Genomic DNA, 112,901 nt, shown 5'->3' on the forward strand with positions numbered 1-112,901 from the left:
GTCCATGTATAAAGCCGTCTCTTAGGTTGTTGGAAGAGAGTGTTTGTTATGCAGAGTGAATTGTCTTGGCAAAATTCTATCAGCCTATGTCCTGCTTCGTTTTGTTCTCCCAGGCCATGCTTACCTGTAATTCCAGGTGTCATTTGACTGCCCACCTTACCATTCCAGTCTCCCGTGATGAAAATAACATCTCTTTTAGGCGTGTTGTCCAGTAGGTGCTGCAGATCCTCATAGAACTGCTCTACTTCAGCTTCTTCAGCATCTGTGGTTGGGGCGTATATTTGGATCACTGTGATGTTAGATGGCTTGCCCTGAATTCGAATTGAGATCATTCTATCGTTTTTTGGATTGTATCCAAGCACTGTTTTAGCCACTTGACTATTAATTATGAAGGCTACTCCATTTCTTCTGTGGTCCTCTTATCCACAGTAGTAGATCTGGCGGTCATTTGATGTGAAGTGGACCATTCCACTCCATTTCAGTTCACTGACGCCCAAAATGTCTATCTTTAATCTTGACATCTCACCAATAACCACATCCAAGTTGCCCTGGCTCATAGATCTTACATTCCAGGTTCCAATGGTGTGTTGATCCTTAGAACATCGGATTCGCCGTTCACCACCAGCACCGTCGGCCGCTAGCCGTCCTTTCGGCTTTGAGCTAGCTGCGTCATCACGTCTGGGGCTAGTTGAACTCATCCTCTGTTCCTCCCCAGTAGCATTTTGACCATCTTCTGACCTGGGGGTCTCATCTTCCGATGGTATATCGACATATCTCTGGTTGTACTGATCCATTTAGTTTTCACGGCAAGAATACTGGGGTGGGTTGCCATTACCTTCCCCAGGGATCGCATTTAGTCTGACCTCTCTGTCATTACCTTCCTGTCTTGGGTGGCCCTTCACGGTTTAGTTCATGGCATCACTGAGGTGCTCAAGCTCCAGCACCACGACAAGGTAACGATCCTTTGCTGAAGTTTTAAACTGTATGATTATCTTAATGATGAATATAAAATAGAAACATACAAAACTTCTTAAAAACCAACAAAGCAGATTCATACAATAACTACTGAAACATATCTATCTATTTATCAATCAATCAAATTTTTATCACTGCCCATCTCCCCCAGACGGGAAACCCTGGGCGGTTCACAATAAAAACAATTAAAAATTCCATAAAATCATAAAAACAGCCATTAATCCATCAGAATAAAATGCAGTAAAATCCAAGCCATGGTGGATCTAATTCAAACCATAAGGGCATGAAACTGGTCCCTGCGGCACTAGGGAATCAGCCAGCCCCAAGAATGGCTCTTCCCCTTCTTATTCCAGGCAAGGCAGCAAAACCAGGTCTTCAGCTCTTTTCTGAAGTCCAGGAGGAAGGAGGCTAACCTCACTTCTGGGGGAAGGGTGTTCCAAAGGGCGGGAGCTGTTGCAGAGAAGGCCTGCCTCCTGGACCCCGCCAGATGAAGTTGTCTTGCAGACGGGGTCCGCAACATGCCCTCTCTGCACGATCTGATGGGACGGGGTGATGTAATGGGGATAAGACGGTCCCTTAGGTAACCTGGACCCATGCCATATAGGGCTTTAAAGGTGGTAACCAACATCTTCAATTGGACCCGGAAGCATACTGGCAACCAATGCAGGTCGCACAATAGGGGTGTTACATGTGCTGATCTCGGAGCACTCATCACTATTCACGCGGCCACATTTTGAACCAACTGCAGCTTCCAGATAGTCTTCAACAGTAGCCCCATGTAGACCGCATTGCAGTAGTCTATCTGGGAGACAATCAGGGCATGAGTGACCATTCAAAGGGCCTCTCACTCCAGGAAGGGGCGTAACTGGCACACAACACAAAGTTGTGCAAAGGCCCTTCTGGCCACGACTGCCACCTGCTCTTTGAGCAGGAGTCATGAGTCCAGGAGGACCCCCAAGTTACACACCGGGTCTGAATGGGGCAGTGCAACCCCATCCAGAACGAAAGATGGCAATTTCCTAGGAACCAAGGGGTCGTTAACCCACAGCCACTCTGTCTTACCAGGGTTCAGCTGAAGCCTGTTGTTCCCCATCCAGACCGCAACAGCCCCCAGGCACCTGGAAAGGGCAGCCACAGCATCACTTACTTCCCCCAGGATGGAAATGTATAGCTGAGTATCATCAGGATACTGATGATACCTCACCCCATGGGGACGGATAATTTCACCCAGCGGTTTCATGTAGATGTTAAATAGGAGGGGAGAGAGTACTGAACCCTGTGGCACTCCACAGAGGAGGGGCCGTGGGCCCAATCTCTCCTCCCCTACTAACACCGACTGGGACTGGCCATGGAGGAAGGGGGTGAACCAGTGCAAGACTACGCCACCCACCCCCAACTCTGAGCCGCCCAAAAAGGATACCATGGTCGATGGTATTGAAAGCCGCTGAGAGATCAAGGAGAGCTAGGATGGATGCACTGCCTCCATCCCGCTCCCGCCAGAGGTCATCCATAAGTGCGACCAATGCCGTTTCCGTTCCATAGCCGGGCCTGAATCCTGACTGAAAGGGGTCCAGATAATCCATTTCCTCCAAGATCCTCTGGAGCTGCAATGCTACCACCTTCTCAACCACCTTCCCCATAAAGGGGAGGTGGGAGAGTGGACTAAAATTATCCAGTATAGTAGGGTCCAGTGATGGTTTCTTGAGGGGGCGCACCAGCGCCTCCTTAAAGGCCGCCAGGAACACCCCTTCCTGCAAGGATGTATTTACCATCAACTGGACCCAACCACATGTCCCCTCCCGAGCTGCCTTCACCAGCCAGGAGGGGCATGGATCTAATTGGCAGGTGGTGGCATTTACAGTCGGGAGGATCCTGTCCACTTCCTCGTGTTCAACAGGATCAAACTGTTCCCAGATAACTGGGTAAGAATGTTCCCCAGGCATCTCCACAGACCCTGTCTCACGCTTGGAGTCCAACTTAGAGAGAATCCGAGCCATTTTATCCTGCAGATGCTCCGAGAATTCCTCCGCACGGCCCTGTAGGTGATTTTACAGACCCCCTTTCCCCAACAAGGATCGGGTGATCCTAAACAGGGCCGCTGGGCAGCATTCTGCGGATGCAATAAGAGCAGAGAAATATTGACATTTCGCCGCTCTTACCACCCCAAGGTAGGCCTTAATAGCGGCTCTAGCTTGTGTCCAGCCAGGTTCGGTCTTCGTCTTCTTCCAGCGGCGCTCCAGATGTCTCATAATCCTCTTCAGAACCTTCAGCTCCTCCGTGAACCACAGGGAGTGTCAGGCTCGGTGGGATAAGAGAGGCTGCACAGGCACGATCCTGTCCAAGGCCCCAGCTGCCTTCCTATTCCAGGTGGTGGCCAGGGTCTCCGCTGGACCATGCAGCAAGTCCTCGGGTATAACCCCCAGCTCCCTCTGAAACTGCACTGGGTTCATTAGTTGCAGGAGATGGCCGATCAAATAGGCCCTGCCTCCCTGCGGAGGGGGGTGGCATAAGAGAATCTCAGGGCCACCAGAGCATGGTCTGACCATGACAAAGGGGAAAGATGTAAGTCTCCCCTCAGATCACATTGCCACTGCTCCGACAAGAAAACTCAGTCTGGTGTGAGGCCACTGCTTCGAGTTGGGTCCTGAATAATCTGAGTCAGGCCCATGGCCACCATGGTGGCCATGAACTCCCAGGCTGCCTCCAAGACCCGCCCCAGGGATAGCAGATTTAAGTCCCCCAGAACCATAAGTCTGGGGAACTCCACTGCCAACCCTGAGACAGTCTCCAGCAGCTCAGGCAGGGAGGCTGCCATGCAGCAGGGAGGCTGGTACAGCAGCAACACTCCCAACTGCTCTCGGGCACCCAACTTGAAGAACAGGGTCTCACAACCAGTTACTCACAACCCTCTGATGACAAATGCCACCCCTCCTCCCCTGCCCTGGCATCTCGGCTGGTGCCACACCTGAAACCCGACCAGGCACATCTCTGACAAAGCCACTCCTCCTTCAGGGCCCAGCCAGGATTCGGTAAAATTTAAACAAATTCACATCAAGTAGGATGGTTGCTAAGCCTTAAAACTGCACACAATGCATCCAGCCCTTTAGTTCTTTTTGTTTGTTTGTTTTCTTTCCTTTTTTAAAAAAATGTTTTATTATATTGTTATAGGACATACATAAAACATTATATTATTTTGATACACTAGTATTTATGGTGTTGACTAGAGATGATTAACATTCTAATGTTTAGATAACTTAAACCCTTAAAGATAAAAAAAGAAAACAGATCAGTATTAACTGTGATTTGAAATGCTGATGTTAATAAACATAAACTTATTTATATTTTACAACCAAAGCTAAATATAACACTAATAAACAGGACCTTTAATTCTGAAGATAGTGACAAAATGCAAATTTGGTTCACAGGCATACTAAAGCACCTATTTTTCTGAGGAATCTTTAGAGGGAAAAATTACTATAAAAACAGAATCTTGAAAACAGAGTGTTTTAGAGTAAGAAATGGAGTGAGATAAGGATGCATACTGTCTCCAAATTTGCTTAAAGCGTATACTGAGAATATAATAAGAACATCGTAATTCAAAAAGAGATGACAGCTACAATCAAGATAAAAAGCTAATGCACTGTTTGAGATCTGTAAATAAAAAGTTTGTTAGTTTGTTCTCTAAGATGTCTTAGAGAATTGTTATCACCTCAAACTCCCCAATAGCACTAACATTTGAGATACAGAGGTAACAATACTTAAAGAAGTAAAAGGGGAAAGCAGGCAACGACACAGATCTCTTACAGAAATATCTGTCTCTTTTAGATGAGATCATGAAGGATGAGGAAATTGCTATGCTACTCAAGATGAGAGAATCATTAAAGTGGTACTGGACATCTGTGAAAGCTGGACACTCAAACATGGATTTGAAGATACTAATAAAAGAAGTAGTGTCGATCAGTCATAACCATATTAAGGCTGACTACTCCCTTAAGGAAATGATCGGCCAGCACAAACTCATATATTTTTGGCATGTCATGTAAGATGATGATGGACCAAGAAAATCATTATGCTTGGCAAGCTTGAGAGAAATAGAATGGAAAGCCAAAAGAAAAACTGGATGAATGGGATTAAAGAGATTTATAGTGCTATGTTTGAAAGAACTACAATATAAGGATATTCCAGGAGACAAGTTGAGATAGCAAGCATTTCTTCATGGGGTCACCAGAAGATGGCCCATACTTTATCAACATAACTAAGGAAACTAAATGTAAACTATCTTGGAATCTAGCAAACTAACATTTAAAATCCAGATTTACTGACAATAAACATTGACACAAAGCTGACCCAGATAGAAACCTGAAAATCTGTCCTTATCCAGAATATAAGTTAACCAAATGAAGATTATACATAATTACTTATGTAGTGTTTCATCACAGCTGAAGGGCTACTACAGCGACCCTCCCTCCAATAAAAAATCTGCAGCAAGGTACATCAGAAAGTGACTATGACCAAATAAATGTTCTGTCAAATGAAAGGTTTCATTATCATAAAACCTGAAGAGTACAGGTAGTCCTCACTTAACAATGGTAATTGGGACTGGCAACTCGTTGCTAAGTGACATGGTCATAAAACGTGACATCACGTGATCACATCGACTTACAACAGCAGTTGCGGCAGTTCCAGTTGCCATCATTAAGTGAATCCCACGCAGTTGCAGCATCCCACAGTCACATGATCACCTTTTGTGATCTCCTGTCAGCTTCCTCGTTGACTCTGCTTGTTGGAAGCCAGCAGTGAAGGTTGCAAATGGCAATCACATAACCACAGGACACTGTGACCGTTGCAATTGCAAGCCGGTTGCCAAGCGCCCAAATAACGATCACACTGACCATGGGGACACTATGATGGCCACAACTATGAGGAACGGTCATAAGTTCTCTTCATTCACTGCCATTGTAACTTTGAATGGTTGCTGAACAAGTGGCCATTCAACGAGGACTACCTGTACAGTCTTCAGTTCTGAACAGACTGATACAAGGTCTGATTAAGTACCAAAAATCTAAATGCCATGAAAATGAATAAACATTAATGCAGATACACAGATATAGTTCTCAAATTAATCTGAATCCAGGCAGGAGAGAAAGGACTCCAATTGTGCTTCTCTCTCTGATAGCCTCATTAATTACACTGATTGCTAGCTCTACAGTACCAAAACAACATGTACGATCAATGCCACCTTTTCTAAAATCTTTAGTTTATTTGTACTTACCAGAAGGTGGTATAAATGTAGTTCTTTCTGAAGCCCAACGACATACATTTTGCATATCATCTATAGTGGCCTCCAGATCTGTGGCCAAACGCCTTCTTTGCTCAGTTAACTCCTGCAGCTTATGCTCTACATAACATAAAAATAGTTAAGTTCATTAAGGTCATTTTTAATATTAACTAGATTTTAACATTCTAATGTATCTTACTAAAACTTCCATCCATTCACAAGAGATTAAATTGCAGAGCATTTCATACACTGCAGAATGGATGTTAAAACTGTTAAATTATTCTGGCAGGGAAGGATTTCTGCCTGTACTGTATTCTCAAGAATGTAACCCAGCTTGAGTATGGATTGCAACACTACTGTTCTGCAAATGCCAGGAGAACTGAGAATAAATTTCTATACTTCTCTCTGCGACAGCATTACCTTTAACCTACAGTATTTGTATCTGAGCTTAAGTGAAAATTTCCTGATTCAGGCTCTCTTCAGTCTGTTTTCTACAAGGCAAAGCTAATTGTTCTTTTTTTGCAAAATGAACAGGTTTCCTGATAAGGCATAAAATCAGAAGGATTCTGGTAGAACCTTTTCTGACTAACACATATGATTAAAATTCATAAGCCTTCATGTGGTACAACTCACCTCATCCAATTCATCCAATGAAGTGTGTTTGTAGCAGCGCAAATTTGGACTTTCAAAGGCTAAAATATGTATTTATAACCACAAATAAGCATACAGGCAGCACATTTGTTAAAGAGGACAGACTTTCCTAACCTGATGACTTCCAGATTAGTCTGTGAGCATTGTTCAGGCCTCCCTGAAACAGTTTTAACATACTGTAGTATAAAATGAAAGAATAACAATAGCAAAGGTTACTGGCAATCAAGTATATTCATTCCATGTACCTGTGTTTAACTGCCTGATTCCAAATATGTCTGTTTATATAAACACACACACACACAAATATAAATAAATAAAAGAAATACTATCACACATACCATTAACACTGTCTGGTTGGGTAGCTGCAAGTTCTTGAATTTCTTGTAGCTCTTTCCAGTTAGATTCCAGTGTTTCCAATAACTGCTGTTTCTTCTTGGACAGTTCTTGAAATGCATGTAATTCTTTTTCTGCAAGCAAATACTTTTAAAATTATCTTCAGAAATATTTTCAAGCGCCTTACTGTTGCATTATTTTTATTACAAACAAATAATAATAATAATAATAATAATAATAATAATAATAATATAACCTAATCTATGTTTCTAAAGTCCACCTAAGGTGCAGACTTGGCTTGAGTATCTTCTACTTTCTTAAAACTCCTCCACTTACTACATTTACCACCTTATCTCATTAAGAAGTTCTGAACTCAAAAGCTTATTCACTGTGTTGTGAGTTTGAGTTTTCCAAAAGCCAAGGCTAATGGGTGTGCCTATTTTTCTGTGAAATCTTTAGAGAAGAAGCGGCTATTATAAAAATGAAATCTAGGGAAAGAATGTTGCAGAATAAGAGAGGGAGGGAGATAAGGATGCATGTTGTCCCCAGATTTGTTTTAACATATTACTGTGTATATAATAAGAATGTCAAGACTTGAAAATGTGACCACTTGAATCAAAATAGAAAGACGACACACTAACAATTTGAGACAGAGAATAATTTATTAGGTGAAAGAAAATACAAAATTTCATTTTACCAAATTAAAAGGAATGTGAAAAATGCAGATTTATCTGAACTATTAAGAAGATGAAGATAAGGGCAAAACTGTATGGTAGCAGTTTTGTTTTTTGAATAGTGTGCTGGAAAAGTAAAGAAGGAAGAATGCAACCACACACTTTGGCAAGATCATGAAAAATTATGCTGTGGGACTTTGCTTCCTCACATTCACATAGAACTGTAAATATGGGGGAATGATTTCCACAGTAACAGACAATGGGAAGTATGACAGGTCTGTTTGTGATTGGGCGTGAGTTCTTGTATATTCTAGAGCTGAGGGACAAGCTCCAGCTCCACCTTATAATCTGTCCACCAAGCAGTTTCCAGCCCAAACTCCTGGACCTTAAATCTGGATTGATGTTGAAATTTTTGAGGCTTTTATTGTTGAGTGACTTTAATCTCCATGTGGGTTCAAGTTACGCCAGGAATTTCATCACCCCCACAGCAACCTATGGGCTTGTTTCAGATAATCTGCAGCTCAACATATATAAATGGTTACTTAACTGGCATTTACTCAGGACCAATGGTGATGTGATCTTAAAATGCGGGACAACATCTTAAGTCCCTTGTAATGGGTGAATCACTTATTGGTGCGCATGTATATTGGCAACTCACTCAAACTCTGCCAGAGAGGAGGACCAGTTGGATTCAGAAGGTTTTCTGAGGGTACTCCATGATGTTCCCAATTATCAGGCAGACAGTCCTGTTGCATTCCAAATTCAAATTCTGGAATTTGGATTTGACTGAGGCAATGGACAAGATTGCCTGTGAGTCAACTGTCCTTGGTCACATATCCTGGAGGGTTCTTCTGTTTTCTAAGGAGCTCTAGGAAATGAAGTGGCTGAAGAGTGATGCTCACAGAAAACAACCAACTGAGCATGGTTGGGTAACCATAGGCAGGTGTACAATGTGGTGACATGAATGACATTATTGCATAAATATTCCTGGTTGTGCTGACAGTGATGGATTTCATTATCTCTTGGCTGCTACTTGTATTTAATTTTTTTAATTGTTTAATTGTTTTTATGATGGTTAGCTGCCCAGAGTCACTGGTTTAAGATGGGCAGCTATATACATTGGATGGATGGATGGATGGATGGATGGATAAAAAATCTACAGGCACATATCCAGTGGCTTTGTTCAGAATTATCCATGCCATTTTAGAAAAGATGAGGATAACTCTTTCCACGGCCACTACTACATGATTGTGAGATTCTTCAAAACACAGGAATCCTAGGTAGGTGCCAGTTTTGCACAGGTTTTTTGAGATGGGTCTTACAAGAATACCTGGGAATTTTTAAGCTTATAGATATAAAAGAATGTGGACTGGGTTTTCTGTATCTTGAGCACTACCACCTGTATTCAGAATCCATGTCCGGCCTGGCTCCTTCAGACCACAAGCCTCATACCATTTAATATATTTATAAAACCACCAGGGAAATCATAATGTATGTTGATTTGGAGTGAGATATTATTAAGATGTTGATGATACTCAGTTACACACCCACACTTCAGGCTGGGCTGCAGATGGTGTGAAAATAGCGTGGAGATCTGGAGATTGTGCTTGGGTAGATCAGAACAATCTGAAATTAAATTAACAGTAACAAGGGAGTTACTGTTGTAGGTGATTGAGCTGGTTCAATCCTGACTGGACAGGCTCTGATCTGGCTCTGGACAGAGTCGCACTGCCTCTGAAGAGGCAGGACCACCACCTGGTGGTCCTCTCAATCTGCAGCTCCTACTGTTGGCAGAGTGCTAGAAAGCATTTGGCCCAGGATAGATCAAAAAAGTCTCACACCAGGCATTTCTATAAAAATACATTTATTTACAGAAAGCACAAAAACATATTTACAGGCTTTGCATTTTCACAAGCTCTCAGAGAGCTGCTTACTCTCTGCAAGTCTAAAGAGAAGGAACTGAAATAAGCAAACTGCCCTCCCTTCAGGCAATTCAACTATTATCACCTAAAAAGAGGACAATTAAATTCAACCTCTTCACTGGGCCAAAATGATTAGTTACCATAGTAACCTTAATCTGTAGCAGAAAACAATATACCAAACACCTACTTGGTCAACAAGTGGAGTCCATGGCCAGAGACACCTTTGCCTAGCTTGTGGAAGTGACAATTTGCAAGCTTCAGACAAATAGAAAGGGAAACCAACAGATAAGGATTCTAATAGACTCCATTATTTCAGTGATTGCTAGGTTCAAAAACAATATGCATAATCAATGCCAACTTTTCTAAACTTCTTAGTAATTTTTTTCCTACTTACCAGATTGTATAAATGTTCTTTCTGAAGCACGATGACATATATTTTGCATTTGATGTACAGCTGCTTCCAGATCTGTGGTCAAACGTCTTCTTTTCTCAGTTAACTCCTGCAACTTATGCTCTATAAAAAAATCCATAATAAACTATTACTATAAAATATGTTATATAACTTCTAAAACTCTAATGATTAACTAGTATTTAGTATTTCTTATGTCACTTCCAGAGCAGAACGAACTCCTGTCTCACCAAAAACTCCATCTATTTGCAAGTGATTAAATGTGTAGCATTTTATATACTGCAGAATGGATGTTAAAATTATTAAATGGTTTGGAAAGATAGGGTCTCTGCTGTATTCTTAGGAATGTAACCCAGCTTGATTAAGTGACTGTAATGCTGTTATGCTGTGAATGCCAGGAGAACTGAGGAAAAGTTTCTATCTCAGCGTTACCTTTGAAGAAGTATATATGCTTGAAATTAACCTGCAGTGTTCAAATTTCATCTTAAGTGAATATGCTCTGGTCCAGGCCTCTACAAGGCAAAGCTAAATGCTCTTTTTGTAGCTGAACTGTTTTTCTGACACATCAACATATATAATTCTGAACTGCATTAGGCAAATGCTATCTCTGCTCATAGCACTATAAATCTGGGCTGTCAAAGAATACCTATCTTTACATCTAAGAATGAACATACCAGCAGCACATTCATTGAAGAAGACAGTCTTTCCCCACCTGATGGCTTCGACATTAAGGCAGGCTTCCATGAAACAGTTTTTCACTTGGCATAAAATGAGTAACAGTAACAAGCCCTATTACCAATCATGGACAAGTACCACAAGTACCTGTGTTTATCTAATTCAAAATGTGTGTATTTAAGTATAAAAAACAACATCCCACATACCACTGATGCTGCCTGGTTGGGTAGCTGCAAGTTCATGAATTTCTTGTAGCTCTTTCTGATTAGATTCCAGTGATTCCAGTAACTGCTGCTTCTTTTCAGATAATTTATGTAACTTATGTAATTCTCCTTCTGCAAGCAGAAACTTTATAAATGATCTTTTCAGAAATATTTTCAACCTCCTCATTTTAGCACTGCTTGCAAAACAAACAACCACTGATAGTGCCAAATTTGAATATAAAAGGACACTTAAGGTGTAGACATGGTTTCAGTATCATCTACTTCTCTTTTGTTTAGGTTTTTTTTTTTAATCATCTTGTCTGATTACAACATTTTGAATTTGAAAGCTTGGTCACTATGGGGCTCCTGCCCCATAGGCTCCCACCCTTCTAGCTTTCTGGAAGATATTAAAAAGCTGTTTTTTCCCCCAAGTGTTGGGATAAGGTGAGGCTGGAGCCCAATGGTTATGGTTTCTTATGCATTTCAAAGTGTTTGTTAAGAGTACCAGGAGGTATGGGTACTCTTTTTATTTTATTTTATTTTATTTTATTACTGTTGCTGTGAGCCACCCAGGGTTATGGCTCTTAAGATGGATGGCCATACACATCTCATAAATACATACACACAGATACTATGTTGAGACTATGAGTTTCCCCAAAGTCAAATAGAATGGGTATGCCAGAACACCTGACTATTCTTGTGAGAAATCTCTACAGATAGATGAAAAACAGTCTAATTGTCTTCACTTTCTGATTGTTAGGTTTACAGAACCAAAACTATATGTATAATCAACACTGCCTTTTCTAAAACTCTTGTTCTTTCCTTACCAGAAGGTTGTATAAATGTAACTCTTTCTGAAGCACGAAGACATACATTTTGCACACCATCTAGAGTTGCCTCCAGATCTATAGTCAAACGTCTTCTTTGCTCAGTTAATTCCTGCAACTTATGCTCTATAAAAATATATATATATATATTACTATGCATAAAAATAGTTAAATTCATTAAGTTCATTTTTATTATTATCTATATTTCAATTTTAATGATTAGCACGTATCTAGATGATAGAATGAATTCTGGCCTCTCCAAAACCTCCACTCGCTCGTAAGTGATTAAATGTAGACCATTTGATACACTGGATGTTAAAATTATTAAATGGTTTTGTCTGGATAGGTTCTCTGCCAATGTTCTCAGGAATGTTATGCTGTTGTGCTGAGAATGCCAGCAGAACCGAAGAAAACTTCCTATACCTCTCCCATAGCATTACCATTAAACAAGTGCATACCTTGAAATCAACCTACAGCGTTCAAATCTGAGCTTAAGTGAAAATTTCCTGACCCCACCTCCCACTCCTCTGATTTCTATAGGTCCAAATTAATTGTCCTTTTTGCAGTTGAACAGTTTTTCTGACACATTAATACATATTATTCTTAATTGCAATAGGCAAATGCTACCTCTGTTCACAGTACTGTAAATTTGGGTTGTCAAACCCTATTTTTACAACTAAAAACGAGTACACCAGCAACATGTTCATTGAAGATGACAGTCTTTCCCAACCTGGTAACTTCCAGATGAATCTATGAGTACTTAGTAGGCTTTCCTGAAACAATTTTTCATTTGGAAGACAGTGAATGAGTTACAGTACCGAAGGCAACTAGTAATCAGGTACCTCCATCCCAAGTACCCAAGTTTAACTGATTCCAAATATATAAGTATAAACAACATCCCACATACCACTAACACTCCCTGGTTGGGTAGATGCACATTTCTGAATTTCTTGTAGCTCTTTCCGATTAGATTCCAGTGTTTCCAGTAACTGATGCTTTTTCTCAGCCAATTCATGCAACTCATGTAATTCCTTTTCTGTAAGCAAACAGAATCAAGTCAGGGTTATTCTGAGTCTCCTTTTCACCCTTCCCACTTTCCCAGGACTGAGTTGTCATTTACTGTAGAGATAAGGAAGATGATGACAGAAATATGTAAGAACTGTTACCTAGGCAAAAGGGGCTGAAACTTTTTTTTCATTATGAGGGTGTGTGTGTGTATTAACATTTGTGATTATAATAATAAAATCTAATACAAACTTAAAGAAAGAAGAGAGGAAGAGTAAAAAGTCAAGGAAAAAGAAAAAAAGGAAAAGAGAAGTAAGAATAAAGAAAGAGAAAAGAAATTATACAGTGATGTCCAAACTTCATCACAAGTATATACAAATTTAGTAACTCTCCACCACCTCTAAGGTTAGAAACTTTTATTCTTCATCCCATATCCCATCTCTTATCTATAAACAAATCCATAAAGCATCATCTTTTCAGTCCTGGTGTCAGCAGAAAGTCCAAAAAAGGTAGCCAGAAGTAACAACATATCTTATTTTAACCTTGATCAAATAAACCAACTTTATATTCCCTCCTTTTACTTCTAACAGTCTTAATCTTTAGTTCGTTTAAATATTGTAGGATGTGATTTCTCTTCACTTCTTCTTTATCCCATCGTATAGAGTTCTTCAAGGCTTTAACAAGCCTCTTTTCTAAATCCAGTAGGAAAAAATTATCCAGGTCACTCTCTTGGTTTGTCATTTGTACTTCCTTTTAAAATTTTAAAACCACCCAATTTCTTTTGTAAATCCAGTGAAACATCCTCTAGAAAGACTGGGAGCAAGGAGGCAGGCTGTTGATCTCTTAAAATGGATTAAAATTCAGCAGCAGCATGATGCTTAGGCCAGGGCTGAGATAGATGACCTCCAGGGAGACCCACATGACAATTCTTCACCTTCCATAGTTCAGGAGGGGCAGCTGTTGCACAATGTGTTTTTATATGATCCCCTTCCTTTAAGGGAAGAGGTATTATAGGTAGTCCTCCCTTAACAACGGTAACTGGGATCGGAATTTCCATTGCTAAGCAATGTGGTTGTAAAGCACAATGTCATGTGACCACACTGCTTAGCAAAAGCAGTTATAGCAGTCCCCAGTTACCATTATTAAGTGAGGACCACATGGGTTGTTAAGTGAGGAACTCACATGATCGCAACTTCTGACTTCCTGCCAGCTTCCCAATGACTTTGCTTGTAGGAAGCTGGCAGGTAAGGTTGCAAATCGCAATCACATGACCATGGGACACTGCAATATTTGGAAATCTGGGCTGGTTGCCAAGCACCCAGATGTGGGGGCACTGTGATGGCTGGAACTTCGAGGACCAATCGTACCACTCGTTCAGTGCTGTTGCAAGTTTGAATGGTCACTGAACGAGTGGTTGTTAACCAAGGACCACCTGTACAACTCTGCTATGGCAATAGGATGGCTGGACATGGGGGAGTGTTTAATATTCAGCATTAGAGACTTCTGGTAACTAAGAATGAGGGTAGACATCAGGGATTATGTTTCAACTTGTCATGAAAGGCACCAGGCAAAATCTGTTCCTGGAAAGCCAGCTGGCTTGCTGCAACCTCTAAGCTTATCTTTGTGATCCTGGGACACAGTAATGACTGAATTTGATTACTGATCTCTCCCTGGTACAGGGTTATATGAGCATTCTGATAGTGGTGGCTTTGTTTAAAAGCTTGGGCCATTTCATTCCTTGCAAGGGCCTCCCTACAGCTCAGGAAACAACACAGCTTTTTAAAGATCAGAGCCCTGTTCAACCATGTGATCTCAGATCACTAATTGCGATTTACCTCCATGTTTTGGAAGGCCCTCTTTCCATTACTGAACATTAAAATTAATCTTTCTTCTCATCATCCAGCATCAAATGGAGAATCTGAGAGGTTGAACCAAATATTTCAGCAATATTTAAGGTACTATGACTGTTACCAACAAAAAAAATTGGACTGAGCGGTTGTCACTTGCAGAATTTGCCTACAACTCAGTACATTCCTCCATCAGCATGTCCCTATTTCAGGCAGCTTACAGGCTCTCCTCCCTACCCCCATGTTGCCCACCAGAACTCTTGCATTTGCATCTCCTCACACCTCAGATTTTCTGCAGGAGAGGCAAGCAGCTCAGTGCCTCTTAAAAACAAGGCTAGATTTAGCAAAAACAGCATACAAGCAAGCAACAGAAACAAACAGAAAAGATAGTGCAAAATTACTGAAAGGGATCAGATGCGGCTTCTACGAAGTATGTGCCTCCTGCCCAACCTTCCAAGAAGGTGGACTCAAAGTTTGTTGGCCCCTTCCCAGTGGTTCAGCAAATAAATCTAGTGGCCTTTCATTTGCAATTACTGGCATCAATAAAGATTCACCCTGTTTTTCCATCAATCATTGCTTGTGTGGGAGGCACCCCCTCCCCCTGCAATTTCGACTAGAACAGCTCCACCTCTTCCAATTCTGGTGGGTAGGGAGGAAGAGTATGAAGTAGAGCCTATTCTGGACTTTAGATGCAAGGGGAAACATTTGGAATACCTGATTCAGTGGAAGGGCTATCCAGAGTCAGAGAGATCATGGGAGAATGCAACAGATGTGCAAGCCCCATAACTTGCACATCTCCAATTGCTCTCTTGAGGGGATGACCAGTTAGCACAGTCTCACATATTTCAGGCATCTCATGCAAGATGATGATGGACTAGTAAAATCATTATGCTAGGCAAGTTTGAAAGAAACAGAAGGGAAAGCCAAGAGATGAGGTAGATGAATGGGATTAAAGTGATTTATAGTGCTAGCTTTGAAAGAACTACAATAGAAGAACTACAGTATAAGGATATTCCAGGAGACAAGTTGAGATAGCAAACATTGCTCCATGCAGACCTATACTTCATCCACCAAACTAAAGAAACTGAATTTAATCAATCTGTAAATTTAGAAAATTAACTTAAAAAAACAAATTCAGTGATATACGCAAAGTTGACCAAAATAGAAACCTGGAAATCTCAGCCTGTTCACGAAGCACAGTATAGTCAGGTATTTTGAGATAGGTTCTGAATCCAGAATATAATGAAACCAAATGAAGATTATTCATAATAACTCATGTAGTGTTTCATCAGAGCTGAAGGGTTATTACAGTAACCCTAATTCCTGTAATAAATCTGCATCAAGGAGCACCAGAAAGAGTGACCAGTACCAGGGAAATGCTGGGTCAGATGAAGGGCTTCATTATTGTAAAAACTGGATAGTTTGGTCCCCTGTGTCCAGTACTGATTGATATAAGGCGTGCTTAACATTTAAATATAAACGATAATGAATAAAAATTAATGCAAATACACTGGGGTTCTCAAATGGATTTAAATCTAGACAGGATGGAAAGGAGTCCAATTGTCTGCCTCTTTCTGATAGCCTGACTGATTACACTGATTGCTAAGTTTACAGTACTAAAACTATATGCATAATCAATGCCACCTTTTCTAAAATTCTTAGTAATTTTTTTCTTACTTACCAGAAGGTTGTATAAACGTAATTCTTTCTGAAGCACGACGACATGCATTCTGTATACCCTCTAGGGTTGCCTCCAGATCCACGGTCAAATGTCTTTTTTGCTCAATGAACTCCTGGAGCTTATGCTCTACAAAAATCCATAATAAAATATTACTGTACATAAAAATAATTAAGTTCATTAAGTTGATCCTTAGTATTATCTAGATTTCAAATTTTAATGATTAGCTTCTATTTAGTATTTCTGGTGTAACTTCCAAAGTGGAATGAAATCCTGCATTCCAAAAACTTTCATCCTTTTACAATTGGTTAAATTCCTTTGCACTTCATACACTGCATAATAGATGTTAAAATTATTAAATGATTTTGGCAGGATAGAGACACTGTCTATATTCTTAGAAATGTAACCTAGCTTGATTATGGGATTATAATGCTGCTGTGCTGAGAATGTCGACAGAACTATGAATTCCTATGCCTCTTTCTCCCACAGCATTATCTTTGAACAAGTGCATAGGTTGAAATTAAGTTGCAGTGTTTAAATCTGAGCTTAAGTACAAAACTCCCTGATCCTAGTTCTCTATCCTCTGCTTTCTATATGGCCAAGTTAACTTAACTTTTTTGCAGTTGAACAGTTTTTCTGACACAACTGTAATACATATGATTCTTTCCTGCAATAAGCAAATGTTTTCTGTGCTTGTAGCACTGTACATTTGGGTGGTCAAAGGCTAATACCTCTCTTTACAACTAAAAATGAGTTCACCAGCAACACATTCATTGAAGTGGAAAGTCCTTCCCAACCTGATAACTTCCAGATTAATCTGTAAGCACTTTGCAGGCCTTCCTAAAATTGTTTTTCACTTGGTATAAAATGAATGTGTAACAGTAGAAAGGCTAATGGCAATCAAGTATTTTCATCCCAAGCACCTGTTTAACTATCTGATTCCAAATATGCAAGGGTTGAATGAAAAGTAATGCCTCCACTTCCATTATTTTATTTTAAATAGGAATATTTTAATAAATGAAACAGGAAACTTATGCTTGATACAAACTCTTTTGTTACCTGTGTTCTCCAAATAATCACCACCATTCACTATACACTTCTGACAATGATGGAAAAGCTTCTTGAAGTTGCCATGAACAAACTTTACACTTTCTTTCTTCAACCGTGTCCTTTCTACCTCTTGAGTTAAATGGATGCCCCCAAAAATAATCCTTCAGTTTTGGGAAAAGGTAGAAATCTCATGGTACAGTCTCAACAGTATGGCAAATGGAATAAGAATGTGAGACTGATCTTCACAGTTGTCTCTTGGGTGGCTCTTGAGGGTATGAGGCCTAGTGTTGTCATGTTGCAATGCCATTTCTTTCTTATGCTTCCAAACGCTGCTTATTCATTGTTTCAAATGTGTGAGTGTTGCAATATAGCACTCTGAGTTGATAGCGGGGTCAAGTTCAAAGAAATCCATGTTACCACCATCTGCATCCCCAAAAATGGTAACTATGAGTTTTCTTCGTGAAGCCTGGGTTTTGCATTTTTTTTATAGGTGAAGCTTTGCGGCAGTATTCCATGAACTGATACATTGTTTCTGGGTCATAATGATGAATCCTTCAGCAGTCAAAAATTCAAGCACAGCATATTGCTTACTCACTGCAGACTTCTGTTTCACAAATAGCAACGCAACCCTTTCTCACAGCCATTCTCAACAACAGAAAGAGCAGACACTAAGAAATACATCAAAACTTCTAGCATGTTAGTACTGCCATCTATTGGTGACTTCTAACATTGGAAGCATTATTTTTCATTCAACCTTCATACGTATTGAAGAAACATCCCACATACCACTGATGCTGCCTGGATGGGTAGCTGCAAGTTCCTGAATTCCTTGTAGCTCTTTCTGATTAGATTCCAGTGCTTCCAGTAACTGCTGCTTCTTCTCAGACAGTTCATGCAACTCATGTACTTCCTTTTCTGCAATTAGAAACTTTATAAAAGATCCCTTCAGAAATATTTTCAAGCTCCTCACTTCTGCATTGCTTACAAAGAAAAAAGCAACCTTTTATAGTGCCAGATTTGAACATCTAAAGGACCCTAAATGTCAGGATGGAGACAATCCAGGAGCAATAGGTAATGGCATCTGGATGCCTCACCTGAACATGGGTTAAGTAGTAAAAGAGAAGCAGAGCACACATATGGGTGGAGATTAGAAGCTTGCAGTTTAGGGAAAGAACAAAGGAGGGGGGCCAAGCATTTCAGTGCAGCAGTTGGAGAGATGTTTAGACAAGCGTGCAGCTCAAGGTCAGTGACTGGCACTTTCTGGAACAAGGTGTAAAACCAAAGGGAATTTTGCCAGACAGTAAATCACAGCAAAGAGGAGGGGGGAAGGAGGAGAGTAACTGAACTGTTTTAAGGGAAAGATTTGGGCACAAAAATCATTTGTGGCTTTGCTTGAGTTTGGAATCATCTATCTCAATAAAGAACGGCATATATCCTTCATGGCTTGTATTGGGAGTTACTGCTTTTGAGATTGCCAGGACCAAGACCCTCACAGTAAGTTTTGAATCCAAAATATGAATAAAACCATTTGAAAATTATTCATAATTACTTGCATAGCATTTCATCAGAGCTGAAAGGCTACTATAAATGTGTAGTACGGGGTATCAGAAAGAGTGACCATTATTAACTAAATGCTCTCTCAGATTAAATGGTTTATTATCATAAAACCAAAGAGGGGGTCCAGAGGTCCAGTACTGATTTACACAAGTTCTGCTTAAAATACTCATAAATATAAATGCCAATGAAAATTACAATTAATTTTTTTTTTAAATGCAGGTACCCTGGAATTGTCAAATGTATTTGAATGGAAGGATGGAATGGAAAAAACTCCAATTGTCCTTCTCTCTCTTATAGCCTCACTGATTACACTGATTGCTAGACTTACAATACGAAAACAGTTTGCATAATCATTGCCACCTTTTCTAAAATTCTTAGTAATATATTTCTTATTTACCAGAAGGTGGTACAAATGTAGTTCTTTCTGAAGCACAACGACATGCATTTTGTATACCATCTAGAGTTGCCTCCAGATCTACAGTCAAACGTCTTCTTTGCTCAGTTAACTCCTGCAGTTTATGCTCTATAAAAAATCCATAATAAAATATTATTATGCATAAAAATAGTTAAGTTCATTAAGATCATTCTTACTATTATCTAGATTTCAAAAGTTGAATTGTTACCTTGTATCTAATATTTCTGGTATCATTTCTAAAGTGAAATGAATTCCTGTCTCCCCACCCACTCACAAGTGATTAAATAGTGCAACACTTCATGCATCATAGAATGGATATTAAAATTATTAAATGGTTTTGGAAGGATAGTGCTTCTGCCTATAATCTCAGGAATATAAGCCATCTTGATTATAGGATGGCAAAGCTGCCATGCTGAGAATGCCAGCAGAACTGAAGATATGTTCCCATGCCTCTCTCTCCACAGCTTTACCTTAAAATAATACAAAGGCCAAAAATTAAACTGCAAAGTTCAAATCTGAGTTGAAGTAAAAACTCCCTGATCTCTCACACCTCTGATTTCTATAATGCCAAGACAATCACTCTTTCGCAATGTTGAACAAGTTTCCTGATACAGCATTAAGCACATGTATGATTAAGTATCATGATTCCATGGATAAATATCTAGGTGTAAGAAGTAGCAGGTCAAATACCAGTGGCATCGCTTGGCTGGGTACATGGAAGTTCCCGAACTTCTTGTAGCTCTCTCCAGTTAGACTCCAATGTTTCAAGCAACTGTTGCTTCTTCTCAGATAGTTTACATAAATCATACAATTCCTTTTCTGCAAACAGAAATTTTCTGAATAAACTCTTGAGTATTATTTTCTAGTTCCTCACTTTTTAATTGCTTGCAAAAAAAACAAAGAAAACTCCTTGATAATGCTTACACTGAATATGAAAAGTCCACTTAGGACGCACATGCCTAATTTGAGTATCTAAGGCCACTTAGGGAGCAGACATGGCTTGAATTATTTCGTACCCTTTTATTTCCCTACTTACCAGAAGGTTGCATAGATGTAGTTCTTTCTGAAGTCAGATGACATATATTGCGTATACCATCTAGAGTTGCCTCCAGATCTATAGTCAAACGTCTTCTTTGCTGACTTAATTCCTGCAGCTTACGCTCTATAAAAAATCCGTAATAAAATAGTACTAGACATAAAAATAATTAAGTTCCATAGGTTCTTTAGTATTATCTAAACTTTGAAATCTTAATGATTAACATGTATCTAGTATTTCTGGTGTCACTTCCAAAGTGGAATAAATTCCCACCTCCCTCAAACCTCCACCCATTCACACAATTAAATTGCAGGTCATTTCCTATACTGCAGAATGGATATTAAAATTATTAAATGGTTTTGGGAGGATAGGGTTTATGCCTATAGTCTCAGGAATGTAACCCAGCTTAATTACAGGATTTTAATACTGGTGTGCTGAGAATGCCAGCAGAATTTATTCCAAATATAGTGTATATTTATATTTCAGTATTAGAAGAAAGCTAGTTTGGTGTAGTGATTAAGGTATCAGGCAAGAGACCAGGAGACCATGAGTTCTAGTTCCAGTTCCGCCTTAAACACAAAGCCATCTGGGTGACCTTGAGCTAATCCCTCTCTCTCAACCCTAGGAAGGAGGCAATGGCAAACCACTTCTGAAAAACCTTGCAAAGAAAACTGCAGGGACGTGTCCAAGCAGTCTCCAAGAATCGAACATGATTGAACAGAATATATATATGAATGTGAATATGACTGACTGACTGAAAGCACAGAACACATACCACTGACACTGCCAGGATGGGTAGCTGCAAGTTCTTGAATTTCTTGTAGTTCTTTCTGATTAGATTCCAGTGTTTCCAGTAACTGTTGCTTCATCTTGGATAGTTCATGGAACTCATGTAGTTCCTCTTCTGCAAGTAGCAGAGCTAGCTTTAATAAGAAGTACTAGGAAAAAACTTTTAAGATTCTGACCTGGCTGGAATGATCTTCAGCCTTACTGTAATTGTTCCCTCCTCTCCCGCTTCACCCTCCAAAGAAGTAGGGGAGAACATGCCATTTTGCTTTCTTCTCAGATTTGTATTGTGTAAAACTGCTCACACTATTTCTCCAAAATTTCTCCTTCAGCATCCACCAGCCTGAGTAAGATGAAGCTAAGAGAGATGTACATTAGACTGCTCACTGAGCACTAGGCAAGACTGAAATGAGGATTCAAAAGAGAAATAATGTAGGATAAAGGACAAAGAACCAAATATACAGTAAAATAAATAAATAAATAAATAAGTGAACTGTGGTTTTAGAGGAAGACCAGCTTAAACCCTGATCTATTGGCTGAGTAAGCAGAGACTGCTTAGGATGACAGAATGGCCTTTCCGCTACCAAAGTAAACATGGCCCTGCCCACATTTTCCAGTGAAGGCAGTATCCCAAGGTCAAAAAATGTTCTCTGTGAGGCACTGATGTATTATGAAAAAATTACCAAGGTCCAGTCTCATCTTTCTCAGTGAACACTGCTTAAAGCAGCCAAAAATGTATCAAATATCGTGTGTCTTGTCAACTTAGCCTATCCATAAAGGTTGAAACCATTCTTTGTGAGGTGAAGTTGACTGTATGTCCTCCCCACATGAAAAAATCTGAAATGTAACCTTTCTGGACATTCGCTATTTTGAACTTCTAAGGGTGCCAAACTGAGCTGTTCAGCTCATCGTTAGTCAGCACCTGCCACATGAATTACAAGGGTGCATAAGCAGTAAAAAATACATCAATTCCAAAGGCTGAGTTTGTTGGGGGGAAAGTGAGATATCTAATATCTTGTTTGTTTATGGAAAAATAGGGTATTTTCTTTATAATGAACCCTTTTTTAATCTGTAAGTCTTATTTGTTGTTTGATTATTGATATTTAAAGTTGTTTAGAAATTTAAAAATGGCTCACTTTATTTTCCTTGTTAGTTATAGTTGTTGCTTTCAAAGATGGCAGCTAAATATTAAGATCAGAAAATTAAATAAATGTCACTATAGCAAAAATTACTTCCAATTAGGAAAATGAATTCTCAATATAACTTTATTCTTTAAAGATAAAGAGGGTTTTTTTTAACAAAAAATAATTGAATCCATGAAAAGATTCAAGATAACAAAATGCAATTCCAAGAAACAGAACTGAGCATTTACAGAGCAACTCAAAGCTTACAGGGTCTTAAAGCCTAGCTGATTTGACATTAGCTTTTGAAGATTAGTATTCCCTTAATACTAATTCCGTTACATGAAGTGTTAATTTCAGTTTAACAACAGAAATAGCAAGAAAGGTGGGGTGGCAACGAAATACATTAAGAGTAGTCGGTGACAACTGAACTAAAGTTTCAGTAGATGCAAAATAAGAGCAGTAACTGATTACAGTAATCTTAGCATCTGTCCCATTTAGCACTTGCAAGATGTAAAAAGTTTCTTCTCAAGAGAAGAAAGGAATTGCTCTGGTTAAATGTACAAATGTTGCTGTTTCCAGGGCATCCTACATGGGCATGAATCTATGTTGTATAGATAAGTAGTATGACAATTTTAACTTCCAAGCTCCAAAGAATTGGCCTTAATAGGAAACCAGTAATTAGTTGTATACAGTTATTTGCCTGAATAGATGAATTTGTTGATTATACAATTTTAAAGTTATATTTGTGGCAGGTTTTCACTGTTCTCAGCAAGAGTTCTGATGACAGTAGCGCATTACACCCATCCAATGTACTCACCTTGAAGTCTGCTTTCAACTGAAAGCCCTGGAGCGTGACTCCATGCCCTTTGTATATTCCATAGATTTGTCTCTAAATGCCTAGCCAATTCCTTTCTTAATGCTGTTAATTCTTTTATTTTTTCATCTGTGAAAACAAATACTTTCTCCTTCATTGTGTTGGAAAATACTTATTTTAAACTAAATAGCATTTTTATGTAAGTAGTAATTTATTTGAAACATATACTACTTGAACAACTATGCAATACAGGGACAGGTAGTCCTCACTTAACAACCCTAATTGGGATCAACTCCACCGCTAAGCAAAGCAGTCATATGACCACAACTGTGCTTTCCAGCTGGAAAGAGACAAGGCTACTCAGTTTCACACCTTTGGCTTTCGTTTGCCTACTACTACTACTCCGCCCTTTGGAATGCTCGAATCCCTGCTTACTGTCTTGTACGCATCAAAAGCAATATGATTGCGCTGCAGCCCGGGGCTGGGAGCCACAGGCACACTACACAAACAGCTTACAGTAATTTCTTGAAATCTCTTTCTCTCCAATCTCTCTGCTCTGTGAGGAGGGTGGAAAGAGAATACTGTAAGCTGTTTACGTAGCATGCTCGCAGCTTCCAGCCCTGGGCTGCCGGCACAATCACATTGCTTTCCATGTGTAGAAGAACAGCTTACTTTCTTGCAATTGTCATGTTCACCGTTTCAATGTGCATTGTACATCGTAACGTTTCACATGCCAAGGCGCTGATGCGCATTTCTGGTTGGGAGGGAGCTGCTGTGGGACCTTGTACCAAGCTCTCTGTGTTCATTTAGATGGAATGTATTTGGGTTATCTTCTCTGTTCAAGGTCTTTTCCCGCTGATCAGCAGAATTCATTAGGAGCACCTGGGATTGTGAATTTGAGACGATTGTACGGGGGGTGGGACTTCACTTGTATTGGGGTTTTTTAGTTCGATTTTGGCGCGCTTTTATCATTCTCAGTTTTCTTTGTACTTGCATACTATTCTTAAATAAACCAGATATTATTAAGCTCCTGCTTGTGAGTCTTGAGAGTGTTTTTAGAATAGGCAACCATCACAGCAATCCTTTTCTCTCCAAACTTTTTTGCTTTGCAAGGGGGGAAAAAAGGAAAAAACACAGGTCAGGCACAGGATAACGCGTACTGACTGTAACGGTGGTCACATGACTGAAGGATGCTGCAAAGGTCGTAAATGGTCATAAATGGGCTGTAAAGTTATTTTTTCAGCACCATTGTAACTTCAAACAGTTGCTGAACAAATGATCAGTAAGTGAGGAATTACTGTCGTCCTCGTTAAGTAACCACAATTGGGACCAGCAACTCAGTTGTTAAGTGAACTGGTCACCAAGTGAAACTGCAACTGTGCTTATGATCTTACTTCAGCTTTCCTTTGCTTTACAGACCTGCAAAAGTCACAAGTGTGAGGACTGGTCACAAAGTTCCTTTTTCATCACCATTATAACTGTGAATGGTCACTATATGAGGCAGTTACTAAGCTAGGACTATCTGTAATATTCATTGATACATATCTTGACAACGTAGAGACTGAAACGGTAGAATACACCCTGTTTTGCTGGTGGGAAAAAATATTGTTCAGTCCAATTTTCAGGGGAGTAATCTAAATCAGGAAACAATGAGTTCCAACAATCATTTCTCATATTAGCCCAGAAATCAAATTGACCACATTATTGCTAAAAGGAAGTAGAGGAACTCAATTATAGCATCATAGACATGGCCAGGTGCTAACTGTGGAACAGATCACGAATTGCTCATGTACAAGTTCCAAGTTAAGCTACAGAAAAAGAGAAGTCAGTTTTCACGATATGATCTTGAACATATACCAGAACAAAACGTGGAAATTGCCAAGAAGAAAAGAGAAGCTAAAGCCAAGACAGACAAACATCTCAGAAAGGAACTTAACAAAGAGTTTCAGAGAGCTGTTAGAAGACAAAAGCAGTATTACAACAATTGCAAAGATATTGACATGGAAACAGACATGGAAAAACAAAGAAAGTGTTTCCAACCTCCAGTTGGTATGCTAAAAGATGCCAAAGGACAGATAGTAACCGATTCAAAGGAGATCAAAGGAAGATGCAAGGAGTATCCTGAAACGCTGTACAGTAGAGATGTCAACATCCAAGATGTCGCAACATGTTTTAATTCTAGATTTTACTGTACGCCACCCAGAGTCACTTCAGGTGAGATGGTTGGCCATATAAATGTGACAAATAAATTAAATCCAAGGTACTTTAGAAGATATGCTCTACTTACAAGAGCCTCTAGCCCTAGAAGATTAAATCAGCAACCTCTAGCCCTAGAAGTTAAATCAGCACTCCGTTCATAACCAAGTCAGAAGTCTTACAGGAACTGATGCAATATCCACTGCAATATGGAAAGCAACCAAAGAAGAATCAGTAAAGCTCCTAACCAAGCTATGCCAGCAGTTCTGGGGAACAACACAGTAGCCAGCAGATTGGAAGAGATCAATCTACATTACAGTACCGAAAAAGGAGACTTAACAAAACATGCAAACTATCATATAATACCTTTAATTTCACATGCTAACAAAATAATGCTTAGGATCATCCAATGCAGATTAGAGCCCTACATGGAAAAAGAGATGCCAGATGTTCAAACTGGCTTTAGAAAAGGCCGAGGAACATGAAACATTATTGCTGATGCACACTGGATCATTGAGAAAGCCAGAGAATATCATCATCATCATCATCATCATCATCATCATCATCATCATCAAAAAGAAGTCACTATGTGCTTCATTGATTATAGAAAGGCCTTTGTACTCAGCACATCAAGCTGTGGAATGTGCTTAGAAAAATGGGAATCCTAGAACATCTCATTGTCCTCATGAGAAACTTACATACAAGTCAGAAAGCCACAGCATGGACAGAACATGGCTCCAGGTTAGCAAAGGAGTTTGACAAGGCTGTATACTCTCCCCTTATTTATTCAACCTATATCCTGACTATTTATTGAGGGAAGCTAGATTGGAAGAAGATGAGCATGGTTTAAAATTGGAAGAAGAAACGTCAATAACTGCACTATGCTGATGAACTACCCTGATAGACAAAAAGGCAAAGGATCTTCAAGGTCTAGTAAAAGAAAAAGTTAAGCAGCAAAGTGAAAAAATGGGACTAAAATTAAATAGAAGGAAGACCAAACTAATGGCAACAGGTGGAACTACCAGCCTTAGAACTGGCAATGAAGATATTGAAATGGTGGATAGGTTCAGCATTTTAGGATCAACCATCAACAGTAAAGGAACAAGCAATCAAGAAATATACCACAGACTAGGACTTGGTAGAGCAGCCATGAAGGCATTGGAAAAGATATTCAAATGCTGTGGTGTGTCTACATCTACAAAGATCAGAATTGTGCAAGCCAATGGTATTCCCTGTGACATTCTATGGAAGTGGAAGTGGAAGTTGGACTTTGAATGAGCAGGATAGAAAGAGTATTGATGCTTTTGAGCTCTGGTGTTGGAGAAGACTCCTGAGAATACCATGGACAGCCAAAAAAACAAACCAATGGATCGTTGAACAGATCAACCCAGAGTTCTCATCTGAGGCCAAATGACCAGGTTCCAACTGTCCTACTTCAGACACATTATGCAAAGACCTAGCTCTCTGGAAAAGGCTCTAATGCTGGGAAAGGTGGAAGGAAAGAGAAGAGGATGACCAGCAGCAAGGTGGATGGACTCAGTTATAGTGGTGATGAGCACACCATTGGAAGACCTGAAAGAGCAGGTTAGGGACAGACCATCATGGAGAAAGCCTATCTATACAGTTGCTAAGAGTCAAAAACTACTTGATGGCACATAATCAATCAATCAATCAAGGACATAACAAAGTAATTTTTAAAAAGCTGGATTATTTCAACAAACATAAAAATACAGTAAGTCACAGCAACACCAGTAAGACTAAACAGGTTTGGTCTTTCTCATCATCTTGGCATCACAAATTTAGGAATCAGCTCTAAATAATAAAATTTAACTAAAAATAGTAGATTTCTGCATTAGCCAGAGGTTGGACTAGGTTATTTCCAAGATCCATTCCAATCCATTACCACTTTTATATTCTATAACTTATGATTCTATAATATCTTTGAGAAATGCAGTGGTTTTAGAATAAAAGACTGACAGAAAAAAATCTCCAAGAGGAAAATTTTCCTTTAAGGTAGATGACATTTCTTGGTTAGAAAAGGTTAGAAGATTGTAGCTTGGATGCTTAACTCAGAGAACTGAAGACATAAATATTTCTAGTTACCCCTTGAGTGTGGACAGTGAAAATATGAGTGAAATGTTTTTCCTTAACTGCTCCTTTTTTATATTGTTGATAATAGCCCACAGATAATTAAAATAATTTTAAAGGGTTTACTAGTTAGAAGGCACCAGTTGCAATCTTAAATTCACTGCTACACTAGAACTGGATGGATGAAATAAAATTTTGAGCCCAAACTTGAAGAAAAATGTTCATCTGTAAACCACAATTACGCTAATCTAATCTTACGAAAAAGAACCAGTAGATATTAAATTCTTCATTAGGTGCTTAAGTCTCAGTATTTTCAATAGAATTAGCTCTAAAACGAAAATACAATTTTTTCTGCACTCTGCCTGGACCAGTTGTCTGTTCAAAAAGCAGGATACAAAGCCCAATCCCTGTCAGATGTGCTCTGGATTTTCTTCCCAACTCTGCCTTGGCAAACACGAAAAATGTGAGATATTGGCTCAACTGTAATACATGCAATTATTTAATAACCAGATTTTTCAAACAAGCCTGAGCCAGCTTGATAATACTCCTGAGAATAGTCTTTCTGTCAGGCTGGATCATCAACATTCTATCCTTTAGCAGAACAATTAGTAAAGAAACCAATATTAAAGCCAATAGTTGTGGACAACTTTCATCTAGTCTCCAACCTCTTCTTTCTGGGAAAGGGTGTTGAGAAAGAGGTCAGGCTACATCTCCAGAGGGCTCTGGAGGTAACAGATTATCTGGACTTTTTCAGTTGAGTTCAGGCCAGGACATAACACTGAAATAGTATTGATAGTATTTATCAGTGGCATCTGACATAGTGGGGACAGGGTGATGCAACCTTCCTGGCTCTGTTGGAGCTTTCAACAGCTTTCAATACCATTAATAATAGTATTTTTCTGGACCAAATATGGGGATTATGAGAGGCAGTACTGCTACAATGGTTCCCTTCCCTTTTCCATGGCCACTTCCAGTCAGTGCTGATTAGAAGGAAGAAACTGAGTCCAAAGCCCTTGACCTGGGGAGTGCCACAGAGCTCAATGCTCTCACTCACCCTATTTAATATATATGTGAAGCTGCTGGGTGAGGTCATCCATCAGCATGGGCTCAGGTATCATCAGTATGCTGAAGATATTCTTGCCCAGATAGAACTAGAGGGTCCTTCATCTAGACTCTCAACTCCTGTCACCTGAGATTTGAGAAGCCTCTGCCTTTTTAGTCTCCCAGAAGGCAACGAAGACTTGGCTCTCCCCACAAGCATTGAGATTAAGTTAGAGGTTAATAGTTTGGTTGGTCTGACCCCTGGTGGGAAGGGTTGTTCTGTTTTTATTCTATTGTTATTGGTTGTTGTGAGCCGCCTAGGATCACTATGTGAGATAGGTGACCATATAAGTCTTTTAAATAAATACAACAAACAAATAGCCAGGAAAGCCTTCATAGAAATTCATCTCATGCACCTATTACATGCATTCTTAGGCCAGAAGGCCCTTTACATGGTCATTCATGCATTGGTTACCTCACTACTGCAATGGGCTGTATTTGGAGAGAAGACCACTAGGAAGTTTCAGCTGATTCACAATACAGTAGTGCGAACAGTTACATGCCACATTATTCCAAGCAATACCTCTGCTTTGTGAATTGCACTGGTTATCAGTATGTTTCTGAGTGCAATTTAAGGGCTGGTTATCATACACAAAGCCTAGTTATCTGAGGAACCGTATCTCTCCCATTCTTTTTGTCTGTCCTATAGGATCAGAGAGCCAGTTTGGTGTAGTGGTTTAAGGCATCAGATTAGAAACCAGGAGCCATGAGTTCTAATCTCATCTTGGGTTCAAAGACAGCTGGATGACCTGCGCCAGTCGCTCTCTCCCAGCCCTAGGAAGAAGGTAATGGCAAACCACTTCTGTAATCTTGCCAAGAAAACTGAAGGTACTAGTCCAGGCAGTTGCCGAGAATTGGACACGATTAAGCGGCAGAAGAAAAAAACAGTATCAGATAGGGTTGGCATGTTCCACATAGCATCCATTAAACAATATCATTTGATGGGGGAAAGGAAGTATGGCTTCTCTGTTGGGAAAAACACTCCCCCCAAGATTTAAATGATCCCAACCCTACTCTCCTTTAATTGAGCCTTGAAGACCTGGTTCTTTCCTCAGACTTTAGGGTAGGATGGTTTGTGGGCTCCCTTTGTGAGGGTTTCCTGTGTCTGTTCCGCTGTAATGATCATCTTTTTCTGTTGTTCTGTTTACTTGATTTTCAATTTGTATGCCACTCAGAATCGTTGAGAAGTTGAGTAGTTTAGAAATGCGAAAAATAATTCGACCTTTCTAATGCAATTAAATTTGACATAGTTTCCATGCCAATACATATTTCCCTGATTAAATTCCTCAATCACCACTTTTCCTATGAGTCCAAAGCACAAGGAATAGCCATGTGCAATATACCCTGGACAAACCAACCCCCCCCCCCAAATGCATCATCTCACTGACTAAAGAGTGATTGGCTTGAGCACCGCTTCTGGATACCAACAAAACACTGCAAATTCTGTGACTGGTAAATCTTTTTACCAGATCCAAAAAAAATGGATCACTCCAGTCATCCAGACTGACTATTAGATCCTTCTGCCAGAAAAGAATTTTCAGATGAGCTTTGTGCAAACAATATGATCTTCCAGAGCTGTGCTATTTTTGTATCTTCTCAACTATTTAGCAATCTCATCTTATGGCTTATTCCTACCTCCAAGAGTGCTTTTTAGTCCTGATTGGTTGTCTCAATTACTGATTTATCTCAGAAGTTTTGTTTCAGCCTAAAACTAAGTCAATTCTCAATCCTAAAAAGAAACCAGAACTTCAAAAAGAAATGCCAATTGTGTCAGTTGAAATTACTAGTATATTCTGATACCCAAAAAGATTTACCAGTCACTGGCAAATCACATAAAGCCATCTTTCTCAGCTGGGGTTCCATGGAACCATAGGGTTCCGTGAGAGGTCACTAGTTCTGTGAGAGATCATGAGAAAACAACTACAATACATAGTATTTGTATTTCGCATGCTGTGCAATCCTAGCACTCTCAGTATTGGAATTTTTACACACACGACTCAGCTGCTGGCCTTCCATTTCACTAGGAATTCCTCAAGAGATTGTTAAAAAAAAAATTTTTTTTTAACTTTGCACACCACACAATGCTAGCTGAAGATATAACAACTTTTATGCAGAAATTCCCTGGGACCTGAAAAGTATCTCAGAGGTTCTTCTAAGGTGTAAAGGTTGAGAAAGGGTGATCTAAAGTATAAGGGGTTGTTGTGTTTGTGCCTTCAAGTCAGTGTTGACTGCCTGGTCCAGCTGTTGTAGTTTTATTAGCAAGATTTTTGGATGTGGTTTGCTGTTGCCTTCTTCCTAAGGTTGAAAGAGAGGGACTGGTCCAAAGCCCCCCAGCTGGCTTTGTGCCTAAGATAGGGCTAGAACTCACAGTCTCTCAGTTTCTAGCCTGGTGTTCTAACCACTGCACCTAACTGGCTCTCGTAAGTGAGTAATGCATCCCATTTATCACTTGTAACCATTGGCTGGTTGTATATTATGTATTATGTATATAATCTTCATAGTGTCTGAGGATTCACCCACTTTTCTCTGCAGTCCAGCTGATCATACTTTTACTGCTTGTATCTTTGATGGCAAAACAAACTTCCACTGGTCTCCTCCAAGCCTGCCAAATAATTGTTTGACATGTTGGAAAGAACACAATCTGTCATGCTCCCCAATCAGATGTTCCTAGAACATCTGATTGGGCTCACATGCATGAATGAAGTCAACATGTGTCGAGACTTGCAAGTTGGTAAGAGTGGGAGGGGAACATTCAGGAGTGAGAATACATCATGCTTGGACTATCTCTCATACCCAAGGTCAACTGGCTGAGCCACTGAAGACACCTGCAGGGACTCAAGAGACTGGCACGAACTGACAAAAGGGGGGTTGCATACAAGAGCGAGGGAGGGGGAATCATGCACTCATTGGACTGTTTAAGTTAGGGAAAATGTGGGAACTTTCATTCGCAACCTTTTTGCCATTCTGTACACTTCTTCCATTAAAAGATTCCTACTGCATTTACGTATGAATTGGATTTAATGGTGATAGAGTGTTGTAGTCATTATATGACGTGTCCCTGCAAAGGTGAAAAGCATCAGCCTTGGCATACTTGAGCATACATAAGCGCTTACTAAGGAATTAATGGAAAATACTGAGAACAAAGACAGCCATGCCCACATCACTTCATCTTTCATTTGCACCTCACATCCTGGTTTTCATTTCTGCTGGTGTTACATTTATTGTTCTTATATAAAGACTGTACTTACCAGTGATATTGCATGGTTGGGTAGCTGTAAGAGCCTCAGCTTCTTCTAATTGCTTTGCATTTGATTTCAAACTTGTAAGCAAAAATTGGTTTTGTTGTGTGAGTTTATCAATCATGTTCTCTACAAAATGAGAAATATTTTAAAAGACTTAGTTGGAAAACGTACACATATTACTGTTTAATTTTATGGCACTAATCTTCTGTTTTAAAAATAATATTACTACTAAGGAAAGACAAAGAGACTCTGTAAAGGGTCTATGTTTTTCCCAAGCCAGGCAAATAGTAGGTTGGAAAAAATAATACAAGGAAGATACTTTAAATCCCCCTCCTACCCCATCATAGTTGTCACAAACCAATCTGGGAATTTCTAAAGTAAATTTATAGGTCTGGATGGGGAGGATGTTTGTACAAGTCTGGATGGGGAGGAACCAGCTTTAGTTCAATCCTGAAAGGACTGAGTGGCTGTGGGTTTCACAAACACACACACACACACTGTCCAGCCCCCATATCTAGTGATTTGCCATCTTTAATTCTGGCTGGAGTTACACTCCGCTAGTCAGAGTTGGTGTGCAATTTGATGATCATCCTGGATTCACAGCTCCTACTCAAAGAGCAGATGGCAGTTGTGGCCAAAAATGCCATTGTACAAATAGATCTTGTGTGCCAGTTGTACCCTTTTCTAGATGAGGAGGAACACTCACGGTCACCCATGCCTTAGTCATCTCCTGATTGGACTATTGCAACATGCTGTACATGGGGCTCCCCTGAATCTTCAACTGGTCCAGAGTGAGACAGCACAGGCAGTAGTGAGCACACCACAGTACACCATGTAACACTGCTGCTGCTTCCAGTAAGCTTCCAGGTGCAATTCAAGGTGCTGGTTGTCACCTTTAAAGCTGTACATGGCATGGGGCCAGGTAACTTGTGGGGTCACTTATCCCCAGTGGTTTCTTCCTGTCCCACTAGATCTGGCAGGATGGGCATGCTCTGGATCCCCTTGATGAAGCAATGTGATCTGGTGCGGCCTCAGAAGTGTGACTTCTCTATCAATGGCACCTGAATTATGGAACAATTCCCCCCAGGGATATGGATGGCCCTGACCCTATTGGCCTTCAGGAGAGCAGTGAAGACCTGATTTTTCACCCAGACACTGGGCCAGGATGTCCACGGAGCTGTCATGGTATGTTTGACCTATGGATATGAGTTTTATTGAGGCCTCAACTTTTTTTTTTGCATTAGTAGTTTTTTATAAATGTATTGTGTTTTTATTCTTGTTCATCACCCAGAATTCCTTTTGACAGACCACATAAATTTGTTAGTTAAACAAATAAATACAAATCTTATTAAGCTTGGCTTCTATACAAATACAGTAACATAATATTTATTTTACTTATTTACTATATTTATATGCTACCCAGTCAACTAGAATTTTGAGTGGTAAACAATACAATGTTCAAACTATGTTAAAACCATGTTCAAACATGTTATGTTATAACAGCACAGATAAACCATAAAAAAAGTCCAGACAAATAAAGATAAATATACAAGATGTCCAGGCAAACTAGGTGCCAAATACTTGCTAGAATAAAATGGTTTCAACATTCCTCCTAAATACAAGGAGGGAAAGGGCCATTCTCATTTCTGCAGGTAAGGTATTCCAAATAGTTGGGGTCTTCGCTGAGAAGGCCCGTCATCTGGCCATTGCGTCATGGATCTCATGATGGGGGAATCCTCAACTCTTATGTCATTCAGTGAAATTTACAGAAATATACCAAAATATATAGAAATAACAAACAATGATTAAGACAGCTGGTGAAAAGGCAGTTGGCAGAAATCAAAGTATTGTTTTCACATTTTAAAGGAAACACTCTAATGTAAGGGAAATTGTTCCATGTGGTAGGTACCACAACTAAATATTCCCACTTTCAAACCATAATTAAATTGGAGGTATCACACCTGGACTGCAATAATTTGGACAATGACAAGACCACTGCAAAGGGTTTTCCCTTGCTGCTATATTGTAATTATTCAGATTTTGGCAGTGCAGATATATTAGATCTCATTAAGTGAATACCAAACAGGTACAGACAAGACATCCCCTCCAGAAGGTAAGGATTGGTTAGGCTTCTACAGAAGCACAATATCATATGCACAATGTAGCATATTTTTATTAAATGGAAGATGCAAACATCAACAACATTTTTACTAAAACTTAAAAGGGACTAATGGAGCACTCTAATGTTACTAGCTTTAAACTTTGCAGGTCTAAACACACAAGTAATTTTGCTATTCTGCAGTATCTTCCTTTCTTCCATCCATCATTAAAAAACTAATTCATGAGATCCTCATAAACATTTCTATTTTCTAATAAAGGGCCAGGTGGGAAAATTATCTATTTCAGTTTCAGACCCATATATACCTGCTAAATAACTTGTTAATTTATTCATTTTAGGCTACTTCTTGACTCCAAACCATGCATCTATTGAATGAAATAACTATTAAGTTCAATGAACCATTATATTTTTAAAGCCATTTTTCTCTTAGGTTCTTGAAGACAGCATTTCTTTCTCTCACACTTTGCTTGCAAAAAGAGCTGACCGACTAGATCATATCAGATTCCTGTTACGACCTTCACCTATAAGAACCTATCTCAGTGTATGTGTTTTTCATATATCACACTTATTCTCTTGTGCGAAAATACCTTCAAGATATCTAACTCTTTGAAGTTCTTGTTGATTTGTCTCTAGATTGTCAGCCAACAGTGCTCTTTGTTTTTCTAATTCCTTTATTTTGTTCTCTGTAAAAAGAGCATACTTTAAATAATTCAAGAGTTGCGGCCTTTAATATGAAAATTAAGTGAAAAAAGCATTAACATGAGTATTATATTTCTGTAAATGCATAACATTAAAAAATACTTACAAAGACAATCTAAACCCCCCACAAATTATGTCTTGTACAGTCCACCAAGTTATACATTTTGCAATCATTTGAATTATACAATAAAATGTTAGAATCACAGTTAAAAGGGAGCATTTAGAGCATTGGTGCAATCCCCTACTCAGTACAGGATCCCAAATTAAAGCATTCTTGATAGTTGGTGTGTAGCCTCTATTTGAACATATCCAATTGAAGGGAACCCTCTATCGCTTAGAGCAGTATTTCTCAACCTTGGCAGCTGTAAGATGCATGGACTGCAACCCCCAGAATTCCCCAGCCAGCATTCTGGCTGCGGAATTCTGGGAGTTGAAGTCCACGCATATTACAGCTGCCAAGGTTGAAATGAAATGAAACTGACCCATATATTGTTGTTACAGCTGCCAAGGTTGAGAAACACTAGCTTAGAGTAATTGGCCCATTATCAAATCACTTTTCTCGTTAGGAAGGTATTTCTAACATTCAGTCGAACCTACCTTTAGATAACTGAAATCAACAAAGAACTAGGTATAGCTTTCCTCTGTGTTTTAAAGCAGTGTTTTTCAACTTTGGCAACTTTAACATGTGTGGATTCCCCAGGTTCCCCAGCCACCATGCTGGGAGTTGAAGTCCACATATCTTAAATTTGTCAAGGTTAAAAAACACCACTTTAAAGTATTTGAATGCTATCCTCTCGCCCCTCAGCTTTCTCAAAGATAAACTTCAATCTCTTCAAAGAACATCCAGTCCCAATTATCCTTGTTTCAGTTTCTTTTAAATCTTCTGTGGTGTTATGAACTTTATATAATATTTGAGGTTGGATCCATCAGAGCAAAATATAGTGGAACAATGATTGACAATTATATTTCTGTTTGTTTGTTTAACCTCCCCACTCATCGACAATATTCTTCAAATTTTTTATTCATCTTTTCTTCCATGTTTGCAAATCTTTCTCCATCCTCCCTTCCAAGGAAACCAAATATTTCTTAACAGATTCAGTCACGTTTTTCCCCAAGTCCTCAAACATCCTTTGCAATATCTCTGCTTAATCTCTTTTTCTGTCATTTGCTCTGTTAAAAATCCTCTTTCTCTCTTCTGCAAGTTTCACTGCTTTCTTAGTAGTGGCCATTTGTTTTCTTTAATTTATAATACAGAGAGGAGAAGTAAAAGTAAAAGAGGCTCCCTGCCCCCCCCTCCATTTCCCTGTATCCTTAATTCTTTGGACCCATTTGACACTCCATAGTTCTGTAGTCAGATGATCTTTTTGCAACTTTCCCTTATCTCTTTGTCCAAACTAACCAATCAAACTCTTTGGCAAATCTAAAAAGTCCTCTTTCCTACAGAGGTATGTATTATTTATTTATTTCAAAAGTACTTTTAAGTAATTAATTCCAAATTCATCTGCCCCCTTAGTTCATTTTACACTTTCTTACTTCAAATTCTTAGCTAGCTTTTTGCTTTTTATTATTTTTAAGTCCTTTTCTTTCTCTCTCTCTCTCTTTTTAGCTTTCATCTTTAATCCTGGCGAAGAATCACTCACTGGGTGGTATAGTTGCTCTACTGCTCAGAAGACCTCTGTAGCTTTTAAAAATGTTATATTCCAAATGTGCTTTAAGAAGTGGGGATTTGGATGGACTCTGTCCTAACAGCCAGGAACCACGCTGAGACAAGGAATAGGTCTCTAGTGTTTTATTCCTGCTACATAACAGAAAATCCTAACAAACTGAAGAAGCGTGGGAAAAACCCAGACATATAAACCCCAAAGACTAAGGCGGGCCCGGTCTGTGTCTCTTTGAATGGCTACCTAATTCCTCAGTACTACGCATGCGCTTTACAGCCTGGATGGGAGCCCCCTGCTCACCATCCTTACTCATGACAGACTCAGTGTCCTTAAACAGTTCTCTGCTGAGGGCATAAGCATGATGTTTCTTCCTCAGCTCCCGGCGCTCATACTCACAAGGAGCCCTGTGTGAGGTTTCAGCTGGCTTCTGATTCAGAAAACAAAACCTATTCTGAGTCAGAAGGAGAAACAGAAACTTACCAGGCAGAACTTGGGAAAACAAAACTCAGAAGTGACTCAGCAGAGCGGGAGAAGCTCGAGACACTGATTGGCCAGACTACAGAGGAGACTTTGAACCCTCCAATCAGCATGCAGAAAAGGCATGCGGAAAAGCGTGCAAAGGAGAAGACAGCCCGATTGGCTGCAGAAGGAAAAAGGGGCACAAAGGATTGGATAAAAGGGCAAACACACCGACAGCAAGTTGCCGGAGACAACCGATCCTTCGAGCTCATAGCCTTTGTGGAAGAGTCCTTACCTGCATCAGAAGCCTCCCCTGTAGCCAGAGAGGAATCAGCGCCAGCATCTTCTGCCTCCGCGGAATTGCCTCCTGCATAAGCTGCTCCAGAGGATCTTTCTCTTGCTGTCCCTGCTGAGCACAGCATTGCGTCCAGCTCTGGACCTTGTAGCCATGTCCCAGCGCGATCCAGGTTTGCGCCCAGCCTTGCTCCTAGCTCTCAGTCTTGCCTAGAATCTTCAGTCCAGCACAGCCTTGCTTCCAAGCCCCAACCTTGTCTAGGATCTCCACCCCAGTCCAGTCTTGCTTCCAAGTCCCAGCTTGCCTAAGATCTCCAGTCCAGTCTCGCTCGAAACCCACAGCCTCATCTCAAACCTCCAGTCTAGCCCAGTCATGCTTCAAGTCCTCAGCCCTGTTCAAGATCTTCAGTTCAGTCTGGTATTGCTCCAAACTCCAGCATTGCCTAGGGTCCCCAGTTCAGTCTAATCATGCTTCAAGCTCTCAGCCTTGCCTAGAAATTCCAGTCCAGTCCAGTCTTGCTTCAAGCCCGCAGCCTTGCCTCAAGTCTCCAGTTCGGTCCAGCCTGTGTTCCAGCTATAAGCCTTGCCTTGGATCTCCAGTCCAGTGTTAACTTGCCTCCAAGTTCTCAACCTTGCCTAGAAGATCCTGTCAAGCCCAGCCTAGTCTCCAGAGTCAAGCCAAGTCCAGTGGATCCAGTTCCATCTCACATAGCCTCCACATGTCAGCCCAGCCCTACCTACATGCCACCTCCATCTTCTGCTTTGCCACGCACTCTAGCTTCACCAAGTCTGACAGCTTCAATCAGAGAATTAGGTGAATTCTGCCTTGCTGTTCTGACACAGTCTGACCCTGCAGCTGTGCCTGTTCATCCATCATTGCCTGGGTGGTCTTGATTAGAACTACCTTGCTTATTATTTCACCAGGACTCTATTATTGTAAATAGTTGTTTTAATAAAGAGTTTTTGATAATAATTCTGCCTGGCCATCTCATAGTCTGAACAGGACACCCTGCAGAGTTCTGCAGGACTCCTCATGAGGAGCTGCTTTCCAGAGCACACATGGGTGATCTTCTGGCTTCTCCTCATCCAGAGAAGTTCCACTGCCCCTGGCTTACTGCCCCATCACTTGTCTTCACCTCAGCGTCGTCTCCACAATTTGGAGATGCATCAGTCTGCCATTCTTCCAACCCAGAAGATTAAAAGATGAATTACAAATCTGAAGAATTTGCAATACAAATGAATGAGACAGAAACATTGAGCCAAGAGATGAAAAAATATTTTGACAATGTGACACTACTGGATTCAAAAGAGAAAGAGTTTTGTTTGACATTGAGAGTAATTACAGAACAAGCTGGTGAAGCAAGCAAGGAGAAGCCTTAAAATAAATCTATGGGAGGAAGAAGACACGGATGTAGAAGTGGATCAGGTGTACAGAATTAATACAAGAAATGAAAAGTCAAGAAATGTACCAAGTAATACATCTGTGCACCTTGCCAAGAAGGAGACAAGAGACCAGGTTCTACAACAATATGTCAATACTAAACTGAGGATTACTAATGCCAGAACACTGTGTAAGAGAAAAGAATAGAAAATTGACCTACTTGATCAGGAATAAGACAATAAGTACTTTATAAAATACTGGAAACTCTTTATGGACTTTCTGCTGAACATGGATAGAAATGAGATGATTTTTGGACTTGCCAATTGAAAAGGGATGGATATGGGAAGAAGTTAACTAAGTATGTAATTTTAAAAGGAGAAGAGTGATATTCTATGTAACCGCTGTAAAGATCAGAAGTTATTTAAATATTTTTTTTTATTTTCTGCACTATCTTTTCTTTCTTAATTTCATTTTCTGTACTTTATGTTTATTTTTTATTCATTTACAAATCTTTAATACAAATCATACGAAGACAATTATATTTCTGTTGATCCAGCCTAAAACTACCATTTTGCAGCCATATCATACTGCTCATTCCATTTGTAATCAACTACTACAAGATCTTTTCCACAAATATCCAGGTATTTCCAGCCTATACCTGTACATCTTTTTTTTGTTTCCTAAGTAGAGCTTATATATGGGACGCGGTGGCGCTGCGGGTTAAACCGCTGAGCTGCCGATCGGAAGGTCGGCGGTTCGAAACCGCGCGGCGGGGTGAGCTCCCGTTGCTCGTCCCAGCTCCTGCACACCAAGCAGTTCGAAAACATGCAAATGTGAGTAGATTAATTGGTACCGCTTCGGCGGGAAGGTAACGGCGTTCCGTGTCGTCATGCTGGCCACATGACCCGGAAGTGTCTACGGACAACGCCGGCTCTAAGGCTTAGAAACGGAGATGAGCACCGCCCCCTAGAGTCGGACACGACTGGACTTTACGTCAAGGGAAACCTTTACCTTTACCTTTAAGTAGAGCTATAAACTTTATAAATAATTATTGATTGTTGATTTTTCAATAACTGATTTAAGATGTCCATTACAACAACACTCACAGGCCACACTTTTTTATCCAAGGTCTTTACTTCATAACTAACTTATTTTATCTCCAACCCCCACACAACTTAGTTTAAAGCTCTCCTAATTAAATACCATGATTCAGCCAAATATATTTCTACCAGTCTATTGAAACAACCTTCTCCTGTTATTTGGAACTGAGGTATTTGAACTCTTGTATCTGTTCTAATTGTACTCTATTTAACTGTATGGCTACTGATGAACTATCAGTGATTAGTATTTTCATCTTTTCCACACAGATGACCAGTTCAAATGGCCATGCTGCATCCCTGATGTCACAGAAGATTAAGTCGCTTCACCTTCTCCATTTGCAAAAACTGCAATGTCATCCACGTACATGAGGTTGGTGATGAACTGTCCCTGGCCAAATTCAATTCCACGTGTATCTGGATTTGAAAGAATATCTAGCACACACTGGGAACGAAGAGGAGAAAGTAGGGTCTTTACAGAAAATATTCTTTAGTCCAAGGAAGAGGGGAAGAGAAGAAACATGAAAAAGAGATTCAGAGTAACTCCACCTTAATTACACTAGGTATAAGTTGTTCTAAGAAACTGCTTTGGCAGGCTTTCAAAATTTGGTTATGTTACTCTACTAGTTCATTCCAGAAATTCAAATGGTTCTTTTCTCATGATGGTGTCTATTACAGTTTTGAATAGCACATCTCTGGTGTACCCCAGTGCAGAATGGAAAGCCCTCTGAGTTTACCTTTGATGCAAGCCCTGCTGATTGAGCCTTCATAGGAGCTGTACGATCCTACCTGACATTTCCTAAGCAGCAAGTGCTTTCCCAACAGCAGATCGATGCACACTGTTAAAGGCAACTGCAAATTGATATCATGGAAAGTTGTTTGCTGTATCAGATTTGTTCTTCCATGACTTGTTATAGTATCAATATCTGGCCATAGCAATCCAAGTTTGGACAGTAACCTTTGTTTTCTTGGTGCAACACTTGTTTTCTTCATTTTTATACTGAATTTAGATTACCCATATTAATATGTCACCAACCATGGAACATAGACTGATCTCACAGTAGTTTTGGTACTCATAGCTATCTTCTAAAAATGGGGACTATGATGGCTTGCTTCCATGTGTCTGATATCAGACAGATTAACTGAATTAGCAAGTGCAATCATTGTAGTAATGGGTCACCTTCTGACTTCAATGCTACTGCTGTGACCTCAATGCTTGGCCCTTACTCTGGCATTGGTTTATCAGGGCAGGTTAAGTTGTGAGGTGGTCTGTAGATGGTATATATAGTTGGTGGAAATATTCTTTCCATCAGTTCAAATGTTCACTGCTGGAATGTACATACTGTAGGTATTTATCAGCCTATGTGAGCAACCTCCAAAAAAACATAATATGGTATGCAATGTGTAGCATTCTCATTGGTGTGCAGCTTCTTGCAATAAGTATTAGCAGAAGTTCTTAACTGTCAGTGGACTTGGTAACTCTTGGCAGTTGTTCTGTTATACCTGCAATCCTTTTTCCTGGCAAATAAATCACTTTATGAGCCAACACGTCCAGCTAGCATATATTGTAGTTGGTTCCTCAAGGAGTGAATCATCAACTACCATAACTATTCTTTTTCACATCTTTCAGAGAGCAACTGCATCACTTCTGCCCTTCAAGAAAGGACCATCCAACCACTTATTAAGTAGTGTCTCATTTTCTTTCCCTGAAGGCTCAGCGTCGGTTTCTTCTGTGAGGGACTGAAATTGTTTCTGAGATTCAGTCAAGTTTCAATTCAGAATGTCTTCTACGTCTCTCACCACCACCTGGCACCTCTTCTCAATCTAGGGAACAACAATCACATACTTCACCCACCTCCAAAGTCTCTGAAAGAGCCAGATCATTTTAGTGCTCCAAAACTCTAACAAAGATGGGGTTTGGAGGTAAGCTGTTCCAGAGAAGGGATCCTATAACTGAGAAGACTCATCTTAAGACGCTCATCAGCATTCTCTAAGAGGTGGCACCAATAACATGAATTCTAATATAACTTTCTCTGGTTGGGCAGATCTTGACTTAGAGCAGTCTATCTTGAATATATCCACATCCCAAGTAATTTATTTGTGTCACTGGAAAATGTTGACCACTTTCCTTACCTTGGCAGCCATCTATCTATAAAAGCCGATATCAATGCTGAAATTCAGCATCATCTGAGCTCTGCAAGTGTAGCTTTCTCCTGAATGAAGCATAGTGTTTCAGGATCAGGACATTCGCAGGGAGACCAATGTGCTTGTTTACAAAGCCACTGTACTACCGACCCTATTGTATGCCTATGAAACATGGACTTTCTACAAACGCCACCTCCAAGTTCTCGAAAGATTCCATCAACGTTGCCTCTGAAAAATTCTGCAAATTACTTGGGAAGATAGGCAGACTAATGTTAGTGTATTGGAAGAAGCAAAGACCACCTGTGTTGAAACGATTATCATCCAACATCAACTTTGCTGGACCGGCCATGTTGTTCGAATGCCTCATCATCATCTTCCAAAGTAGCTATTTTACTCCCAACTTAAGAACAGAAAATGGAATATTGGTGGACAGGAAAAGAGATTCAAAGACGTTCTTTTAAAAAGTTTAATATCAGCACTGAGAACTGGGAAGTCCTAACTCATGGGTGTTCAAATTGGAGGTCAGCCTTTATTAAAGGTGCTAAGGACTTTGAAGAAGCACAAGTACAGGGCAAAAGGGAGAAGTGAACTAAGAGGAAGGCACGTCAAGGAAATCCTCATCATGACTGTCTTCCACCTGGAAAGTTATGCCCTCATTGTGGGAGGTTGTGCAGACCTAGAATTGGCCTTTACAGCCACTTATGGACCCACTGTTAAGATTTTAATCCTGGAAGACAATCTTACCTGGCTACGAGTGATCGCCAACACATTTGTTTGTTTGTTTGCTTAATCAATTTGTATGCCACCTCAATCACAAGAGTAACAAGAAATCAAGAACTGATCTGAAGTAGATCAAAGCCAGGAAGATCAATAGGTTAGTTCATCAAGCCAAAAGAATGCACACAGAGAATCACAGGGAGCAGATAGGATTATAAAGAGACAACATCAAAAATATGTTATGCACAAGTGAGATAAGAACTGCAGTTGCTAACCTATTGAAAGCCTTCAGGCATAGTTAATAAATAAGAGTGTTTCCGCAGGATTTCAGACATTGTTAATTGTCTAAAACTATATGGGAATATTCATCCTGCAAGAACATTGTCTCAGGTGCTTACTCCATCTTGCCTCTACAATACTTTCATTCTTCAATATTCTTTCAAGTTCTTAGCTATCCCACCTCCATAGAAAGCAAGCTTCTTCCAAAATTGTTTTTATCCTTGTAAGCCGCCCAGAGTCACTTGCTGAGATGGGTGGCTATAGAAATTGAATGAATGAATGAATGAATGAATGAATGAATGAATGAATAAATAAATAAAATTCCATTAAAAGATTTATTGAAAGAGGATGGGATAAGATTATGGAAGTCTCAGCAAATAGATTGTTTTTCCTTCAAAATCCAATTTATCTCCCAGATTACTAAAGTGGAGACTTTCTCAGTCTCTTACTCATTGCCTCTGCATGAACTGGTGAGGAGGCTTATCTGATAAAGGAACGTCCAGAATGTTAGGATGTAAAACTTTCATAGGTTCTAAATATACTATTACAGACCTGGAAATAAAAGACAAGAGGATCTGACAATTCCTTCTCATTCCTACTCCTCTTCAATAGCAGGTCAAGGTCAAGCAATCTCAACCATTTTTTCTAGCTATGAGGCTATTGGGTTATCTGTATCCTGCCTCTGCAGCTACTCTACCTTCTACTTATCTGAGGACAATTCAGAGGTGAGCATCATACTTCAGCCCACAAAACCTATTTGAAAGTTTTATTTATTTATAATTTATTTATTAAGAGTAATTCTGTATTTATATATTTATACTGTATGCTTGTTGTTTTAATCGATTATTTTATTGTAAACTTCCCAGAGTCCCCTGATGGGAGGAGATGGGTGCAGAAATGAAATTAAATAAATAAATAAATAAATAAAAATAAAGTAGACTTTGGGTCTATCTTCCAGATCTACTCAAACATGCCAGCACTTTGTCACATCAGAAGGTTTATGATTTTTTTATTTTTTATGATTTTTATATTTTTAATTATTTTTATGATTGCTTATGATTCCTCACATAGTCTAATTGTGAATATAGCACATGGAGAAGAATCCACTTACAAGTACATATTCAATATGCCACTGCTTACTGTTTATGTATGTATTAGATGGACAGTAGATTACTGTTTATGTGCTTCTAAATTACCCTTATCCCATGTCTGGTTTTCCTTCTAGAGTACTCTGGTTGGAAATATGCAGGAATGATTAATATGGATTCCAGAATTCCAGTTTCTTGTAATCATAGGATCAGCCCCATCCATCAGTTTCTATCTACTGGGGCTGTGCAAATTATTCAAAAGGGAACATCACAAAGAGTGCTCATGTAAACAAAGCATTCCAGCTGTGCCCTCTAGAACACTTGGCATGGCTGCTTCCCAGGCGATCTGCATATATATGTACATTCACAGCAGCACTTTTAGTGGAACTGCTTTTGATGCAAAGCAGCTGTGCACACATACACATCTCGATTCAGATGTGAAAGCCTTCAGAACAAGACTTTGAAGGATGCAGCTTCCTCAACACTTTATTTATCAAATTTTGCCATCACCCATCTCCCCCCGAAGGGAGGAGGGGTGCTTCATTTGCATCAATGCACACTGTGAAACACTGTTTCAATGCCTTCCACAGCCCTATCTCATATCTATTTTTTTCTTATTATATTATTTTCATTCTCCACTATCCCAAATTCCTCTTTTTACCTTCCTTCTTTTTCCATCCTGATATCTTATTTTTAAATAGAGTGTAAACTGTAAGATCAAGGCAAGTCTATGTTCTCATAAGACCTATTCCCAGATACAACAATCCTGTCCTTTTCCTACAGTGAATAATGGCCGTTCTAACTACTCCCATGGAGAAATACCATACTCAGTGTTCTTACAAACCTAGTCTAAGTTGACAGAGGACAAAGAAAATAAAGCACTATTAGGATTTGGGGGGCTGGTCAAGATGTATCCACTAAGCTTTTCCACTTCTGTGAAAAATGACTTGGATCATTTCCCATGTATGACGAAGCCCTTTTGGCACTTACCATTCATTTCTGATGGCTGGGTAGATGCAAGAGCCCGGGCTTGTTCCAATTCTTTCATATTTAATTCCATATCTGCAAGTAGCTGGGTTCTTTCTTCTGATAGCTTCTTAATTTTCCTTTCTAAAAATACATATAAAATAAAACTGCGTATAGTGAGTTACAGCACTGGATATCTAGCTCACTCTTGTAAGCATTGTTATGAGCTGTAGCAGTGACAATGGTTGTCGAAAGTTCTAAAGTGAGTTTTTTACAGTACACCACCCTACCAAGGATTTTATGTGCAAAATGTGTGCTCTACCAATGAATCACAACTCTCTTAAATTCTGAAGTACTGTTGTCTGGGGCATTGTTTTTCTTCTTATTCTGTGGTGAATCACTCATAGTTAATAATGTTTATATACAGTAGCTATTTGGTTTACTCTAATTTTTCTTTTCACAGATTTTTTTGATCACTATCAACATATTATTTTACATTTTAGAGTTTAGAATTTGTGCTTATATATTGTTTTTTTTGTTTGTTGTTAGTTTTCCTTGGTTTTAATTCCTTTTGATTTTCTTGCTTATGTTGTACGCTACCAGAGTCACAGAGTCTGAGTTGGGCAGCCTTATAAACCTTGAAATGAAATAAAATAAATAACATATATAAGATTATATTGATTTAAATGCAATATAATTGTCTCTGTGTGATGTGAAAGGTCCCCTGTGCAAGCACCGAATCATGTCTGACCCTTTGGGGGGACGCCGCTTTTGCTTGGCAGACTATCTGATTTGATACCCACCAATATCTTGCTGTTTTTGTCTATCAGCCTGTACTTGTTGATAACCCTTCAAGTGAGAGTCCAGGATTGAAAGCAAGGTGGTTCTTTCCTCTGCCAGTTCATCTATTTCTTCCTCTGTTAAGAAAGGAAGGCTTATTTAATCTAACCAATGGTACTAAGGTACTAAACATACAAAAGTAAAGTTACAATTATATCACTTTATGGCCTTTGGCTGTAATAAAGTTTCATTCATTCCATCACTTTATTTTTCTACACTGTATAACAAAAAGGATGGCCTATACTAAGGATCTCAGTTTAATGTTTATCTTAACAGATTCTACCTGACAGATCAGCTTCAGCAGGCTGCTCTTGCTGTAGAAGTCTAACAACTGATTCTATATTTGCAAGTAATGTTCTTTTTTCTTCATCTTCTCTTTCACCTACATGGATTGAAAAACTTGAGAGATCATATAATCATAAAAAATAGGGTATTTCCCTTCCTCCCCACCATGTGCTATATGAAAGAAACTTATTTAACTAATCTTATGTTGGCTCTGGAGTTCTCTGTGCCAAAGCCCCATTGCAGGGAGATGCAGCCTGTTTGATCGGCCTGACCCAGGTGACTGATGGACCTAGTCAGATTCCAGAAAGAGCCTGGATTCTTTTCCCAAAGCTTTGGTGCATGGTTTGGCTGGGGTCTTGGCCACAGCTTGGAATGAACATGCAACAAGGGCCCTGGGTTGAATTGTGCCTGTGTGGACTCTGTATGAGTATGGATCCCATAGAGCTGACGGAGATTAAACGACACAAGATACCTAGAGCACCACTGGCAAAAGGCAAAGAGCAAAGCCAACTGAGCACTGGTAAGAGCCTTTATTAGGACTTACCTTGTGGCAATAAGAGTGGTGAGGTGTACTTACTTCTCCACTCTTATTACATCTGCAGATAGCCAGCCAGCAGCCCTGTTCAGATTACAAGGTCCCTTCTGGGTAAGAAGGGACTGGAGGAACCCTTGCTGGGCCACTGTGAGAAATATTCTTGGCATGTGTTGGATAAAGTCACTTCACTTCACTTGGAGTTGGATGCTGGCTGAGTAGGTCCTATGGAACTGACTGAGGTAGGTCTGGGCTCTGTTATCTGAAAAGAGTTTTAGCCAATCACTCCCAAGGAAGTGGATAGGGTCCTCAGAGCAATGAGTTCTGCCACCTGTGTGCTGGACCCATCCGCCTTCTGGTTGGTTCAGGCCTCCTGTGAGGTGGTATGTGGTTAGACCCAAGTGGTGATTAATGCCTCTTTGCAGGAGATGGTGGTGCCACCTGTTTTGGTGATGATACACCCTCTTCTTAAGAGGCTATCCTTGGACCCAACCATGTTAGACAACTTTGTCCAGTCTCCAACCTCTCCTTTTTACAAGATTGTTGAGCAGGTGGTAGACACTCAGCTTCAGAGCACCCTAGATGAAGTGGATTATATAGACCCTTTTCAGTCAGGATTCAGGTGGGGTTACAGCACTGGGACAGCATTGTTCACGCTTGTGTATGACCTGTGGAGGGTCCATGATGAGGGTGGTGCATCTGTCCTGGCCCTCCTGGATCTCTCAGCAGTGTTCAATACCATCAACCATGGTATCCTTCTGGACTGGCTTCAGGGGTTGGGAGTGGGGGCACTGTCCTGCAATGGTTCTCCTCCTTCCTCTGTGGCAGGTTCCAGGTCGGTGTTAGTGGGAGGTGAGAGGTCAAGCCCTAGGCCCCTGCAATATGGGGTGCCTCAGTGCTCAGGTCTTTTGTTCCTCCTCTTTAACATCTACATGAGACTGCTGGGATATGTCATCCAATGGCATGGGGTGCAGCATCATCAGTACACAGATGATACCCAGCTATGTATCTCCACGACTGGAAAACCAAGAAATTTATAAACCAAGCAAGTGGTTTATAAAATACGTGAGATACAAACACCATTAAATCTTTTCATAGCTGATAGTCACATGTTCCTAATTTATCACTTACCAGCTTGCTTTAGTTCATCTGGAGTTACCAGCTGATTTAGTATCTGAAGTATCTCATGTTTTTGTCTCTCTGGTAATTTACCTATCACATTGAAAAAAATGCAAGTGAGAGTTTTGTTAGGAATATAACTTATGGACTCTGTTCTTGGTCATTTAGGTCATAGGCTAATAATACAGGAAAACAAAATATATTTGAGATCATATAGCCACTCCTAACCCATCCTGTGCTTGCTGCTATATTTCTATCCAGGCTAGTTGTCTGGGACACAAGTAATAAAATGAATTTTTTTTAAAATAAGAGGAAACTCTGTGTCAAGAGCAAGGTGCCTATATATTTCTGGGGCAATTATAATTTCTTTCAAAATCATATTTACATATTCCTTTTATCTAATATTTTGAGCTATAATTACAAAATGTTCTTTGTAACTAGTATCTTGTACAATGGTTTGTTCCAAACATAATATGATTGGATTGAAATTGTATTGTTTAATTCAGTATTTGGCAAGACAGTCTCTTGATTAGAGATTCAGGCTTGGCATAAAACTTTGATTTGAATGTGCTTGTTGCTTACTAACCAAATTGGGCCCAAAATTTCTGGCATTATCTTTATGATTAGCAGGGAATGCTGCATGTGGCAAGGCTGTAACTAAGGCAAGTAACCTAGTCGATCTTAATAAAAAGCATTATGTGAAAGACTCAATTGACCAAGGCCATGACAGGCAACAAAGGTCAAAATATGTGGGCCCATTCAGTGATGAGTACAGGATACGGAAGGTTGAAAGTTATAAATAAAGGGAAGAGCATGAATTACCACATGAAATGAAATGAAGTAAGAAAAACAGATATAGTTTGAGTCTATGAAACTAAGAGAAAAGAGAAAAATAATAACATAGAGTGGAGTCTGCAAAAAACGAGATATGAAAGGAAAAGAAGTGAAAGAAATGAGAGTAGAAAACTGTACAGAGAGAAAATATAAATTCTTTAGGAAAAATTATTAGAAGACAGAATAATCTCCCAGCAGAACAAATAGAAAGTGGACTTAAGGAAAGGATGAGAAAGATGCTTGGAAGAGAGTGAAAAGAATTCCACCCATTTCTCTGGCAGCCTCTAACAGAATTCTTCTCACTCATATATATTCTCATATATACAGGGCTTGATTTTATAATCAGAATTGCTTCTATGTGTATTTTAATAGATCGAGTACTATTTAATTTATTGTAAGTATAGGATGTATAATTTTTTCTATTAAACACTTATATACATTTCTATTTCTATTAAATGCTTATCTATATATCCACACACTCTTTGCTTAAACTACAGCAAAAGACCAATTACTCTAAAATAACTAAGCATTAAAAATAACCAGTAAGTACTGTTTTATTTTTTACATCTTAGCAAACTAAGGGCAGTGCTAGCCTAGGGTCCCATCTCCAAATCAGAGGGCTTAATCTTTCTTGACTGTTTCTGATTTCTTTTTCTTTGGGACATTTTAATCAAACTTTAGACCCACATAGGGTATGATCTTGAAGACACTTATCAAAGAACATAGTATGTTCTGCACTCATATTTCAATGATACCTACTTTCGCCAGGCTCAAGCAAGAGTTTTGCTAAAGTTTCGGCTTCAGGCATTTCCTTTAGCTCAGCCATACAATCTGCTAACTGAAGCATGCTTTTACTGATCAAGTGGTGACTTTCCTCCTCTATAAAAGCAAAACATTTTTAACATGTTACAACAGTATTGTTTTTGAGACAGACAGCAAAAGACATTAAGATCACTGTAACATGCTGCTTATACATTCAGAAATATTTAAGCATCGTTGTATTTCAGATAAATTTTAATTCTGCGTGTATGTATATAATTGTGTTTATGTATACACACACAGACATGCACACAGACACACATAATACTGCAATTATGTTTTATGATAAGAGCAAAATCAGCAGTACTCTGTAATGTTGTCTGTGGGATGAAATCATGTTCACTGGCAGTCATATCACAATTGTAGAATCTCAGTTTAAGAGTAACCTATCAGAACAAGAAATACATGGCCTAAAGGAATACACAGCAGAAACATTAAATTTCCAAGCTTAATGGAACTTACTTTTGGATTGGGGGTAGAGAAGTTTTTATCCTGTTACAGTCAAAGAAAGGAAACGTAATATAGTATTTTACATCAAGAAAATAATGGGGCTGAAGAACATAGGGATTCTTAGCCTTTCCCAATGTACACCTTCAAAATTCGACATTTATTTATTTGTGTTTCAAATTTCTATCACCACCTCTCTCCCCCAAAAACTTTTGGACCTCACGAACACCTGCAGAGCTTTTTAGAAGGATGAGAGAGGCTACAGGAATGCCCTAATTCTACCAATGCAAGTCCTTGTTCTCCAACGAAGTAATATTTGCACAGCTTCAGAAGATTAACCTTTCCCCAGCCTTGGGATTTATTCGTAAGTAAATTACATTTTAAAAATGTATTTATGAATTATTGTAGTAGGATATTTTTAACATACTGTAAGATTTCTGTTTTCCAAGAACACTGCATAGGATATCATGCATGTTTTATCATAATTTTTTAAAGAATAACATAACTGAAAACAATAATTACCTTCTTTAAGTCCTACTGAGTCTATGCCAAGTCTTGGACTTTCTTTTTCCAATGTTAAATGCTATTGAAAATAATTTTAAAAATGATAAATGGAAAAATTCTATTATATGCTTTTTCAGTATGTGTATATTAAATCTGTTGGTCTCACTATTTATTTTTCATATACTATAGTCACAATTTAGGGATTATTTCCTTGTTTTCTGTTATTATACTCAATTCTTTACAATATGGATTAAACTATGAAGAGTTACATTAATTTAGAGGAAATTGGGTAAAAGGTAAAAAAATATGGGTTGATTAATGTGAATTTCAAAAAATTTTTTAGTATGAACTGTCACATCACAAGTTATTTATAAAAATAATAAAGGCAGAATAAAAATAAAAAATAAAAAAAACTTCACACCATCTCTCTGAAGGAGACGCTGTGGTCAATTCTGCAAGAATACACCTTACTAGCCCAAGAAGTAGAAGTGATGACTATAAAAAGGAGGTAAAAACAATAATCAGTTATAGAAGTTTCAAATGATTATTAGTTAGGAAAAAGAGGGCAAGGAAGAAACTCCACCAAAGTACCAGAGGATTAATGAGGGTGGGGATTAAGAATTGGAAATATACTTGACAAAGTGTTTCAGATGTGGACCCAAATAACCCCCCCCCCCCCGAGTTACAGTCTTTAGGAGTAGGGGAAGATAAAATAGGCACTCAATATAGGAAGGTTCTTATAATGTACAGAAATATTAGAAGCAGATTCATCCCCAGGCCTGAAACAGAAGAGAAGTGGGTCCCACATACAAACCTGATTCTTTTCAGGCCGCAGAAAAAAACTTCCATTTTGACTTCTGGTGACATAGTGGCTTAAATAGCTGCCTTATTTGTTCCCTTTCCTCCTCTCCTTGCTAATTACTCCAACCAGTTTGATAATCTCGTAAACTATTCCAGTTTTGTTTTAAATGTATAAAGTGCACTTTGTACTACATAGAGAAGTACACATTTTAATATGACTCAAAGTATGATTTTAAAAGTTTCTACCTCTTCAGTCAAGGAGGATATCTATCTATCTATCTATCTATCTATCTATCTATCAATCATATTTTTATTACCGCCCATCTCCCCCACTCGGGGGACCCTGAGCGGTTCACAATAAAACAGTATAAAATACAATAAAACCAGAATAATATCAGTAAATATACATACAAAATATAATAAAATCCAAGTGATGGCAGATCTAATTCCACCCAAAGGGGACTGGAACTGGTCCCAGCAGTAGGGAACCAACCAGCCCCAAGAGTGGCTCCTCCTCTCCCCACTCCAGGCATGGTGACAAAACCAGGTCTTCAGCCATTTCCTGAAGTCCAGAAGAAAGGAGGCCAACCAAACTTCCAGGGGAAGGATGTTCCAAAGGGCGGGAGCTGCTGCAGAGAAGGCCTGCCTCCTGGACCCCGCCAGATGGAATTCTCTTGCAGACGGTGTCTGTAGCATGCCCTCTCTGCATGACCGGGTTATATTAATTAATATACAATTATTAATTGTATCATTAAATTATACAATTTAATTCCCAATCACTCCTCTAAAGAAGAGTTAGTCTTGCAAGTGAAATCACAAGATGAAATTGTATGGTTGAGATTCCTGAGAGTCAATCCAAAAAAAACACCCCTGTATCTGCCAAAACAATTTAATCTGGGGCTGGGGCTTTTTCTAAGGAAGAACCCAGTCTCCAGCTGATGGATAAATTGCGGACAATGTGTAAGCTCATGGAGATCAACCATAACAAATTATGTTCTGAGTTGGCTATTATTTGTAGAGATATTGGCAGATTAAATAAGAACATTACCACTCTGGATTGCACATAAAATTACTATGAGATGATAAGAAAACAATTCAGGCACAACTTAACAAGTTTCAAAGAGAGCTGGAGAAAAACAAGTAATTACTTGTTCCCCAGCTGAAGTCTGCTGGATATACAATTCAAAAGCAAGTACAGTAAATGACATAGATCTGCATAATAAAACCCTGATTAAGTACAAGAGTATCTAACCCACAGACATTTTAGTCGTTTGTTGCCTAGAGTTCCTTCTGGTAGATGGGCAGCCATATACGTTTGTTTAGTAAACAAATAAATGCATACATAAAGATTATTGATTTGGGGGGAAAACGTTCACAAGAGATACTTTCACTATCTTCAATTGTGATTTGGAAATTGATGATGCCTTTCACATAAGAACTAATGCGAAAAAAAACCAAGAAGTGCTGCTCCTATTAGTGTTATGTTTCAGAGAGTTGCAGTTTGTCATACAGTCTGAAGAAAGGCATGTCTTTTCCTTGACATTTAAACAGCACAAGCTTCAAATCTCTCCTGACATTCCACCTTGCAAAGATCCCTTTTGAGGAAGGTATTCTGTGTGACTCACACTTGGCTAAAGAAAAATCAATTAATTTTTTCCTTGTTTCCTGCAATCTTTTCTCTCAATCTGAAACCAAATTAAGCAATTTAAACATCCTGATGCTCCTTTAGCATTTCTCACTGGGCAATAACATAGCTATCTGGGAGAACTGCAGACTCTTCATGAACAGGAAGAGATAGAGAATGGGTAGAAACCTGGAGAAACTCTGAAGCAGCAACAAAATAAGTGGTAAAAGCCACAGAAACTGTAGCTGTTAGTAGTAAAGATAAAAGGCGAAGACAGTAATGCCACTGATTACACAGAATGTATCTTCAGCCTGGTCAATTGCATAGCAGGAAATTAAGGCTATGGTACAGTCACAGTTATAGGGGGGAAAGATTGGTGTCATGCACTGTCTGGTAGTGTTTTGGAGGATGATGTCCTCAATCATAGGGTCCCTAAGGAAATCCATAGAACTTTTATCCTCAAAATGCCCAGATTAATCCATGTTACAGCAGTCTCCATAATTTCAGCAGTCTCAGTATCTACCTCCTCTGCAAGATTAACAGTCTGGGGAATTCTTGGATCCAGGGGAGCCAAGTTGTATCAGTATGTGGGAATGACCTTGGGAGACTGGAGGAAGAGCTGCAGACTAGACAACCATGCAAAAGGTATCTCAGCCCACAGAAGGAAAAGAGTGGTGGGAAGCATCTCAGAAGGGACCTTCCTTAGTTTTCTGGAAAGTAAAAATAAGGAAGGGGAGAAATGCTTTCAGACTTGCAAGACTGATATCAGCCCTTCAAGGTAGTCCAGACAAGAAATGCAAACCATGAGTACTACCACTACAATTATTATAAGGTTACAGTAACATTATTTTGCAAGTATCTACTGTAGACAGGAAGTCAGTGGCATGACCACAATCAAAATTTGTTCCTAGAGAAACTATTTTAAGAGGGATGAGTCATTGTAAAAGGTGAATTATCTGAAAAGAAAGCAGAGTTTAAGAAGGAAGTCTTTGTGATGCACTAACAATGAGGATAACAATGATAAAAATATGACTAAGGCATATGAGACAAAGAGAATGCCTGTTGATTGCTGATAATTTTCCTCTACACTTAATAAATGTTCTAAAGGGCATTTTTGATGTTATTGTCCCAATGGCCACACAAGTAAGAAGCCTCATACACCATGCAAAACAAGATATATTTTAACCCAAGGTTTATGTGGGAAAATGTAGAGTAAATTAGAAAAGTTGAAGAAATGTCCTCCATAAAGGAGAAATAATGGAACAAACATTTACTGAGACCAACACAGACACAAATGCTAATGCAGGAAATTAGCAAAAACCACACTCAGAAGTATGCATGCTAGCAGGGTGTGTGTGCATTTGATGCCAAAAAGTTTTTGCTACTCTAGAAAATTCTTACATGGGCTCTACAGAGGCATCATCACCGATAAGTATGATACAGGGAAACCCCAAAGAAGCAAGAGTTGTATCTGGGGTTATACAAAAAAAGAAGCAACTTCTATTAATTGCAGAATACAAGAATTAGTATTTTGTTATGGTTATTAGCAGACAAAGAGCTGGTGTAGTATCGTGATTAAGGTTCTGGACTAGGAGTGAGGAGACCCAGATCCCAGTCCTCCCTTAGGTATAGAAGCCAGCTAGTTGACTTTGGACTAGTCACTTTTTCTCAGCTCTATACTAGGAAGTTGAAAAGATCTATCTACTGAGTCAGGCTGAACCAGTATGGCATATTACAATCCATAACTTTCAATGAAGAGGCCTTCACCTTGCAGTGGGTTGATTTGGTTCATTATAATTAGCAGTCCATTTCTTTTATAAACCAGATTACAGGTTAATAGTTTACAGCTATTAATAAATATAAACTAGTAAATTAAGCTGATAAATATAAGCTAATGAGATGTTGCTTTAGTGTTTGCAAAGGAAATCTTATGCAGAATGTGAAAGAGCCCAGTCCTTTAATTTTAGAAGAGTAGCTGAAGGAATGGTGAATGGGAAGAGGAAGTGGGAGAAAGAGACTGAGAGAGACAAAGGCTAGAAAATCTTGGAATGCAATCTTTCTCTAAAAGCTTGATGTGAAATATTAGATCTGAACAATGCTAACAATACCCATGATGCTTGTCTCCATCTATGTTCTACCTGTATTTTTGAAAACAGGAGGTACTACAAACTTACCACAAATGTCTAATACTCAAACTATTACTGCTGAAATATTCAACACAATTTTTAGGTGTGTGCTTTCTGCATATAGACTAATCTGAAATAATTTGTATTATTTCTAGTCTTTCATCAATGTTTGCAGTGTAAGATCATATTTGATGTTTCAGTAATACACGTAAAAACCCCTGTGTATGGGTCAATGACAGTCACTTGTCCTTATAAGCTTAGATGATGATGTCATAGCAACTGAAGGTCTTTTTTCCCCCAAACTCTCCCATAATTACCTTAAATTCAGCTGAATCTTCCATTCTGAATTCTGGAATAACTGGTAAAGTTTTCTGTTCAGTGCTTGGCACACGTTCTCCCATACTGAGCTGAGGAGATATGGTAATTTCTTTTCCCTTTCTTTTTGAGTCTGGTGGAAGCATTTCTACAGGTTTATCTAAAACTACTGGCAATATTTTTTCCTCAATTTTTGCAGAATCAGGCACCTGCTGCTTTTCTTGTATAGATGTGTCTTTCCCTGCGCTTTAAATATAACAAAGAGCAATTATTTCCTAGGAAAGATTATGAATGGCAGTCTTGAATTCCTTCAGTTCCCAAAGTTCTTACTCAGTTAAGAGGGCACAGTGGTCAGTAAGGACTTCTACAGCAGATATTTCACCACTTCCAAAGCCCCAATAGCTTCTGCCACCAAGGGTGGAAGTTGGTGGTGGTGGTAGCAGTTATAGGAAGCTTTTTATTCTGACAGATTTTATTAATTTAAATGTCACCAATGAAAGTAATGGCACTAATTGAAGTTTTCTCTGAGAGGACTGAAGCAGTTTTGATTTAACAGAGCTGACTCAAACATCTACACAGAACTCTCCATTGGGGTCCTTAAGTTTGTTACCACCAGTTTTGTTACTTTTTGCCTATGGAGTTCTCAAGGGATGCAGGGGAGAATCTACAGCAGTACAATCTTACTCAGCTGCCAATACTCCTCTCAGGTGCAAAAAGGCTCCTCCAAAAGATCACAGACCAGCAATCCATGAGAAGAGGGATAAAATTGTTCATTAGGCCAAAGAGCACACTAAAATGCTTAAATTAATTTTCTGTAAATCTGTTAAAATTATTTAACAAATCTGTCTCAGATAATATTTCTGCAGATACATTTTTATTTTGTTAGGAAATTGAAAAACAAAAACTCTGCAGTGTTTTAGTTGTCACTAATATGTCAAAAATAATACGTTTTCTTCCTTTTTTAAAATGCTTAGTTGCGTGCTTACTTTGGGGGAGAGGGAGGGGGAGGGAGGGAGAGAGGGAGAGAGAGAATTTAACTTGCTCAAATACAAATACAGAAATATACCCCACAGATCCAAAGAATAATATGAAAAACCTTATTCTTTGCAGGGAATCAGCAAACATGTTATTCTATTTTATTCTACAGTTCACAACAAAATCTGGCTGTAATATAGTTATCTCCATTTATTCCTCTGCAGGCATGCTATTTATGACATACATATCATCAAATTCCAACAATATACACATTACACATGAGTAATCCATTATGTGAAAGTACACAATCACACACATATTTTTCCAATTTTAATATTTTGTTCATGACTCTTAAATGTCATATATGGATTGGTTAGAATTTATATATAGTTTAATTAGAAAGTTAAAGATAATTTCTCTTGTTTTCTGTGATCATTTTCCAAAACCAATGTTGTATTTGGAACATTTTCTAACTTTATGCCATATCCCAAATCAGGCTTAAAAATTCACTTCTCTTTTCCTGCCATAATGAAACAAAGACAAAGAAAGAAGGTCCAGCAGCTGTATAATAGACAATCTTGGTACTGCATAATTTTCTTACATATAAGCGATGTGAGAAAAGGGAAATTAGCCAATCCCTTTGGTCTAGTCGTTAAGGTGCTGGGCTAAAAACCAGGAGGCTGTGAGTTCTAGTCCCGCCTGAGGCATGAAAGCTGGCTGGGCGACCTTGGGCCAGTCCCTCTCCCTCAGCCCAACTCACCTCACAGGGTTGTTGTTGTTGGGAAAATAGGAGGAGGAGGGAGTATTAGGTGTGTTCCCCGCCTTGAGTTATTCATAAAAATAATAAAAGTGGAATAGAAAATAAATAAAATAAAATAAATGCTAGATTAAATATTGAGAGGCATATTTTAATTCTTTATTATGTATCTATGTATGCCTAACATTCTTAATTTTGGCTGGATTAGGCCAGAATCATGTTAATCAGATTTCAGAGAATATAATTGGATAGCAATAGTATTTTCAACTTAACAGAAATATGACTGAATGGGGAATAACTTACCCGTAGTAGCCCAAAGCTCTAATCAGCTTTCCTAAGACCCATGCAGTCTTTGTATTAGACAGTAAGTTTTTATAATGCAATGGTAAAGTACTTTTTAGATATGCTTTTAAAGAACTTTCTAGGACACATTTCTATGATCTATGACACTAACCTCAGGTACCACAGCATATCTTAATCGTTCTCTTGTCAAACTGAGGGGAGACCAACTGAGGAGAAGCAAATCAGACACGGGACTGCCCTACCTGACTCCTTGCTGTCCTCTGAGACTATCACCACATCCTAAGTACCTCTGGCCCACCTCCTTGCCCCATAATACTTAATATATTTAAATCAGCTCAGAAATAATCTAAATTTAATTGTTCCAATGTGTTACTATTGGAGTGATTCTTTTCCCTCCTACACACAAACACACATGCAAGAACTGCTTCTGCCCTGCCAATCTTTTGCTGGCATAGTACCCAGATATGTTGGTCATCCCATTATCAGGGCCCTACAAACAACATTGGGACTGCTCTGCTAAACCAATATGCAAGTTTCAGACGGCCTTCACTGTGATTTTAAATATTTTATATCTGATTTTTGCTATTTTTTAATTTTAGCTTCATGAACCATTTTGGGAATGCAATTTAGCTGAAGTGGCCAATATATATTTTAACATGTTATGAATGAACAAAGCCTAAAGAAATAACTAAAATGGAAGCAATCTTTTTTCAAAACAAATTAAAACTTTTCTAGTGATGTTTTCAGTAGTGTCTAATAAGACTGCAGAACATATTGGAGCACAAAACATCTTATTTATTCATCAGCAAGACCCGGCATCCTTGTATTGGTTTTATTTCACTCCTCGTGGAAGTTTGGAAATCATTCTTCAAAGATTTTCAGGAATTCTTTTAGGACCTAAAGAGCAATCCGGGATTAATTTTAATAGATTATTCTGTGAGTGTTATTAACAATTATAACTGTGCTACAACAATTGGAGTGGAATACCTTTCCAACAAATATCATTTTTTTCTTCTTTTAGTGGGATCTACCATAAAATGTCTCCTTTGTTTTGATTGACAAAACATTCCTATTAGGGAATACTCTAATGTAGAAATATCAATTGAAGCCCCACAGTAAAGATTACACAGTATTCCCAGGTCCAAATAGAAACTCATAGTGCTGCACAGTTTTGCTTGGTGAAAGATCAAAAGAAGGTATTCTCTCTCACAAAACCTTGCCTCAGAATATTTGGAATTGAGCTTTTATTGCTCTACAGCTGGGGCAGGGGAGTAAACACTTTTTTGTGTTATATTGTATCTTACCTTATTTTGTCTTATTGTATTTTACTGCAGCTGATGCCTATGCTTTGATATGGTCAAATAGACTAATCAATAAAGTATATTACTATTACTTTTTTGTGTGTGTATGTCCTTTGAGCCAATCTTGATTCCTGGCAACTACATGGACAAGTCCGTGTAGTTCTCTTGGCAACATATTTCAGAAGAGGTTTGCAACTGCCTTCTTCCTAAGGCTGAGAGAGAGTGACTGGATCAAAGTCATCCCACTGCCTTCATGTCTAAGGCAAGACTCTTGATTTCTAGCCCAGTGACTTTAACCGTTACACCAAATTGGCCCTCAGACACAATACAGATTCCTTACGGTAAGAGAGGAGAAACATGAAACTACAAAGCACACATTTTACCCAACTCTTCTCCCTTCCAGAATAATATAAGCTGTTATATAAGCTCTGGCAGTCTAATTTTCTCCTTTATTTTTTTTCTTTCTTTCCTCCACATTCCACAGGTACCAGAAGCTAAAATTTGAGATTCTATTTTTTTAAAAAATCATTTTAATTTACAAATAATGTACTTCTGTATATCTGGAAAGTTCCATGAGCATGCCAAAATGCTACCTGATTTTTCAGCAGTTATTTTTCAATAGAGGAGACTATATGTAGCTCAGGGTTGAACTTTGGAGTCCTTGGTGCTCTCTGAGCTTGGTTGTTTGCTTGCAGACATTTCATTACCCAACGAGGTAACATCATCAGTGAGAGGGAGTGTGGGGTTTGCTGCCTGATTATATATATTAGGTTGCCTTGCCAGTGTTGGTGGGGGAGTGGTTTTCTCCTTGGTAGTTCCTTGATTAGGGTATTGGTTTCTGCAAAGCAAACCCCACACTCATTTGCACTGATGATGTTACCTAGTCAGATAATGAAACATCTGTAAACAAACCAAGGTCTCCACAGTGATTTTTCAGTTCCAAACTGAAAGGCACAAGGTTAAACAGATAGGTACCATTTGGTATTAGAAAAAAATGATAAATGTGACCAGAAAAAATGGTGCAGTAAGTTGTGCTTTATATAGGAAACAATAATACCATACTGAAGAATGTTCAATTTCTCTCACTCACATTCATCCATCAAGAGACACTATGGCCACTAGCTTTTTTCAAACTTCACGAGCAAATCAGCATCACAAACCACACCTCTCCCAAAATTTTTATCTGCTATCAGGGTGAACAGTTCATTGTATAATAACATCTGTAATTATGCTATCAGTTATGCTGCATCAGATACAGGCAATGTTACTAACAAATGTTTTACAAACAAATTCTTCATAAAGAATCCCCTTTGTTCAACATAAAGCCTGGGCATGCCAAGCATGACATCACTTGAAACAACTCTAGTGAACAGCAGCATTCTGAATAATCTTTAAATAGCTATCACCACACTATAAAAACCTCTAACATGAACTTTAATCTGTTTCATCCGTCTTTATTGTATTTATGCCATTGTTACCCAATGTTTTATCACTTCAACTTCCTGATATAGTCAAGGAATATGATTACAGGTAGTCCTTGCTTAAGAACCACAATTGGGACCGGCAACTCCGTCACTATGCAACATGGTCGTTAAGTGAGACATCACTGACGGTGATGGACTTACAACCTCACTTCCACTGCAGTTGTTAAGCAAATCACCTGCGGTCATCAAGCAAGAAATCACGTGACCGCAAATTGCAACTTTACTGCCAGCTTCTCCATTGACGCTGCTTGTTGGAAGCCAGCTGTGAAGCACGCAAATGACAGTCATGTGACAATGGGGGGATGCTGTGATGGTTGTAAACACCTGCCACTTGTGAAGTGCCTGAATCTTGATCATGTGACCGTGGGGACGCTGTGACGGTTGTAAGAGCAACGACTCGTCATAAAGTTACTTTTTCAGTGCCACTGTACCTTTGAATAGTTGCCAAATGGGGCATTCATTAAGGAAGGACTACCTGTATATGCTTGAGAGAAATTATATTGATTCTCTCTTCAGATCATGTTTGACATATTGACTTCAGTAGGAACACTAGGCATATTAACAGGAAATCCCTTAGAAGCCATCAGAAAATATTGGATTGATCAGCCTCCAAGACCAGACTGGTCTTCTAACGCTGTGTTGGATTAGAGTTAGAGTCTAAAATATATGATGTCATGATTTGTCTGTGACAGTGGAATAAATAAATTCCATAAATTTGTTCAGCAGAAATTACCAAGCCTAAAGGAAGATCTGCTGATACATAAGCACAGTAACAGCACAATATTGGTCCTATGAGAATGAACTCCTTGATGTTGATGTCCCTAGAATCTAAAGTCTGGGAATTATAACACTAAATCATAATAAATAATTGAGATGTTAAAAATGTTAGCAGCATACTACTGTATACTAACAGAGCCAGTTTGATGTAGTGATTAAGGTGCTGAACTAGAAACCATGAGTTCTAACCCTCCCTGAGGCATGAAAGCCAGCTGGAGGTCAGTTAATCTCTCTCAGCCCAATCCACTTTACAGGGTTGTTGTGGTGGGGAAAGTAAGATGCTGCCTGGAGTTGTACAAAATAAAGGCAGGATATAAATCTAATAAATACATAGAGCTCACACGCTTTTTCAACTCTCCAGAACCAGAAAGACACTCGGAATCAAAATCTTACCTTCTCAAGGGAAGAACAGAATTGTTTGAGAGGCCCAAACAATTCTCTGCACATTGACATGAAGCCCATGCTTATTTTTAACTAAAAAGCAGGAAGACACCACTGAGAAAAACTAATTCCCCAACCTATTACATCTGAAACTTGGAGGATTATTATTTTTTTACATACCACCTAGAGCAATAGCCCTTCCAATCTCAATGCTGATCTACTGTGTATTAAACTATTACAGGCTGAGAAAAATACCAGAAGTGAAGTCAGCACTGGATTGATGCTATTCCTTTTATCTGATCGATATGACCCTGATCCTGCTTCAATGCTGGTATTTTACATTTTATTTCCCCAGTGCCGTTGTTTATTGTTTTCCATTGTTATAACATGCTTTCAATCTTTTTTGTATGCCACTTAAAGTTGTTTGCAATTAGCTGGCCTTATAAATCAATAAACAAATAGTCTGACCCCTTTTCTTTCACTTGGCTAATCTGACATTATAGTCCTCTCTGCCTTTGCCCATTAACAAACTGCTATTCCATGCTATTTCATCACTACCCCAAAAGCTAATGCTGAAATTCAACATCACTGACTAAAAGATATAAGACAAATCTATAATAGTGGCCTACTTAAAATCAGAACTATCAGTAACTTGCTGATTACTAAATAAGTGAAAAGATCAATGTTAAATGGCAGAAAATATAGCCCAATGGAGACCAATGATCAAGTTAATCACATTTCTGCCATCCCTTTTCTTCCTGAAAAATTCAATTGATGTTACCTTATACCAGTATTTCTCAAAACAACCAGTTTTCACTATTTTAGGGTTTATATTACACATTTTATTACTTTCCCACCACAAAATGATGGGAATTGTGCAATTTTTAGCAATCATGCAAAAACAGGATTTACACCACACCTTGTTTATTCCTGTTTTAAGGTTTGGATTTTCCTAAATCCTCTAGCTGCTTGAAAAAGAGATCTTAGGTCTTCACCTGTCCAGCAGAAAGCAGCAAAGAGAAATGCTGGTAGGCAGCATGTGAAATATACTTTTCTAGGGTCTAGGTTTCAAGCTGACAGTTTTGTACTGTTCCTCTTTGTTATTCTGATATAGCAATAAGAATTAAAAACTACTTTTGAACAACTGTGTTACTTACTAACCCAGTTGTATATATAAGTCCATGTTTTGTCAATGGAAAAAGGATCCATAGATGAAAAGAAGAGCTATTTGAAAGTTGCCATTTGTTTTAAAAGCATCTGCCTATGATCTGTTGACATAGGTACATTATCATATCAGAATCTCTTTAAGTTCACAAAAAGACAATTCAGAGCAGAATTCATTGTGAAGACGAACATTAGCTTAATATAAAAAAAAACCACTGCATAATTAAAGAGGCAGTAATTTTCAGTGCCATTGCACTATAAGAAAATTTGCTTTAGAAATCTTTCATAGTAACTTGCATTAGAAACAATAACCTTTGAACAAATCTTTGCCAAGGAGAGATTGAGATATTGCTCAGCAATATAGATAGATCAAATCTGTAACAAAATCTATAACTGAACTAGGTCTAGCAATGTATGGTCCTTACACAATATTAAGTCATAGATACTTACAGAACAATAATTACTTGAACATCTTAAACTAGCCATTAATACATTAGAGAGCTTCTCATACTAATTAACATGGGGGAGGGTAGAGAGGAAGTTGATAACTACTATTTCCAAATAAAATGAAAGTTGATAACTATTATTTCCAAATAAAATGAAACAGCAGAGTTGTATAAAAACAAATGCCAAAATCTCAGATATAAAATACAAAGTTCATACTGTATATCTATTTTATATAATGTACCCAAATCTAAAAATATTATGTATCTATACTTTCAGTAAAAATTAGCAGGATAATTAAATATTTTTAAAGCTTTTGAGTCAGTACAAAAATCTTTTTTTTTATGTTGAGTGGCAATATATTTAATGAAAGTATTTGTTGATCTGTTTGGACCTTGTACATTGGCAGCCTCTAAAATTCCTAAATTATTGGGCATTTGTAGAAGTTTCTGGCAGAGTCCAGATCTGCTGTTCAGCTATTTAAGCAACTGAAGAATATTGCTAAGGATTGACAACTTACAAGAACTTTGAAATAAAGAGTTTGAATACACTATCTAAACAAATCAGTGATCTCGTGTTTTAACATCAGGCACGTCTTAGGAGTTTGTGATAAATTCATCAAAACAATTTTTCATCTTACTGGACACTCCAGCAGTTTTTAAGAAATGTTGTCTGTCAAATTTTTTAATACGAGTGTAAAAAATTTGAAGTAACTTTCATACCCATGATTTGAACTTGATCTTTGGTTGTCCCATTTAGGTTTAATATCTGTATTTTTATCGTTATGTATTGAGAAGTGAATTAATATTTAAAGATGTGAATGTGTTGTTTAACTACAGTATTCATTGAGAAATTGAAATCTGTCAATCTATAAGGAACTCTGGGTATATCACTCTTGGGTGTAGTAAAGAAGGTAATAATGTGCAGCTGGAAAGAAGGTACAACCTAAGGGATAAAATTCTGGCTTAAAGAAATGTGTGTGCTTTCAGCCTTTAAACTGATCCTTTAAAGATACAATGGAAAGACTGACCAGCATGACTCTGTGTGGTCAAAGTTAGATTTGTTGTTGATATCAAATATTACAGGAACTTAATTAGGGAATATTTTTGCCTCTGGTATCAAAATATCTTTGGCAGACCCTGATGAAAAACATTTCAATAGCAGGAAAGAAGTGATATAATTATTTAATAGCATAACAAATAAGAGGTACACATGTGACTAAATTATATATTATATTTCTTAGGCATGAGGCAAAAACTTAGTTACTACTGGAAATGATTCTAAAGCAGTTGTTCACTACTGAAAGTCATGATACTTCATGATACTATTTTACTACATTATCAACTTTTATACCTACCCCTTTGTACGCCGTTTCTTCATTTCGGAAGATTCCTTGGGTTTTAGCACACCTTTGGAATCAACCTTTGAAAAAAAATATAATCAATTTATACATGCCTGTATACAAGGAGCTTGGGAAATCTCCTTTATCTTAATGTATCATATCTACTTATGAACTTTCATCAACTACTCATCCAAATAAATATTCTATGATAATCTTTAAATTTCATTTTGGTAAAGAATATTAATTCTGAATCCTATAGTACTACTTTTTGTGAACAAATTAATATAAGATGCCTTCATTTGAATGCTGTTAAGGATTCAGCTTTCTCCCCTATTTAAATTCTGTTTTTAGAACATAATGCATCAAATTATTCAAGGTTGTAAATGAATTTAAAAGTTTAATTTTCAGACATTTGAAAGAAAGATTTCTTTTCTTCCTTCTTCTTAATGAGAAGGAAACTTATTGTTTAGGTTTTATGCTGGGATTCAGAGGACCTTGGAAGCACCTCTTCTCATTTCAGAATACAACCAAACTTATGGCAGAACAGATTATAACCCAATTATCAACATTAATAGGCAGAGGATATGGGAAAAAACAAATTGGGTAATTTTCAACATTTTTCCTGGCATGCTGCAAAAAAAGTTTTTGTGAATGTAAAGGTAGGCTCTATGTTGGAGCACCAATTTTCTTTGGAGCCATAGGATCAAACCCTTCCAAAATAACCTTGCAGGATGAAGTCTCAGCCATCTTCTCTGGACCTGCCTAGCCAGTATCAAACTCAGAATGGATCTGAGCAGTTTTATCTTCCAGATTCTTAGAAAATTCCTTACAGCACCCTTTTAAATGTTCATCTCATCTGTCCTTCCCCCATAAGGCCACTTTGTAAAGGGCCACTGACTGGCAATCTGCAGATGCAGCAAGAGCAGAAAAATACTGGTGCTTCACCACTCTTATCACCAATGTGTAAGCCTGAACATAAGATCTAACACAATTGGTCAGAATTGCTCCTTGTTTTATGCCTGAGGCTCTGTAGTTACCTCTTGGTTCATTCTCTGGAGCTACTCAGTAAGCCAAAGAGACCTCCTGGGTCAGCAAACCAGGTGAGACCATTCAAGTGCAATTTCATCTATGGCCTTTGGCACCTTCACCAGATAGCTAAAGCCTAAGTGGAACTGCCCACTGCTAACTTGGAAAATTCATATACAGTAGTAACCTCTGGAGACCAAGCAATTTCATTAGATACTTGGGGCAAATTGATCTCCTTGTAAACCAATGCAGAACACCTGTGGCATCATGCACTAATTTGAAGAGTGGATCTTTAACAGATTGAACTTATTATCTAAGTTCTAAACCAAAAGAAGTTGCCATCCAAGCTATTCTTTCCGAATAGAAACACAGCCTCATTAGCCAACAGTTTCCTGCATGGTCCCTTGGTTAACATGACATAATCCACAAAAGTTGAAATTTTGCTCAGACACCTTCCTCTAAAATGGAGTCCCAAGACTCAGATTTGAAACCTGATGATTGATATGCCCCAAAGCTGAAATGCAGGTTCCAAGTAGGGAGTCCTAAACAGAGCAAGAGTTATGTCAACTTCTTTTTGTATTTTGCTAGTTCAGATTCAATTAGTGTAAAGCACTGCAGACCTCAATATTCATTCCCTCTTGACCATCCATAGAGCAACCCAGAGTGAGCGGTGCTATCAGTTCCAAATCAGATCTGATGGCACTAGCTATTTTGTGTGCCAAAGTAGTTGAATACGAATTAGCTCCATGAGGCAAGCTTCAAAATCCAATTTAATGATGGTTGGATTAGTAATAGGCTAAGAATCTGTGGTCTTTTCCCCAAAAGATGCCCATAATCTTGAGGACCAAAATCTCCTGGCTTAATTTGTTAATGCCTAACATTGCAAGCAGGTACCAAAAATATATTCCTCTCCAAAACTAAAAGAGGCACAGTGCATGCCCATTGGGAGTTCTATGTAATTGACACTTTTGGAAGGCCATGCAGCTCTACCTAGATTGGAGAGCCCACATGGTGCAAATTACCCATGGAAATAAATCTTGTAAGCAGAAAAAAAGTTGTAACTAGAGATGATAAGAAAGAAAACTTTAAAAGGAAGATAAAAATGTCTGGATTTTCCAATACATTTAGTCAGTGTAAAGGAATACTGAAACGAAAGGGCTTGACCAAAGCCTAGATATCTATAATTTTGATAAGATTTCAGCTTCCAAAGCATGAATACCAGAAAAAGTACAAACCATTACATAAGAAAAATTACACATTACTTCTTACACACATCTGTATGTGAATACTAATATTTAATATTAATATTCTTTATTAATATAAATGTCTATTCAAAGTACATTATTTTGTTCCTGTAAAAACTACTTCATTATGTGCTCTAAATTCATTCATTCAACAATAACCTTAATAACTATAACAAGACCAACAGCACTGCTTACCATCTCAGCTTTTATTTTCTTTGATTCTTGCATTTTTTTATCAGTGTCTTCAGATTCGGAAGCCTCTTTTGGAGGTTTTTCCATAACACCAGGTGGTCTTTTTTGTTTAGAAAATTCCTGACTTTTTTGTGGAAGTATTTCACTTGTTTTTTCTGTGTCAGCTCTTGGCAATTTTGGGGTTATTTTTTCTGCTCCACTAATAGATATTTCTTTTAAATCATCTCCTTTAACTTTCCCTTTTGACATTTTCTTGCCTTTCTTTGGTGCCTCTTCCCCAACTGCTGAATAAGGGAATTGCCAGTCTGGAACAGTTGGAGGTATTTCAGCAAGTTGAATCTTTGCCTCCTCAACTTCCTGTATTTTTAAAAAAATTAAGTAGAATACATAACATTTCCTAACAATTTCATCAGGTTTCATAGTCTTTAAACTTGAAACTCTCAATGCAGCATCCACAAAATGTGATGGCAATGACAAAGACATAATCCTCTCCTTTGTGCTAAATCATATTGATTTCTTTTTTAAATAGAGTATTTTGCCTCTTGTTCCTTGCTGGGCCTTTGCTACCAGGTTGAATAGCTAAGGATTGTCACTGCCCTCCCTTTGCTACCAGACTGAATAGCTAAGGATTGTCACTGCCTCCCTACTTTCTACCCAGAGAGAAAACAAACAGCTGCATCCCAGGTGACACTGGCCGCTCAGCATTATGCATCAAAATCCTCTCTATCCAAAGTTCACAAGTCCATCTTCTTCCACCAATCAGTTTTTCAGATAAAACAGAGGGAAAGCTCCAGAGATGCTGAAAGGTGGAACACTATGCACATGTTCTGATCTCTTTGAGTCTCATTGCCACATGTAGGGGACAAGATGGACATTCCCCAGCAAGCTTTAGGCTTCACAATAGCCACGAGACCTTCCGCCAACAACAGTGGAGTTCTCTAGTCTTATGGTCTTGTGGGGCTTCAATCTCCCTTCTGGGGGAGGGGAGGGGTCTGAGGCAGCTCAGGAGTTCATGGCTACCATGACAGCCATGGGCCTATTTCAGGCTAACCAGAGCCCGACATGGGACAATGGTCACATACTGGATCTGGTTTTCCTCTCAGAGCAGTGACAATGTGATCTGGAATTGGAGGAACTTTTGGTGTCTCCCTTGTCATGGTCAGATCATGCCCTGGTAGCCATGGGATTCTCTGGTGCCACTATTCACTGCAAGCAGGCAGGACCTATTAGATTGGTCTGCCCTCGGCGACTGATGGACCCTGATGGATTTCAGAGGGAGCTGGGTGCTGTTGCTGCTGGTCTGCTGCACAGTCTGTCTGAAGCCTTGGTTGCTGCTTGGAACAAAAGGGCTGAAGCCTCAGATTGGATCGTGCCTACATGACCTCTCCCCTTTTCTGGATCCCATCATTCCCTGTCATTCACAGAAGAGCTAAGGGAGATGAAACAGAAGTAGAGATACCTAGAGCATCACTGGCACTCAATGAGGGACGAACTCAACCGGACACGGGTTAGAGCTGCTATTAAGGCTCACCTTGTGGCAGTAAGGGCGGCAAAGCAACAATACTTCTCTGCCCTTATTGTGTCTGCAGATAGCCATCCAGTGGCCTTGTTTCAGGTGACACATGCCCTCTTGGGTAAGGAGTCCCAGAGATCCCCTTACAGGACCATGAAGAAGAATTTGCTCAGTATCCATCAGACAAAGTCGCTCAAATTCGTTCTCAGTTGGATGCTGACTTTGTCGCGGGTTCTGGGGAGATGCCTGGGACGAAATCTTGCCGTTATATGGAAATGCTGTGAACCAGTTGGGCCTGACAGAGTGGACAGGGTCCTCATGACTGTGAGCTCAGCCACCTGCTCTTTGGACCCATGCCTCCCTGGGCTAATTAAAACTGCCCAGTGTCATGGCCCAGAACTCAGACTCTGAGGCTGCTGCTCCAGCTGAAACTGTGGAATGTCAGGAGACACCACGCCAGGAATCACTTGAGGTTGATCAAACACAGGCACCATCAGAACAGCTGGTGCAGTCAGATGACAAGGCATGGCCCCCGAGCCGTCACTCAGTGAGCAGAGCAAAGAGCAGAACAAAGACACTCAATGAGGGTTCTTGCCAAACAAGGGAGTAAATAACCCTACTAAAGTTAGCTGGCTGCAGCCTGATGTAAGAGGCAGCCCTGACACATGTTTCTCTGTTGGAAACAATCCTCTGATCAGCTCCAATGTGTCATTCCTGTGAATCCTGCTCATGAAACCCTGACTTTTGGACTGGCTGACAAACTTGACTTGGCTGTCTGGACTGGATTTTGACTCCTGTTGAAAACGAAATTACCCAGGCAAGCTTTCGTTCCAAGAGATAGATTGATTTACATTCCTTCCCTTGTCTGCCTTTATCTGTGCAGCCTTGAGTAAATTGCTTTTCTCACCTAGCAATCCGTGTGTGTGTTTGACACCTGAAACAGGACATACAGGGAGTGACATGTGGGTGGGTTCTAGCAGTGGAAAATTCTTCCTTGGGTGAGGAGGTTGTTCCTCCACCTCTTAAGGGGGCGCTGGTTCAGCCCCCCCTCAAGAAACTATTGCTGGATCCCACCTTACTAGAAAATTTTCAACTAGTATCTAACCTCCCCTTTTGGGGGAAGGTGGTCGTGCAGCAACTTCAGAGGAGCATGGATGAAACAGATTATCTGGACCCCTTTCAGTCAGGATTCAGACCTGGGTATGGGACAGAAACAGCATTGGTTGTGCTTTTAGATGGTCTCTGGCAACAGTGGGATGGGGGTTTTGTGTCCAGCCTTGTTCTACTTGATCTCTCAGCGGCCTTCGATATCATCAACCATGGTATCCTTCCAAATCGGCTCTGGGGATTGGGGGTGGGTGGCACAGTATTGTGCTGGTTCTCCTTCTTTCTCTGGGGCAGACACAAGTTGGTGTTTATTGGGGGCAAGAGATCCCACCCTCGACTCCTACTGTGAGGGGTGCCACAGGGGTCAGTGCTCCCCTTCTCCTATTTAACATTTAAATGAAGCTGCTGGGTGAGATCATCAGCCGTCATGGGAAGAGGTAACATCAGTATGCTGATGGTACTCAATTATATATCTCCACCCCTGGTGAATTAAGTGATGCTGTTGATGTCCTATCCCAGTGCCTGGGGGCTGTGGGGGTCTGGATGAGGAACAAGCTTTGGCTGAACCCTGGCAAGACTGAGCAGCTTTGATTTTTAGGGGCTTCTGTTTCTGGGACTTTCTGTTTCTAAGGTACTGGATGGGGTTGCACTGCCCCAAACAGATCCTGTGTGAAATCTAGGGGTCCTCCTGAACTTGCAACTCCTGCTCAAGGAGCAGGTGGCAGTCATGGCTAGGACTTTTGTACAGCTTTGTGTTGTGCACCAGTTCCACCATTCCTGGATCAGGAGGCTCTGCTCACAGACACTCATGCCCTAGTCACTTTCTGAATGGACTACTGTAATGAGCTATACAGGGGGCTGCCCTTGAAGAGTATTCAGAAGCTTCAGCTGGTGCAAAATGTGGTGGTGTGGGCAGTCAGGTGTGCTCCTAGAGTAACAAATGTTACACCTCTGCTCCATGAACTGCACTGGTTGCCAGTTTGCCTCTGAGTCCAATTCAACCGTCAATGACCGTTAAAGACCTTCAGGGCATGAGGCCAGGTTATTTAAGGGATCGCCTCTTCCCAATTATGTCTGCCTGTCCCATCAGGTCCAGCAGAAGGGGTATGTTGCGGGTCCCGTCTGTTAATGAGTTACATTTGGCAGAACCCAGGAGATGGGCCTTTTCTGCCATGGAACCTGCCCTGTAGAACATCGTTCCGCCCAAGGTGAGACTGGCTCCATTCTTGGCAGCCTTATGGAAGTCCCTCAAAGTGTGGCTGTGTCAAGAGGCTTGGGGAACTCAAGAAACTGGAGAATTGCTGAGATGGCTACACTTCTTGTAAGTTCGAAGATGCTCTCTTTTAGTCTTTTTTAACAATACTGATGTTCTTTTATTATGAGATGTTTTAATGTTTCTCTTTAATGGTTGTTTTTATTGTATGCTGCCCAGAGTCACATTTGTGAGACAGGTAGCTATATAAATGTGAAGAAAAAATAAAAAAAAATTAAATGTCCACTGCCATCACCCAGGTGCCCATTCCTTCTGCAACATCAAGGTCAGGCATCCCCAGGCCATGGTTGTTGCTTGGCTGGGAAATCATTCCCAGCTGAACACACACACTATCACTGCCATCAGGTCAGGGATCATCACCACCCACATTGCCATCACTGTATCAACAATTCTTCCACAGATGAGTGGCAGTGCCTTCAGCCCAGCACCACCTGCTGCTGAACAACTGCAGAGCAGCAGTGCTGCTGCCACCGCTCTCCCCCAGCTCACCAAAATGACCATTAGTTGCAGTCCATCATTCAATCAAGCACAGGCTGCCAAACAACTCTTCCTTCTTGGTCAACCAGAAGCCCCTCTAAAGGCTCTGCTTGTCACCATTACATGCAGCCATCATGAACATCTATCACACCAAATCACAGCTCAGAAGGATTCCAAATACCCTCCAAATCTTCTCCAGTCCTTCACGAAATCCACAAGCCATGACCAACATACTTTGCCAATTCCTACAGTCTATCTTTGTAACCAGTCATAAGAATAAAGCCGGGAAATAATGAGAGCTGAATTTCATATACTGATTTGAGTAATTTGACAATATAACTTAATATGCTAGACCTAAACATGTGAATCCATTTCTGCCTAAAGGGACTAGAAGATTCTCCTCCAAAATACCTGTAATGCTTTCTGTAGCTTCTGTTCAAGCATTTTCTTCTCTTCCTGAAGTGACTGAATGTTTTCCTACAATGTCAATGTCAATATCAATTTAAACTTATATTTAGATATTTCATTTATATTCAGATTGTAAATTTAAAGATTTGTCTTGCCCCTCCCTATTATAAAGATATAGAAAAATTCACTCAGTTTTCCTAATACAGTACATCCCAGTGAATATAATTTAGTTGGAGTGGTTACCAACCAGTTATTGCTTTCTGAATTTTTAAAATCATATTTATCTGAAATAAATATAAAATCAGAAACATTTGACTGAATAAGCCCTCCTTCTGTGCTTCCAGCAATATAGTAATTAACCCATCTTTCTAAAACAATTTCTACCTGGGTGTTGCATCCTGTGTCCATCTTTCTTATCCTGAACTCATTACGTTTTTTCTTAAAGGGCTTTAAAAACAATCTTCTAATTAACAGAAATAGAACAAAGTAATATAAAACTTAACACCATACTTTTATACAGATTTTAAATGAAATAGTGTATCTCCAAACAAAACATTTATTCACATATTTCTCCTTTACCTGAGCTTTAGTTAAATCTTCTTTCATTTTCATATGGTCTCTCTCCTTTACCGAAACAGATGTTTCTGGTTTCTCTGCCCTGTCGTAAGAAAATATACCACAAATTAAGATTAGACCATAATGGCATAGAAACTAGAGTACTTAAAGCTCAGAAGGAAATCACAGCTCACACAGTCATTTCTCAATTTTCCTAGCATAAAAATACAAAAAGGTCTACAAATTATGCTAACCTATAATTGGTTTATATGGTTTGAACTTAGCTTGTCATTTGAACCCAGTCATTATAATTTGTAAACCATGGTTTATGGCTCTGCACAAACAAAACCCAATCTGTTTGTATTTTTTCTTCAAGCTAAAAGCAAGTTGTATATAGTATTTTGAAGAATATGTTCAGTAATACATTTTTAAAATGTAGTTCAGTATAGCTAATGCAAAACAGTCAAAACATAAAATGCTGCTTGTTAACATATTTAAATCACTCAGAAATAAACAAGTGTATTTATACCAATCGAAGCAAGAGACTCCCCAAGATACACAAGCTGGGCATACCACTTCGGCCCATTGTATCATTAGCAGGGACTCCCACATATAACATAGCTAAAGAGCTTACAAAGAAACTCTAGACACCTCACAAAGCACAGTGAACATTCGATCAACTCCCCACTACAGTGCCTCCAGAAAATCAAAAACATAAAAATAGAAGAAGATGAGATGGTATCATTTGATGTTACAGCTCTCTTCACATCCATAGACCTGGCACTAGCAAAAGAATCTATGGCTGCAGTTCTGCGCAACACACCTGACCTCACGAAATAAACCAAAATAGGAATACCCAGGATAATGGACCTCATCATCCTCTGCCTTACAACCTACTTTCAGTCTGATGGAGAAATATACCAACAGATCAAAGGAACACCCATGGGATCACTGATTTCAGGACTTATAGCAGAGATCGTAATGCAGTGTCTGGAAAGGACAGCACTCCCACACATAGAACCCAAAGTACGGATCCGGTATATAGATGACACTTTTGTCATAATACAAAAGAAACAACTGGAAGAAACCCACAAAACCATCAATAACATCTTTAATGGAATAAAATTCACAAGGGAGGAAGAAAACAACAACTCACTACCATTCCTGGACATCCTCATCAGTAGAGGAAATGATGGTAAGTTAGAAACCCAAGTCTACAGGAAAGCTACCCACACCAACCAAGTGCTCCATTACCAAAGTAACAATCCAACCTCCCACAAGAGAAGCTGTGTAAGAACATTATTCAGACGAGCACTTACACACTGCAGCAATGCAGAACACCAGAAAAAATAAAAAGAACATCTGCACAGCATCTTCCAACAAAATGGATACCTGCTCAACTCTATCAAAAAGTGCCTCAGCACCCAACCCACTACAACCCAACCAATGGAAACTATGAAAAGGATAACACTGCCATACATCAGAAACATCTCAGAAACCACCAACAGACTGTTACAACCACATGGCATCACTGTAGCACATAAACCAACTAAAACTCTTCAAAACATATTGAGCAACCCAAAACACCCAATAGCCCAAGAAGAAAAAATAGGAGTTATTTACAACATACAATGCAAAGACTGTAACAGCCACCATGTAGGACAGACAGGCAGAAGACTAGCAGAGCACATCCACGAACACCAACTAGCAGTCAGAAGGCACAATGAGAACTCATTAATCTCACAACACATGGACAGACTCAACCATAGTTTCAACTGGGAAACGGTGAGCATCCTAAACCAAGCCAAATCCAAAAATGCCAGAGAATTCCTGGAAGCCTGGCACTCAGACAAAGCAGCCATCAACAGACACATAGAGGGAAACAACATTTACATACCCTTCAAAAGAGACAATAGAAAAGCCAAAAGACCAGTACACTCCCTGGCCAGCAATCAACACCCAGATATGCAAAAATTAACACCAGATTAACCAACAAACAGCACAATATACCCTAATCAAGGAACTATTAACTCAGGCAATCAACCAAGCAGCAAACAACAGCCCAATCAGAGAACTCCCAAGGAGAGAACAACACCCCCACCAACACAAGCAGGGCAAGCCACGGTATACAAACTGAGAGCAAGGCCCACTCCCTCTTTGCACTGAAGATGTTGCCTAGTCTGGCAATGAAAAGTCTGCAAGAAAACAACAAGGCTCAGAGAGCACCAAGGACTCCAAAGTGTATTTGTGTGTACATGTATTTACATAGAGAGAGAGACAGAAAGAGAAAGCTACATACATACAAAACATTTACAATAGTAGAAGCCTAAGTAGAACTTAGCAATTGTCATCCAAACAAGTATTTTCTGGAAATATTCTGAAATGTCTAATTTTATGCAAGGACTCTCAAAGGCTCAGTGCCACATGCTTATAACTCTAAGTAGAGACTTATACATAGTTCTGTGCTCAGAATAGACTCGCTAAATTAAGCAACCTCCTCCAAATGTATGGAAATACTACTTTAGATTAAGAAACCATTTTGCTTTTCCATAAGATGAGTTGTGTTACAACACAAAAGAGAAGATGTGACCTTATTTACTTTTTACACCTTTCAGTGCTTTTTAATGATACTGGACATAGTATCAAGTCCTTACAGCAGCTCAAACCAGTAAAGCAAGATTCTCATAGATTCTGAGTAGGCATGTTCATTGCAAAAAAAAAAGGGAGAGTCACAGAATTTTAGACCTGAATACATGTACCTTAGCCCTAGTTTATCGATGAGTATATTAAGGTAGGATCCTCTTTCTGAGTCTTGTTTTAATGAGGAAGATGCTAATCACTATTTGATAGAACAAAAATGTCAATTTTTTCTTGTTCTGCAATATTTTGGAAGAATTCCATTACACACAAGTATCCTCTTAAATTTGTGAATTAAAATTAAGGAAACTGTGAAACAGTAGTCCCACTGTATACCCAGAACCAGGGGGCGCTTGGGAGAAATAAATATTCAGATCCCTGAGATTGTACTATGGCCCTACAAAATTCGATCTTGTACACAGAGCTTCATCTATGTGGATAAAAGTTACAGATAAAAGCATTAGTAGTATGCAGACATCTGGCCTGAATCTGCTACCAGTCGATGAAAGCCAATGAAGTGAAGCTCAATCCCTATAAGACAGAGGCATTCCTTCAGAGAAAGTATTTTTTTCTTCTTGATTTTTTTAAAGTAAGATAGCATACTCTAAAAAACCAGGTTCAGAGATTGAGAGCACTCTTGGATTTAGCTCTAGTACTTGCAGCATAATAGGTTTTGGTAGCACAGGGTGCCTTTTCAAAATTTTTCACTGGGAGTATCTACTTTTAGTTTTTCTGAACAGGGTAAGTAATCTATGCTCTGACAATACCCTAGCTGAACCACTGCATTATGTATGGGGACACCCTTTGGACAGTTCAAAAGCTGCAGTTAATTCAAAATATACAGCAGCCAGAATTTTAAATGGGCTGAGTTATTGACAGAATCTCATTCCAGTTTTAGTGAAGTTTTACTAGTTATTGATTCATTTACAAGACCAATAGAAAGTGTTGGTTTTCACTGTTAACATTTTTGTGTTTTCTCATCCTAATGCCTAAAGACCACCATCTTTGGCATCAACCTAAGAGGTTTATGATCTTCCACTAAAACCCTTCTCAAAAGTGCTTTCAACCATCCGAATTTCAGTGGACAGCAACATAAGGCCTAAGGTAAGTTCCCTTGATACTCTTAATTATAACTTTTATAATATTAACAATGGCACACAGTATTCACATAACTTCAATAAAATAACAAATAAGAATTATATCATCTCAAGTGAAGTAGTAAAGATATAATCATTATTTTAAATCAGGAAAAATACAATTTTCAGTAGTGTTCTGAACTTTTTAACACATTTTAGCACATTTGTTTTAAAATTAACTAGCCTATATATTCATTTTTTTTCCTTACACTTTGGCCTTTTCTGAAGGAACTTGTGGTTTCTCTTCAATTTTCGCTTTCTCCAGTTTTGGTAACATTCTTTTCCTTGCACCTGATAACCCTTTTTCTTGCTGTCAATAAACATTCAAGAAAGTTAAGCAACAGTTTTGTATTATACAGATTCTTATACAGTCCTGTATTTGGTAGTACACATGTGAGATGGTAGTATAATTGTTCTAAATAAGTCTGTCTAAATGAGAAGAACTCACCTTTCCACTTAATATCACCAGGGAGGTTACTTAAATTATGTAACAAGTTCCAATTATAATTCACAATTCTTGGAAACAGAAGGGCAGGTCAAATTTGGCCTGACAGGCAGATACCCAACTTCACTCATTGTGGACTCCAGGGAAAGATACAGGGCAGGACCCTCTTGGTGAACTCCCATTGGCCACGAAGGGTCACTGAAAGGGCTACTGCCACAAGACTGTCTAGTATTGCTATTGCTGAAGGTTTATCCTCAAGCTGAACACTCAGACATGGCTCTCCCACTTGTTGAGCACTCCTGCTGGCAGCAAGTGAAGAATGACAAATAAGCTTTCATGAAGAGTTAATGTGAAGTTGCCCAAATTTGAAATAAATTTTTAAATAAATTGTTATCTCCCAGGAAACCCCTAGTGACCTCCACGGAACCCTGGTTGAGAAATCTTGTTCTAGAGGGAATACCTAGTCTTGCTTCCAGTTGTTAAATTAACAACTGGCTAACACAAATGGAGAGGAGAGGAGGAGTGGGAAACAGGAAAGAAAGGCAAGAAAAGCCAGAAACATATCCATGGTTAATTGTATAATGCTCTTTTTTCCCCAATATAGGCCATTTATCACAGCAACCAAAGCAATTTCAGTTCTTATAACTGACTGGAACCCATACTGAAATAGATCAAAATATTATCCAGAATGCTAAGTTAAAACAATACTACATAAATCAACACATAATTTAAAAATGGTACATTTTCACAAGGAATGGATTTATGTTTTATTAATTTTGTCTCCTAAAAGAGACTGGAGCAAGGAATGCTGGAATCATAGTACATAACAGACATGGAATAAAACACATCATAACTAAGATATTTCAAATTACTAAGGCTATTCCACATCAGACAAAAAACAAAACTCTAGGAAAGAGCAAATGCCTTCATTATCTCTAGTAACTGCTGCAAATTCCCAAATATAAAAATTTACAGAAATAAACAAGAAAGGACAAAGCAATTTATTAAACTATTTTTATGATGCGAAATATGTAATTTGGATTTAAAGGGATACTGAACATTTTCCTTGCTTATTTTAACAAATGAATGCAATTGTAATAATTTTCTTCCATCCTTTCTGAACAGGAAGACATAGTTGTGATCCCCTAATCCTTTTTTTAATCAGAAGTTTATGAATGTTTTCCTGAGTCCTATCTTGGAAAAATACTAAATAGAAATGTGATAATGTAAAAGAAATTAAAGATTTTCTTTACGAAGAACTGTGCTCCTTTTTTAATATTTTTGCACAAGGGCATGATCCTATGTGCTTTAAGGTTCCAAATACTGCATTTGGACATAGAAAAGTTTGGTCTGAAATTATCTTATAAAAACATAGAAAATTATAGTTATGTCATTATTTCTCATAGTATCTGTACTATATTTACAAGGAAGTTCAAAATCAATTCATATAACAATTAGGCACAATTATTTAACAACATACTGGACAAAACTAGTAATACTGGAATAGTACAGATACTCTTAGAATATTAAATCAGCAATAATTCTTCATCAAACACTCCTAATGAACTAAAACAAGGTGCCAAAACTACTTTTGTTTCTATCAGTAACATTCCACCTAGCTGCATGAGATAGCTAAGATGGTGTTTAGTCTTTTGGCTTTCCTAGACTTCCAGTGGGAATATGTCAGCTTGAACAGCTCTTTTTGAAGCAGAGCTGATGACATATGCTTTTTTTTATGGACTTAGGCTGGTTCCTGGTGTCAAAAGAATTTTCCGGATCCAAGGAGAATCCTGGAAATCATCCCCTTTGTCCTCTGGACAGCTGTTTCTTGTCGGGGGGGGGGGGAGGTTGCAAAACAGAGTTTCAGCGATCAAGCCGGAATTGGAATAGCTGGGAGGTGGGGCTGTCACCTTGTTTGAGACTGCGTCAAAAACAAAAGGACTTTAGAGCCAACCACCACATTTCTAAAGCACATTATTCTTATGCTTATTTGATACTGAAGAGAGGCTTTTTACAGTGAAGAAAAGCTGTTTCTCTTGGTGGTTGTTATTATCTCTTGGATTTCTTATTTAAGTGAATGGTGTAGAAGTTTGTGCTCTGTATACTGTATATTGTAAAAAAAAATAGAATAAGATGGAAATTAGCAGTCTGGAGTTAGAAAGAGAATTGGATAACATTGTTTTTCTGCAATATGAAGAAAATGGGTTTTTCTGTGAGTAAAGATGGAGAAGTTCTGTTCAGTCAAGCAAAAATCAGATTTGTTGATGATTCCGCTTTGATTGCTAGAGTCAAAAAGACTTAAGGAGATCTGTTGAAGGTAGAAGAAAGGAGTAAAAATGCTAGTCTACTCCTCAATGTAAGAAGATTAAGGTTATGTCAACCAGCAATGCCACTCAATGCAAATAAATGGAGAAGCTGTTGAACAAGTAACAAACTTTAGAGGAATGATGACTCTTCTTCCTAGCATTTTCCCGCAGGCGCAGGGTCCACTTTTCAGATCAATGAACGCCATTTCACACAATCAAACACAGTAATCGAGTCCAACTGGGTGATCTTCAAGTCCACATCAACTGTGTCCTGCCACCTTGGCTTTGGTCTTCCACGCAGGCATTTGCCATCAGTGTTAAAGTGGTAGGTGGTACAGGCGATGGTGCTGCTGGTAGAATGTGGCCATACCACTATAGGCATTTTCCCCACATTTTCTCTATTATTGGTGCAACATTCATCTGCTGCCAGACTGTATCGTTGCTGATGTGATCAAGAAGGGAGATGCCTAATGACCAATGGAGCATACACATCTCCATGGCATGTAGTTCAGCACTTTTAGTAGTTATAGGGATGGTGACTGTAGCCATAAAATAAAGGGATGTCTCTTACTTGTGAGAAAGACAGTAACAGGCAAAACATTTAAGTGCAGAGATTACACTGCCAACAAAGGTATGCACAGTCAAGGCAATCGTTTTGTAAAATATGGCTGTAAATGCTAAACTACAAAAAGGCTGAACCAAAAATAAATAATGCTTTTGAATTTTGAAGAAGAACAAATCACTCAACGCTAGATGAAGCAAAACCAGACTGCTCACTGGAAGCACTAACAATGAAGCTGTTAACTATTTTGGACACTGATGTGGAAGAAAGATTCATTAGAGAAGACCCTGATGCTTAGAAAAATGGAAAACAGTCTAAAATGAGCCATTTTAGATCTATCCATCACTGGCTGGATAGTCTCTCACTGATGACACAAGCAATAAGCTTACAAGAATTCAAAGAAGAAATTATTGACAGACAATCCTAGAAAAATCATGAAGAGTTGGAAGTGACTGACTGAATGACCAACAACAAACTAAAAGGTATTTAAAAATGCAGTAGTTTGCAAACTTTTTTCCCTGATGCCCTCCCTTCCCTTTTATTTTCTCTCTCTCTTTATTTACCATAAACTTGATAAATGCTGTGTGAAGATGTAAGACAATGTAAACAAATCAGTTAAAAGCCAAGGAATTGACCTGAAGTGACTCCTTCTCTGACAAGCATCACTGTCAATGGCAAGCACAGCTCTTCTACCCAAAGATGGACAGAATGAGAACCCAGAGCAAGCAGAGAAGGATTAGAACCAATGAGAGCCTGGGAAACAGCTGCCTGGACTTTGAAGACATAATAGGTGTGAAATATCTGCCTGGCAAGCCCCTTAACTGCACAGCATGATCAAGGAAGCAACATTAATAGACTTTCTTTAATCAGTATTAATCTCAAGAATTAGGAGTTAGAGATAGGAATCTTCCACCCCTCCTTTATTAGGGAGTTAAAGCAAGATCTTTTTGAAGCCTTTTGAATCTCTTTTTCTTGGAATGTTTCCATGATATGTTAAAAATCTGCTTATTAGATAGGCCTGTAATGGGATCCCTTATCTGCTGGTTGTTTGCATTGGGAAATACTGCTTTTCTTTCTCAGCTTCAGCACAATCTTTTAAACTGCCAAAGAGTCCTAATATGAATCCATTCTTTTACTGGACTTCAACTTCTTTCTTTTACTCTCCAATGTGCCATAACTTTTAGCATTTTTCAACCAATTCTCACCTCTATAGGTGGGAGTTTGACTATTAGCTCTTCTTATATCTGCATTGGGATAAACTATTTTATAGATTTTGTTACTTTATACTCTGCTACAGTTATGGTCTTATTTGCCACTCAGTATGAATCGTCCCATTCTTAAAGATTCCAGCCAGAGAATCTAATGCTACAATTATAATTTTATATTTCTAATCAGACTATCACCAAGCAAACTAGATTTAACATAAGGCATTGCATACATTGGTGGCATTTTTACCAAGGACAAATAAACCTGTAAGTGCCCATATGAAGAGAAACTAAGTATCAGTGGAAAAGATAAAGAAGAGTGATCTACTCCCCACAAAGTCTCAGGCTGACCAGGAAGTGATCTGAATATGACAAAGGACCAGTAACTAAGTCCTCAGTCTTAAATCAAGCTTCAATTGCTCCAAGGTGAAAACTAAATCCAGTATGAGTTAACTGCATCAGTCAGGATCAATATCGGTTGGGACAAGCCCATGGTTGTCATGGAGGCCAGAAATTTCTGATTTATCATCACCCTCATCTCAAGGAAACAGAGGTTGAAGCTCCTAGCACTAATAGCCTAGAGGACTCAATCACAAACTCCAAAATGAGCATAAGAAAATTAGATAGTAATGCAGGCAAGTTAGGTGGGTAATATATCAGCAGAATCCATAAGTTGTCCCTAAAGCTCAACTTAGTATAGACAATTGCCCAGAGTCATCTGAGGGCAGATTTTGGACAGAGGAATATTCCCCTCTTCATTCAGCCAAATTTCAGCAATACAAATTAGGTGTGCTCATTCCTCCAGGAACAAATAATAAAGGAGAACAATCTTAATACAAACAGACATGGAATTTGAGAACAATATCCTTATCCCACAATATAGTGTCAACAGCCCCAGAAAAAGGCTAATAGATTAGAAGGGATTAGCACCAAATTGTTTGTTTGCCTTAATCAGCTCCATAGTACAATCCTTATTTTATGCACTTTCTCAGAAATAAGACTCATTGTGTTAAATGTTTTTTGCTTTAAATGTATTTATAGTATCTGAAGCTTCAATTCTATTCATAAAATTGAATTCTATTCATAGATACCTCTGAAACTTTCCTTTTTTGAAGTTCATCCTCCATTATTTCTTTTTCTCCTGCTAGCTTTTGAAATTCTTGCTGAATTTTCTGTAATTTCTAACATAAAGAAAACTGAAAGTCAGGAAAGGCTAGACACCTCCAAACATTTGGGACATCAAAAGGAAACTTGTCCCTCCTTTGGAGAGAACAGAGAGCGTTTACTGTATAAAAGCTGGATGGAATAAAGAGGATTTTAAAGATCCATCTTGTCAATGGAGACTAGGATCATTTCATCACCCTACATTTTGCCAGGCCAGCTTAATAGTATGGTTTAGTTAGCAATGTGAGTGTGTTCATGTGCAGGTGAGTATGTGCATGTGTATTATGCTCAAACAGTTCCATTCTAGAAAAGAAAAGTTAACATAATACAAGCAGTGCCTTGCTGGATTGGATTCCCAGCCCATCTAGTTTAGCAATCTGTTCTCACAGTGGCCAACCAACTGGGGGAATTCACTGGGCAGATGGACTTCAAAGGCAGTCACACTGCCATCAGGGCTAATAGCCATTGATCCCTATGACTTCTATGAATAGGTCCAACCTTTTTTTGAAGCCAGCCAAGCTGGTAGCCAGTATCACATCTTGTTATAAAAGTTGATTTGACTTAAACTGAATGATTTCAACCTTGGTGGGTACATTATGTCCAAATTGTGATACCATGATCAAATGTATTATTTATGATAAAATATTTAGAGAATTAATGAAGGATTAAGGATGGAGATTAGAGATTATGAATGTAAGAGATCATTTTTGGTAGTGTCAACAGTGGATCTTTGGAAAAAGTGGACGTGGAAGGAAAGAAGCCAAAGAAACCAAAGTGCAAGTAGAATTGCAGAAAGATAACATTAAAAATACTTAATCACTTAATCTTAATTGCTTAATCACACCCAAAAATGAACAGATATAAGGAAAGAACTTCTGGAAATTGCTTGCAGCAGCATGAAAACAATTATATAAGAAAATGTTACAAATATATGTGGAGTAAGGGGTAGTATAAAAATGTTAGTTAGTTGCTGAATGTGGTACGTTTGATATACATTAGAAGTAAAGCATGCATTAAGAATAAATAGAACACTCTGTGAATGGTTCAACATTGAGCAGGGAGTAGGACAAGAATATGTAATACCCGTTTGTTGGTTGTATACAATCAAAACTTTGGTTGCATGTATATGGAATAATATTATTTTCTGTACACCCACTCTTCATTCAGCTATCACATTCCATTCCAAAGACTTGATCATTACGCGAAATGGTTGTTAAGTGAACACTGACTGAGAGACACGCTGTGAAAATCACTGGTTCCTGCTATCTCATTCAGATAAAGTTCTCTCGTACAGTGTCCTGTGCCTATCTGTTTTTCCCCTCTTTTCTTGCCTCCTCGTAGGGCGGAGAGATTGCTTAAACAAGCTATCTCTTCCTGAGCTGCTTTTCTCCACAGTGCAGTGATTCCCTAAAAAGTGCTAACTACAGGTTAACAAGCTCAGCTGCCACTTTAATTAGTTGATTAGAACTCTAGGCCCAGCTGCACTGTTGCCTGAAACTGACCAGGCCTTAATCAGTTTCACATTGAAGGCTTTTGTTGTCAGGCACATGAAATTTAGTCATAAATGTGTGCATTGGTCAGAAAATGATTTTTTTGTTACTCTTTATTACTGTTGTATTTGCAAATGGTCACTAACCAAGATAGTCACTAAATGAGGAATGAGTGCATCACTATATTCTGTATCAAATGATTGCTTTAAGAATTGAAAGAAGAGTAAACATTATACCATACTTACACCTTCCAGCACATCCTGTTCATTTATAACTCTGAAAAATATGAATATTTTTTCTTGATTTATTTTCTTTTTAAGTCTTCAGTAAGTTCTAGATAGTGAACTAACATTCATTTATTTAGAGAATTTATACCCTGCCTTCCTGTTAGTACAACATTCAAATTGACTTACAATAAGAGCATACAATTTAAAATTAATTCAATTAAAATCAAAATTAAAAATAGTCATTTAAATAATTAACAGTTAAAAGCTTGGAAAAATACAGTTTATCATCTTCCTAAATTTTGGGAAAGTGGGAACCAAATGAACCTCCTTGGGGAGCACATTCCACAGTCTGGGAATGTGAGAACCAAATAGGAGGCGGCCTTCTTCCAGGTCCCCTGTAGTTGAGCTACTGGCAATAGGGGCATCCTCAGAAGGACCTCTCCAACTAACCAGATTTATTAGGCATAGAGGGAGAGCAGTCCTGCAGATAATCAGAACCAAAGCCTTTTGAGGCTTGAAAGGTCAAAACCAGCATCTTAAATTGTGGCCAGTAGGCAACTGGTAACCAAACAGATCTTTTAGTGCAGTCATAATATAAATGTTGTGTCATGTAGCAGTCAGCAGCCTGGCTGCTGCATTTTCTACCTATTGCAATTTATGGACACATTTCAAGGTTAGATCTATTTTATGTAAAGTGCACTAAAGAATAGACAGGCTAAAACCAAAGCATGATTGTCACTAAACAGTCACTAAGTTCAGTAAAAATTGAAATGTAAATTGGACAGTGGCAGCTAGAAGTTAAAGAGCACTCCCAATTTTTAAATATGATCTTCCTGGGTAAGTGTAATCCTATCCAGAATAGGTTTCAGTTCAGCCCAAGTCAAGTTTTTCCTTACTAGCAGCACCTCCATCACGTCTGAATTTAAGTTCACTTTGTTCTTCCTCTTCCAGTCCATTAACAAGAGAAGCAGCATTCAAAGGTACTGATTGCTGCCTTGGAGTTAGAAGGAAGGCAGAGCTGGATCTCATACTGATGACATCCACTCCAAATGATTTCCCCAGCAATTTAATGTAGGAATTAAACATTTCTGTCAACATCCTGGTAAATCAAGATGCCAACTGAGCTCTGCAACAGGGAAGAGGACAATTGCGAGTGATTCAATGGCCCACACCATCTCCATATTCTAGATCAACCAGGATTCCAGAAAAGATTATACAGTCCTAAGAAAGGGGGACATGTGAGAAAGAAACTAAAAATAACCCCACCTTGATTTTGTTTGGTAGAAGATGGGGCAAACATCTTTCAGGTTTTCAAGATTCTGTTATTTTACCCTATAATAATAAAGAGCATTCCCAGAATCCCTGCTATATCTGTTTCTTAACATTGTCTTCCTTAAAGGTTGACACCAGGTCAGCACTCTTATCAAGGGAAACGTATCTTTTACCAGTTGCAGAACTTGTACATTAAAAGGTCCATCATCACTATCAGTTAAACTTCCTAGATTTGACTGCAACCTGAAAGCTTGTGAAAGCTATACAGTAGTTGTAAGAGATTAAGATAAATGATAGGAAAAAATTCAGCATTCTGCAAACTGTTTAGAATTTTGCTGAACTTTAGCAACAAGTCAGTCCAAGATCTTGTTTCCTTAACTGGTAAAGCCCTGATAATGGTGAATTCCCACATATTAACAACATGCTAACAGATACCTTAAAAGAATCACAGAAAAAAGGCTGAGATATGTTAACTGTTCTATTTGCAGTGGCATCTGGAAGGGAAGAGGGAGATAAAAATTTTCCTGCTATCATGGTTGCCAATGCTTATGCTTTGTTTAGAGCTTAAGAGAAATGTTTAGTCTCTTAAAATGATTTAATACATTCAGTTATTCTTAATTAACTAATGATATATTGGAAAACTAAAACCTCCATGTAAAGCTCTTGTTTATTCATATGTATTTATTCTTTTATCCCTTTCACCTGCTTCTTTTTCTTGTTTCTACAGGTGTTTCATACGCTATAATCACTAGTTTATTTTGTTATTGTTATGGTTATTTGATATATCATACCAATAAAAAAAATAACATTAAAAAATAGGTATGCTCTCATGATCAAATCCCCATCCTTTTCTAACATGCAGCAAAGTTGTATACAAGTACAAAAGGGGCAGGGCTTTAACTGTGATGCTGCATCTTGCAGACAACCGTGTGTGCGCATGTGTGTGTGTCACAGGCAGCAATCGTTTCTCAGAAAGTCCTGTGGATTGGCCTCAAGCCAACTCTGAGAAAAGGATAGAACTAAGATGCTGGAGAGAAAAGCCAAGGGAGATGAGCAAGGAAGATGTTTTCTTTGCCAAAAGTGTTTATTGGGTTTTTGCTCAAGAAGTCCAGGTCTGGAAACACAGCCAGTAATGGAGAACTGCCGAATCTGTTTAAGGAATTCCAATAATATCTGTCTTAGTGAAGTGTACCAACTAGTTATAAAGTGGACTCACCAAGGAAAGTCCAAAGCAAAGCTTCCTTGCTTCTGAACAAGGTGCTGTAAGGTCTGCAAACAATGGATAAGCCCAGCTAGAGGCTGTTCTCCAGCAATGCTTGAAGTTCTAATTTAGTAGAAGCTCCATGTTTTAACATGGAACTTGCATTTCCTAGCTTGTAAATATCTCATTCTGGAACCTGCATTAAATACAAGGACAACTTAAATATGAAGTGAGGCTCATGGGACTGAACGGAGCAGGCAACAGGCTCCTACCCATTGAAGGATATGAGTTACACAACTTTTCAGACAGCATTGGGAAACTATGTCGCTGGATTAGGGCCATGAACCTAATTACTTCATTTTCTATAGTTTCATAAAGTGACTATAAATGAAGGAATCTAGGTTCAGCATGTGCATCTACAGTGGTGTTTAAAAGTTTGCAAATCCTTTTGAATTTTCAATATTTTTGCATAAATATGACATAAAACATCATCTGTTCTCCAAACAAGTCCTTAAATTAGATCAAGAGAACTCAATTACACAAATGAGTCAAAAACGTTATACTTGTTCATTGATTTGAGGAAAATGATCCAAAGCTACATATCTGCATGCGGCAAAAGTATGTGAACCTCAGTTCATTTGTTGATGGTCACCAGGCAGGAAAAGGTTACAAAACTATTTCCAAAGAATTTGGACTCCACCAGTCCACTGTCAGGCAGATTGTGTATGAATTGGAGGAAATTCAACACCACTGTTACTCTCCCCAGGAGTGGTCAGCCAACCAAGATCACACCAAAAGTAGGTGTGTAATACTCCGGGAGGTCTCAAAGAACCCCAGTCATGTTCACTGATTCAATGTAGTTTATATATCGTGACGTTTCACATGCCATGGCGCTGACGCGCGTTTCTGTTTGGGAGAGAACTGCTGTGAGACCTTGTACCAAGCTCTGTATGTGAAATCAGTACAAAGGAATGTGTTTGGGTTATGTTCTCTGTTCAAGGCCTTTTCCCGCAGACCATCAGAGACCGTTAGGAGCACCTGGGATTGTGAACTTGAGAAGGTTCTATGGGGGAGGGATTTCATTTGCACCAAGGGTTTTTAGTTTGAATTTGGCGCACTTTCATCATTCTCAGCTTTCTTTGTGATCCTGCTTACTGTTCTTTAATAAATCAGATATCCTTGAATCTTGCCTGTGAGTCTGATACTGTTTTAGAATAGGCAATCATTACAACCCCAGGGTAACACCTAAGGAACTAAAGGCCCCCCTTGCATTGGCAAATGTCAGTGTTCATGGGACCACCATCAAGACATCAGTGGTGTGTGTGGCAGGGTTGCAAGGAGAAAGCCACTACTCGCCAAAAAGAACACAGAGTTTGTGAAAGACCACGTGATTAAGCCAGAAGACTACTGGAAGAATGTTCTCTGGACAGATGAGACCAAAATAGAACTTTTTGGCTTGAATGAAAAACATTATGTTTGGTGAAAGGCAAACCCTGCATTCCAGCATAAGAATCTTACCCATCTGTGAAGCATGGTGGTGGCAGTATCATGGTTTGGGCCTGCTTCTCTGCCTCTGGACCAGGACAACTTGCCATTATTGATGGAAGTATGAATCCTGAATTGCACCAACAGATTCTACAGGAAAATGTCATGGTATCTGTCCGTGAACCGAAGCTCGAGAGAAAGTGGGCCATACAGCAAGACATACATCATATGACCAAAGCAGGCCCGTAACTAGGGTCTGTGTCACCCAGGGCAAACATGGATTCCATGCCCATTTCGCCCCCCCCAGCGCTCATTTTGGCACCTCCCCCAGTGCCCAGTGTGGCGCCCGGGGCACACGCCCCACTTGCCCACCACCAGTTGCGGCCCTGGACCAAAGAATGGTTCAAACAGAAGAAAGTGAGGATTAGGAATGGCCAAGTCAAAGTCCTGACCTTAATCCTATAGAAATGTTGGGGAAGGACATAAAGTGGGCAGTTCATGCAAGGAAACCCACCAACATCCCTGAGTTGAAGCTGTTCTATAAGGAGGAATGGGCTAAAATTCCTCCAAGACAATGTGCAGAACTGATCAACGATTGTTGGAAGTGTTTAGTTGCAGTTATTGCTGCTCAAGGGGGACATACCAGTTACTGAAAGCAAAGGTTCATATACTTTTGCCACAGACAAATATATAGCTTTACATATTATTTTGAATTATTTAAAATTCAAAAAGCTTCACAAATGTTTAAGCACCACTGTAGATCACACACCAACTCCTTTATGATAAATAAGAGCTCAATAAAACCTTCCCATATTTTCTTCCCCAGCTCTACCCCACCAGCAATAAAATGAGTTCTGCATCTGAGAAAGTTATCATTTATTTCAGATTATTCTGAATCAGGACACTTTGGAGAAATGAATAAACTGCCTGAAGCAAAGTGGTATCTTCTGAAGCAATTAAAATATAATTGTGTCTTCAAGAAACATAATGTGCTTGATATTTTCCTCTGAGATTTCAGAAAAGAGGAGATGACAAGGTGTAAATTTGTTATTTGCAGGTCTATCTTGTAATGTGTTTCTTTCTATTTTAAATCACAATGCTTTAGTGAGGGACATAAGAGTTTGCCAGGTGAGTTAGGGTAAACTGAGCAGAAAACAATGATATTCACTATAACTTACAGTATATATTTTTTAATTATAAATAACACAATATATATTATATAATTATTTCATAATTATAAATATAATTATTCACTGTAACTTCCTTACGTCTGCCCACGACTTTGTGAAATTCTGCAGGTTTCTTTCCTAGGAACCTCTTAATTATTTGTCTGATGTCATATAAACTACCCTCAAATCCACAGGATAAAATGAAACTTTCCCTTCCCCATCTACATCATTATGTATGATTTACCTGTGTAACTTATTTGTTTGTCTTTCAAATACTTTCATTATTTCTATCATGCGATTGTTCATCATTTCAATTGTTTCTGAACAATAATAAAAAAATAGTTATTAGGTTGATATCCAACATTTTAATCTAGAAATAGATGTCAAACAATTGTGCAGGATTGTGTAAAAATGCTGCTGCTGCTGCTACTATCACTATCAGTTGACATTATTACTATTCCAAAGTTATATAACACAAGCTAGAGGTAATTAAGTGCCAAGTCGATTAAGAAATGATTGTCATACAGGTAGTCCTTGAGTTATGATGGCAATTGGGACTGGAATCTCCATCGCTAAGCACTGTGGTTGTAAAGCACAATGTCACATGACCACATCACTCGGCAATGGCAATCCGTGTAGTCCCCATCACCATCGTTAAGCAAGGACTGTGGGTTGTTAAGCACGCACCTCCTCACAACTTCCTGCCAGCTTCCAACAACCAAAGTCAGTGGGGAAGCTGGCAGGAAGCTGCAAATCCCAGGCAGCTCATAAGCCGGCCAGCAGGCAGGCAAGTGGCTGCTACTAGGTGGGAGAGGGAGCAAAGGGGTGAGTGGGTGGCTAGGGAGGTATGGCGCAAGCACGGCGGGGCTTCAGGTGGCTGCTGCCAGTGGGAAAGGGTGTGCTAGGTTGAACAAGTAGTGAGGGACGTGCAGCACAAGCAGTGGGGCATGGGGTGGCTGCTGCCTGATGGGGAAGGTTGCATGGGTGGCCAGGTAGGGTGCACAAGTGGCTGGCAAGGCATGACGCAATGCTCAGGGAGGGTGTGCATGTAGCCAGTGAGATGTGGCGTGAGTGCAGAGGGGCTGGGGGAGGGTTCACGGGGGGGGAGACCTACCCAAACAATTTGCAGCTTTCCTTGACAGCTTCCCCATTGACTCTGCTTGTGGGAAGCTGGCAGGGAAGGTCACAAATTGCGATTATGTGACTGCAGGACATTGCAACCATCATAAGCGTGAGCCAGCTGCCAAGCACCCAGATCGCAATCACATGATTGGAGGGGTGCTGGGATGGCCGGAACTTTGTGGACTGGTCCTAGCCACCACTGATCCAGTGCCTTCATAATTTCTAACGGTCCCTGAACAAGTGGTGGTTAATCAAAGACTACCTGTAATTGAAAAGTACAGCTTGTAAAAGAAACATTTTCTGTTTGATTACAGTGAAGTATTTATTGAGCTGATTATGAACAGGATCACCCTTGTTATTACCACCATATCTACCCTCTAAAATAACCACACAGCTCATGAAGTACATGAGAAATAGGGAGACTCCAGCTCTTCTCCAGCATATCCTCCACTGCTACGTTTGTCATCTTCCTACTTTCGTTAAATTATTTCAAACTTCTGGCTGACATGGCAGCATACTGAATTTATGACTCAGATCACTCCTGAGCTAAGTACTCTCTCTCTCTGACTGCTTGATTGAACAGAAAACCTGTTCTGTCTAAACTACTGGACATTTATTTGATTTATAATGAGCAAAAAAAGAAGACAGAGAAAACAAAATACTTTCCTCTTGCTTGAGGGAGAAGTGTATTGATTTGACAGCAGAGCAGCTAATAGTTCTGGCTGAGTCTAGCCCAAATTGAAATGAAAAATAAAACTAAATTGAACTTCTCACTACTTTAAAAGCTTTTTCACCTGATATCTAAACTTTTATAATATGAACTTTGAGTATTTGAATCAAATATTTGATATCTTAAGATCGACAACTGAAATTATGTATCATATGGGTTTATATTCCATTCAGCACAAAACTTAGTCTCAACATTGTGAGATTCTACAGATAATACTATATTCTGCATTTGTCAGGACAATTTGGAGTTCTTAAATGGAAAGTAAAGAAAATAATGATTTTTCTGCCTCCACAGACAGTTCAGTAAGACTTGGCTGCCAAGATTTCCGGTAGGGAAATGGCGGACTGAGCAGCTCTGCCTGCAGGCTTAGCAGGTGGAGCTGAGAACACAACAATTTTTGGGGGGCTCAGACAGGTTTTCCTGAAGCCCAGGAACTTTCTCCAGGTAAAGGAAAACACCTGGAATAACCCCATCTGTCCTCCAGACGGCTGCTTGCAGCCAGGAGATCGCAAACAGCGTTTTGCATTTGACTGGTAAAAGCCAGCTGGGAGGCAGGGACTTCAATCACTTTCCAAACTGCACAGTAGCCTTAAAGGGACACTAAGACCAGCAATCCATTTCTAAATCATTATATTTATGTTTTTTTTAAGTATGCATAACCTAAGAGAGGCTTTCTACAGTGAGGAGAAGCTGGTTCTCTTGGTGCTTATTATTTTTGGGATTACTTTTTTTAAAAAATCTTTTTTAAGTTTTGGACTTCATTTTCCTTCCAAATATAAAGGAGGATTGAGAGTAAACAATTGTCTTCCTGTTATTATTTTTGTACTAAATTTGAAGATATTAGCATTTTCCTACACAATGAATCGGCTGATTTGAACCTTCAGCTTTCTGTTTCTATTTTCCCTCGGGAACTGTTTGCCTATCTCACTCTCGCTTGTGCAAATATATTCCTGAACTTTTCCATATCTATCTTAACTTTTGCTGGTTAAGCTCCTAGGGGAGGTTATAATCTACTGCGTGAGACATGGAAGAGTTTAAACAGATTTTTTCTGACTTCCACCAAGATTTTAAACAGATTTCTTCTGACTTCTACCAAGCTTTTATGCAAGATATTCAGGACATCATGGAAAATATGAGGTCCAAAATGTGCCATCAGGTTGGGGATGTGGTGGATGAAACTGAGGAATTCAACAGTGATAGAAATGTTTCTTCTAAGAGTGAGGGCGGGATTTCTATTGAGGTTCTGGATGAAGATCAGATAGTGGAATTGGAGGAATTCAACAGACAGAGATATCTGCAAGCAATAAGTGAAATTGAAATCATTATGTGTGTGAGTTTTTTTGAAGTGAAGAAAAGTGAGCAGCTAATGGAGTGCACCCCTTTTTCTATGTGAATGATTTTTCCTTTTCAGATGATAAGTGCATTTTGTTTGTAGACCAGTAGTTGATGGATAATACAAATCTTATTTCTTATGCCTTTGCCTTTTTGGACATATCAGCACAGCATGACCTCAGACTTTTGATCACAACGTTAGGCCCTGGTGCTATATGATAATTCAATAATCTGGTGAACATCCATATCTTCCTTTGATGAGGACAAGAGGCTCCCAGCTGTCAGCTACTGACAGTACAAAAGAAGAGATGAGCCTCAGTAGAGACCATCCTAGAAAGGTTGCTGTAACTAGCCAGAATAATCTGGGAAAACAGGCAGCGTTGACTTTCAGGGTTTAGTGACCGTGGTTGAGACAGAAGTTTTCCTGGTATCTTGCTGGCAACCATGGCTGGCATCTTCAGAGGACTGGGCACAAAGAAAGAATAAGTCATGACCAGCCCACACCAAACTGCATAAATTAGAAACCAGTTTGGGTAAACACCAGTCAAAAGTCTGATCACCTGGCTATCAAGACAGGAGCTCAGTCAGTCCAAGTTCAATTGTCTGTGGTCTGCATAGCAGACCACCTTGCCTCTGAAGATGTCAGCCACAGCTGCTGATGAAACGTCAGGAAATCTGGTGTCTAGATCACAGTCACTAAACCCTGGAGTTCATCGCTGCCCCAAGAGATACCAGTCAAGAAAGTCTATACCAGTATAAATCTGGGAAATATCTGTAGCTTTGGTGAGGACAAGGGGCTCTCGGCTACCAAAGAAATATGAAAGTCCTGTATTTTCACTGTTCTGTTGCAAGTTACATGTCTTGTTTTATTGAGTTGTCTAGAATACCTCTGTCTAAATCATGCTTTGCAGTTAAAGTTATTCTTTTGCTATGCTTTGCTTAATAAACCCTTTCAGCTTTTACCTCATTTGTACTTCTCACTCCACAAACCTCCTACCCATATTTTAATGTGGTAATATATGTTGCAAACTTATAAATCAAAGTTTAATTTGATAAATATGACAACTTTTTAATTCTTTCCAACAACAGTATTTTTTCCACATCAGAGTTGTTCTCTGGTAATTTGTTACAGATAATTTTCTAATATCTTGATTTTTAGTTTAATTGATTAATAAATGTAATACAGGTACTATAATTTTACCAAATCATGTCTCACTAATAATATTAATTACCACAAGAATTTAATTTTTTTCTAAAAGGCATTTAAACTTGCCTTTATTAAAGGATCTGCTTTTTATAAAAACAGATGCAACAAGAATTTGAAGAATTTGTTTTATAAATCAACACTTTGACAAAGTATTAGCTGTCTCACACGTCTTCGAGGCATACATACATGTTTCGGTATTTAACTCCTGATAAGTTGTCAAAATTGTGTAATGGTGTAACTAACATCTGTTGGAAATGTTTACAGGGTGAAGGAACTTTTTATCATCTTTGGTGGACTTGTGAGAAGGCTAAAAAATTCTGGGATCAAATACGTATACTATTCAAAAGATTCTTAAAGTAAATATATAAAGAAAACCAGAACTTTTTCTTTTGGGATTGATTGAAAATGAACTAGAGAAACAACGTGGAGTGTTGCTGTTATACACGATCATGGCTGCAAGACTGTTAAACATACAACAATGGAAAGATCCACAAATACCTACGGTTGAAGACTGGATTGTTAAACTAATGGACTTGGCTCAAATGGCTAAATTAACAGCCTTTAAAAGAGATCAGTCTGTTTCTGCATTTATATCAATTTGGCAACCACTTTTCGACTACTTGCTTGTAACAGAAAAAAATGATGTTCTCATTTTGGGTTTTAGGGATTAAATGGTTTGTTCTAATAGAAATAATGTTAAGATAGGTTAATTAATTGTAAGAGATTAGATTTGTAAACTTATCTATATCTGTATCGGAGAAAATTGGAAGTCACTTTCCTTTTTTGTTTTCTTTCCACTGACACTTCTATAGTACGTTTTTTTCTTTAGTTCTGTTTTCTATCTGTTCTATATTCTCTTGTGTTTGTATCTTAACTATAACTTGAAAATAATCAAGTTTTATTTAAAAAAGGCATACATACATGTTGATTATTGCTTATGCTTTTTGGAAAAATAAAAAAGTTAAGTATGGGAAAGAGTTAAGGAACGTTTCAAGTATCTATGTCAAACAAACTATACCAGAATTTTTTTTTTTAATTTATATATATATATATATATATATATATATATAAAAATGATAAATTAATGATAAGTTCCCTTTATTATTTGAAACAATATTCACTAAATTGCATAAAGCAAAAATAGTGGTAGGAAGGTAAAAGACCTGGTATATTAATAACCTCTGAGTTAAAGTCACTGCAGCCATGTAATATTTTATTTACTCTTATGTATGCCTAAGGTAAAATACAGGTAGTTCTCATTTAGCAACCTTAACTGGGACTGGCAACTTGGTCATTAAGCAAAGCGGTCATTAAGTGAAAGTGCGACTGTGCTTACGATCTTACTTCAGATTTCCTTTGCTTTACAGACCTGCAAAGGTCATAAATGCGAAGACTGGTTGAAAGTTACTTTGTCACCACCACTGTAACTGCAAACAGTCACTGTACGAGGCAGTTGCTAAGTAAGGACTACCTGTATATAATAGTTCTGACTCAATAAATTAATTTTATATTTTTGTTCTGTATTACACAATACTGAGTCAAATGTAACCAGGAAGAAATTAATCTATTTTACATAATACAGCTCTTACTAAGATTACATAAAATAAAGCTTTTTATTTAGCTGCACTTTTATCTCTCTCCAAAATAGAATAGGTGTTATTAAATCTATGAAAAGAAAAAAAAAGCTTCTAGTACAAATGGTTAATCTTAGAGTGCTTTAAGACTATATAGCTGTGATTTTAAAGATCTGTATCGATTTGTGCAATCTACCATTCAATTTCCTTGCTAAATGTTGACACAAAAAAATTTACACTCACCCTAGCACATGGAATATATAAAAGATTTCCTTCCATTATCCATCCAGCACAAAAAGGGTTTGTAAAAGGTTGCCAATTGTCTGATAACATTAGATTATTAATTAATATTTTATATATTCAGAACAACTGATATCAGTGGTAGTGGTTTGAATGGATATAGAAAAGGGATTTGACATTGTGCAGTGGAAATTTTTGAAACATCTTGCCTAAATATGTGTAAGGACTAAAGCTAGTAAGGCAAGAACACCCAGTTCTCTTAACAAAAGGAAAAGACCTAACATTTAAATCCTGATGCATACACTTATAGAAACCAGATGGAGATGGAGATGGCAATAGAGAATGTAGGCTCCAGGATTTAAATTTTGGATCTTTTACTTCTGTCTTGGAACTTATAGATGTCTTCTTAGAATCATCTCTGAACTTTGAGGAATCTTGGAGGATGGGCATGCTGCCAGAGGATTGGAGAAGAGCAAACACTGTTTCTGTCCTCCAGCAGGGCGGAAAAACATGAGTAACTAAAGACCAATCAGCTTGACATTGATACCGAGCAAAAGGTTGCAACAGATTATTAAGCAGTTGGTTTGTGAGCATTTAAAAAAGAATGCATTGCTTGGCAGAAGCCAACATAATTTATCAAGAACAAGTCATGCTTTCTTCTCCTTTATTGATAAAGTGACCATGTGATAGCCATAGTGTATACCTTGACTTCAGTTATGCATTTGACAAAGTCTCCATCAGGCTGTACCAGAAAAAATGAGAAAATATGGGCTGAACTATGCTACCATTAGATGGATTTAGAATTGGTTGAACAATTATACCTAACCCTATCAATGCCTCTATATCAAACTGCAAGGAAATGTTGAGTAGCACACCACAGGGCTCCACTCTAGACCCTGGGTTGCTCAACTTATTTATAAATGATTTTGATGAGAGTTTAGAAAATATGCTTATCAAATTTGCAGGCAACACAAAGCAGGGGGGAACAGCAAACATTTCAGAGTACAGTATCAACACAAAATTCTTGACAAGCTGGAACAATGGACAGAAGCAAGGAAGATGAATTTCAGCAGGGACAAAGGAAAAGTTCTTCTTGGGCCAGGAAAAATTGGATGGGGAATTGCATACTGGGCAGCAGTATACTGTATGCAAAAAGGATCTAAATGTCTTGGTAGATCACAAGCTGAACATGACCCAATAGTACGATACAGTTGCAAAAACAGCAAATGTAATTCAATAGCAGTACAATGTGAAGATCAAGGAAGTAACTGTTTTGCTCAAGTTTGCACTGGTCAGACAGAACCTAGAATATTGTATCCAGTTCTGAGCACCACATTTTAGAAACAACAGTGACACACTGGAACATATCCAGAGGAAAGCAAAAAAGATGGTAGGAGCCCAGAAGGAACAACTTATGAGGAATGATTTGAGGCACTGAGTGTGTTTAGCTTGGAGAAGAAAAGATTGCAGGGGACATGAAAGCTGTATTCAGGTATCTAAAAAACTGTCATGCAGATGACGGGGTAGAATTGTTCAGTACTGTTCTATTATTCCAGAAGACAAAACAAGAAATAACGGGTTTAAATTACAAGGAAACAAGTTTTGATTGGCTATCAAGAAAACCTTCCTAGTCTGAAGAGTGTTGAACAAGGAAACAGACTGCCTTGGTGGTGTGTTCTCCTTTGTTGGAACTATTTAAGCAGAGGCTGGATGTCCATCTGTCAGGGATGCCGTATATCGAACAGATGGTTGGCTACATGATCTTCAAGGTCTTTTCCAACCTTTACATTCTATGATTCTATTGACAAGTTATTCAGAATTTTTTCAATGGGAAAGATAACCCCCTAGATTACTTTATCTAATTTTCAACTATCATACAATTGTAGGAGTTTCAACTTTCCAGATTGTCAGCTTTTATCAATTGGCATACATTTCACCTTCAATTTCTCAATGGAATGCAAGTAATCAATTAAAAAAAATGCAGAATTCAAAAGTTACTATGTAACCTCTCTGACCTCTCAGCCGGGCTTGATTCCATTTTCACCTATAGCTCTATTGTATTTCCTGCATTAAATGAGGAAAGGCCCATTTGAAAGATGCTGGGAAGTATAATTTCTACCCTTATTCATCTAGAGCTTTTAAAAAATAGTAAGGATGTTTCTTTTTAATCTTAAGATAAAACTAATTCAACAAAATATTCTTGTTCATGTTTACTGAATCCTAGATAATGTTTTAAAAGTAGTCTGTCAACTTCATGTTGGAAGTATAAAATGGGTGAGTGGACACTTGTTCATATGGTGTGGGCTTGTCCCACTATTGAACCATTTCAGTTTAATATCCGTAAGTTTGTAAATATGGCACTACAACAATCAAAATGGTTGAAAAATATGAAAGTATTTCTGAATTATATATCAAAAACCTGGAGCTTACCACTATATGAAATGTTATGTATTTGCCATGCATGGGGGAGAGCAAAAAAATTACAGTATTCTTCAATTTTGGAAAGATATGAAACCACAATTTACAATCTTAGGCCACTTCCAGAGTACTATGTATTCTTACCATAAAACAGAGAGACGCTGGAAGCATATTGCTTATATTCCCCCAAAAATGATTGATATAGGAGATGGAGCCAGTCAAAAAACATTTTAGGCAAATTAACGGGGCTACTCTCCATTTCTCTACTGACCCTTCCAACAGAGTCTTCATTGCTTCAGCTTATCTTTCTCCATTTCAGACAAGTGAGTACACTTTCAAATGAAGCATCTGGCTACAGTCATCCATTAGTTTTATTTTCTACAGTAAGAGCACTACAGGGCTATGTGGAATAGATAGTTAAGTAAATAAAAGGATGTAAGATGCTGGCAAGTACAGCAGTTGATGGATACCAAGGAGATATTTGTAGATTCCACATTGGCTTCACCCATGCTGATGTATCCTTATTCTATACCCATATAAATTAGGATGTCAGAATAGAAAGAAGCATCTGTCATATCAGACCTCCCTAACTAATGAGAAAACATGTTAGAAATGTAAAGTATTCAACCTTGAAACAAATCACAGAAACGATAAAGCAGAACTCCACAAGGGTGACACCTAACTTTTGAATAGCCTGCTGGGGGAGAAATGCAAAATCTGAAGGAGCCATAAGAAAGAATCAGACAGGGTTCGAACAAAAAATAAATTTAATTAAAGCAAATAAACACTGTTAATCATATCAACAATGTTTATTTATTTAAATCAAATTTATTTCCAAAACATATTTCCCAAATACTTAATCATTTTTCGATCATATTAAATATTATTCTTTGATAACTATATGTGGCTCAGATGTTAGAGCTAAATACAAGAAAAAGTGCACACAATTCTCCAGTTGATATCAATGGCTGATCAAATGATTAAGCAAGGGTGAGCAGTCTTAGACCTTTTTGGAGGGCTCAGAAACCACCTGTTCATAACTCCCATTCTATGTTAATACTCATTCTGTTACTTTTAGCTCATTTCTCTAACCTATCAAAATTGTGAATTTTATTTCTGCCTTCTGGGACAGTAGCTATCCTACCAATTTCATGTCCACTGCAAATCTGATAAGCATTTCTTCCAACTTTTGAACTTATTAATTCCAATAGAAGAGAACATATGCAGCTCAGGGTTGAACTGCAGAGCACCAAGGACTCTGTGCCTGGTTGTTTGCTTGCAGACATTTCATTACCCAACTATGTGACATCATCAGTGCAAGTAAGTGTGGGGTTTGCTGCCTGTTTATATATAGTAGCTTGCCCTGCCAGTGTTGGTGGGAGTGTGGTTTTCTCCTAGGTAGTTCCTTGATTAGGGTATTGTTTTCTGTTTGATTGTTTGCCTGGTGTTAATCTCTGCTTATCTGGGTTTTGGCTGCTGGAGAGGATGTGTTCTGGTCTTTTTGTTCCCTTCTTAATTTTTTTTAATTGTCTCTTTTGAATGGCATGTAAATATGGTTTATTTCTATGTATCTATTGATGGCTGATTTATCTGCATGCCAAGCTTCCAGGAATTCCCTAGCGTTTCTGAATTTAGCTTGGTCTCAGATGCTCAGTTTCCCAGTTGAAACAATGGTTGAGTCTGTCCATGTGTTGTGAGATAGGAGTTTTCATCATGTCTTCTGACTGCTAGTTGGTGTTCATGAATGCATTCTGCTAGTCTTCTGCCTGTCTGTCCTACATAGTGGCTGTTACAGTCCTTACACTGTTACAGATGACCCCTGTTTTTTCTTCTTGGGCTACTGGGTCTTTTAGTTTACTTAAGATGTTTTGGCGGGCTTCAGTTGGTTTGTGTGCTATGGTGATGTTGTGCGGTTGTAATAGTCTGTTGGTTGTTTCTGAGGTGTATGGCAGTGTTATCCTTTTCATAGCTTGTGTTGTGCAGTAGTCGGTTGAAAGGTCAGGCAGATTTTGATAAAGTTGTGCGAGATTGGGTTGTTACTGTGGTAATGGAGCACTTGGTTACTGTGGGTTAATTTTCCCACTCTAGTTATTAATAAAATTACTGAAGACTGGAAGACTTAGGACTAAACTTCCTGGCACTCCATTCAGTAACTCTACCCAATCTGATAAGGAACCATTCATGAGCACTCTTTGAGCATGGATATTTATATAATTATCATGCCATCTAGCCCTCACAATTTGCATCATGTCCTAGATAGAGTACTGAATTAACAGCTTTGCAGAAGTCAAGACATTTAAAGCATTCCAACAATCTATGAAGTAATTTACCTAATCAAAAAATGAGATGTTAGTTGGGCAAGATATATTTTTGAATATCTATGCTGATTTATGATAATTACTGCATTATTTTCAAGATACTTGCAAATCAATTTTCTAATGATCTGCTCTAGAATCTTTCCATGCATTGATGTCAGACTGATTGGTCTATAATTCCCAGGGCCTTTTTCCCTTTCCAAAGGTAGGATCATTAGCTGTCTTCCAGTCATATGGCATTTCACTACAGTAGTTTGCCAACATTTCTCAAGGGTAATACATGTTTGCAAAAAAGCAAAAAACAATTGGGATCAAGTACATTTTTTTAAATTCAGAAGATGTTAAAGATTAATATACAATTCAAACCAGAGACTTTTCTTTTGGGACTGATGGACAAACAGAAAGATTCCGTGGAACTTTCTTTTTATATATGGTAATAGCAGTGAGGCTTTTATATGCCCAAAGACAGAAAGATTCAGCATTACCTACAATGGAAGAATGGATGGTGAAGCTGATGGTGAAACTGATAGTTTTGATTAGAGAAAAGACATTGACTAATTTTAATGTTACTTAGAAACCTTTGGACTTTTTGCCTGAAACCAAAAAAATTGAAATCATGCTATCTGGATTTGATAGTAATGGACAATAGAATTAATGAAAGCTATGTTGTAAACTTAGACTAAGAGTTTAATGCAAATGTATACTTATATCTGTAACAAAGAAGGTCAAAAGTCATTTTTTTTCTGTATTTTCTTTCCTTTTTCTTTTTCTGCACTTTTAACCTTGTTCTCTTTTCTCTTTTGTTTTCTTACTTTACTTTTTTCATTTCTGGTTGGCTTTTATTTTTTATCTTGAAATCTTAATGAAGTTTAATTTTTAAAAAAGGGTAATACATAACGTTTGATCAACTAGATTCTTCCTTGATCCATTTGTCTAAACCAGTACTTCCCAAACTTTTTCCTTCATTACTCAAAATCACTTATCAGAAAGTCCATTTTACCCAATGTAGGTAAAACGCTTTAAGTTAATTTAAATGTCCCTGTTGTGATTGGGTATTTGGTTCATGTGTCATTACCCAAAGAAAAACCACTTTTACTCAATTTTACTTCCCACGTTTGGGAAGCACTGATCTAAATCATACATCTGGTGATGTCATTACATTACTATGCTGCTCCCTACAGCTTCCCTCTGCACGTGGAACATTTTTTCCTACATTTGCGCACAGTCCTAACCTGGGATTTTATTTAAATCATTGCAGTGGCCTAGTTTGGACATAATGCTAAGCTATAATGTCTGGTTTGCACATGGCTTAAGCGTTATGTGTGAACCAAGTCTTTGTGTTACATATGGAGAGAAAAAGGAGTAGTATCTTATGCTGATTGATGAACAAGCAATGCCACATTCAGATAACCTCCTTACTTCAGTACTTAAAATGCTTATCCATATTCAATTTTTACCAGTTATCCCTTTGGGGTTTTTTTAAGCATGTATTTATTTATTATAGCCTGTCTGGTATACTTTACTGTAGGGAATCATTAATGCTAAATTTCAAAAACCCAACCCGATCAGTCAGTTTTTTAAATTCCATAGTTTTAACTTAAATCCAAGTTAAATTCTTAGAATTTAAAGTAGGTACTGTAGGTTGCATGATGAGCTAAGATAGCCTTTCTTAATTTGGTATTTTCCATGTTTTGGAAAATCATAAATAATAATTATGGTTAAAAGTTATGTTAGCTAAACTTGCAGCCTAACAATTTAGAAGGAACTGATTTGGGACAGTTGTCCTAAGATTTCAACTATATGCTTCTCCATGTTTTAACAACATTTTATATTTTGAAGCACTTACGTGGTTGTCCTGTGTCATCCTTGAAAACCTCTACCATATTCAACACATCCTCAGTTGCATGTTTCATAGCAAGTTCTAAAACAAAGTATTTTATAACTGTTTAGTTAAAACTGTATGTCATGATTCCACACGTTATAATTAATTCATAAAAAATACAAAAAGAAAAGACTTCCCCTGTAGTCCTGATTAAATCCTCTACTAGGTTTGACTATATTAAATTTTCTATTTCTGAAAGCATTATCAGGTATCTAATACCTGAGCAATGATTCTAGGGCATTACTGATAAAAGCTATCTTATGAATAGAAAGCAATTCTTTTCACTGCTAGAAATGCACCAAGAAAATCCCAGGTCTCCATTGAGAAATTTCTTAGTACTGGGACTTTTTGCTGTATGCTAGGAACTTCTATGAAAATGAATAGAGAGAACTGATCTTGGTGCTTTTGTTGTTTGGTAACAGATATGTCAGTCATACAATAGGGTTATCACATCCGAACTTTTGCAATATACTCTGGAGAGGTGGTTGTTTACATAATGTTCTGACATATTAGGGGGCACAAATTCGTTCTATCTATCTATCATCTATCTATCTATCATCTATCTATCTATCATCTATCTATCTATCTATCTATCTATCTATCTATCTATCTATCTATCTATCTATCTATCTATCTATCTATCTATCTATCTATCTATCTATCTCCTCTCTGCAGTAAAATTGAAGATATTTAGTTAAAGCAGTTGTACTTTCTTTAGTTGTTGCCAGCAGGGGTAACTAGCTTTAAGAAGTGTTTCAACTTCAAAAATAATTTAACTCTGAGGTTTTTATAGTATGAAAGTACAATTCTCTGGAAGGTATTAAAAGTATTTGTAATCTCTGGAATACCATAGGGATGCCCAACCTCACCTATTTAATTCATTTACATGTAGAAATTAATAGAAGAAAAATCATGGGGATTCTATCTCTCCAAAACACAGTTCTTTCTATTCCTAGGAATAGCAATTGTTGGTTTCTTTTCTGCAAATGCTCCTGTGCCTCTAAGCTTGTATCAAAGAGAAAGTTATCAACTAAAACATTTTCCAAAATATAGATGCAATGCGAAAGATGCATATGCTACATTTATGTAAGTGATGCTGCAACTGCAGAGCCCTACTGAAGGAGGGCAGTAATCCTAGTTCATGCATAGCATTTGTCCGAAATTCCATTTCTTCTATACCATGCCTCTATCAAATATTGTTTCTTCAAGACCATTTATTCAATTCTGTTTCAGAACAAAACTTTAGAAATATATATAAATTATACAATATGATGTAATTATGAAAACAAATGATAGTTTTATTAGGGAAGCATAAGGTTCAAATACATAAAAATAATACCTATTTTTCTTACAAATTATCCATTTTCATTTTTGTCCACATTTCCCAAACTCATTTTCCTTCTAACAAAAATTATTTTCTGATGCATTGGCGTCCATGGTAAATCAGAATTCTTACCTTCAACTATATTTTTTGGATCTTTTTGAGAGGGAGGTGTTGGGCTTACTGCTTTTTTCTTTTCCTTCTCAGATCTACAATATTGGTAATATTAAACAAAGATTAACAAATTCAATGTCAATTGAAGGAAAGTTCTAAAAAATTATTTCTACCATGTCACAATTTGTTAATATTCAAAGAACAAAATCCGATCTTAGTTAAGACAATGTCTTAATATAATGGGCTATGGTAATTTGATTATATCTTATATAAAAGACGTAATTCATCTTCAGTGCTCTAAGAACAAACACCAAATAACAAAGGAGCCAAAATATTGTTTAAACTATTTAAAAATATTTTTGGTAATTCTTGTTGTCGGCTCATGTTATCATGTTATTTCTGACATGTTGTTATACTTCTTAAAAAATAATGGATTTCCAGTGTTGTTTTCAAAACTAGTTATATCATAAAATATAATGTTCAGAATAGCGAAAGCAATGTTAAATCCCAAGCTGCGAGTCAATATGAAAATGATTAGAGAGCTGGAGTAGAAGAAGAAAAATTTAATCTGAAATAAAATTCACTTCAGAACTGGAAGCCTACTGGATAACTGATAAATCAGTTGTTAGTTCTTCTCTGTAGCAGCACCTGCCCTCTGGAACAAGTTTTCCCTCAAGATCCAGATGGCCCCCCACTCTGCTGTTGTTTAGAAGAGCCATAAAGAACTAGCTCTTCACCCAGTCTTTGGCGAGGGAAAGAGAGACCCCTTGCTTCATCACACTTGCCATTTTTTATCTTTATCTTTTCTGTTTTATTGATTGTATTAAGTTTAATATATTATTATTATTTCTCCGAGAAACTTAATTCTCTGAGCTGCTGGGAGAAAAAAATGTAAATATCCTTAGAGATATATAAATAAATTAAAAATGTTTTCAAGTTCAAGGAAACCAAGAGCATGTTATCATGAGTCTTGACTAGGGGTTTCCTTGACGTAAAGTCCAGTCGTGTCCGACTCTAGGGGGCGGTGCTCATCTCCGTTTCTAAGCCTTGGAGCCGGCGTTGTCATAGACACTTCCGGGTCATGTGGCCAGCATGACGACTCGGAACGCCGTTACCTTCCCGCCGAAGCGGTACCTATTGATCTACTCACATTTGCATGTTTTCGAACTGCTAGGTGAGCAGGAGCTGGGACGAGCAACGGGAGCTCACCCCGCCGCGCGGTTTCGAACCGCCGACCTTCCGATCGACAGCTCAGCGGTTTAACCCGCAGCGCCACCGCGTCCCGAGTCTTGACTAGACTGTAATTAATCAGCAGACCTATATATGCTGTATATTACATTTCTTCTTTCTTTTATAATTGTAGAATACTAATTGTCAAAACTTAAGGGACCAGAAACTCTTAAATCCAGTTTGTCATAATACGCCTTAGAGTGGTGATATCATAAATGCTAGGGGCAATATACCACTTAGAGCAGTGGTTCTTAAACTGTTTGACCCAATTACCCACTTTCCCAATCTCAAATAATGTCATTACCCCCACCCCCAAAGTGTTGTTTTACACAAGTGTCCCAACAGCAGCAGTGCCAAACTGGATCCTCAACTCACAAACAAGCTATTACAAATTGCTCCATTATCCCCAGGATATGTCAGGACCAACCCAAGAACGACGAGTCAGTGCATTCAAAACTCCAGTTATTTATCAGCTCTCACCATACAGACAGAACCTTGCCAGACTAAAGCTATCCTAACTAACCGAAAGGGAAATAACCAGGGAGACTCTAGGGCAGGGCTATTCTAACCCTCTTTGTCTCCCTGCCAAGGCTCTCCAGACTGCAGTCCTCTTATCTCCTTGGAATGCGCTCCCTCCTTCCTGAGAACCAGCAGCAGCTCTGAAATCCACTACAGGTTATTACACCCAGTTTAAGAACCACTGTAGTGGCATGTGGGAACGACCTCGGTAGACAGGAGGAAGAGACGCAGCCTAGGCAACCGTCATGCAAAAAGTATCTCAGCCCACAGAAGGAAAAGGGATGTGGGAAGCATTTCAGAAGGGACCCTCCCTAGTTCTCTTGCAAGTAAAAATAAAGGAGGGGAAAAGTGCTTTCAGACTTGTAAGATTCTGTTACTGTAATCTTACAACAAAGGTAGTGCTAGTACTCATGGCTTGTGCTTCTTGTCTGAACAACCTCAAAGGGCTGACAACCACTGATTTAGAGCATTGGTGTAAGTTGCTACCTTTGTACTGTTATAGTGAAAGTTTATATAATTGGTTTGTAGGAACGTAAACCTATGCAGAAAATACTATTTAGTATGGACCAGTCATACTGATATAACTGATAATCTGTGGGAATGGGGGCAAGAGTATGGACAGAGGGAAGAATATTCATCCTATAATAGTGTTGCCGCACGGATGTCATGGAGCTTGTAGGGGAAAGGATTTGAGAGGCCAGTTGTAGGAGAAAGGACAAGCAGGGGAAGAAACATCTGAATATTTGTGATTATTTTAACAGAAAACAGAGGGCTATCTTGACTATGATAGTGTTATGCATATTTTGTATCTTGGGGGAAACTAATATAATGTACATGCCCTGTGGCAGCCTGCATGAGCTGGGTGCTCCCATGTGCAGGCAATATATAGCTATTGATGGTTGGAATAGCTCCAGATAGTTGTATACCAATGGTGTTTCTAGAAATAAGCTGAGAATACATTTGAAATTATTAATCATTACACTGTTGCTATACAAATCTTGTCCAATTTTGGAATAATATGTGTTGTTTTATAAATCACTTTTGAATTATTTACTGTATGTATGGGAATGTATGACTACTATCACTTATTCTTCTACATATAACCTCAGCAACATCTAGTAAAAGAACGTAAACTATGACATCATTGGTTTTATAATTCTTGCAGAGAACTGTTTCCCTTTAACTTCCCTATTACTTGCAGAAGTCAGAGAAACAATGAACAAAATATGTATTATGCATTTATTTATTAGAGAGAGCTGAAAGAGACATAGAACTTAAAAGTTATACAATTAAACTCTGAAGGGGATACACTGTGACAGTGCATAAGAATCTTTGGATTACATCATCTTCAAGTAAACAAAATACTATATTTGTAAATACAGTATTTTGTTATTTTATTTTATAGTATTTTGTTATTTAATTTAATTTATTTGTAAATATAGTATTTTGGAGAGCTAGTTTAGTCTAGTGGTTAAGGCAATGGGCTAGAAACCAGGAGACTGAGAGTTCTAGTCCCACCTCAGGCATGAAAGCCAGCTGGATGACCTTGGGCCAATCCCTCTCTCTCTCAGCCCAAGAGCCAATCAGGCGTGGTCGGAGAGTTCTAGTCCTGCCTTAGGCATGAAAGCCGGCTGGGTGACCTTGGGCCAATCCCTCTCTCTCAGCCCAACTTACCTCACAGGGTTGTTGTTGTGGGGAAAATAGGAGGAGGAAGGAGTATTGGGTATGTTTGCCGCCTTGAGTTATTTATAAAAATAATAAAGGCAGGATAGAAAATAAAATATAAATATTTTCTATATAATAAATATATTTTATAGATTTTATTGTTACCATAATTTCTTAAACATAACTTTCACAGTATTCTTACTGTTTAGGTGTAGGAAGCTGAATAAGTTTGGGTAGTTCTTGAACACGGCCTTTTAGTTCTTCAAGTCTTTGAATGCGATTCAGTAATTGATTAATATTATTTGTTATGCTTTTATCTGCTAGAGGAATTTCCCAGTCTGGCGTAATTTTTTCCTCACCCACCTGAAATATAGTTAGATAACAAAATATTAACATAATCTGTTACATATTAACAGAAGTTTTCTCAAATAGCTTGAAAAGAGCACAACATTTGCTGTTTCAAATAATGTACTCTGTATATCATTATACTAGAACTCCCTATATTAAGTTGTAAAACATATAGCTTGAAAGCAAAATTTCATACTTTTAATTATGTATAATAATAATAAATATTTAAAATATTGTGTTTTCCTCAAAGGAAAACTATTGAATAAACTAGAATAAACCAACCTACCAACCCCTTAAACATAACTAATCTACCAATTTCTTAAAATCAACTAGAAAATATACATTACTGGTAATGAGTAGGAAACCCAGATGAAAGTGGAAAGATTTTATTTTGGAATGGTCTCAGTTGAGAGCCAGGATATGCCAAGCTGGATGGAAAACAGAGAACTTACTCTTGTGGCATGTGGTTGTTTTCTACTGTAACAGGCAATGAGAAAGAGGTGGGATGGAGACCACCATAGCACCCCTCGCCAGTGCAGTTGGAAGATATACTAGAGTTGCTGTAAGTCAGGCCAAATGCAAGAAGCCAAAAGCAAGGTTGTCAGTCTTGGGATCCCCTGGTGGTGGCCTGAAGCGGCACATAGTGGCTTTGGTTGTTCTAGGCCATGTAATGTATTTTCCTGGGGTGCATGTGGAAGAGTCGTGGAGAGATTCCTAACTGTATATGATCAGCTATCTTTGTCCATCTCCCTTTGGCCATTACAGTTGCAGCTAGGCACAGGTGCTGTATTCTCTCCCCAGTGAGAGAGAGGAGCAACAAAACGGGACAGGTGAGAGAAGTGGAAGGATTTTTCATAGGATTATTAGTGAGAGAGGGACACTAGAATATTGAAAAGGTGCATATGGAAAAGGCATTATTAGGTGTCTGGCAATGTGTAGCTTATGTGCAAAAGTGGAAGGAAGACCTAATGCACTAGCTAGAGTAGCCTTAATAAGTTTGATCATGGGTAAGTGCCCACATCTGAGCTAACACCGTAACAGTAAAAGCAACAAAGTGGCAATATTATTGCATTTTACTACATCAGTAGTCTGTTGTCCAGTGGTGCTATTTAAAGTAGTCAGCTCCGTTAGGGAAGGATAGGGAAGAATATCTCTAAGAAAGCCACTGTTGTGTATTTACAGAACATTTTGCTGATAAATTTGCTCAAATTCACTTGTGTCTCGATTCTATGAGTACAATCCGATGTAGTAACTATTTGCTCTAGGATTAATTTCAGCCTGTGGATTCTGATGATGTGGACAGGGTTCTCTGTCGCATGGTTTCCACCACCTGTGACTTAAATCCATGCCCCTCCTGGCTCCTTCAGGTGGCTGTGGTGATATGAAAAACTGGATCCAGGAAGTGGTTTATGTCTCCTTGAGAGAAGAGACTGTACTGGGTTCTTTTAAAGGGACTCTGGTAGATGATCTTGGTTGAGAATTGGGGTGGGGAGAGCGTGCGCTTCCCAGTCCTACTTGACTCCTCAGTGGCATTTGATATCATCAACGATGGTATCCTTCTGGACCACTTGTAAGGGTTGGAGGCCCTGTTCTGCTCCTCTCTAAAGAGCAAGGTGAGGGTGGGAGAGGGAATCAGCCTAGTGGGAGCTTACCTGTGGGGTCCTATGGGATTCATTCCTGTCCTAACAGTCAGAAATCACGCTGAGACGAGGAGTAGATCTCTAGTGTTTATTACTGCTACATAAAACAGAATCCTAACAAACTGAAGAAGTGTGGGAAAAACCCAGACAGATAAACCCCAAAAGTTAAGGCGGGTCTGATCTGTGTCTCTTTGAATGGCTGCTTAATTCCTCAGCACTACGCATGCGTTTTCCACCCTGGATAAAGGCCCCCTCCCGCTCGCCATCAGTACTCATGACAATTCCTCTCAATTCTAAAATCTACATGAAACTACTAGAAGAGGTCATAGGTTGGTTTGGGGTGTGGTATCATCAGTAATGATGAGGATATCTTTCCACCCCAGGGAGGTCCATGGAAGTCTTAACCCTCTGTCTATAGGTTGTGAGACCCCAGTGGGACAAAGACAAAGAAAAGAGTCCTTAAACCACTTTCCTACAAAGAAAATGCTATCTCTCCCTATTTCCAGGATAATAAATTGATAATGATTGAAATTCTAAATTTTCAAACTGATGGAATCATGCGTATAGATAACCCCACCAGTGAAATAGACTAGTCTCATGATTTCCACTTTCCTTTGAACACCCTTGCAACCAGCACATAAGGAAATTCAGTGGAATGGGGAGGAGAAGCCTGCATGAAGAGGGAGAATATGCAGAATTTGTCTCCCTGCTTCTACAAGCAGAATTCTCAAATGAATAAAAAGGGACCTTTTTGAATAAAAGGATCCCTTTGGTTTACAAAAGCTAATTTATGAAGTAGCCAATAATGAAGAGAAAATAATTGCAAAAGATTTAAAAAACACTTTTAATTGCATTGATAAGATTAATCCTGAATTTCTGCTGTGCCTACTCAAGTAATAAAATCTAGGCCTTTTATTGTGTCCTTCTGTTTAGTATTCTAAAATTAAACAAATAAGAAACAGCAAAATAAGAAACAATTCATCACATGGTTACATGTTTCTAAACATTTTCTATTAACTCTTATCAACCAAAATTCCAGGTTTACCTCTTCCATCTCATGGACCTCCTTTTCAAACCACTTGAGGAAATAAATAAATAAATAAATAAAATTAGACATTAGCAGATTACGTTTTTATGAAATAAAATGTATTTTAAAATTACATATAGAAAGTTTCTTACCTTAAGCAATGACTCTAATATCTAAGAAAGAAAATATACATTATAATTCAACACCAACTTTATTTATAACAATTTATATATTTGTTTTAATAAACATGCACTTTTCTAAATTCTTCTAAGGATGATTTTCTTTAAAAATTACTATTAAACTGTTATACTCTTTATAATCAAAAAAGTTTACTCTTAATAACACTACTTGTATTCCAATTTAAAGGAAAACCATACCTAGACAGGTATAAACTTTTGCATTACTCTGTTTTTCATTTTTCATTGCTTATGTTCTATGCAACTTGTTTCAGTTGTTTTTTCACAACTGGCGGCATCAAAGCATCCAAAACAGTAGATGACTAAGAATATAAAAAACTTTTGTCACAGATTTTGTTCAGAGTGAATTTAGATGTTTAACTCCCAGTAGATCCATGGCAGGATAACTGCTAGCAGGAATGAAGTCCTGCTAGCATTAATTTAATCTTTATTAAATGTCCAATTTACTTTTTAAAGATGGATGAAGTACCTTGACTGTTAGCTTTTTCTTTCATTCAAAAATAAAATACCTCAGGTTGTTCTAGGTAATTCTTCTCAGAATAGCCATATGTTCCTACAATTTATTCCAAAGTGACCTATTAGAGAAGGTTTTGTGTGCATAAGGAGATTGAAGAGAGAACGGGAATAATCCCACCCCCCAAAATTACTAAATAAAATCACTTCAATTCATACAAATTGTCAATTGAATGGAAACCTATACCTTTTTTTCCCCTATAGAAGAACATACAAAATGTATTGCTTACTATGTGGAGCAAAACCCTTCCACAAAATCACAGCTTGCATATAAGTAGCTTGCTCACTTATGTACTACCAAATAAATCAGTTTATTAAATTTTCAGGGCAAAATGTGAACAGAATGATAAAGGACTAGCATAGAACTAGTTTTATAACTTCAACAGTAGCATATTGAAATACTGGATAATTCTGAAATTGCTGTATTTAAAAAATGTACATGTTTAAAGCCTAAGTGAAAGGAAGATAAATTTCACCTACAGACTAAGCAATGACAATATTATCTGGATACTACATGACATTTCTATAATGAACCATACAGATTTTACATTACACATCAAAATGTCTGCCTGGAAGCAGCTGAATTTAGAATAAAAATTATTTAGCATATTGCCAAGTTCCTACAGCAGCCAAGGAACATGGCAAACAGATTAAGAGCATTGGTGGCCTAGGCATTTTATTAAACAAAAAAGCAAACACTGAAAGCCTAAAAGCCCGAGTAACCCTGATACACATGCATATGAGAGCAGGCAAACTACCCAATTAGATGAGGAGAGCAAAGCAGAATAATGGATAGTAAAATGACAAAATGGTCAGGTTTCCAAATCATGCCTCCTCATGTTAACTTGAGCAGAAGGGTTTTCTATCACTAGACTTTTTAGCCAGGTTGATTTTTGTATTTTTGGAGTCCCCTCATTGCAATCAGAGGGTGGGAGAAATAACCATGTGCTTACCAGACTACTGAAACAGAAGGCTGTTCATTCTGGAGCCTACAGCTACTGAAAATACAATTTCTCTGGCAGTGAAATTATCCTTGATATAAGTGGATCTCTAGGCAGCTATACCTTTACAGGAAGAGAAGCATCTTTCCACACTTACTCTAAATTTCCAACCACAAAAACTGGAAGTTACTTTTATATACAATATAGCAGAATTTTTTCATGTATAGCAAAACATCACATTTAAAGGTAAATAAAATCTTACATTTATAATATAAATATTAGAGTACATACTTGTTTTTCTTCACGAAGTGCATTTTCTAGCTGAGTCCTAAGTTGTGAACAACATACCAGGAAAGAAGTCATATCTTCATAAACTTCCTTCCAATGAGAAAGATATATATAATATATTTATTTTAAAAATATTGCTTGGGAAAACTGTTCCTTAAATTTGTATTAATTTCATTACAATTCTTATTTTTTTATTTTTTAAATCAATTTAAGGAATTCTCTCATTTACCTGAAGTAATTATAGCTTTTACTTATTCTATAACTAAGTACATGAAGAATGAAAGACATGAGCTAGGATACAATCCTATGTCAACTGAAATGGTAGTTTCCAGTGAACAAATGAGCTATCTATTTGCCAAAATGTGTATGTTGCATACTCTTCTGATTCTAGGTGGTTTACAACAGATAAAACATTAATAAAATCAAAAACGCATTCATAAAAACCAAATAATAAGCAGAACATCTAAAAACTATAAAGAAAGGCACAGCTGCCATCAAACAAGTTTAAATGTCCCATTAATAAAAACTATTTTCATCATCTTCTGAAACATCATCAAGGTAGGGGAACTACTAAACTCAGGGGGAAGCTGCTCCAGAGGGGGCTGAGGAGCTTAATCTCTAGATTCCAGACCTGATTTTTTGGGACAGGTAGCCAGAGAATCCTCTCCCTTAGAATATATAAATTAGGCAGATTCTATATGAAGGAAGTCCTGAAGGTAACAAGGGCCCAAGCTGTAAGAGGTTTTATAAGCATTCACTTGAACTTTGAAATAGAAGCCTACTGCTAACATATGTAGCTGCTGCAGAACAGGTGTTAATACCACTAAACCAGTCAGAAAACCGATTGCTGTATTCTGTACCAGCTTTAGCTTCTGAGTTGTCTTCAAGAGTACTCTCACATACAGCCTGTGGCAGTAGCCTAACTTAAAGATGACAAAGTTGTGAGTTACTGTCTTCAGTTCCTACTGGCTCAAGAAAGGATGCAACCAGCAGACCTGCCAAAGTTGACCAAAGGCTCTCCTAGCCAGTTTCCATCTGCTGTTCCAGCAGAAGCCAAGAGGACAGGAGAATCCCTAGATTGCATACCACTTCCTTCAGGAGAAATGCTGTCCCATAAACAGTAATATATGAAACATTCATGATACCAGGTTTCAGCTACAGCAACACCAGCTTGCTGAAATTCAGTCTGTTTCACCCCATCTAGTCCCTCACAGCACCCAGTCACCAGGTTTGGATTTCTACCATGTCTCCTTTCTGTCTTGGGTCAAAATGTAAAGCTGGCTATCATCAGTTGATACCTAACCCTCAGCCTCACTGTGAAAAATCTACTTTTGAACGAAGCACTAGAAATTAATTTAATGTTTTAAAATGTTAGTTCTACTTTTTTAATAAATAGTTATGTATCATTTTACAACATAATCATTCAGCACAAACTACAGCTAGTCCTCATTTAGCAACTGCCTTGTACAGCAACCATTTGCAGTTACGAGAGTGATGAAAAAGTAACTTTGCCAACAGTCCTCGCATTTATGACCTTCACAGGTCTGTAAAGCAAAAGAAAACTAAAATAAGATCATAAGCAGAATCGTGATTTCACTTAGCAACCACTTTGCTTAACTATCAATTTGCCAGTCCCAATTGTAGTCACTAAATGAAGACTACCTGTATTACGTCTTTTGTTACTTCTCATTAATATGCAGTTAGCCAAAAACCAGCATCGTTAATGGTAAATTGAGGCCTATTTAAACAGTATATAGTTATTTACAGGTGGTTCTTCTTCCTCCTCCTCGTCTTCTTTTTCTTTAATTACACCTTCCGTTATATAGACACTTTCCATTGTATGTACAATCTGCAAAATGTTCCAAATAATGTTATAATCTCTCACTAGCAATGCTTCCTATTTGCCTAATGTTAGAATCCTAGGTCATTAAGTCTTATCTAAGGTAGACTTCTCTTTTTCTTTAATTTTAATAACTTTTATGCATTTGTGTTCAACAATCTGTAGTTTTCAGAATCTGTAACATTATAAAAGTAAAACTGCCTCAAGTCAAGGTTGGTCACTGGTGATTAAATATACATGTTCATGATGTTTTCTTGGCAATGATCCAAGGGTGTTTACCATTTATTTCTTTATTTATTCAATTTATATAGCCACCCATCTCACATTTGTGACTCTTGAAGGCTTGCAATTAAAACATAAACAATACCAAAAACACAGA

The 112,901-nt window shown here is 38.4% G+C and overlaps 1 protein-coding gene and 1 long non-coding RNA gene across 2 annotated transcripts; both read right to left on the reverse strand.

Annotated features, from left to right (window-relative positions):
* Positions 1-12,860: 12,860 nt before the first annotated feature.
* Positions 12,861-19,608, reverse strand: LOC134496164 (uncharacterized). The gene is made up of 4 exons (XR_010067864.1): positions 19,482-19,608; positions 18,314-18,442; positions 16,481-16,606; positions 12,861-12,983 (listed from the first exon to the last, which is right to left on the reverse strand). It is a non-coding gene; the product is annotated as an uncharacterized LOC134496164 (long non-coding RNA).
* A 26,292-nt stretch (positions 19,609-45,900) lies between these two features.
* LOC134496275 (coiled-coil domain-containing protein 7-like) lies at positions 45,901-112,519 on the reverse strand. The gene is made up of 17 exons (XM_063302012.1): positions 112,448-112,519; positions 105,931-106,091; positions 102,336-102,409; positions 100,844-100,918; positions 88,304-88,379; positions 82,951-82,981; positions 81,143-81,232; positions 75,743-75,843; positions 71,785-71,863; positions 71,209-71,274; positions 66,431-66,784; positions 63,981-64,045; positions 55,040-55,283; positions 50,190-50,250; positions 49,161-49,280; positions 47,580-47,660; positions 45,901-46,013 (listed from the first exon to the last, which is right to left on the reverse strand). Exons 1-17 carry the CDS (start codon positions 112,517-112,519, stop codon positions 45,901-45,903), a joined length of 1,863 nt encoding a protein of 620 aa, XP_063158082.1.
* Between the last annotated feature and the right edge of the window lie 382 nt (positions 112,520-112,901).

Source organism: Candoia aspera, chromosome 4 (assembly GCF_035149785.1).
Source record: "Candoia aspera isolate rCanAsp1 chromosome 4, rCanAsp1.hap2, whole genome shotgun sequence".
NCBI classification, from domain to species: domain Eukaryota; kingdom Metazoa; phylum Chordata; class Lepidosauria; order Squamata; family Boidae; genus Candoia; species Candoia aspera.

Coding starts and splice junctions, on each gene's coding strand:
- LOC134496275 (XM_063302012.1), bottom strand. CDS start 112,519: ATGGAAAGTGTCTATATAACGGAAGGTGTAATTAAAGAAAAAGAAGAC. Junction 71,864..75,742: donor CCTTCAGAAAAGGCCAAAGT/GTAAGGAAAAAA, acceptor TTCTTACGACAG/GGCAGAGAAACCAGAAACAT. Junction 64,046..66,430: donor AGAAAATAAAAGCTGAGATG/GTAAGCAGTGCT, acceptor TTTTTTTCAAAG/GTTGATTCCAAAGGTGTGCT.